This window comes from Crinia signifera, chromosome 7 (assembly GCF_055691185.1).
Source record: "Crinia signifera chromosome 7, ASM5569118v1, whole genome shotgun sequence".
Taxonomy (NCBI): domain Eukaryota; kingdom Metazoa; phylum Chordata; class Amphibia; order Anura; family Myobatrachidae; genus Crinia; species Crinia signifera.
In genome coordinates, this window is record NC_139223.1 from 153,243,962 (window position 1) to 153,388,140 (window position 144,179).

The 144,179-nt window shown below is 42.9% G+C and overlaps 1 protein-coding gene and 1 pseudogene across 2 annotated transcripts; one reads left to right on the forward strand and one right to left on the reverse strand.

Annotated features, from left to right (window-relative positions):
• Window positions 1–21,979: 21,979 nt before the first annotated feature.
• On the reverse strand, window positions 21,980–22,185 carry LOC146025454 (U2 spliceosomal RNA; annotated as a pseudogene).
• A 7,007-nt stretch (window positions 22,186–29,192) lies between these two features.
• Window positions 29,193–105,550, forward strand: ACVR1 (activin A receptor type 1). 2 transcript variants are annotated; one of them, XM_083154020.1, is made up of 11 exons: window positions 29,193–29,593; window positions 43,041–43,120; window positions 68,278–68,351; window positions 71,026–71,289; window positions 75,785–76,002; window positions 78,035–78,134; window positions 84,475–84,621; window positions 92,606–92,881; window positions 96,753–96,950; window positions 101,547–101,677; window positions 104,311–105,550. In XM_083154020.1, the coding sequence occupies exons 3-11, from the start codon at window positions 68,285–68,287 to the stop codon at window positions 104,443–104,445; spliced, it is 1,536 nt and encodes a 511-aa protein (XP_083010146.1). In that variant the 5' UTR covers window positions 29,193–29,593; window positions 43,041–43,120; window positions 68,278–68,284; the 3' UTR covers window positions 104,446–105,550. The 2 variants fall into 2 exon arrangements, with proteins under 2 accessions (XP_083010146.1, XP_083010145.1); XM_083154019.1 differs by lacking the exon at window positions 43,041–43,120 and having other exon boundaries at window positions 29,194–29,593.
• Window positions 105,551–144,179: the final 38,629 nt, after the last annotated feature.

Here is a 144,179-nt window from a genome sequence, read left to right on the forward strand (position 1 = left end):
GCGGCTTCCAGCTTTTCTTCACTGCTTGCTGCAGCCACACTGTCCCCGACTCCCGGTCCAGCTTCCCTGCCTGCTCCTACTTCTCTACAGACGCATGGGCGGGCCGCGTCTTCGTCATGACGTCCCCACCCAGTGTCTGTCACTGCCGGGCATCAGAGGAAACAGGCGGCCAGGCCCTCCTCCACGTAGCCGTGGAGGCCGGCGGCCATGTTTTTGTAGCCGCATACATATGTGCCTACAGGAACATGGCCGCCGACAGTGGAGGAACAGGTAAGGCGGCCGCGGACGTGGACGCGGCCCGCAGCACTCCTGTTTTAGACATACTGCCCCTGCGTGCTATCTCCTCGCGCGGGCCACATGACGAGGTCTGGCGGGCCGGATTTGGCCCGCGGGCCTTGTGTTTGACACCCGTGCTCTAGACGAAGGATTTGAATATAGAGCCATCGAGGTTAGGGCCCTACCTACAAAACCAAACTTGGTTAAAACTGCTTGCAAACATCCCCAATGTAATCTGTCAAATGCCTTCTCCGCGTCTAACGAAAGCAACAAGACAGGTTCAGAGGACGCGGAGAAAGCATCCAGAACATCAATTACCCTTCTAGTGTTATCAGATGCTTGTCGACCACCCACAAGGTCTACTTGGTCGAAACAGATTAGAGATGGAAGTAGTGGTGCAAGTCTATTAGCTATGAGTTCCGCGTATGTTTTAACATCCGTGTTCAGGAGAGCAATAGGGCGGAAATTAGCTAAAACTGAGGGATTTTTTCCTGGTTTTTGGAACGCTACAATACGCATTTCCAACATCTCCTGGGGGAAAGTCCCCTTTGTGGAGGCCTCCTCAAAGAGCTGCTGTAGTGGTTGAGACAGTAAATCTTTGCATGATTTGTAAAACTTATTAGAGAAGCCGTCGGGGCTGGTGCTTTATTTGATGGAAGATCGACTATAGGTTTAGTAATCTCTGCTAAAGTCCATGGGATTTTTTTTTTTTTACTTCAAACTTGTTTTTATTGCATAGGATAAATACAACAGTATGAAGTGTCACTTAACAACAATGGTTAATGCAAACATTTTCAATTTTACCATCTCTTTACATTGAGTAATGAATACAATTATAAGTCTGAGGATTATACAATAAAGGCATTGTATATAAATGAATTATGTGTATAAAGGTGCCCACACACGCACCGATCCCGGCGGTGCGATGCTATACGATGGGGTGCGCGCTCCCGCGGCACCTCATCGCACAGTACAAAAAGTATGTGCTGCACATACTTTTTGTACTAGCTTTTTCTAGCATAGCATCGCATCGCATGCACATCGTATGCACAAGGCATACGATGCGATGCTATGTGTGCTAGTTAAGCCCACAACGCACGCCGGGATCGGTGCGTCTGTGGGCACCTTTAGTACTTATAAGATTTTGACCATATTAAGGATGCATTTTAAGTATATACACAATACATTAGTCAATTCCTGCAAATACTAGTTCTGTGCAAACAAACATCAATAAATGAGAACAATAATGAAACTACTCTGTGTCTGTCTGCTTTCTATGGAATTTAAGACATTTGTGAAATTTTCCAGTGTTTACACCATAATAGTTTGAACAAATGAAAGAAAAAGAAATAATACAAAATAACTATATAAACAAAAAGAAAGGGAAAATTAGGAAGGGAGGGGCAGGAAGAGGGGTGGGGGGGGCATGCGTGTCTTAAGGCCCCCCATACACTATGCGATTTTGGGACGATTTCATCCGATTTTGGCACTTTGGGCCGATAACCAGGTGAAATCGGCCCAAAATCGCGGGTGTGTGATATCTGATCCGATCCGATGCGCAGTCCCGACCTCCCTGTATGTATATGCCTGCCCACCTGACAGGCATATGCATGCAAACTGACCAGGGGAGCAGTGTGACGGGCAGCGGCGCCGGCGAGTGCTGACCTGGCCGGGGCGGTGTGATGATCACAGTCTCTCATTCAGCAGTGTTGCGGGACGGGAGTGGGACGTGCAGTGGCGGGTATTAGATTTTTTAAATACCTGTCAAATGACTAGCCGTTCTCTGATTGGCGCCGCCAGCCAAGTGCTCAGGGACCCGCTGCCCACCCCACTGCTCCCCCTGATGAGGATCACCGCCGCCCCCCTGCACCTCACCGCCCACCCCTTGCTCCCAGACATGTGATAAATCGCAAGCGATTTATCACATGTCAAATTTGGCTCATCAAGTGCCAAATTGTATGTGAGCCTCCTGGGGAGCTCCCGGGCGGCTCACAGGAGAATTGGGTCCGACTTGTCCTGAGGACAAGTCGGCCTAATGCATGGGGGCCTTAAGACGTCCACCCCTTTAAATAATTGGTGGGTCTTGCAAAAGCATTCTGGGCTCATACCAGAGTTGTACGGAAGCACTTGTGTATTTGTTGTTTAGTCTCCGCAGGTAGTGTGTCTATATAACTCTCCCATACCTCAAAAAAAAGTTTTGTTTGAGTTTCCTTATGGAGAGTTGTTTCAGTCCATTCAAGTTTAAACATTTGGAATAATTTTTCTTTAAACATAAGGAATGAGGGAGGTGTGGCAGATATCCACTGTTGTAATATGCATTTCCTCGCTACCGAGGAAAGGTATAAAAACAACCTCTTACAGCTGACTGAAATTTGGTGTCAACAACAAGTAATTAACCAAATGATCCACTGCAAATTTCCTGTCATCCAGAATTGTTGAATAGCTGTACATTCCCATAGGCAGTGGCATAAATTTGCGTCAGCATGATTGCTTTTGGGGCATGCTGAAGAGTTAGTTAATACCATTAAACTGCAGCGATGGGGAGATAAATATCCCCTATCAAATATTTTAAAAAACATGTCTTTATAGGATGTGGCTGATATTGTATTAATGGAGTACAATAGGTTGTTTTTTTTTTTTAAGTTTAATCTAATGCCCCTTTCCCACTGCAGCCTTAAAACGGTATTTTGCCGATTTTTGAGGGCAAAATACCGTTTAAGGCTGCAGTGGGAAAGCGCCAGAGTTGAAATACCGTTTAAAGTTAAACGGTATTTCAACCCGTTTTCAGAGCAGGGTTTTGCACGGTAATCTACCGTTTAAGATGCAATGGGAATGCATCTTTAAACGGTAGAGATGATTGCTGATTTTTTTCAGCAATCATCTCCGTGTGTGTACGCTGCCGGGCTGAAAGATAAACCACTTTCAGCCCGCAGCGGGTCCACAGCGTGCAGCGCTGGGCAAGATGTGCCCAGGTGCTGCGGGAGGAGGGGGGTCCCTGCTGCTGCTGAGGGGAGAGGGGGTACCTGTCAGCCTGACACGGCGCTGCCGCTGCTGTATCTCCCCCCCGGCGGCCGCTGCCGCTGCTGTATCTCCCCCCCCGGCGGCCGCTGCCGCTGCTGTATCTCCCCCCCGGCGGCCGCTGCCGCTGCTGTATCTCCCCCCCCCGGCGGCCGCTGCCGCTGCTGTATCTCCCCCCCGGCGGCCGGTCCTTGCGGCGGATGTACAGTCAGTGTCGGCGGTCCCTCTGGCGCAGGGGAAATAGTACTTATTTCCCCTGCGCCAGAGGGACCGCCGACACTGACTGTACATACGCCGCAAGGACCGGCCGCCGGGGGGGAGATACAGCAGCGGCAGCGCCGTGTCAGGCTGACAGGTACCCCCTCTCCCCTCAGCAGCAGCAGGGACCCCCCTCCTCCCGCAGCACATGGGGACAGCTTCCCCCCTCTACCCCCACAGCACCCGGGGACAGCTTCCCCCCTCTACCCCCTCCAAGCTGCCTGTCTATCCTTGTTGATAGATATATATCTAGCTATATATATATAGATCTATATAGATATATATATCTATATATATATATAGATCTATATATATATATATATATATATATATATATATAGATCTATAGATCTATATATATATATATATATATATATATAGATCTATATATATATATATATATATATAGATAGATCTATATATATATATATATATATATATATATATATATATATATATATAGATAGATATATATATAGATATATATATATCTATATATATATATATATATATATATATATATATATATCAACAAGGAAAGACAGGCCTGACCCATTGTCACAGGCACTAAACGTTTTGAAGAGCTAAAACGTTTTACCTGCAATGGGAATGGTACTTAAATGGCATTTGAAACTGTAATCTGCTGCAGTGGGAATGCTAAATACCATTTAAGATTACCTGTAAACTAAAACGGGTCTGCAGTGGGAAAGCAGCATAAGTTGGGGAAGCCCGACCGCCACTTAGTGATACCTGTTTGGAATTGGCCAGTATAATTAGGCTCTCTCCGTATTTGATACAAATAGTTTATAGCTCTTCTGGAGTGACCTACATTCAAAAGAGCTTTATCAAGTTGGTTTTCCCAATCACCTTATTGGTGTAGTGTTGAGCTTGGAGAAAAGCTAGGTTAAGCTGGGTACACATATATACAATTGTCGGGCCGTTCTTCCGTTCTGGGTCGGACAGCCGTTCAATTGTATAGGTGTGTACACTGTCCCGTACGAGCGATAAACGGCAAAAAACTGCCTTGACCGTCCATACTCGGTCGGTCGATGGTTCTTTGCAGTTTAATTTTCATCCGACAGGACGGCCCCATATCGGTACAAAAGTGCAGTGTGTACGCACGTCCGACCGATATGCTGCCGTCCTTGCGACTATACTGACAAAGCTGGAACGCCCATGTGGGCGTTCTAGCTTTGACTAAAAAAAAAAACCGGCGTGGGGTCCCCCCCACAGCCGTAACCAGCACCAGGCTGAAGGAGCCGGGGCTGGTATTAAAAAATCAGGAAACCCGACAGATAGGGCTTCGCTGATTTTTTAAAACCAGCCCCAGGCTCCAGGTCCGGGGCTGGTTCCCAAAATACGGGGGACAAAATGACTAGGGGTCCCCCGTATTTTAAGAACCAGCCCCAGACACAGCCAGCCAGCAGGGTAATGCCACAGCCGGGGGACACTTATGATATAAGTTCCCGCGGCCAAAGCATTCATCCCTACTGACCAGTCAGCCTGGCCAGGGGCCCTGGGGGAGTGGGGACCCCCCCAATGAAGGGGTCCCCCCCCTCCAGGACTTACCTGACCAGGCTGAAGCCTGGTACTGTCCCCGATGCCCCTGGGCGGTGGGCATCGGGCTGATGGAATGGTGTAAAAAAATAGAATAAAAACTATTGTTTTTTCCTGTGGAACTATGAGTCCCAGCAAGCCTCCCCCGCATGCTGGGACTTGTGGTTCTCCTAGTATACCTTCACAGGTATACGTGTCCCCTCGCGGGGCTCGCTGCGCTCGCCACGCTTCGGGCTCGGTGGCTCGCTGCGCTCGTCACACTTTATATTCTCATCTCCGCGCCGACGTGGATAGTAGGGGTATGAAAAGGTCGGAGGATGCGCACCGCCGCCCCTAGCGGGCTCGCTGCGCTCGCCACGCTTCCGGTTGGCATCAATCGTGGGGTGACGCTCACAATGGGGTTGCGTAACCCATGGCGGGGCCATATACAATGTGAAATGGGTCATATTGGCCCATTTCACATTGTTCCCTATGTAAAATGGACTTAATCAAGTCCATCTCATCTTGTGCCATTATAATGGCACAAGACCGACGCGATGCTCCCAATTTCAATGTTAAAAATAATTTAACATTGAAGCCTATGGCAAAATCGCGGGCATCGCGTCGGTCGCGTCGGGGGCCATGTTAATGCACGCGACCGACACGATGCCCCCGATTTTGCCTTTGCCGGCAAAATGGACCTGATTTCAAAGGAAATCGGGTCCATCGCGGGCATCGTGTACCTTAACTTTAAGGTACACGATGCCCGCGATTGTGGCCGTGCTAGGAAACAAGTACCGTTAAAAATAATTGAACAATAACTATTATCCAACGGTGTCCACTTAAATTCTGGTAATGAATGATGTGCCTTCAAATAACCCATATATATTGATATTATGGGAAATAATATATAGGGAGCTCCTAATTCACTTAAAATATCCGGAATTTTCCTCAATTTATCAATAGCTGTTAAATGTAATCTGTCTTTAAGAAGATATTTCAATCACAATTATGACCACTCAAGTTGCAATGTTCCAGGTATAGTGTTAGTATTTATATTACTGGCTCATGCAGAATTTGGGGTACGGTGATAATCACTACTGATCCGTCCACTACTACTGGCGTTGCTCCGATGTTGAGGGAGCCAGTACCGAGAGCAGACACAGTAATTCCGGAGGTGGTGGCCGGTCTGCTGACAACCAGCGTGGCTCAGATGGAGAGGGAGCTAGTGCTGGGAGCAGACTGAGCCACACGCTGTTAATACCTCAAAGATGCCTAGGTAGATGGACGTCAATCACCGCAACAGTCCCAGCCGCTGCCGCAGCCGCCGCAAACCCTTTAACTTGTGTAGTCAATCAAGCAGGTACACCTAAACGATAGGCATCAAGGTTGAATGAAGCAGCAGTGGATATATTCATCAAGGTTGAATGAAGCAGCAGTGGATATCTTGGACAAGAATTTAAAAGATCTTGACGCGTTTCTCCGTCCAAAGCAATCCTGACGGTTTCCTCAGAAGATGATCTGTCATGTTGCTGACATGGTTTAAAAAGACAAATTAGCCAATCATTGTAAGGCATTCATTAATTTGCACCTGTGGGTTCATATGGTTTATCACCAGTCAGGTGCATATCTCTATAATGATCATATGTTCATTTAAGAGTTCTGTGGACTTTATTAGTGTTTAATTTTACAATATAAACAAATAAATACTTCAATAATTTATAAATATATAAATGAGTACAAACATATCTAAATATTCTAATTATTCGGCATCAAAGAATGTTTTTTGGAGATTTTTTCATTGATTTATGTATACCAGATTCCTCTTACTTAAACATATAGAGCCTCGGTGGCTCCGAGACAAAGTATCTGGCTGCAAACCACAGACAGCCGACTGCCCCCGGTTCAAAACCCCCTCCAGAGCCTAGAGATAATATTTTGTTATTCCATGTGTTTATTGCTTCACATGTATCTTTATATATATATATATATATATATATATATATATATATATATATACACATATCAATTATTTCTTCACATGTATCTTTATATATATATTTATATATATTTATATATCCCAAAATATAGGGAACAAAATGAGTAGGGGTCCCCTTTGTTTTGAGAACCAGCACCAGACCCAACCAGCCGCCAGGGTAATGCCACAGCCAGGGGAAACTTACAATATAAGTTCCCGCAGCCAAAACATTACCCCCTGACCGGTCAGCCCGGGCAGTGACCCTAGGGCAGTGGGGACCACCCCAATAAAGGAGTCCCTTCTTCAGAGTTAACCTGCACGGGCTGAAGCCCAGTGCTGTCCCTGGTGCCCCTGGGCTGTGGTCATCGGGCTGATAGCCATTGTGTAAACGATAGATTAAACTATTGGGTTCTGCTGTGGAACTATGAGTCCCATCAAGCCTGGGCCGCATACTGCGACTTGGAATACACCCACCTATGCCATTGGCATAATACAAATCAGTAAATACGTCAGATTAGTAAATCTTCCCTATTTACGAATCGTATTTTGCATAAAATACGACCGATGCCAGTCGTATTAAGAATACGAATATGACTGAAGTTGTATTCTTATTGAACACTGGCGCTAACCCCGGCGATTACCTAGATTATCCGGTGTGCTGGATATTAATAGCCATGGTTATAGCAACGATCAGGGTAACGCATCGCTATAGCTATGCCCCTACACACAGAGCGATGTAGGGGCATTTTCTAAGCGATCTAGTTAAATCGCATTGAAAATGCCCAGGCATCGCTACGTGTGTAGGCCCCATAACAGTTAGCATTGTGAAAGTGAGAGTTTTCCATCAGGCTGTATGGTCTTTCTCTTGTCTTCCAAGCAGATTGCTTCTTTGCCTTGCCCTTATCTCCAGGTATGTCCTCATACATCTAACCTGAATATGCCATGCAGTGGGAGATGGCGTAAGTGAGTTGGCAGATATGGTACAACGCTGCTAGTGTCAGGACTCTTTTTTATGACAAATCAAAAGTGTCTTAGATGCCTACAGCAAAGAAGTATTCTGGTTCATTTGCTCATATGCGAATTTGCATCCTTGCGAGTGAACCAGAACCCGCCTTGCAAATGGTAGTATGCCGGCCCACCAATTGCAAGGCGCGTACATTCCCACTGGCTGCGTCGACATCCATTCGCATGCCACTGAGACCCTCCCAATCTGAGGAACCTTACATATGCGTGGATGCTCAGGGGCAAGTGGGCGGGGAGCTGACATCCAGTGATGTCAGCTGACAACCCCCCCCCCCACATATCTGTCACGGCCGCATTAGCAGGAGAACGCCCAGCATTCTCATGGGAACGCCCATGAAACGCTGAATAAGGTCCATAGAGCGAAATTCAGACACTTTCTAAACGATTTTACATGAATCGCTCAGAAAGTGGCTGACTATCGCTGTGTGTGTAACCCACACAGCGACAGGGATGCGTGGCCCCGCTTGTTATGTTTGCTCAGAAGGTCCACACATTTCTGCATGTGTGGTGGCCTTCTGAGCGATCAGTGACATTCTAGCCGCTGGAAGTTGCCCAGTGCCCTGTGAAACCGCCCAAAGCCGCCCAAAGCCGCCTCTGGAGCCTCTTCACTCTGCGCTGCTGCTGCTGAAGTGGAGAAGGGTGCTGAAGGCTACAGACTGTTTGGTAAGTATTTTTTTTCTTCCCACTGTGCCACCAATGCTTGTATTTTGGGGGGTGGGGGACACCATTATAACACCAATGATATTGTTTTTTTGGGGGACCCCTATACCACCAATGTTAATATGTTTGGGGGTGGAGGAATCAATCATATCACCAACAGTTATATGATTGTGGGAGAGACCCATTTATCACCAATGCTTAAATGTTTTTTTTTTGGGGGGGGGGACGCTATATCACCGATGGTTATATGTTTGGGGGGGGGACGCTATATCACCGATGGTTATATGTTTGGGGGGGCGCTATATCACCAACCACTAACGCTCATATGTTTGACCTGTCTGACTGCTTTGATTTTGGAGCTAACAGAGTTGCACATTATTCTGTACAATAGCTTGAAGCAAAGTGAGAGCATATAACCTGAAGCTGTCAGAGGAAGCCGCGCTGATGTTTACTTGCGTTTATATGTTTATATTTATGTATGTATGTTCATAGTTTTTTTTATTCTCCTGAAATCAAGCCCCCTACACATGGGGCGATGGACGCCAGGGTGGAGAGCGTTCTGAGCCAGTGCCAGATTAAGCCTTTGGGGGGCACTGGGGCACTTTAGACAGGGGGGCCCTCTTGCACTTGTCATTACTGCCCTCAAACTGCATTGGAGAATATTACACTGTCAAAACACAGAGTAAAGGCAGTGTAAACTTGGTCAATGGGTAACTGCAGGGATATATATATATATATATATATATATATATATAGACACACACACACACACACACACACACACACACACACATACATACATGCATACACATACATACACATACATACCATATGAAAAGCCTGTGTTTGTCCCTCTGCACCTTACTCTGTAGGAGACCTCACAGTTTCAGTGCTGCCTCTGATTAAAAACCCTCCCATGACTAGGCTGCTGCTGTTCTCCATGGGCCTGAGAAGCATGTAATGAGCTCCACCAATCAGAGCTCAGCACAAACATCTCAGCCTCTGCCCTCGGGCGCAAAGTTTCATGAGACTTAAGTCAACTCCCTGTAATGCACTGCACACTTGTGCAATCAGTGTGCCTTGGCACCCCATGCTCAGCACCATTAATCATTGTCACATTGGCAGATAGGTGAAGCTGCAGCACTACCCCACTCCCATTCACAAAATCTTTAGCTAAAAAAAAACAACATTTTTTTTTACAAATACATGCCAACCACAAGGGGCCCCTGGCTAGAGGGGGGCCCAGGGGCACTGACCCCTTGTGCCTCCATTATAATCCAGCCCTGTTCTGAGCTATGCTAGACTGCTCAGAACTCTCTCATTGCTCAGCGCTATACACTGAGAGACCTGTCAGGGCCCATGTTCTCCGGTGAGAACACTGACCTGAACGATTAATAAACAGCATGCTGGTTATTAATCGACGTGTCGATAGCAACTCGCGGGGCCACACTTCACTTTCGCTATGCCCCTACACACACAGCGATGTAAGGGCATTTTCTGAGCACTGTAGTAAAATCGCTCAGAAAATGTCTTCATAAGGACCTTCAAAATCCTGAGATATTGGAAATCTCTGATGCTGAAACTCCCATTATGAATCTGGCACAAATCTCTCTGTGTGTAGGGCCCTTAGATCTTACTATATCAAATGTACTTTTAATTCACTATATCCAAGGACAATGAAAATAAATTTGCCTGCAAGATAAAATTCCTTCTCTATGGGAGTAATTTGAATCAGTTAAGTTACCTTAACAGGTGTGAGATTTACAGCATGAAAACAACAAGCTGAATAGTCCTTTGTTGTCCCCATTAGGGCAAGTCCTCACGTGTTCCTGCTGCTGCAGCAGTTTAGAGAACAGCTTATTTCTATGCTGTGCCAACCCCGGCAATCCACAGGGACAGCAAATAAATGTGCGTTTTGTATTTACCATAACAAAATGTCAGCATACATCTGATCTGCATAAATAATCATCCCTGAGAACAGGAAAGGGTTGTAGCATACATGCCTACCGTAATGCCCAGAGAAGAGAAGCAGGTGGGCAGTGTTGGGGGCAGGGCTGGGCTAAATGTGTCATTAGGCCCCACCCCCTCATTGGGAAATTACTTTGATTGGGTCGTGTTCACACTGGGGTGGGGTTAAAATGATTCAATTAGCATAAAATCGCATCATTAGGTCCCACGCCCTATGCCGGAATGCAGATTCACTCTATTTAACATTCTACGCACTTCAATAGGAGGTGTGCAAAGGGCCCAATTCAGACCTGATTGCACGGCTGTGAATTAGCACGGTGGCTGATTATCGATACACTGTGCATGCATACAGTACGTAGCACGCATGCGTGAGGCTGTTCAGCGATGAAATCCTGGTACTATTTATATTTTTATGCCAATTGCAAGATGAATGACAGGAAGTAGGTGTCTGGGGGTGGAAACCGTCAGTTTACTGGGTGTGCTAAGAAAAATGCTAGATCTGACGGAAAAACCGCCGGGAGTGTCCAGGAACATGCTAGGTGTGCTAGGGGAGGGTGTGTGATATCAGCTCCATGCTGTATATGCTTTTGTCCATTACGTCCAGGGCAGAGTAGCCTGGATACTAGAGAGCACAGATTTCAGTCCTGCCATAATGCAATACCTGTACGTGGCCTCCAGTGACCGGACCAGCCGCTAAAACTTTTTACCACTTTGGTCTGTGAGTACGTTTCTTATGGAGATCCCTTAGCCGATTTGGAGCATTGTTCAAAAAAATGCCAGGGAGCGCAATCCCAGAGTGAACTTATTCGGCCATCTGGACCAACTTGTACGGCTATTGCCAATGGCATCAAAATTGTGGACAACTTTTCTTTAAGGCAAAGTAGGAATCGACCTGGATAAAGGCCCTCATTCTGATTCGTTCGCTCCACTGCGCATTTTCACAGGGGAAAGATGGTTAGGGACTGCGTATAAACTTTTATGCGCATGTGCAGCCGCTTTGTTTGAGCGGGAGCGGCAAATTGCTTATTTGCCGGTCCCTTTGCACCTAGCAGTGTGGTCTTGGGACCACGGCGAGGGGTAGCACCCATGGGAACGACCAGCATTTCATGGTCATCCCCATGATAAGCTGTGCGTTCCCATGCTAATGTGGCCGTGACACAGATGCAGGGGGTGGCAGCTGACATCAGCGGATGTACAAGGGCACCGCAGATCAAAGGTAAGCAGAGGCTGACTTAAATCTGCAAGCGCTTGCAAAATCATTCAATGGTCGGCGACGCAAGTCAGCGAATGGATGTTTATGCTAAACATCCATTGTCATGCGTGTGGGGAAATTGGCGTGTGAGGTGGGGCGGGCGTTCATGTGGGCGACGTTTAGATGACCTACAAAGCTCCGAATTTCGCAGCTTTGCGGGTCAATCAGAATGACCTCCAAAGTGGTCATAATTAGGACATGTCTCCATATACGGTACCATATGGACTGACTATCAGTTGCTCCCTGTTTATTAGCTTATGCAAACAACTTCTTTTATAATAATTTTTTTTATTATTGCTTATCATCATTTATCGTTATGTCATTTTTTTATTGTAATGTTCTAATTATATTAAATACATGTTTGTGTATTAGATGAAGTGATTGGTGCCTCCATTTTTAGAATTTGCTATATTTAGTTTATTGTGTAGTGCAGTCTTCCCCACTATAAGGGCTACTCTGAGCCTACGATGACTTGTGCCCTGTGTAAAAATGAATTACCCCCATAATGGGTCTGAATTATCCCCAAAATGCCTGAAAAACTGGGTGAATTATGGGTTGTAGATATGCCCTAAAAGCCTGTTCTTCATACAAAATAGAAATAATGAATAATGCCTACAGTAATTATGGTACAGATGTACCCATCCCAATATTTCACTGCAAATCCATTTCCTCCCAACTAGCAAGATCTGGTTCCTGAGATAGCCCAGAATTGGCAGCACTTCTGATGTTGGATACTTTAGCAAAAAAAACATTTCCCATGATTTTGGTCTTCATCAGAAAACAGACAGAAGGTGCTGGGTCTGCATACACGCTGGACCTGATTCAGTGGTGGCAATGTCAATGCAGCAGTGATCTGACGGAACTGTGAAATGACACGTGTTTCATTTGCCAACAAGTGAACAGAGACTCCCACTGAAGGAATCATATCATGCTCAGCAACTGTGTACTCTGACGCATCTGCGTTGCAGTGACTCCCTGACTGCCTCCATGACTACGCAGAATCACTGTGGGAGCTGCGATGTAAAATGAGATTACATTTACATGCCAAGACATGCCCCTCAATAGCCACCACACAATGTAAGGGGATGGCACCTGAATCAGATGCAGTGCCATTAGCAGACCAGTGGCGTAACTATAGTGAGGGTGCCGGGGGTCTGCGGGGCTATTGCTGTGCAGCACTGCCGCTGGGTCCTGCTTACCTCTCACCCACCCCTGCTCGTCGCTGCCGTCGGGACCCGGAGATCTACTCCGGGTCCCGGCGGCGGCGAGTTGTTAGTGGCAGGAATTTTTATGAAGGTAAAATATGAATTTTTCATTAGGAGAAGCGCCGGGACCACAGACATGTAGATCTGCGGGTCCCAGCCACAGAGCCGGGGTAGCCTGCCGGCGGGGGCGCTGATTTTATAGTTACGCCACTGCAGCAGACAAACGCAATTCTAGGGCAGTATTCTGAGCAGTGGCTTAAGTTCATCCCAGTTGCCCGGAGGCAAGATAAATATTGGCGCCCCCCAGAAAATATTTTTATATATCTTGTAAAGGTGCTCATACATGGTGTATTTGCACTGTGCAATGCGATGCGTGCTCCTGCGGGCATCTAATCGCATAGTACAAAAGTATGTGCTGCACATCCTTTTTGTACTGCCTTCTGATCGCATCGCACGGAAATCGCGTTGCACGCAAATCGCATGCGATTCGATGCGATCTAGCCCAAAACGCATGCGATATCCGCACCATGTACAGTATGGGCACCTTTACTTTGCAACACTTTTATTTACATTATTATTTATTTTAAACAAATGCATTGCTTAGGAAAAATATGCACAGGGGTTAACTCCCCTGTAAATATCCCAGAGAGCGCCACACAATGAGAAATAATTTTCGTAATAAAATTAATTTATTGATAAATTCATATGAACATTATAAATCTATACCATTGGTACAAAAATTTTAAAAAACTAATAAAGATAAAAATCTTAGGAGTATTAATGCTTAGGAGTCACGCCTAGGATTAGAACCCATGACCTGTCTCAATGGAGACAGACAGATTACTGATCTATTTGTATGCATGCAGATTCTAATCATGTATAATATTTAGTTCAAACCCATTACTATCAAGCAGGGCTTTGTAGTGTAGTATCTTCATATAGCTAGAACACAGGATGTGACAAAAATTATGTTTAGATAACGAGATACAGATTGCATACTATGCCACGGGGCACACGTGCATGAGATGCTTGCACGCCACGTGGCTACGGAGCTGGCTACTGGTGCCCGCCGCCTCCCCCGGTGCCCCTCGCTGCCCCCCCCCATCCCTGCCGGTTTCCCAGAAGTGGAGACGTGCAGGGACCCACAGCAGGGCCGTCATTAAACTGGGACGCACGCGCGTCCCAGTCAGATGGAGCGCATCCGCTGGCGATTGCCAGCGGGGACATTCCGGCGATCCACGGCCAAAGAAGAGAGGCACTCCATCTGTAGTGGCATATAAGGCCTCATTGGCAGCACCTTCTAATCCCTATAGCCCTGGATGACAAGTGGCTGCTCCTGCCTGAAATAGCCACATTTTCCTCCCATATTCAGGGACAGCTACAGCTGTGTCTATGCAGCTGCATCACCCCTATATATTCATTAGTGACAGCAGCCCTATCTGTCCACATCTCCACGTGCCTTACCCTAGGGTGCAGAAGATCCATTTGAAATTATCACACCATTGGGGTACTACAAAGCTTCTACAAATAATATGTGAAGGTGTTTTTCACTAGCAACCCAATAAGAATCTTACTCAATCTTTTCACGATTCTATCCTAGAAAATTATAGACATATTCTGATTGTTTGCTATTGGCAACACCACCACTTTTCGGTTATAGAATCTTTAGTTAATCTACCCCTTTGTGTATAGTCACCTCTACATAGCCCGAAATGTTGTATGCACTCTCGCAGCCAATGGATGTCAGCTGAAAACACCCTTGATGGTCTTGGATCAGTGGCGGAACTCTGGGAGGCAATGGAGCCATCGGCCTCCAAGTAGCAGCTTTTAAAAGGAGCACATACTGTAGGAGGAGGGTGGGCTCGAGGACCAGTGCATTCACCACCCAGACCCCGGCCAATCAGGTTTGGCCGTACTGGCCGCAACCGCAGTGACAGCTGCTTCCTCCAGTCCTACAGTAGTTTCAGCCAGGTAGGGGAACCACTCCTTGCCCAGCTGCTCGGGAAGCTATAAAAAAGGGTTGTGCCGCTCAACAATGCCAACTCCACACACAAAACGCCTCCCCCTCCACACAAGCCCCTGCACCTTTTTCGGGAGCGGCCACGTCTTCAGTGCAGCAGGTACCTCATATAGTGATTGTAAAGTTGGGAGGTATGGGTAAGTATCCTGTGTTTGGCTGGGCAATTATATATGTGTGTGTGTGTGTGTGTGTTTTTTGCTGTTTGAGATTCTTTAGAGGGGGATAATGTCTATTTTTTTTATAGTGGATGAGGTGTTATAATGTATGAGGGGCAATAATGTGTTTTTTTTCTCTGTAGTAGATAATGGGAGGAATTTAGTTGTGGTGCATGCCCCCAGTTCTTTTGGAGATAATGAGTTGTTTGTTGCAGGAACTCCCAGGCTCATCCTCCCTGCACCCGGAAGGGGAAGTCCTGTTGCTAGGGAGGAGGAGGTCACTGGGTCCTTGCAGTACACCAGGAGGCTGCCTGGACAGCAGGTGAGGGGGCCGGCGCTGGTGGTGTGACTCGGTGGGGGTTGGCAGGGGATGCGGTAAGAAACCCATAGGCTTCTATAGGTTAATGCCAGAAAAATATGTTGCGCTACTCTCCGCACTGTAAACACGACTGTGTTGATATATTTAAAAATGTGGCAAAAACACAGGGAACAGAGTTTTAACCACAGTTTTCTTTTGATACATCCTGGTCTTTGTGTGGCTAAAGCTAGAGCTGTCAGTTGTGATAAATTCAGGCATCTGATCAGAGAAACAATTGAATCGCTCCAATGTGGGTTTTTTTCCCTCTGTGGTGAATAATGTATTTTATTTTCTGTGGTAGACAATGGATGCAATAATTGTTAATATAAACATTTTAGGGCTCTTTATCAGGGCTAGTCGCAGACAATGAAGATGCCTTTTATCAGCGGTTCTCAAACTGTGGGTCCTGACCCCAAAGTGTGTCCCAACCACCTCAGCATGGGGTCACGACTATGTTGCTGACCATCAGGCAAATGTGTCTGTGAAGGGGGGACAGGATATAAATAATTAAGTAAATACCCAATGCTTCTTTCTTCCATCCCCCTGTCACCCTTTATCATCCCCATTCCCCACTGCCTCCCTGTCACATTAGCGGTCACTTCACTTCAAGGACCACACATGTGGAGGCCATTCAGTAGTAACTTGCTGGGGTACTGTAATAATTTTTATTGTCTGATGGGGTCCGCGAGCAAAATAGTTTGAGCATCCCTGGCATAGATGTACTGTTGGTGCGTACAATATAAGCTAAACTGGACTATCACTGAGAAGAAATGCAATCACATTTGCTGACTCAGCTGTGCTACTGCGCATGCATTGATGGCCGCTGGGATGTAGGGGAGGGGGCCCCACCATTTATTTTGCCCCGGTTATTTGGTATGAACTTACGCTACTGTCTTGGATGCCAATGCAAATCAAAGGATCACGACTGGCCTTGTATCAGGCCATATATCTCATATTCCATGTTTACCTCTATGCAGAGCCGGCCCTAGCCTAAATGACGCCCTAGGCAAGATTTTAGCTGGTGCCCCCTAGCACCGCCACTAGTTCCGCCTCTGACCCTGCTCCCCTTTCCCAGCACCATCAACCCTCATCATAGCAGTCATCATTTTGGTGCTCCTACCCGCAATTTTTTAAATAGAAACAGTGCACACATTCGGTGCTCAGCCCAAACAGGGGTGTGTTCTTGCTGGGAAGGGGCATGGCCACCCAATAGTACCCCCAATGCAAATTATGCCACACAGTAGTGCAACTTTATTCACATTATATCTTGCGATGGTGTCCCTTATTCACGTTACATCACACAGTAGTACCACTTTACCTTACGTACATTACTCCTCACATTATACCCTTAGAAAAAAATCCGGAGAAAATATTGTATTTTAAGCACCTCCATGGCCACACTGCAACCCAATGCACTTATACACATGACACACATAATGCCTGTTACACATATGTCACACATTATTAATGCATTTATACATGACACACATAATGCCCCTTACACATATGTTGCACATTATTAATGCCCTTATACACATGACACACATAATGCCCATTACACATATGTCGCACATTATTAATGCATTTATACATGACACACATAATGCCCCTTACACATATGCTGAACACTATTGCACAAGCAACCCACCTGCAGATAGCACTCGCACAGCCGCTAACACTGTGACCTATGCCCCTGCTTGGATACAGATGTTTCCTCATACATCTTGACTCAATAAGCCATGCAGCTCCTGGCCAGTTCTGCTAATGTTGGGTGCCGTTTTTTCTGAAAATTCATCTTATTTGCATTGTTATGACCAGCACACACAAGGAGCTTCCAATGATTAAAATGATATGCAGCATGCCTATATTCTGTGTGCAACTGTGGCTGTAACTGCATATGGAATGCTATGTTACAGTGATTTCCATGAATACACTATTTCATATGCAGATACAGCCTCACTCACACACAGAATATAGGCATGCTGCATATCATTTTAATCAGCAGAAGCTGGTGATGCCCCTAGGCATTCCAAATGCCCTAGGCAATTGCCTAGTTTGCCTATGCCTAAGGCCGGCTCTGCCTCTATGATACCTATACTGAATAATATGCATCAACGCTTGGAGAGTGATAAAGTGAAGAAAAATGGTACTTTACCTTTCTCCACATGTAAATGTATCCCGCCTACTCATACATATGGAATTCTTATTCATTTGTATGCCTCCTGTAATTGCTGGAGTATAACTCATGCAGGTTTTCTTGCACATGTCTGCTAGTATTACACTTAATTAATGTTTGTTATTATACTTATGTGTATTCATGACGTATTTATTGTGTTATAGCCATTTATCTGTAAGCCGGCTGTCCGGCGCTCCGGAATCTGGTGCACCATATAAACAAACAATGAAGAAATTTACAGAACAATGGCTAAAGTGAACCAGAGAACGTTGAAGCATTGTGTTCAACAGACACGTTCAAATATTTTTTTTCTGTGTTACTTGATTAATTAGATTTTATATGTGTAGTGTTAGGACTTAGATGTTAATGAGATCACATTTAGGTCACCATTGCAGCTCATTAAAATGAACATGTAATTTCCATATAAAACCACAATGTTGTATTAACCACATGAATACTGACAGCTGAATCTTGATGGTACGGATCTTGATGGTAAATACTGGGGAAAGGGAACTGGGTGGTTACAAAAGCTCTATGGAGAAGTGAATGATGTTTATGGTATTTCTCTTGAATTGGGCTGGTGTAATATCATACACAACACCCTTGCATTAAGTTGAATGGATACTTGTGTTTGTATAAGGCTGTAAAATAGGCTTTCCTAAACTACAGGCACTTTGCATGTAGCATCAGCCCCTGAGGCAGTGGGTCTTAATCTCGGTCCTCAACAGTGCTTGTTTTGCAGATCTCCACACAGAATCACAGGTGAAATAATTAGCTCCACATGTGATCTTTTAAAATGTGTCAGTGAATAATGAGTGCACCTGCGGGGTGACCTGGAAAATGTGCACTGTTGGGGGTCCTTGAGGACCGAGGTTGATGAGAACCACTGCCATAAGGGGATATTTAATTAGTCCGGTTTTTTTTTCTTCGCCTGGACTATTTTGATGCCTGTGTATTCAATTGCAACAACTATGTAATCAAATGACCGAATCCACGTGTTTTCACCTGGTTTGTAGTCATTTTTTGCCAATGGAAAGAAAAGAGTTGTGTGTTGTGCAATTAGCAGCTGCTGGCAGGGGGTGGTCAGTCCCCAACAACTAGTAAACAAGAAAGATATGCCAGCGCTGGCTGTATACACGGGTGTGTGTTCCCTGTGTGATAACTGTACTGTCTCTGCTTCTATTATTACCTACCCGGCTGCTGCAATGACCAGTGGCGCCACTGATGGCTGCCTAGGCACTGTGCAGCTCGGCAGGTATGTGTTCCCTGTGTGATAACTGTACTGTTTCTGCTTCTATTATTACCTACCCGGCTGCTGCAATGACCAGTGGCGCCACTGATGGCTGCCTAGGCGCTGTGCAGCTCGGCAGGTATGTGATCCCTGTGTGATAACTGTACTGTCTCTGCTTCTATTATTACCTACCCGGCTGCTGCAATGACCAGTGGCGCCGCTGATGGCTGCCTAGGCGCTGTGCAGCTCGGCGGGTATGTGTTCCCTGTGCGATAACTGTACTGTCCCTGCTTATATTGTTACCTACCTGGCTGCTGCAATGACCAGTGGCACCGCTGATGGCTGCCTAGTCGCTGTGCAGCTCGACGGGCATGTGAATCCCCGCAAGTAATGTCTAAATGCTCTCAATGTAACGTGTATAATTGTCTCAATGGAATGTATGTAATGTCTCCCCACCCCATTTCATCCCTGCTTGATGCTGCACTGTAATCCACAAAAAAATTCCTAGTGTGCGCAAGCATACATGGCCAATAAAGTTGATTCTGATTCTGATATATAGACGGTTCTCTTAAATAATCTATATATCATTGTATACAGCCAGCGCTGGCATATCTTTTCCTTTTCTCATTTTTTGCCAATGCCTTTTCTGCTTTGGGGCAAAAATAAGTAGGCAAAAACGCCCCCACAATTTCAATTGAAGATTGGCACAGCAAAATATTTTACCTAGGTGAAAAATGTACACATTAATTGAATAGGTTGAATCAAAAAATGCATGTCTACCTTGTGGGTGTTGACCATCGACCTTAAGCTTGTGTTGACCTGTCAATATCTACCTATGGTATATCGAGCATTTCAAGGTGTCGAGCTTAGTCACTGTCGATCATTATTGGTCGACCTAGTGACTGTCAACCTAGACATTGTCTAGCTGTTATACCGTAACCGGATCCAGAATCCCATCTGGGGGAGAGGCATTGGGACTGCAGACCAGGCCCAGACAGAAAGGGAACCTGGGACTGGAGTCAATCAAGTATATGTCATAAACAAAGTTCATATTTCCTGTGACGCAACATAGAGGTAACGTAGTGCAGTCAGCGAAGTATACAACAAGTCTCACCGGACATGCTGAGTTTTCGAGATGGAGCAATGGCTTTTTAATCAGTCTCAGGCCCTACAATTTCTGATGGCAGACCTGAACGCCATCAGAAATTAGTCAGCAATGCTAGCCTCTGTGTTGCCCACTACCTTTGACAACGTTCACCCACACTTTCATTTGCAATTATTGATGGTTCTAAAGATTTGTTACCTTAAACTCTGAAATGCTTTCGCAAAGAAAAAAAAGAGATAATGTCACTATTTCATATGCCACAACATTCAGTACCAATTTGGGCAGGGGTCATAGGCAAATGGGGGGGGGGGGTTCTGGTTGCCCAGAAACCCCCTCCTCTTGGCAAGTCTCTTCACTTATGACAATAGCACTGGTATATAATAGGATCAATAGAGCTGCCACCACATCATGCAGTGTAAGGGACGGAGCTGTTGCACATGCCCAGTGTACAAGCTTCTTCTACCACATTTACTGTATGTGTGGATCTGAGCTCTCAAACATCACAATAGACCAGAGAGTAGCTGCCAGGAGGAAGAGACCGGAGCCTTACCATGGAGTGGGAGATTGTCCGCTTAGAAAGTGCAGTAGCGGTTCTATTATATTTGTGTATTTATTTATGTATTATGTTTAACCTTTTCCTGACCACTTATCTTATTTAAATGTGTGAAACAGCCTGTACTATAGACCATCTGTACTGTTAAACATTAATGAGTTTGAAAAAACTCAGGAGCCCGAGGTGTGCTGTGCCTAAACACGTGCAAAGGGGGCCGTGCGTTCAAAGTGGGCTTATCTCCCGAAGGAGACGGGCCCCGTTTTTCCCCTAACCCCTCTCAACCATAAGGCCGAAGAGGGGAAAATAGGGAACGGTAGGTCCTCTTCGCCGAAGCTTAGAGAGACCCTCATTCCTCAACCCCCGGAAGGATTAGGACGGTGGGTCCTCCGCACCCGAAGGTTTGGAGAGACCCTCAGTGGACTTCCCTCCGCCTTGCGGCTCGGGGTCGTCCTCGGGGGGACCGCAGCTCTCCCCAAAAGGCGAGAGCTTTGGCACGTTGGGGAAATGGAAGGCCCGTAAGGGTCGACCACACAACCCAAAAAAAAGTGACACACTACAGAAAACAGAAAACGTGAAAAAGTGCACGAACGTGGAGAAGAAGAGAAATAAATAATAAAGAGGACCCCAGCCAGAAGGCCGGGGTGGGGATGTGAAAAATTGTCCTACCCCATCCAAAAGGACGAGGTAAGGACGTGCAGCGCTAACCTAGAGGGAAGTGCGCAGTGCTAGTGCTTACTAGTGCATGGTGATTTTGGGATCACCCGTGCATGTTCGGCACCCCCGAGTTTCCTCGGGGGCACAGTGCAGCCTCGGACTCCAAGCAGCCAGCCAGTCAGCGTCCGACCAAGTGTTTCTCCATCTCAACAGCAGGCACTTTCCAGCCCCTGGCATGGAAATGGGTACTCCACTGGGCTTTTCGAAAGACTCCCTTAGGGGCTGCAACCCCCTCGGAAGAGCAATCTACTCAGTCCCAGTGTTTCTCCGCTCCCAGGGTTAAGATACTAGGCTGAGCTTTTCGCTGTGCCCAGGCTGGTGGCTTGCCCAACCTGGACCAATCTACTCGGTCTCAGCTTTTCTCCGCTCCCTGGGAATGGATACTAGACTGAGCCTTTCGCTGTCTCATCCTTCGGGGGCTACGAACCTTGTCAAGAGAGCCAAACTACTAGGCCCAGTGTTTCTCCCCCCCCTCTCACCAGTGGGTTTACGGAAACAACACCTCCTACCACTGGCAGAGGTGAAGGTACTCAGCCAGACTTTTCACCACTCCCAGGCAAAAAAGAGGGGTCCCACACCCTCCGCCCATCAGAGCAGCTACTCAGTCCAGCCTTTCTCTATTCTCTGCAGAGGCCAGTCCATACCCACTGATAAGAACAGATACTACACTTGATCTTAGCCAAAAGGCCGAGAAGCTGTTACCACTCCCCCAGGCTCCCGAACTTAGCGCAATGCGCTGCAAAGTGGGAGATTTTGGATTACATTTGGAAAACCCCCTCTAAAAATCCTGCGCTTGCCACTTGGGGGTCACATGTGAAATCGCTGTACTATTGGAGGATGGTTCTCCTTCCACTAAATATCAGTGGGGTAGATTTATGAAGCATTGATAAGGGAGGAGAAGTGATAAAGTGCCTGGTACTTTATCACTGGCCAATCAGCTCCTGACTGTTAAGTTACAGGCTGGGTTTAAAAAGGGACAGTCAGGAGCTGATTGGCTGGTGATAAAGTACAAGTCAATTTATCACTTCTCCTCCCTTATCACTGCTTCATAAATCTACCCCAGTGTCGGTTCCATCTTGTCAATAAAATTAATAAACAGTCATACAGTAATGTCAGAACTGCCACTTTACTGTAGCTGGTATAACGAGAACAGTAGTCCTAGAGAAACCATGTGGGAAATCGTTGAATTAAATTAACACTGTTTTATTTTGTGGATTTATTGCGGATTTATTGGGCACAAGTTGGTCTAGATACTAAAAGATCAATCTATAGAAACATAGATACAGACATGTCTACAGCATTGTTCAGTGTTGCACATTACTGGAAACTTTAGACTTTTCCAGATAGTCTACCACTTAGAGGTGAGTGAATCAATTTGCCCTTGCTGTGAATTGACCCGTTTTCCCACATAAGAAACAATAATGCAACATTAAGAGGTAAAATTGACAAACATATCTTGGAAAGCTACCAAGTCAATATTTCTATGCGAAATAGGTGTACGATATGGTAACATTAAAGCTGCAATCCAGCCAATATAATTTTAACAGCAATCTTGTTTTACCTTTTAAACATGAACCTAATAGTAATGTTATTAGGATTCCTCCTTTTTTGTCTGTCAGCTGGAACATATCTGTGTGTCAACATTCCCAAATAGGGAGCCACCTGATCTATGTATATACATGATGGCAAAAGAAGGAAGGGGATTGTGCTTGGCTAACTACCTCTTATGTCAAGTGACTGTGGTCACCATGGTATTAATGATGCTTAGCAAACTGTAAGTTAATTATGAAGCTTGAAGACAAAATCATTGCTACGCCAGTTTACATAGTGCATTGTAAGCAGACTTTCAGCTTTAATTCAAGGGGTCGAACAAAAATATTCTTTGAAACATTTTGGAATTGCAACCATTTTATACACAGACCCCTATTAAAAGGGGCTCAGATGTAATTGGGCAAATGCACATAATCATACATAGAATGCTAATTTTTAATACTTTGTTGAGAATTCTTTGCAGATGTGGACATCACTAAAATCAGGGTTTACACCTTGTTATGCATTGACAGCCCTTTACTGTAGATGTCTTCAGTTGGGGCTTGTTCACGGAAACTTCTGCTTTAGTTTGGTTCAGGAGTTCTGAAATTATTTTCCTCTGGGACCCCGTGAGACAATAAAAAATTATTGCAGAATCCCAGCAAGGTACCGCGGAATGGCAGCCACACATGTGGTCAGCACACAATGCATGGCAGCATTGTGGAGTTAAAAAATGATATATGGAGTCTGAAGTAACAAACAATGTGATTGATTTTTCAGACTCCTGGGATCACTGACTGAGAGATTAAAGAAGTCATCAGCCTGGCGGTCAACAACATGGAGTCGCGACTCCATGTTGAGATGGTTGATACCCACAGTCTGAGAACCTTTGGTTTATACTAATGCATGTTGGATAAATGGAAAGGATCCTGTGATCATCTACCACTGTCGTCTATTGTGTCTGGGCCTTTTTGTGTTGCCAAACTCATGTTCTTTTATTTTTCAGACTGTACCAAGTTATTGATTTGGCCACTCCTTAAGTTCACATTAGCTCTCCGATTGATTATGTTTGTTTTTTGCAGCCTGTTTCACTTGCATTGCAAACTACACTGTGTGCATGTTGCGGATACATAGCAACAGATTCCGTATCTAAATGCCACACTTGGAATCCACCCCAGACCTTTGGGGGGTTTGATACTTTGGTTGACTCAGTAAGCTGCAAATCTTGCAGCTTACGGAGTCCCATAGTGCCTGCCCTACCGCCCAACTGAATCGCCGCCCCGTAATCCCCTCTCAACCATGCCAGGGGATGTTTCATGAAGGCAGGTCCCCTCTCATGTCCTGCTGGCGAAGAAATCATAAGATGGTCACCAACGATTGAAGGATTTCTTCAGATGTCAGCTGCCCACCCCTGGCACCCTGCGTCACGCCCAAATTTTCATCGGAACGCCCAGCGTTACACTCGGGCCTGCCGCCCCACTGCCTGTGCGTACGGGCTGGCGACTTTGTAAGTTGCCAAATCCATTTGCCTAGGAAATTGTGATTAATATATGCTTTTGACGTACAACTAGATTATATTGATATTACATTTATTTCATAGTAAAATTTTATAATTATATTTTTAATTTTACTATGGTTTCATTGTCCAAAATAGTGCACACCAGCGCAATATTATGCGTATGACTTTATAAATGTTGTAAGGTTGGCAATACCTCTTTTCTCTTGCTGCAGGTGCACATTTATAGTGGGTACACACGATGCGATTTTGCTTGCGATTCGATCCCGTTATTGATACGGGGTTGAATGGAATGGTACGCAAAATGCATTTGATTTGACTATATAGTACAGATCTGTACTATATAGTCTTGCTTCTATAAGCAAAATTGCTTCTATAAGCAAAATCGAATAGAAAAATAGTGCATATCTCACAGTGTGTACCCTCTATTACAACTTTGCTCATTTTGTGCTGGGAATATCTATTCAGGTCATTCTGTGACGAATCTACACACTTTCTTTTTTGCCTCACCAGCTCAGATTTAATAAAAAAAAATTGGTATATGGAGAATATATACCAATATATGTAAGAAAAACATAAAGTTATTTAAAGATCTCATGCCATTTTGAAATTATGTCTACGTAATGTTTAAAAAAAAATTCAAAAATGCACAACCAGCATATTTTCAAATTGCCATAGCAGTTCTCTTATTTGAAATGGAGAAATGTTTTACTGCCTTTTTCTGCCCTTTCCCTTGCTATACAATACAATAGACTTTGTGAGGAAAAGCTTTTTCAAAAATCAAACTGAAATTTTTGATCATGATTATCTGTATAAGTGGGTCAACAAAAAGTTTTTAAAAAATTCTGGAAAATAGTCTATCATAATGTTAAGAGTTTGACAAAAAAATTAAAAGTAGGAGGATAATGGGTTCATAGTTAAAATATTTTAAAGCAAGGAAGTTTCTTCAAAAGAACCAGCTGTATTAGTACAGGTAGTAATAGATTTGATAGCTTAATTACTTTCATTATATAAAGTTGAATAGAAATACTTAACATTGTATGAGTCAGTCAACAATGTTAGCGGAAGATAGTTTGACAATGCCTCAGTGGTTTTTAACCCCTTCCCGACACATGACGTATATATACGTCATGTGTCGGTTGCGGGGGAATCAAGCCAGCTCACGGAGTGAGCTGGCTTGAAAGAGAGTAGGTAATGGCTGTATATTACAGCCAGGCACCTGCTCTCACGGCCACGAGCGGCGAGTTCGCCGATCGTGGCCGTTTAACCCTTTAAGCACCGCGGGCAAAGCGCCCGCAGTGCTTAAATAGCTGATCGGAGGGGGGGCGCCCCCCTCCGGCGCCGATCGCGGCCCCCCGCGGCGAGATCGGAGGGTGCCGATCGGTTGCCATGGTAGCCAGGGGTCTAATGTAGTCTAAAAATAAAAAAAAAATAAAAAAATATTAAAAGTTCAAATCACCCCCCTTTCCCCATTTCACAAAAAAAAAAAAAAAAAAAACATATTTGGTATCGCCACGCTCCTAAAAGTCCGATCTATTAAAATATAACATTAGTTATCCTGCACGGTTAAAGGCGTAAACGGAAAATAATTCCCAACGCCAAAACTACGTTTTTTGGTCGCATCGCCTACCCAAAAAAAAATAACTAAAAGAGATCAGAAAGTCGCCCATATCCCATAATGGTATTAATTAAAAAGTACACTTCAGCCCGCAAAAAATGAGCCCTCACCCAGGTCCGTAGGTGGAAAAATAAAAAAGTTATAAGCCGCAGAACATGGCGACGCGACGCAAATTAGAAAAACCGTAAAAGTTGCTATTTTTTTTTTAGTGGTAAAACATAACGAAAACTATATAAGTTTGGTATCACCAGAATCGTAACGACCCATAGAATAAAGATAACCCATCATTTTAAACGAACTATGAACTCCAAAAAAAGCGTAACCAGCGCAAAATTGTGGAATGGCGGTTTTTTTTTTTTTTTACCCCACATTGAATTATTTCCTGATTTCCCAGAATATTATACGGTATAGTAAATGGTACCATTACAAAGTACAACTTGTTCCGCAAAAAAAAAGCCCTCGTGTCTATATAGCCGGAAAATTAAAAAAGTTACGCTTATTTGAACGCAAGGAGGAAAAAAAAAAAAATTAACAAAAAAGGCAATGTCGGGAAGGGGTTAAAGTGTCATCAGGAGACATGACAGAAATTCTTCCAGTTGGAGTTATATTGGTTTATTTACTAAAAAGGAAGTTCTGTTGAAGATGGAACGTTGTTATGGGCAAAGTGTCCATTTTGCATAAGACATATACAGTATTACAGGTATTTATAGTACAACAGGCTTCCTGGGTTAGAAGAATGTTGGTGAAGGTCCAACCGGATGAGGGAAGGGCACTTTTAATCTATCTTCATCTTCATTCTTGTCCATCACATAAGCCAGCCACCATTTATTGTCATACACAATGGAATTATATATAGATCTTCAGAATAGAGCAGCCAGAAGAAGGGGAGTAGATGCAGCTGCTGACTGAGACTGAAGATGAGATACAAACAGGGGTTAAAGTGAGGGGGAACTCGGTGGAACTGAGTTCCACCACCTGTTATGGTAGGGGGAACTGAGTTCCACCTGAACCACAGCCCTAAACGGTAGTTCCAACAGAAAAGCCAGTTCCAGCGGCTTCCTTTTCTGGCACGGTGTATGTGATGTCATACTGTCACCACTGCTCAGGTGAATATCAGAGGAGAGGTAGCTGCTGTACACAAAAAAAGACAGATATGTGTCTTATGTCAGATATATGAAATGGGCACTTACTGCGGACATTTGTTGCAAGGGATACTACTGTGTGCATAGATGTAAAAGAGACACTTATGTGTCATAACTTGAACAAGGAGCACTACTTTGTGCTGTAACATGAATCTGGGTCACTACATGTGGTATAATATGAATATGATTGTGCTACTTTGTTGCATAATTTGTATTGGGAGTACTATTTTGAGATCACTGTCCCTTTATAAAGTATCAGAGGTATGGCACAAAGTTTATAGATTGCATGGGGTGCCAAAAACCATGGCAGTACCCGGGGCTCCACATAATTGGGGGGGGGGGGGGTGTCTGTGGCAGGGTAAATGAGTTCCACCACCTCTCTGGGACCATTTTAAGCCCTGGATGCAAAGCAGGGTTGGAGAGACAGAAGGGGGGGGGGCTGAAGGGATGCTGGCTGCTGAGACACTGGGGATTCCTTCCAGGCGCTTGACTCCTTTGCCTCCCCAGCTGTGCATGTGCCACGGTGGGAGGCAACACCTCCAGTGTGGGGTACTGCCCACCTTTTTTAGTCCCAGGCCCCACAAGTTCTGATGGCAGCCCTCGCTGGCATCACTGCAATCTGGATTACACCAGCCCTGTGGATACATAAATTCTGTCTAAAAAAAAGACATTCCATCTTGTCTGTACGCTGTGAATGAGCATGGGCTTATGTTCCCATGACACTCCTACAAAAAAAAAAAATTGCATAGTCTCTGCCCAGCTACCATCCAAAAACACCCTGATCTGTCAAAAGGATGAATCGATGATGAGTATACACTCTGTCCAGATACCTGACCTCGCACATGTGCAGAAGCGGATATTTCACTGGCACATGCACAGTTCCACTATGACTTGAATTGTATTTGAAGTTCATTTCAGTCGCCTGGAGGCAAGTTGGAATTTGGTGCCCCCCACCCCAGGTATGTTGTGTGGCAATGGCCCTTATTCTGGTTGACTTGCAAGGCTGTGAATTTTCAGCCTTGTGAGTCCCCGGTGATGTCAGCTGCCCGCCCCCCGCATTACCATGGGAACGCCCAGCGTTTTCATGGGAGCGCCCATGGAATGCCGGGCGTTCCCATAGGTGATTCTAATGGGCCATCACCCCATGTCCCTTCTTGGGTGCGTGTGCCCAGCGAACACTCTGTTCACCATGGCCGCACGCACCCTGTGTCTGCTCATGCGCAGACGCAAACATCAGTCCCATGTTCAGATGCACGGGGGACCGAAAATCTGAGTAACCCCCAACATTCACCTGTGCGTATCATCTCAGAATCCAGCAGCATTGCTTGCAGCAGCACAGGCTGGGTGGTACCAGGCAGGAGCCACCCTATTCCATATTGCAGATGTTAGCAGGGCACCTAGAGCCAATGAATTACAGGTGAACCACACAGGTGCCCCTTTAGGGCTTGGAGCCTTCATTTGAAGACATGTTAAATAAATATTACCTAAATTTTAATTGGACTTCTTTAATACCTTCAAGATACCACTATTTTACACTAGGCTATCCTGGACCCCAATGACTTACCTCAGCTCTGCATACAACTGTTCAGGTAGGTAGGGCACAGGCATACTGCTGCAGATGTACTAGTAATGTAAACTTTTGCTACACGATTATAATTAGCAAATTAAATTAGCAGAGCATTAATCTATCCCATTACACCAGTGCCACACAAATAAAGATCCCCATCACCAGCCCTATATGCATGCTAATAAGTGTCCAGCTGAGCCTGTTCCCATCCCTCTCATCACCTGCCCAGCTCCCTCCTCCTCCCAACACCTCAGATCCCCGGAGCTCTCAGAGCAGCCTCCCCTCTCCCGGCCCATTGCCAGCCCCTTCCCCCTGCACCGCCCTCCCCCAGCAGCGGCGCTCCCTCCCCCCGGTGACTGTGGAGGAAATGATGTGGTAATGCCTGGCTAATTACAGCTGCAGACAGACAGCCGGCGCAGGAGCGGCAGCCACTTCCTCCTGTCGCAGGCGCAGACTGTGTGTGCACAGAACTTTGCGGCTCGCTCCCGGTCCGGGATTTGCGCTGTGTCTGCATCTACTCCCCCAGGGTGGGGGGAGGTCTCCCGGCGCTGGCTGCAGAGGGAGGTGTCCTGCCTGGAAGATGAGGAGAGCTGCAGAGGGAGAGCTTCCTATCCGCTGCTGGGAGCGCTGGCTGTGATTGCTCGGCAGCCCCATGGCCGGTGCGTCTGTCCGCTAAGAGAACCCAGCGCCTGATCGTCCTCCGCAGACCGGCTCCCACTACTTCCAACCTAGAGGTAAGAGGTGCTGGCACTGCCCCACCGTGCACCGCAGATGCAGCAGCACACAATAGGCGGGGTTCTATGTACAGCAGCCCAGTCCTGCCTGGGGAACCCATTTGCAGGGAGCAGTGATTGACAGCTCTGGCCAAGGGTGCTGCAGCAGCTGCGATGCATAATGAATATCTCAGACCCACCTTACTTGGTCCACCCCAGCTGCATAACTGCCCCTTGTACTGTCCTGTGTGCAGGCTTAGGGCTGTGCATATGCTGGTCTTCCCTTCCAGGGTCCCCCCTAGCTGCATATTCTGGTCTGTCCTTCCCGGGTCCCCCCTAGCTGCATATACTGCCCCTGTCCTGTGTGCAGGCTCTGGGTTGTGCTTGTGCTGAACCCCCCCCCCCCCCTTATTTATTAACAGTTTCTTATATAGCACAACATACATATTCTGCAGTGCTTTACAGAGAATATTTGATCGTTCACGTCAGTCCCTGCACCAGTGGAGCTTACAATCTATATTCCCTACCACATGTACATGCGCACAAACACAGACATTCTAAGGTTAATTTGTTGGGAGCCAATTAACCTACCAGTATATTTTTGGATTGTGGGAGGAAACTGGAATACCCGGAGGAAACCCACACAAGCACATGGAGAATATACAAACTCCACACAGTCAGAGCCATGGTGGGAATTGTCCTTGCCGGGTCCCTCCTAGCTGCATATGTCCTGTGTGCAGGCTGTGCATATGCTGGACCCCCCCCCCCCCCTTCCCAGGTCCCCCCTAGCTGCACATGTCCTTTACTGTGTGCAGGCTCTGGGCTGTGCATATGCTGGACCCCCTAGGTGCATAACTGCCCCATGTCCTGTGTGCAGGCTCTGGGCTGTGCACATGCTGGACCCCCCTTTCTGGGTCCCTTCTAGCTGCATATGTCCTGTGTGCAGGCTGTGCAAATGCTGGAAACCAACCCCCCCCCCCCAGCTGCATAACTGCCCCATGTCCTGTGTCCAGGCTCTGGGCTGTTCATATGCTTGGCCCCCTTAGCTGGTGCATCAGGTATGTGCTGCCTGTGGGGCCTGGGGCAGTGCTAGACATTGCATAGCCCACAATCATCAGCCACTGCTAGCTGCAATACTATACAAACATGTTGTGGGAAGGGAGCCAGCGTTCCTCCCGGGAATCTCTCAGTCTGCTAGCTATGTTTATCTGTGTGGGTGGATGGAGGTCTGTGAACTACTAGGCAAATATATTTTTGTTGCTGTCTTTTTTTTTCCTTGTAAGAGCTGTGGAGATATGATGGAGGCTGGGCTGCCTGCAGACAAACACCCATGAAATATGATGCTTCCCAGACCTTGTTTATTATAGTCTTCCTCTCCTATGTCTGTAGTGTAGGTGACTCCTAGAAGACACAAATGTTTCTTTTCTTTGTGTTGCTGTTAGATACTGGAGTGTCTCCAACATGTAGCTTCCTGTTGGTTGGGCAGCCACAAGTTCCTATATGTTATGCTGGGGCTTGCAGTTCTCCAGCAGGATCGCTTCAGGGTGACCCCATTACAATTTCCATGTACTATAGGTGTCAGCTCTGTGGCCCATGCTGGTCACTTCTGGTTCTGCTACAGCTAGACATCCTTAGGTTGCCCATCTGTGAGCTATGTAGTGGGGTCTCCTGAGCACCCCTTGTATCTGCTGTGGTTGCCATGTCTATGCATAAAGTCCTTTGGGAAGATTTAAAGTGGCTTCTATGCATGGAACCAACTTTATTCTACCAGTGACTTACATCAGCATATAGAAATGTTTTACAGCAGTGCAAGTAGGCAGACGCATCTATCCTGGGTGTGTTGTCTTGTTAATAACTTGTACTTCAGAGACTGATATAATCTGGCAAGTTTTCAGGCTAGCAGCCGAAGTCTCGATTGCTTTGCAGATGTCTGATTTGGTGTCTAGAAGGCAAAAAGGGAGGGGGTGGGGGAGGCTTCCATTATCAATTATTGCATATACTAATGGGGGTGGAAAAATTGCTGCATAAATCTCACATGGACCCCCTGCACCCATATCCTCTAGGCTCTGATGAGGAGCGTTAGACATTTCCATTATAATTACTGTTGCAGTCATTATGTGTGGGTAAGCCCATCCCAGAGAGTCTTAGCAGGGAAGGTGTCTGGGGGGTTGGGGGTGTATGTAGAGGTGATCAGCGCTATAGAAGGTTCTCTTTGTCATGCAGAGTGGGCTGTGAACGTGACTTGCACTTTTCTGTTGATTTGAGCTCAGACATACTGGGAGATAAGCAATACAATAGACAGTGTGTCTCTTCGCTTCTCCTTTGAAGTAACCCAGCACTAACTGGTCTGAGACCAGGGCATTAATTGATTTCAGATAAGTTTTGTCTCACACTGTGCATTGTCAATTTGAGAGTGCAGTAATTGGAAGGTCACAAAATGGTGTTTGTTTTTTGTGCAGACAATGCGTTTACTTATATATAATTCAGGTGATGCTGTCTGCCCTTTTTCTGTTTTGTTCTAATTATGGGTTTGCTTGAAAAGGTTTCAGATTTTATCTTTATAACCAGCATTGGCCAACCCGGTCCTTATCAAAGTTTGCACGGGGACATGTGGAAGTGGCTCTAGCTCCTTGGGCCACCTTTTCTGCTCCTAAAAGAGAGCTGGCCTCTTCTGAATGTGGGAGCTGTGGGGTGGCCACTTTGCTCTTAAAAAGGCAGATTAGGGGGTACGTGCCTGATTACAGCTATACTGGTATTCCTGAGGATGCAGCCAATCATTTAGTGACATCGCTGATGCATTTTATGGTTATCTGAGTCTGTTCTATTGATGTAGAGTAGGAATCTGCGAATAGTATTTGGGCTTGTGCGGAGGGGACTATTTTAAACCTGAGGTTCCCAAAAGTAGTTCTCAAGGCACCTTGGTCTAGGTTTTTAAGTATATTCATGACTCACCTCATATTAAATGAGGTACTTGGTCACCTGTGGCCAAGCATGAATATACTTAAAACCTAGGCTATTTGTGGCTATGCGGGGTACTTAATTTATCCTGTGTTTTTTTTTTTTGTCGCCACTATTGTATAACTTTTTTTTTTTTTTTTCATCCCTTTTCATTCGTTAAATTTTTTGGCTGTGCAGCTCGGCGGGTATGTGTTCCCGGTGTGATAACTGTACTGTCCCTGCTTATATTGCTACCTACCTGGTTGCTGACACGACCAGTGGTGCCGCTGGGGGCTGCCTAGGCGCTATGCAGCTTGGCGGCCATCTGTTCCCTGCATGTAATGTCTAAAGGTGCATACACACAGGGGGGAGATATATTGCTCAGCCATATATTGCTTGCAATATATGGCTGAGCAATATATTGCTCAGTGTCTCCTTTTCATCAGCAACCAGAGATGGTCGCTGATGAAAAGGAATCTCTGCTGGGGGAGCCGCAGAGATAATTAGCTGGTTGCAGGAGCAAGTTCCTGCGACCAGCGATTACAATGGGGCAGAAAACGGGAGCGCGCACCCGGCGATTTATCACTGGGGCACACTTCCATCACTGGCAATATGGTCGCCTGCGACCATATTCCCAGCGAATATAGACCATATCGCCCCCGTGTGTACACAGCATTAATGCTCTCAATGTAATGTTTCTCCACCCCCCCCCCCTCCCCATTCATCCCTGCTTGATGCTGCACTGTAATCCACAAAAGATTCCTAGTGTGCGCAAGCATACATGGCCAATAAAGTTGATTCTATAACTCCTCCAATTTCTCCCCAAAAATGGGTGAAAACGCCAAGATTTTCCGATCCACATGTTTTTTTCACCTTATTTGAATAGAGCAAATTAACATTTGCCCTAAAATACAGTGCAAAATGCAGATTTTTCACCTCAATGATGGTGCCAATTGAATACCCCTGTAAATCCTCTATTTGACCAAATTAAAAAGTAATTAGATGAAAAATGCGACACTTGAAAATGCTCTGAAGGCTGACCTTAGCTTTGACCTGCCCAAAACACAATTGAAACGCTCCCATAGTGGTGCAGGGTACTTAATGTTGAGGAGGGGATATTTTGATTACAAAAGGGCAAACTTTAGATGTGATGTATCTCTGCACCTAGAAAGAAGACTAGGGCAGTATTCAATGTGATTATTCTCCATGCATGGCGAGTGTTTTTTTTTTGCTCGCCATGCACTCGTGGTGTTTTATATACACCGTGTTTTTATACCTATATATTCATCATGGCAGTGCAGTTATTATCAATGTAACTCAATGTATATGTCAAATATTAATTGTTTTTACTTGCTCCATAGGCTGAAAAACTGTTACATAATTGCCACAAGGTAGCCCCCATTGATCATTATGGGGACTGTGTTTACTAGCCTACAAGATGTATTAGAATCTTATTACAAGGCAAATTATGATGTTTTAGATATTTACTGAATTTTGTACATCATTTTTTTTTCTAGTTAATGTCATTTTTCTTTCCTGGTGTACACAATCTCCTCCCCATTGCCATCAACAGCACTGACCCTGTGTTTTCAGCCAGCACTGCTTTTGTGGGGATACAGCAGTGGTTATGTATTGTAAGTTCTGTAATATTTGGTTATACTCGTTTATGTACTATGTAAGTCGTTGTGGTGCCATATAAATAAAGACTTGTAATGAAAAGACAATGCTTTCTGATGAAGACGCATACACTGTCTCGTTAATCTCCCTAAAACGGCCATTTGTTTAATGCTACATTAGTCTTCACCAAGTACAGGTATTTATGTTTATAATTTTGGCTTCAAAAGTGCAGTTAGCAATAGTTGTGTTGAAAAGAGATGGCACCTGTTCTATATAATCGCTAATAATTGTGTAGCTACCCACTCATTCTCCGCTGTAGCTGTAAAACGGTTTTGTTCTGTACAAACCCAAAAACACAATAGTGCCTAATTATTTCTTCCTGCTGATGCTGTAATATAACACTCTAGAAAAAGACATAAAACAAAAGCCAAATAAACAATCAAATAAAAATAAGTAAGTTTGATCACTTGACAAACGAGACGCCTGCTTTTCAAACTACAATCATATATGTGATATTAGCTCAAAGCCCTTATCTGAATACATTAATTCAGAACAATATACAGACGTTACAGGGCTGCTTAGCAAACAGATTCTCATTCTTGATTGGTCAAGTTTCACCCACTTTAGCAGGGATGGGGAACCTTCGGCCCTCCAGTTTTTGAACTACACATCCCAGTATGCCCTGCAACAGTCCATAGCAAAACTGTAGCAAGGCATGCTGGGATGTGTAGTTCCCCATCCCTGCACTATCCGGTAGGTAACAGCTGTAAATGAGATGGAGTCCACTCTTGGTGTCTACTAGCTAAATTGTTTCCATAGTGTATGTTATGTGCATATGACACTGATTTTTGAAAGGTGTTGGGTTATATTCAATGCCAAACAGGCGAGCTATGATGGCGAGCAGTGCCTATTGCTCGCTATCCTAGCCCACCCTTAATATTCAATTCAACCCCTGCACTTGCTGTTTCTAAAAAGCGAGGTGGAAACGGCGAGTGCGGCTGTCAAAACTGCAAGGCTCGTGGCTATATGCAGCGGGCAGGCCGCAATAGAGCGAACCTCTCCGTCTGGGGGAATACTCGCCGTTCCCTGACAGTGAGTATTTCCCGAGAACATAGAATAGGGAGAGCGGCCGGTAAAACGGAGAGGATGGCTTATCGGCGATCCTCTCTGAAAACAAGCCATCCTCCCCATGAAAACCTTCTAGCCGGTCGCATTGAATATACCCCATTGAGTAGCTGATATGCAAAGGCCAAAAATACGTTATTACCGTATTCTGACCATCCACTATAACTATGTATGTATTTAAATTCATGTGTATTTATTTGCAGTTTATTATATAGCGCAGTAGATTCTGATGCACTTTACAATAGTAGACATTGATCAAACAAACTGGGTAACAGACAGACTTGGAGGTAAGAGGGCCCTCGTACATCTATCTGTTATGCAGTGGAAGCCATGGGTAGTAGTGGTATGCCATACCAGTACTACTATATACATCAGGTATGAGGAACCTTTTGGCCCTCCAGCTGTTGCTGAACTACACATCCCAGCATGCACTGCTACAGTTTTGCTATTTGGCCATGCTCAAACTGTAGCAAAGCATTCTGGGATGTGTAGTTCAACAGATGGAGATCCAAAGGTTCTCCATCCCTGAAATACATATTTGTTAGAGTACAGGCACATCCCGCTATGGTGCTGTTCCGTTTTTTGAGATTATGTATTGCCAATAGTTTTCTTAAGCAAATGATAAAAATATAAATAGTCAAATTTTAATAAGGATTCTGTACTAAAATGTTTCTATTTTATGTTTCGCTTCTTTGTTTAACCCTATCATTGGGCATATATAAATTATAATAAAGATACACGCATCTTATGCAATAACATAACTTGATGAAGCTTCATTTTAATACTAATCTAATACAGATTTTTTTTCATTAACTTTATTTTGAGGGAGGAAGAGTGGACCGACCAACTGTTTCCCATTTTGTCTGTTTCATTTTTAGACATATTTTATCAGTAGGTAGCACCAAGTGCTTGTTATACCATACCCATACATAGATTTGACCCCTTTATAAAAATTCTTGAAGTGGGAATCCTTTTCCCATGACATTCTACAGATATACAAGTGGTCTAGGTACATGAACTGTTGGTTAGACCTTGAGGACCAGTTTGGCCACTCTTGTCCTAGGTTTTTTTTTTGATTAGATGAACTTGTTAAGCTAACAATAAACACAGTTGTCGGTGCTAATACATGTACCGCTTTCACATCTGACCCATTTCTACTGAACCGGTGGCACAGGATGATCTCTGCTTAACCCTTCTTATATCCCGTGTTGTATTGCTTGGTTGGTTGACCTGGGTTATTCCGTTTGGTGCTTTCACACTGTACCTCAATCCTGGTTGACCCGGCAATAATCCGGTTTATAGATGTCGTGTGAAAGGGGCAAAATGAGTATGAAATATACTGTCCTGTCTATCTTTTGTGTGGGACCGCACATTGTAGTTGTCAGGGGCCACACACTGAGTAATCTGTGCTTTTGCAATCTAGTCAGATTGCTTAAAAATGGTGTTAAAATCGCCCTTAAGAGCCTGAATGAAAGTGCACCTGTCATTTGTCATACACGAAGTCGGCCGCTCATGCACATATTGTGACTCTACGGGGCAGTTGTATTAGAATACAATTGCGGCACTTATCACGCCGCTATAATACTTCCTGATGCGCTGTCTCCTTTCCCACGGCCTGCTCGACGGTGCATGCACGGGATCTCGCTTCTCATGTGAGATCCCCAGGGCAGCCCACAGCTAACAGCAGGGACAGCGCTGTCCCTGCTGTTTAGATAGGGCTCTGCCAGCCTGCTGCTGGCGAAGCCAAAAGCGGCATCATGCGGAACGGTCAGCAATGCTGACCGGTCATACATTCAGCCTGCTATCATTAAGGTAGTAGCGCCGATATTTACCGCATCCCGGCTCCGTCATACATGGGGGAGAAGCGGTATCAGTGTTGATAACGTGCGATGATACCCCTTCTCCCCCATAACAATCTTTCATACATCTGCCCCTTTGGTAGATACGGAGTTGGCAACATCGCTACGTACTGACCTGCAACTTCATGTACTTTTGACTTATTTATACATGTTTGTATTAGTTGATTAGTCTGTCTCCTGCACCAGTTGTAGGAACAGTGCGAATAGTTTTACTGGCATTTTCATGGATGGATGTTCGCAGCACATTCTTAGAACCCTTTCAGATTGCACATATATAATATCATATTGATATCAAAACTGCCAGTTTTTTACATGAATAGATTGTAATGGGTTCCAATTTATTCAATGCTAACCATTTTTTTTCCCTCGGTTGGTCGAAATGTTCTGATCTGCTGAAAACCAGGTGGATTGATGAAATAGCCACTAATCCACCTGCTTTTGACTAAAACACAGCCAAAAAATGAAAGGTTTTGGCCATGTTTCCGGCAATCTCAATCTGACTTGAAAAGATACCAGATTGGGGCAGGGATGACAGCACCGGGTTAGCAGCAGCAGTTTACACAGTGTCGTCCACCGACTCCCGTACCCGCCGGACCGGGTGAAAGCAGCTCACCCAGTCATGTCCCGGCTCCCGCTGCCTCCTGCCACCGTACTCACCTGGTCCCAGCGCCGGTCAGGTGAGCATCAATCGGCAGCCAAAGCCGACATCTGGGTTTGGCCGCTGCAGAATATTGGATGCCAGATCCATCGCGGCAAAAAGAATTTCGGAATGGATCAGACATCAATTATTATACCCCATAACCTGTGTAGATGCCGGGTCGAGGTGCAGTCTGTATGCTCAAACTGAATAACTTGGGTTGACCAAACCCGATTATAAGAAGGGTTAAACCTGGGTCACCCTGTGTATAAGGGGCGAGCTGAATTTAATGTGAAAGGGTCCGACCCAGCTTAGCGATCTGAAATCGGTAAAAGAGATGCGTCTGACTCTGTTTAGCAGTGGAGATCTATGTTTATTTCTGTGTATGCTGTATGGATGTTTGCAACTTTAAACCAGACTCTAAAAGGTATTTCAGGTGTCATTTTGTTGTGGCTTATCCGTGTGGTGGCACTGATGGTGGTTGTGGTATATGGTATTTATAGCTGTACTCCTATGAGCATTCAAATACCTATATTAAGTAGAGATTTTTGTGCTTTTAAAGACAGTCACAAAATAACAAGAGAGATTCAGATTTGTTCTACTTACTATCTGGTGTGTTTGCTTACCCTAGGGATACTCTTTAGCAAAAAAAAAAACAAAAAAAACATTCCACAGGAAAGGATATGCAAGCCCTCTCAGCTCGTAAAAGTGCATAGAAAGCTCCAGGATTTCTACTTTTGGACTATGTCAGCATCTTGGAAAACTGCCTGGAAAGTATTACAAATGGAGTTTTGTGTTTCCCCTCACTCAATTTATGGGGTAGAAGAGGAGTTGAAGGTGTTTGAAGCGCAGTGTTCCAGTAGATATATTATGTGTTACCAGACATGGTGCTTGGATGGGCAAGTGACAGTTCAGCTTAGCCCTGGTTGCCGGAAATTGGGTTGTTTTCTCAAGACTCCTATATTTTGATATCGGTGTTAAGACCAATTGTAATTTATCATATTACCGTACAAGGGAATGGAAAGGGTCATGGCATAAAAGAAGTCTAGTATGGGATAAGGGCTGACTGAGTCCAGGGGTGAAATTTAATAGAATGAGAGATTTGGTTAGAAATCTCCAGTCTTTTTAAAGCGTCAATTATTTAAAAGGCAAAATCGAACTGGTTTTGCAGTGTAAATGACTGCCGCTTTAAAAGGACTGGAGACTTCTTACCAAATCTCTCACTTTCTGAATCTCTCATCCTATTAAAGTTCCCCCCTCTTCTTGGATAGGATGGAACCTTCACAATATACAAATATGGCAACAAATTTCAGGTGAAGCAATTTTATACTTGGCTTTTTTTTTGGGGGGGGGGGGGGGGGGGCGCGCGCATCTTTAATAGACTTTCCTTGTACTGTGTTGGTAACCCTAAAGGCATAGATCAAGCTTCCTAATTTGTAGATCTCTCAATTAAAATAAACTATTAAGCAGCCCATACACGCCCAGATGCGGGCGTGCGTTGTGGGCTTCAATAGCAGGGATCGCATTGCATTGCCTGTGCATGCCATGCGTTATGCATGCATTGCAATGTGATGAAAACTATGTGCAAGCACATACTTTTTGTACTGTGCGATGAGGTGCCGCGGGAGCGCGCACCTCAAAGCACAGAACACACAGCCTGGCATCGCAGCGTGTATGGGCTGCTTTAAAGTTTTAGAAATCAACTGGAACACCACCTGATGTTTTCACTCATGCCTGATTGAGATATGAGCAAATGCTGAGTGGGTACTACCTTAACTCCATATTTGCATTACACGAGGAACCAGTGAAGAGATTTCATCTGCTTTCTAGATGTATGTTACGCTGGGTTTAATAACTGGTATCTCAGTGATGACTACTGCTGCTTTGCAAACTGTTGAGCTGGCAACTACATGTGAGATTCGGGGTTCTCCAGTAAAGGTTTTTATTGTAACCAGTCAGATTGTGCAATGAATCTCCAAGCGTATGGCCAGCTTAAGTGTGATGTCACTGATTGCCAGCAGAGATTGGAAATTAGTACAGAAATCTACAATGCTGTAAAGAACTCAAGACCGCATCTTCTTGCCATTACTTTGTCCATTAATTCCACTCATTCCTTGTCTGCTGGTGCAACAAGACAAATGTGGATCGCTATCACATTGCTTTATGAAAATCTCATCAAATCTCTTAACGCCCTTCCCTACCCCCCCCCCCCAATTTTTTTTCTTTAAGAAGTAAAATAGAACGTGTGTGGGTGTAGAGGGGGGGTGGGTAATTGCTGTCGTATGATGGAATTCGACTACTTGTAATCGGAATTCGGTGCCATAATATCTTCAAAAGGTTTTTCTCCTTTTTAGAATGTCTGGATTGCATCAGATCAAGATTTAGACTCCGTTGGCTAATCAGACCTAAATTTTATAATTATGGGCTTTCATTACTATGTTGACTGCCTCACCAGATACAAAGTATCATAACATAATTGAAAGGTAGACAAAAACCTAGTTTAATAAAGGGTTTATCTATAGCTTTAAATTCCTGAATAGTTGTTGAACTTCTTTACTCACTACGGTAAAATTTTTATTACTTTCTGTTCCTGAGCAATGTTTTAGAAAACCTGAGACAACATTACTTCTAAAGTATTTCAGACAACTAAAGTTTTTTATTTTGCTAATGTAATGGGAAGCTAAATAGGAAATGTTGTTCTAGTTCATAACGCTTATATGAACTCGTGCAGTGATCAAGCAGATGGTCCTGTTATTATATTTATCATTTGTAATAGGTTTCCTTGTTTTTATGAGATATTGTACTACTGTACAGTGCTGGAAAACACTTGTGGCGCCTTTATAAATAAATTATTAATAATAATAATATCGCTTAAAGAAAATTTGTTGCATGAAACTAATTTTCAGGCTGACCTAGCAGTAACCATAATATTGATGTTTCGCTTCATGAGAAGTTAATTTCATTTAAAATAACCAGAGTGTGCATTCGGAATGGTTGGACGAAGGTGTGCAGGAAAATGAGTAATATTTGTCTAATTTATTAAGCAGCGAAGGTGTGAGCCAAACATCCAGCCCAGCACCTCATACTGAATGGACTTCCCCATCAGGGTCTGTTCTGTTTTACAGCAGTGCACATTCTTTCCTCTATGGCAGTGATTTTCAACCTTTTTACCTTACGGACACTAAATAAGATTTTAAAATTGCCAAGGCACACCATGTGATCCCCACAGGGCAAAACACATTGGCCCCCACAGGAAAAAAACAAACCTATTGCCCCCCATATAAAAAACAATCACACTGGTCCCCACAGGTAACACAAATAAAACACATTGGCCCTTTAAATGAAAAGAAGAGACCAGTAAATAACACTTGAACTGGTGATGGATATAAACTAGTTTGGACATCTCTAGATCTGGGGGCACACTTGAGAACAGCTCAAGGCACATTAGTGTGCCACGGCACAGTGGTTGATAAACACTGCTCTATGGGGACCTCTGGGCATGCAACATCCTTTCATCCCTGGCTTCAGAGTTTGGTATATAGGAGGAACTCTTGCAAGTTCCAAAACCAGGTTGACTTAGGAAACCGTAAGCTCTATATTGATAGAACTGTGAAAAGCACCTCACCACTTACGCATTGTACCTAGAAACATTTCCAGGGCTGTTTCAGGCCTGCTCATACCTCCAGCCTGACATACCGAGCTATAGAACGTGGAGGATGGCTTCTGATGGCGGCCTGACAGCAGGACGTCTGGTTTGGAGCAGGTCCAAGACTACAGTTGATGGGCTGTGGTCAGGGTTTGGTGACTCTTAAGCCCTATTTGTCTTGTATGGGCATTTGGACACAAAAATATGGTAGACCAGATTTATCTCAGGAGATAAATGTCAATATATGTCTAAAATGACGGAGATGGTCTCTAGCTCCTAAAATGTCATGATGGATGGAACGAGGGCTGAATGCAATACCTCGTCTTAATGCATGGGGGCCTTAAGAGTTCAGGCTTCTGCAGCAGATGAATCTCTTTAGTTACAGGAATGTCATGGAGTGGTCACAAGCCTTTTTTTTTTACCTTCCCTGGGCCACAGCTGGAGAGGCTTGCTAAGGTGTAAACAGAGGCTAAAGCCCCATACACAGGGGACAGCGAGTTCCCCGTGCTGAACGAGCGAGCTTACCTAAGCACATATGCCATGCACCTGTGATGTGTGCGGAGGGATCTGTGTGGAAGTGTTTTGCACGAACTGTCTATCCCTGTTGGCGATGCCGGTGCACTTAACCACACATCGCCATCAGTATAGGGGGTATAAACCGGGCAATATGTGCTTCATTTCTAAGCGATCAAGTCGGATCACTTAGAAATAGGGCTTAAATTGTCCCATGTGTTGCTTTGAATGGTTGCATGCTTTTGAGTTGGAGGCAATTTTGGGCGGCATCTGAGCCGGTAGAAATGTTCAGACTCTGCTGTAGGGCTTGCACAGTAATGTCATTTTTAAAAGCCTGTTGGCAGGGGACAACTTTATTATAATTGGCATGTCTTGTTAAGCTGGCCATACATCTACAGATTGATTGTCAGATTGGTTGGAACAAAAACCTGGTAATATCTGAAATGACAGTTTGTCAGTTTTCCCGTATTTCCAAACAAATGGTCAACGGTCATTTGCTCTCATCCATTACCAGGTTTCCGTTCCAACCAGCCAGATCTGACAATAAATTTGTAGATGTATGACCAGCTTCAGTGTTTCTTCAATTTATATTTTAATTTAGTTTTGCTTCTGTTAAAATACAAATACATAGCTGGCATATTTTCTTATTTGAATTTTAACCATGTGGCCAAATTGGACGTTGCATCTTTCTCCTAGAACTTGTGGGGCTCATCGCCCTATATTCCCTAACATTGTCTCCAAGGTAGAGATTAGTGGCCTTTTAGGGGTCGATTTAGCAATTGCATTGATCTCAATGGACATATTGGGGGCTTGCAAAACTTTTGAAAGTTTTGACTATAGTTTTGAAATAGTTTTGACTATCACATAAGGAACCTACAGACTTACTGCATGTTTCCTTGCGTGTTGATTATGACATTGTTTCCCAGTTCTTTATTTTTATTGTAAGTTTTATATTGCAGTTAATGTATGAAAAGAAATTTATTTTTTTCCTCTGCTTTCGTTTAGCTGAGAACTTTCTGCCATGTTGTATAATTTTTATAACTCTGCTTTATGTTGTTATAGTTGAAAAATGTGTTCTAATACAAGACTGTATGCATGCATGCCCAATTTGAAATTGTTTTTTAATTCACACAGCATTCAAGATGACTACCGCGGACAGAGTTGTCTAGACAGAAACAGCCCTCAGTGATTAAGCATAAGCAGTGTTTGTTCAGGTGAATTTTACAGTGTAATTATTTGCTTATATGGGAGCTTGACTATTGGAAAGCAGTGTTTTCAGATGGTTTTTATCTCAGTGTGTCTGGGGTATGGTTTTCCTCTTATTGATTCTCATGATCTGCGGTCTATGATAAAAGGCTTACTTAAATGACACTGGAGACAGCTGTCTATCTCCCCTGAACATATCTGCATTTGTTTAATGGCGCCAGAAGCTCCCCCTCTTCCTTATTACTGTCACCGAATATCGGTAGGATTTGTTAAATGCAGGGAAGGACAAAATTAAGTCTAGACCTCTCCATTTTATCGCTTTTAAAGCTTAGAGAATCTGGGCCCTAGTATGCTACTTTAGGAGTGCATGTTGCTAGTGTCTGCAGTATATAATACTGTAAGGCTGGGCTAACCAAACCTGTCCAAGATCTACCAACAGTTTTTCAGGCCACCCATGGATCTATATTAGGAATGAATGTAGCTTGTTTGAAAATGTGACAGTTAGTAATGACTGCAGCTGTGCACCAGTTAGGCAGGGTTGCCGACCCTCCCGAAATTTCCGGGAGTCTCCCGAAAATCGGGGCTCCCTCCCGGCCCCCCGGAAGGGTGGGCAACCCTCCCGGATTCAGGGGGGACCCCCGCTGACCTCCGGATCGCGGCATTTAAATGCCGCAATCCTCGGGTCTCAGAGGAGGGGGCGGAGCTAAAATGTCACAATCGCGTCATTTTAGCCCCGCCCCCTCCACGGAGATCCATGAATTCGCCTGTTTACCAGTATGGGGGCGGGGCTTAGTGATGTCACTCTTAAGCCCCGCCCCCTGAACGGCTACTGAATCTCTCCTCTCCGGGCTTCTCCCGGAGAGGAGAATTAGAAAGTCGGCAACCCTGCAGTTAGGTGATCTGGAACATGTGACGCTTAGTAATGACTACACCTGTGCACCAACTAGGTGATCTGGGACATGTGACCGTTTGTAATGACTACAACTGTGCACCAGCTAGGTGATTTGGAAAACATGAAACGTTGATGGATCTTGAGGACCGGTTTGGCCAGCCCTGCTGTAAGGTGTTTCCCACCTATTCAAAGGCTCCCACTGCTAGATAGATGCGACAGACCTAGAGCTGTAGAGACTGATGTCTTGTCCTTTAGGACAGTATGGATCGAGGAGGGGGAGTGCTTATGGTTGGGGGTTGGGATGAACCTTAGTGGGGTCGGGTGAGAGATGGGATCTATAAATAGATCTGCTAATATATTGTCAGGTCAGAGGAAGTTCTTCTACTGTGATACTATAGGGACACAGGTGTTCTGGGCGGAGGATTGTCTCTTGCACAAACACCATAAGCATTGAAGTATGCAAGGTTGATTTGTATGAGATGGTATTGGTGCATTAAATAATGCTATAGTATCAATAGGTGAGCCATTTCATAGACCCTGACTGCTAATTATTTTACTATAGAACTCCAGTTTAAGCTTATTGCATGCAGTCAGCTAACATTAAATCCTGTTGTATACTTTATCGCACACCCACTGGATATACAGACTTGTGTATTTTTTTTTTTATTGTTGATCTAAACCATGAGTCAGCTGAAACGATTAATCTGTAGTTTATTCATTATTTTTCCTGTTGACTTTAGTCTGGTAATTTTTTTTTTTTTTTTTTGTTTAAGGTTTGCCGCATTGTTTATGGGCTTTATAGTCTGCTTGATAAGGATAGCGTAATTGAGACTGCTTGTCTTAACAAGAAAATAGTGAGTCAGTAAGTGGCACTCTCTGCACAGTCTCCGCAACCCATGGAACAATGCTGCGTTCATTAGCTATGACATAGACTATGTGCTAAGTGTGGAATACAACCGCAGCTCTGCAAGGGCAGCAATATTAAATGTGCTATATGTTCTTTAATTGATGTCTTAACCTATATAGTGTTCATTCTAGCACCCGCCATATTTGAAAACCCATGCAGTTCCTCTTCCCATAGGGGTGTCGCTGTCTGCTGTAGTGCTTCTAGCAGTGTGGTCTGTATATCAGCACTGATATGCAAACCAGACCTGTGCTAGAAACACCACAGCAAACAGCGACACCTAAGGCAGGGAACAGGAACTGCATGGGTTTTCAAATATGGCGGGTGCTAGAATGAACACTACCTATATCTTGCAGTTACTTGTTTTGCCTACACCAGTAATGTAGCCTTGCTCTGAGTATCTGAGTGAACTTATGTATACCTAAATGGCTTTATGTGAAAGCTCATTTTCCGATGTGCATGGGAAAAGGTATGAAGAACGTAGCTATGTCTAGGAGATTTCTTGTTGGTGTTCCATGCAGGCTTCCTTATAAGGGCCAATCAAAGAGCTTCAATGAGCCACAGAGCAGAGCTGCCCATCATGGTAGTCACAACCTCCCTTCTTGGCCTGTGTACCAACTCTATGGTATATAAGGAAAATGCAGTGATATTGTCTATATATAGTAACCAAACATATTCTGTATACCATTGCACTATTTAATCCTACAAAATGAGCTTACGTCTGCAAAAAAGGAACCGGTTTGAGCACTCAAACAGGACATTTGCGGTTTGCCCATTATTTTGTGCTGATAATTAAGGTTGAGTTTAGCCAAGCATAAAGGCTAAACCTGACCAAACCGAAAAACATTAATCACCGCACTGAGGTCATGAGTCCGGTTCCATCGTGGTCTGAACTGTGCAGATTTGATATATTCTCCCCGTGGTTGCGTGCGTTTCCTCTGGGTACACCGGTTTCCTCCCACAATCCAAAAATATACTGATAGGGTACTTGGTGCCCAACAAAATGAATGCGTGTACATGGGGTAGGGAATATAAATTGTAAGCTCCACTGGGGCAGGGACTGATGTAAATGTTCAAATATTCTCTGTAGAGCTCTGCGGAATATGTGTGCGCCATATAAATAACTGATGATGATAATTGCATATCACCTGTGATCTCCAGTCGCTTTAGACTGGAGATTGGGTCTTATGACAATTGAATAAAGTCCATTGAGGCAAAATGGATTTGGTCTCAAAGTATCAGCCTACAATGTCTGCTTGCAGTGATGGTATTCTGAATTCTTTTTTTATGAGTAAGAACACATGCACGTGCTTTCATAACTGTGCACTTTATACAAAGGTGTTTATTGTGCATTAAAATGCTTGCTTAAGGTTCGTACTATAACCTACTGGGGAAATTTTCTTGGTAAATAACCTTGTTAGTCATTTTCAGTAACAATTTAAGCGACTGTAGATGTGCATTTTGTTAACATGATGATTTGTCATCTGTGTGATATCATGCAACACACAGAAAATGTAAGTACAAGTTACATCCACATGAAGCAGGGCTGTTTTGTGACCTGATCCTATATTGGGAATCTAATATACAAGGAAGGCTAATTCAGGTCATTGAGGTCATTGCTCTGCTGGGCAGTTCTGGCTGGAAAGTCGGTTCTGTGCCTTTCTATCCAAATCTGTACACAAAGAGGGGAACACCGTTAGGTGCACGTGTGTTCCCACAGGACGAGTTCATGACAAATTTGCAGTGCCGATTTTTAATCTGCACTTCATTCCAAACTCTCATAAACTTTAAGTTTGCCTGTTTTTTTTTTTGTCCGTACCCCCCCACCTGAGGACAGGTGACAAGGTATGGGAAATCTTTTTATTTTTCATCACATGCATCAGAACCCATTGGACACCCTCCCTGATGATGAATAATTAGGCATTTTGAACCTGCCAATTAGCTTAATTGGACCAATAATTGTCCTTGTTGGGTTAAAAGGCCAAAAAGTACTGGCAAATCATCTTTTGTTACTTTAAGTTTGGGGTGCATAAAATATTTCAATGTAAAAATTAGCTTTTTATATTTTTTTAAATGAGGAGCCTCAAATAAAAAATAAAATAAAAACCTGTTTGCTTTTTTCGCAAAATTTGTAAGGGTAGTGTGAATTGTCATTTCTGAAGTGAGCGCATCTCTGGTGTGTGTGTGTGTGTGTGTGTGTGTGTGTGTGTGTGTGTGTGTGTGTTGTGGACATGTGCATGTTTAACACCTTTTTCAAACTTGCACCTAATTAAATTCTCCCCAAATACTTTATATAAATCCGCAGACCAGCAGTGGCTGTAGTGCTAATCATGTAGTACAGATGGGGCTTGCTTGGCATATATATATTACATACATGATCACATGTAGGTTTATATGTGCTTGATAGTTCCCCAGGGATTAGCAGCATTGAATGTTGAGCAGCAGAATCAGGATACTTAACACAGGGTTGCCTACCTGACCCTCTCCTTACGGGCGGGATGTATTAACATAAATCGGCACCCCTCGCCACGCCTCCGCCGCGATGCCAGCGAATATTTACTAACATATGCGGCTGGCATCGCGGTGCGGTGACTGAGGCCCTCAGCGATACCTGTAATATGGTTTGCGGGGGGACTCCGTCACTTCCTGGGCTCTGTGGTGTCCCCAGCACAGAGGACAGGGGAGGGGGTGCGGGCGATCAGTGGGCGGTGATAGAAGCCCATAGGCTTCTATAGGGTATCGCCACCGAAGACGGTGTGGCCGGGTTTTAGTAAATTTGAAAATGCAGTAAAACAGGGATTTTACCGCATTTTCGTCATAGTACATCCTGCCCTCAGGGAGAAAATGCTCTGTTCCTGGACTTCCCTGGTGTAATGTATGATTGCCATCACCTGTGGGGAGCTAGGTAATTTATAAGAAAGGTGTTTTACCACAGGTGCTGGCAATCATACATTACCAGGGAAGTCCAGTAACAGAGCATTTCTCCCTGAAGGAGATGGTCAGGCAGGCAACCCTGACTTAACACCCTCTTAACTCCACCACTGGACACCTGTGAAACTATCCAGTGGGAGTCCAGAGGTGGATTTAGGGTACTTGTGTAGCTTCACTGCGCCACGTTGTTAGTGTAGGCCAACATCAGCGTAGTGTCCCCGCGGCAGCTGGTAACAGCCAGATCCCCTGTGCTGGGAGAGGCGCTCAATCTGCATGGGACACACGAGCGTCTCATACGCAAGTGCATCTCAGTAAATTGTGCGGCAGAGTACGGCAACCCTGCCCGTGTCGGCTTCAGGGAGACAGTCAGGGTTAGGGGTTCGTGTGCGTCTCGTGCACAAAGGGCTGGTGAGGGCGCAAGTGCGTCTCATGCACAATAAAGGATGCATTTGCCAGTGCTCCATGTTGGCAAATGCCTCCATTTCAACACCCACTATCGACGTCAGCCATAAGCGTGGCGAGCGGATGCGGTACATGTCCTTCCAACCTGTTCATTCCCCCACTATCCACTTCTGCGTGGAGTTGATTATTTAAAGCGTGGCGAGCCACTGAAGCGCGGACGCGGAAAACTAGCCCCGACGAGCGGATGCTGAATACACGCAAAGTAATCCGCTGGGCTCGGTGGCGCTCGCCACACCTTATAAAATCAACTCCAAGCCGACGTGGATAGTGGTGGCATGAACAGGTTGGGAGGACGCGTACCATGTCCCCTCGCAGGGCTCGCTGAGCTCTCCACACTTCGGGCTGACGTGGATAGTGGGGGTTTTTCAGGAACACATTCACACCTGTCATCCATCTGAAACAATATGCTCTGTGGCAGGTTAAAAATGGTCAATGGTTCTGCAGCCATAACTTAAACAATGTAATAAGCAGTGACACAACGCTAACTGCGTAAGCTCCGGTTAGCCACGAACACACACTGTCACAGACACAAGCTGACTACGCTGGCTGCGGGAACACAGCGCTGATGCTGACTACATAAGTGGCGCCCTGAAATTACACAAGTACCGGATTTAGTAATGTGTGCAGCATGTGGGTTCCCAGGTGCTATTTTATTCAGCACTGCCAATCCATGGAAGAACAATCCAGCATACATGATCACATATGTTTATATGAGCCAAGCGATTACCTGTAATTTGTCGGCTTGTTTGCATTTTCTCACTTAATTCAGAATTCCCTTTATTCAACTATCTGAGTGCCATTGCTAATTGTAAACTGCAAGTTGATGCAAGAAATAATGTAACGTGGGCTGATGTAGAGTTGTAAGTAAAATGGAGGCATGTTGCGTTGTGGAAAAAAGTGTACTGTTGCACAGATGGAGAGCTAGCCATACAAGATGCGCCCGTCCAATAAGTACAGTGCATCCACAAAGTATTCACAGCGCTTCACTTTTTGTTATAATTTTCATTTTGTTATTTCATGCACAGAAATTCAAATTATTTGGTTTGTCCAGAACATGGAGCTGAACCCTTTATTAAATTGTCTAAACTAGTTAAACAGAAATAACGGTTAATACTGTAAAGGTAAAATTCTGTAATGCTCATTTAAAATCTGCTTAGAGGACAGTCCGTTTCCTTTCTGAGATTTCTGTTTTTTGCATGAATTGTTGAATCTAGTGACCAAATAACTTCCTATTTTGAAGGCCAGCACAGCTGTTCCCTGGACGTGGAAATGCAATATTCAGATTATAAACCGCTGATGAGCCCAAGCTATGTTTCAAAAGTTTGTGTTGCTAGGAATATCCCCATTTTCAGATGCACTAAATTGCACAGGCTCCTGTATGCCCTGGCACCATAGTCTCCCGTATCCATGGTTTTCTTATTTTTTTTTTTCAGCTATTTTATTTTAATAAGCAGCTGTGCATTGATTTCTGAGCCAAATCGTGATTGGTTTTTAATGCGGCTTAAACAAAAACTTACTAGAAAATCTGTTTTAAGTTGAGTAATAGTTCTACCCATTGAACAGATTCCAGCTCTCCAAGGGGGAGAGGTAAGATTTATAGTTCCGTAGATCCGGTTAATAGTTCTACATTGTATTGTGCAGAAGAATATCGCAGTACAGGGTAGTGGTTAAGTTCCACAATGGTGGTTCTACTTGAAATTTCTCCCACTTGGCAGTGGCATATTATGTGTTTTTTGCCGTTAATGATTTTTTCAGATGAACCTGAAGCTAGAAAAAAAATGAGAAATTCAGCTAAAGTAGTGTGTATGTTTTAAATAAAGGAGTTGGCTTGCTTCAGGCAACTTTTATTCCTGAGCCTGTTCCCCTTCTAGCTGAAGCTGAAAGTATTTCTATAGCTTGTAATAATTCTGTTCCAGCACTGCTGGTAGGGCTCAGTGGATGGGGTGTGGTACAGGGGTCCGACAGTCGGGATCCCGACTGACCGGCCTCAGACAGCATGGTGAGCGCAACTAAGTCACTTGCGGGCTCGCTGCGCTCGCCACACTGCAGGTGTGGTGGCTCGACACCTATTCTATTCTCCCTCCTATGGGGGTCGTGAACCCCAGGAGGGAAAATAGCAGGTGACAGTCGGGAACCCGGCTGTCTTCATGTTTAGGGATCATACATATATTATCAGAAATTAGCTGCTATTACTGTTACGCCTAAATTCACCAAGCCACACTGAAATAAGAAGGGAATTCTATATTCTGTACACACTTGGGGGTACATTTACTAAGATGGAAGTTGGGATGTTGCCTATAGTAACCAATCAGATTGTATCTATTATTTTCTAGAAGGTGCTAAATAAAGTAGAATCTGTTTTTGATTTTGCCCATAGCAACCAATTTTCAATTCAATCTTTAAATTTCATCTTCAAATTTCAATTTCCCCCTTGTTTTCTTCCACAGAATGGTTGCACTGTCAACAGAACCCAGTTCAAGCATCCACCTAGTGGACAGGGAAAATGATAACTAACAGTGGGGGTGAATACCGTTCTTTTGTGGGCACGCAAACATAATTGGTGCAATTCAGTTGCCCATTGGTACCAAATTTAGCTGTTTTGGTGACCCAACTTTAGTTTGGCCACACAAACTGCCGATTTATGGCACATTTCGGTTTAACACCTCAGGAAGCAAATGGAAATGTGTCCGTGTAACCTACCCCATGGCTTTTCGTTCCCAAACCAAGCAACCTTTTTATTTTGCTCAGTTAGGCGACCTATAATGGCAGCCACAAGGAAAAAGTTTAATCCCCCCCGCCCATACAATAAGATCCCATCTGTTAAGGAAAAGACTTCTTATTTACCATAAGGAACACTTGGACTCTTATGGGGATTTCCAGCAAACCGCATAACACGAATATATGTAAATGGTGTTTTGCCACCCCCCCCCCCCCCCCTTCTCTTCTATCCATTCTCCACCATGGTTCAGAGTTATTATTTTCTCTGGCACCAGTTACTTGAAGAAGATTAATTCTGTGCTGTAAAAAGCTTTTAAGGAGTCCGTACATTTTTTTTTATTAGGCCACAGATTTGATTTAAAACCAGTTCTCAATGGGACAAAATGGCGTTAAAAGTAAGAAACTGTAGGCAATGAGGAATATAATCCTCAAACATCTAGCTACAAGTAGTTGTGGGTGACACATTCATATTCCTATCACTGCTACACACTCGCTGGAAATGTTTCCTTCTATTAATAGGCAGCAACATATTCTAATTTAGACCTGACCATAACTCCCGTGTTCTCGCTGGTGTGTCTGCAGATTGTGAAACAGGGCAACACATATCTAGTCGCTAGGAAATAGTTTCATGACAGCTCAGGTGCTATGCATGACTAGACACATTGACCCAGGCGCCTGTTACAAAGACGGGGAAAAAACAAACGTTTATAGATACGATTCATCTTGATATGATCTAAGCAGTCGGTAGTCATGCTGTTTTAATGGGCTTTAGGCTGAAAGGAAAATTAACCCAGGTTGCAGTTGGAGTGTGCGTTTCTTGTGTAATATTTAGTTGGGGTACATCCTTTTGCTAGTGAAATTTAGATCGGTTTCTGGTTATTCAGAATGTTTGTGTAAAGCATCCTGTAATTTTGCTGAAATACAGTAAATATAAACACCCCCACCTTGCTCCGTATTGCTATTGTGTAAACGCCTGTGAATGTCTACACTTGTGTCATTTGTTTTCATTTATTACCAGTTTCTTATATAGCGCTTTACAGAGAATATTTAACATTCACATCAGTCCCTGCCCCAGTGGAGCTTACAATCTATATTCCCTACCACATGTACACGCACATACAGACATTCTAGGGGTAATTTTTGTAGGGAGCCAATTCGCCTACCAGTATATTTTTGGACGGTGGGAGGAAACCGTAGTACCCGGAGTAAACCCACGCAAGCACAGGGAGAATATACAAACTCTGCACAGTTACGGCCGTGGTGGGAATCTAACCCATGAACGATTAATTTGATGCTGTAGTTTTCAGTATTCATTCGGAAAATGTTTGTATTATAAGCATTCATTTACGGAGCTCTGGGAACAGTCCGTAAACTGTGGATTCCTGAACTGGGATGTATTAATAGCAATTAAAGATGGACGTTGTCCAAATATCTAGACTTTACTTTCAGGATGCAGATAGGAAGAATGTTCTATGCGGTCTTTAACATGTAGAAAATATGAAATGTTCCCGGTCTACATATCCGGTATATCTTGTGTGTTAATGCTGATAGTCACAGTATCGATTCGTTAACGGAGGACAGGTTTGAGTGCATTATGCCATCTGAGGTATAAATACTTATAAATCTATTTGATATTTTTAGATAAAAACCTTCGGTACTTGTTTCCTAGAACGGCCACAACGATTTAGATCGTTGTGGTCGTAAGATAAAAAATCGGATCGATCGCATCGCATGCGATTTGGTCGCATACGATGCGACCGATCCGATCGACCGATTTTTCACCCGATTTTTTTTTTTTTTCACCTGATTATTTTCAATTGCCCCCACAAATGTTACTAAGTGGGCTAGACCCCACGATAGACGTCAACCCGAAGCGTGGCGAGCGCAGCGAGCCCGCGAGGGGCGGCGGTGCGCGTCCTCCGACCTTTTCATTCCCCTACTATCCACTAGGGCGTGGAGTAAGAATAGAATAGTGTGGCGAGCGCAGCGAGCCACCGAGCCCGAAGCGTGGCGAGCGCAGCGAGCCCCGCGAGGGGACGCGTCTAACTTCACAGGTATACGCGTCCCCTCGCGGGGCTCGCTGCGCTCGCCACGCTTCGGGCTCGGTGGCTCGCTGCGCTCGCCACACTATTCTATTCTCACTCCACGCCCTAGTGGATAGTAGGGGAATGAAAAGGTCGGAGGACGCGCACCGCCGCCCCTCGCGGGCTCGCTGCGCTCGCCACGCTTCGGGTTGACGTCTATCGTGGGGTCATGGCGGGCACATAAAAAATGTGAAATGGGTCATATTGGCCCATTTCACCTTTTTTAACATTTTTCCCTATGTGAGATGGACTTAATCAAGTCCATCTCATCTTGTGCCATTATAATGGCACAAGACCGACAAGATCCTCCCGATTTCAATGTTAAAAGATTTTTTTACATTGAAGTCTATGGAAAAATCGGGTCAATCGGTCGGTCGCATCGCGGCCGATTTTAATTGGTCGCGACCGACCGATTGACCCGATTTCTGTCAATCAAAGTGAAAAAAGTGTAAAAAATCGGCCACATCGTGAGGATCGTGTCCCTTAATTAAGAGCCACGATCACTCACGATTGTGGCCGTTCTAGGAAACAAGTACCTAAAGTTCTGTCCTCCCTAGGCCTAAAAATAAAAGGAATGACGCAAGGCGGCTTTGTTTTCCGTTGGTTTTGAAGCTATCCTATTTTATTTCAGGAGGAAACTAAAATATTGATTCGGAACACATTAGGGGTTGCAATCTACGTGGTCCATAATGACGGGCATGGCATGTTCACAGAAAGTTCAAACATAAAACTTTGTTGACTTGTCAGTTGTGTTTTTCATTTGGCTAATTATTATATACATCTAAAGTAAATGAAATGGTTTCCCATATCTCAAGTGGTGAAAAATCCTGCTGGCACCACTACTATAGAAAGCATGCAGACTGCATAAGTGATATTTTATGGACCCCAGATTTAAAGTCCTGGGATCACTGCTTTGTTACACAACTAACTCTGGACAATCAATGTGGTTGACCCAAACAGTTCTCTTCTCCTGCACATTAAATTGATCACCAGATTACAAGTCCATTGAGCACCTTTTTCTTTTGCTGCACAAGGAGGATATACCTCTCAAGTTCACATAGGACGAAATGCGTAGGGTTACCTTTGAATCCCTGAACAGGTACAACTGAAAAAATACATAAAATATGGCATATGCATAGTATAGTAATACACTACAAGTTACTACTGTACTGTGAAAGCAAAAAAAGGTTTTGCATAGAATTTGACGGCAGATAAGAACCATTTGGCCAATCAAGTCTGCCCCTTTTTTATCGTATTTGTTACGTTATATAAGAAACTGTTAATATTCAAATAATGAATTCCCACATTTATTACGTGTTGTACCCTGTATTCCATATTCATCATAAAGAACCTCAAAATCAACTTAAATACACAGTACCTCTACCAAAATGGTGATCTCATCATTTTCTTTTGCCTTATTCTAACTTGTTTTTTCTATAAATGCTGTTTGAAATGCAGGAATTAATGATTATGCGTTTATAGAATTTGTAAATATTATGGAAGCAATGCGATTTTCTTTACTCTTCAAAGGTGACCTTAAATGTCCTGAAGGTGCCCATACACTACTGCGATGTATCACAGCACCCAACTCTTCTGAGCCACCAGGGACATTCCCGGGGCGGCAGGATCACATGCAATGTATCATGTGACCCCGCTCCTCGCCACAGGGAGGGGGGTTAAGTCTGAGGTCAGACAGGCAGCAGAAACGCACAGGACCACACATTGGACCCCAAAGATTCATCACACGCATCCCATTTGGCCCGATTTCTCTGACTGTTTCGTTGGGATCGGGTGAAATCATCCCAAATCAGATAAGTTTATGGACACCTAAAGTTTAGCTGCCCATACACGGTCCGTTTAACGGATCCGTTCGGGACTTAAATAGTACACATCAAATTGTATGCCTTGTGCATGCAATGCGATGTGATGAACAGCTAGCTAGTACAAAATATGTGCAGCACATACTTTTTGTACTGTACGATGAGATGCGCGGGAGCGCACATCTCATAGTACAGAACGGACGGTCCAGTAATGGACCGTCTATGGGCAGCTTAAATGCTTCATGATCGTCAAGGTAAAACGTACATTGTTTTTAAAACAAGGAATTAGCTTTTTTTAATTATTTTTAAAGTCAAGGACTATATTACTATACACTTTAAGTTCATGATGGTGCTGTAGGCTTTTTTTTTGTCTCTGTAGATGTACAGCATGTAAAAACAGAGCCGCCTACTCTTTCCAGATATATTTCATATAATGATGTGCTCTTTCTGCCTAATGGTTTTTTTTTTTTTAAAACCACACAAGCACGTGACTCGCGGCTGTATTCCCAGCACATCCTAGACCTGTTCAAGTCAGTCCTTTTTGTTTGTATTTACCGGAGACAAAAATAAAAGCCAAGACAATAGTCTGATATGTAATCCCATGCAGAGGTACAGCCGTGGGAGTTAGCAATGATTTATTCTATTACAGGGTGTAGTTTTGTTAGAGAGAGCCACAGATGTCGGGTTAAACCACAAATATGTGTGATCCTTCCAGGTGAGAAAACGAAGTGCTACTGCTTCTATTTCATCTTCTTTATTTCTGGTCTTCCGCCTTCTCTTTTACAGTGCCAAAGACTTCCATTAAAACAGCAGGCCTTTTGTGACTGTTATCTAGCACCCAGAGCAGTCTAATCTAAAGTCAGGAGACCGACGTCACTGGGGAAATTGGTGAAATAGTCTGAGAAGGAAAGAAAGCAGCTTCTGAGCTTATCATTCAATTTGTCTGACGTGGGAGATGATTTCAGTGGAAAATCACAAGGCGGGGGAAAACTTTTACCGGGCCTCCGTTTTGGAATGTTGACATTGCCGGTTCTTTAAATTGGCTGCCGCTAAAACACCATCTTTGGAAAGGTTTCAGTACTGGTCATGCAGCAACTTCTTACTGGCATAACTGTTTGTAGACAGCTCTACTTTTATATGGTTTTAGCTGTCTATTAGGGTTTGTTTTCTTTTAATGGTGGGGTGTTATTGGAATTTATAAAAATGCTTTGAGAATTCCAGTCCCATATAGGTCACCACAGGGATGTCTCTGTGTTTTTATTATCTGGAACCACAGGAAATTGCACTTTAAAGGCTTAAACTGCAAGCTACTAACGCATGGAAAAAAACCTAAAAAGTCAATGCAACACTGACCAATACTTATTGTTTTCATTCCATGACTGAGCAGAAAGCTTTGACGGTCTCTGCCTGATGTGTTAGGTCCAAGCAGAAAGAATGTGGGCGATATTTACAAAGTTTGGAGAAGGCTGAAGTACCAGCTAATCAGCTTCAAACTCCATTTTTATAAATCTCCCAGTGTAAATATTACCAGGGGTCCAGCAAACTGCACCTACAGTATGTGAAGGTTATTATAAGCTTTGCTATTTTATTGAATTTAAATGTGGTGCATTATTACTATGGTTTTCTTTCTTTTCCACTTTTTGGTCTTTATTTGTAACATGGCCCATCCCGTACTTGTCGTCTTGTAAAAGAAGGAATAGAAGTATGGACCTGTTTATTTTGTCCCGTGTCGGGGCATTGTGACATGCTATGTTTAAAACCAAAACAACTGATTTTTTTTGTTTAGGATGTTCTGGAACCAGCATGTTCTTTTAACTTCATCCACGTTACCTAAAGTAATTAAATTATTATTGGCTCTTATAGCATCAGCTTCAAAGAAAATTGTCCTATCCCAGTGGATTTATACAGACCCTATTTATTTTATGCTGCTCCATTTAGCTTATTGATATCCGTTTTATTGGACTGACTTTTGTTGAATCTTGAACAGAGAATCTTTTTTTTTTTTTTTTTTCGGTCATGGAGCTCTCCTATTGTCATCTTAGAACAGTCTACTAGGGACCATGTTAGAAAACCTGTGTAACCTGCATGAATTAATGCAGAGCTAATCTATTGATGGGCTACTTGCTAATACATCCCACAAATAGGTGAGATCTACTGGGGCATCTACTTGCCACTGCTGGGTTGAATGCCACATGGGCTTTAAACTCCACTGCCTCCCTGGACCCAGAAAGATTGTGGTAAAACAAAATATAAATTGAAAGTTGCAGAACTTTGCAGTTTTATGATTGTGGCCTTCTGTGTCCACCTTGGTCATAATGACTGTATAATGACTGCTTTTTTACGCAGAGTCCTGGAGCTTTAGCACCCTCCACCCCATTGTTAGTCTGGCCCTTCTACTTGCACTGTCTCTCTCTCCAGCGGGGTGATGTAATTACATGTCCGAACCTTTATAAATACTGAAATGGTAATTAGTGTGTAGAGGTGGACAGAGAACCTGATTAAACCTGGCCCAATTTCCCTTCAGCTCCCTTATAATACTTGGTGTTTTTTTGACACACAATGTACTCACAATCTGTCATACCATAAATCTGCTGTATGATTGAAGCTTCATTTAAATAGGGGGCTGGCCTACTAGGATCAAAAGGATAAGAGTACCAAAAATCCATTTTTTTTCTTAAATTTACAGGTTGCCAGCAACTACCAATCTGCTCACATCTGATGTGTTATGCCATTATTAAATAGCCTGAATGCAGCAACCCTCTGAAAACTGTTTTCCAAGTAGTGACAGAATTGTGCAAAAGGACGTCCACCGCTCTCTTCAGCCGCCCGCCCATCTGCCACTGGAAACTTCTGCGGCTCCCGGCATCTTCACGCCGCGTGCTGCACTTCTCATCTCTGCTAGTCAGGGAGGGAGTGTCACATGACTGATTGTATGAGCCATCTAAAGACAGCTTGCATGTGCTTAAAAGCACTTAAGGCCCCCATACACTAGCCGATTTTGGTCAGATTTCGGCCAGATCAGTCGGATCTGGCCGAAATCGGACCAAAATCGGCTAGTTTTGATGACCCCTCAGATCCGATGCGCGGTCCCGTGCGCATCGGATCTGCGTCGGGTGGTCGGACCTGCTGCACGTCCGACCACCCGACTTGGGACCTAGTGGCGTGGCAGTGGAGGGAGCAGGGGGGGCTGGGGACGCTGCAGGGGACACAGGTGGCATAGAGCCGGGAGCTGTCAGTACTGAATAAAAAAAAAAAGCCCATACAATGAATGGGTGGCCTGTGATTGGCTGAGCGCTCTCTCAGCCAGTCAGCAATTGGCTGAGAGAGCGCTCAGCCAATCACAGGCTGCCCATTCATTGTATAGGCTTTTTTTTCTAGCACTGACAGCTCCCGGCTCCCTCTGCCCGGCTCTGCCGCCTGTGTCCCCCGCAGCGTCCCCAGCCCCCCCTGCTCCCACCAGCAGCCCTGCTCTGTAGCCCCCCCCCCCTGCTCCCCGGGTTTTTTACATGTGATAAATCGAGACGATTTATCACATGTAAAAAATGGCACATCAAGTGCCAATCTAATCAAGCTCCCCCGGGGAGCAGCCGGGGAAGCTCAGGGGGAAGTCGGGGGCGACTTGTCCTAAGGACAAGTCGCCCTAGTGTATGGGGGGCCTTACAATCTGCTCCCAATCCCAACTGATCTGACGTGCAGCACGTCAGATCAGAGGACCAATCCTCCAATCTCCCAGGGCCAGAAGTTGTGTGCACACAATCTCAATGGATTGTAAAATGGATTGCAATGCAATGTCTTTGTGATGTATGGCCAGTTCTTCTTTGAAATGTAAAAAATAAATAAAAATTGCACTGATCTGTAAAGTAGGATGGCAGTTATAAGAACAGACATCAGCATTTTGTTTGCATGTTAAACTGATTCAAGTTTATTTCTACCTCACTGAATTACAGCAGGGCTTGAGGAAAATGGAGTCCGTCTACAGATGCAGACATCACTTAGAGCTTCCTTGGCAGAGCTTCAGTGATCTGAGCCATTTGGTATACGCCTAGAATAGCAGTGCTTGTGGGGAAAATTGATTTGTATTTTCTTGTTTAATCCTTTATTGCAACCCAGAATTAAAATCTGATTAACTTTAATTATGTTTGTGTAAAACTTTTTGAAACCATGTGATAAGCTACGTTACTTTTCAGCTACTGTTGTATTTTACCTCCCGGGATATCCAATATCCCGGGAGGTGATGCTTATTGGTTCTATCATAAAAGAACTAAACTACAGTCATAGGTTTATATGTGATACACAACAATATCTCTAAAATTGCGCTTCTATTGCGCTTTGATCAACACCCTAGGGTGTTGATCAAAATAAACGGAGTATCATTGCAGAAAATCAGAAGCTACAAGCGTTTCTTTCTTTTATTCTATTTTATCATATATTAGAATGGATATTACATATCGTACATAGGGCGCTAGAAGACACTATTGAGGGTAATAGGTTTATATGTGTCTACAGTATTTGCTAACTTACTACAAGCTGTTACTATGTTCAGTTTGCAGTTGAGTTTTTGGAAATGGGTTCCCTTGCTATATCTATCCATTTTGTTTTACCCCCTTTCTTGGGTCTCTGATCAGCCTTGGCAATAGAATAACTAAAATCCAAATCCGCGCAATTGGCCTAAGCTTCAGAATGGTTACACGACCAGTAGTTGACATTCCGACATCACCACTAACATGAAATCCCATTCATAGAAGTGAAATAGATTTTAGCTTTTGAATACTTTTCTTTTTTCGGTACTTGTTTCCTAGCACGGCGCCACCGATGTAAATTGTATGTCATCGGGTTGGAAATATCGGTTGCATCGCATGCGACTGATTCGACCCGATTTTTAATTGTACAGCCACCTCGATGGCTGATTACAATGTTAAATGCCCCCCCCGACCCGATTTTTTTAATTGTATACCCACCCAGATGGGTAATTACTATGTCAAATGCCCCCCATTGTTAACGCCATGATCAACGCCCACCCGAAGCGTGGCAAGGGGCGGCGGTACGCGTCCTCCGACCTTTTCATACCCCCACTGTCCACGTCGGCTTGGAGTTGATTCTATATATTGTGGCGAGCGCACACGCATTACTTCACATGTATTCCGCGTCACGTCGCATCGCATTGCATGCCATTGACGATTTTTAAATTGTACAGGAATGTCTTTAAACCCCGAAAATCGGGTCGGTCGGATCTGATCGGGTCCAATCACATACCTTAAGTTATGGTATGCGATGGGACCCGACGGGCGCCGCGCTAGGAAAGCAGTACCCTTTTTGGTACTTATTTTCTAGCACGGCGTCTGCGATCAAGATTGTATCCATCGGGTCCAAAAAATTTGCGTCAATCGCATGCACCCAATGCAATTTTTACATTGGAATCAATGTGAAATGGCCCCCAGACCCCAATTTTTATTGTTTCCCAACCCTGATGGGTCAAATGCTCCCCCCCCCATTGTTAACGCGACCCCACGATCAACGCCAACCCGAAGCGTGGCGAGCGCAGCGGTACGCGTCCTCCGACCTTTTCATACCCCCACTATCCACGTCGGCGTAGAGTTGATTTTATATAGTGTGGCGAGGGGACGCGCATTACTTCACAGGTATTACGCGTCCCCTCGCGGGGCACGCTGCGCTCGCCACGCTTCGCGCTTGGTGGCTCGCTGCGCTCGCCACACTATAAAATCAACTCCACGCCGATGTGGATAGTGGGGGTATGAAAAGGTCGGAGGACGCGTACCACCGCCCCTCGCGGGCACGCTGCACTCGCCACGCTTCGGGTTGGCATTCATCGTGGGGTGGCGTTAACAATGGGGGGGGGGGGGGGCATTTGTCATGTCAAATATCCATAAGGGTGGCTATACAATGAAAAATCCGGTCCATTGGCCCATATAACATTGTTCCCTATGTAAAATCGCGTCGGTCGAATCGCATGCCTTAACTTAAGGCATGCGATGGACGCGATTTTTTTAATTGTCGGGGAAAAGGCTAAAAATAGCCCTGAAGTTGCGTCTGTCGAGTCCATCGCACCTGCGACGGGCGCCGTGCTAGGTAATAAGTACCCCCTTTTTTCAGTACAATTTGTTCTTGTTATGACTAAATAGAGTGAATTGGATTGGTCATTGTAGCCAAAGCAGAAGCCACTTGCTTGTCTCTGCCCACAGGTTCTTGGCTGACTTTTACTTTGGCTGAACATTTGACTACCTTGTTTTGCTTCCGTTGTGTATAATGTTGCCTTCAGTCTGTAATACGTTAATGATGATTTTATTTATTTTTAATATGTAGTAAGAATCTAGGGGCATGAGTAACTAGTTTTAAACACTAAGGGGGGTATTCAATCTCTGCTGCTATTCCTGACGAGGGAAATAGCAGCCGGCGCCTATGTAATATTGTCTTTTCCGACAGCCTCGAAGAGGCAGATCGACAGAACGGGCCCATCTTGAAAAGATGTTGGCCCGTTTTGCCGCAATCACGACCGAATCTCGACCATCCATGGTCATTTATGGGGAAATGTCCCCTTTTTGCCGATTAGCAGTTGGGGCATTGAATCCTGCTTGGCAATTTGCGGTAGAGCAAAATGAAAATGGCGCAGGGTCTCTGCTGTCGGGACGTACCGACAGTCGTCGTGACCCGGGATTGTCTCCAATTGTAAAGTGCAACGGAATATGCTGCGCTTTATAAGAAACTGTATATAATAAATAATACCTACCCCCCCCCCCCCCCCAAGGGAGGGTGCGATTTGAAATGTTTTCTTTGGGCCACTAAAGTAATGGGAATTCATAAAAGCTATTGATTTTTATTTATTTTTTTGTTCCGATTGGGAGCCAATCAGTTTTTCTAAGCATCCAACTAAAATAAAGCTCGCAGTGTGAAAAGGTCACTTCACACATTTCTGATCACCAGCTCAGGAGGCTGTGAGCAGAAATGTCAGCATGGTGGTGATCACGCAAGAAAAGCATACCAATTGAATTGCTAATGTTGGGAGCCAGCCATCTAGTAAGGGTCTAAACACAAAAACTGTTGCTTCTCCCAATTTCACATTTGAATAGTTGGTGGTAGTGTTATATTTTTACATTCTTGTTTATTGTATTGTTAGCTGTTAAAGCATGTTTTTTTTTTTTTTTTCTCCCACACAAAATCCTTGATCCATAGCACGTTCACAATTCTAATTTTGGCTTGATGGTTTCAAACAAAATCCAGTCATATGCAGTGAACAATATACATTTGTGAGTGAGATGAAAATTAAGTATTTAAGCATGAGTTTATTGGTTGGCTGAGGTACAAAAAGGACGATAATGGACCTAATTGGTTCAAGTCTATTTTTAAAAATTTATGGCAAAATGTGAAGAGCGCTACACATTTGAGTAGTGTTCATTCTTGCATTCCGGATGGGGAAGAGGAACTGCATGGGTCTTGAAAGTTGTAGGGGGTCACTCTCTGCAGGGCTGCCTTAGCACAGTGTGGTCTGTATTTCAGCATTGATATGCAGACTGGGCCTATGCTAAAAGCACCACACCCCAGGCAGGAAAGAGAAACTGCATGGGTTTTGATAGATGCAGGGTGCTAGAATGAACAATATTGAGGATGGGAAGGCAAAAGACCCTGACTCCAACCAATTCCACATAATACACATAATACATATCCTTTGTGTAAAATAACCGCTCCCAATTTCAAAGACCATGCGGTAACTACCCAGATAGACCTCGTGGTGTGCATACCGTAGGAAAATGGCTTCCTCCAAAGTAAAAGCTTTTGGCCAGATCTATTCAGATGTAAGAAAGTACTTGTGTATGTCACTAGCTGCTTATTTATGTATGAGCGCTTGATTCATCTTTATAAAGGGCTGCTAAAAAAACTTGCTAGGCAATTGCCTATTACTAATATGCAGCAGCAGCAAGAATAGTAGTTTTCCATCATCGTAAATGCTGTCGGACATCTTTGTAACCAGAGAAGTCTGCAGGACAGTGTGAGAGAGAGGAATCCTTTATATTAGGCAGACGAGGGATGTTATGTTTTGTCTATGGAAACATACTTTAGTGCCATGAGATTAAGTACAGCCTGAGTCTTTGTCATCTTCACTGGAAGTGTGGTCTGTCTGTGAGTGTTTACGTCTGCTGCACAAAAAAGAGCCTCTTTGTAACATGTGCCAAACTCTCTACAAAGAAACCCACGAACAAACCGTTCATTTGTTCACTGTCTCTGTCCAGGTTAACTGATTCTGGAAAAAGAATTCGATTTCAGCATAACTACAACTTTGGGGGAAGGATAATCCTTTTTTTTTCATAGGTTTCGATCCAACACTATTTTTCTATCAAGTTTGTTTTAAAATACACAAGTGGTATAGTGTCGGTCCAAAATGGACATCCCCTCCTCAGGAAATGGCAAATGAAATAACTGTTTAAGTTCAAATTAGTTAAATTCATAAACTGTTCTACAAATTTCCTTTTTTTTTTTTTTAAACAAGTGTCTGTCATTCACTGGCAGAGTGGGAGGCTTTAACTCATACACAGCTCTGAGTTCATTAGAATATCCCATAGCTTGTATCCTCTGCTGGATGGCTGGATCGGTCCGTGGATGGCCTGGTGCTAAAGACGGGCTGTTATTTGTTTAGTTAGTTATTTGGATATCTCGAAGTTGATATCTATTAGGTACTATCGAATTAGTATTTTTGTGGCTTGCATTTTTATCTGAATGCTAAGGCTTTACTAATTATTCTTGGCAATCATTGCTCAATTTATTGTTTTACCACTACCGAAGTTGCCATGCCATGTTCTCTGTACCACTTTTTTTCCCTTACCTATATTATATGTTAACTATTTTTGGAAAATTTTGAAAATTGTGAATTGATCCTCATAAAATACTGTTATATATCTAATTCTGATGTTTGTAACAATGTTGATACATGAGGCTCAATAAAACATATTTTGGAGAATGTCCCATAGCTTCTCTACATCATGCGACTGTGGTTTCCATAGTAGTTCATGACCTACAGAATTGTAAATCTTTAATAGCAACTTAAAGAAACAGGCAAATAAAATAGAATGTAAATACTGTACCAATGTATTTTAGTTTTTCTGTATTAATGGAATTGATGCTTCAATATGATTTACAGCAGTTTTTGTTCCTATATACTGTATACTCAATCGTTTACTTAACAAAAACATATAAGGACTAATGGGGCCTACACACGGGGCGACTTCAACCCTGTGTTAAATGTTGCAGTTACCACAGATCGCTGGAGCACATGCAGTGCACCAGTAACGGGTACTGAACTTGGCGATCTGACTAGGTTTACACTGGATGCGGTATCTACCTAGTCTGGCAATGGCAGCATGCCGTCGTTCAGGACCAGGCATCATCTGCGCTCTAAACTATATCTAGTCAGATCGCTTAGAAAATAGGCAAAAATGCAACATGTCTAGGCCCTATTAGGCACTCACAGGCTGGAGAACTGAATTATAGCATTGGATGCCTCTGAATTGTAATTCACAGTTGTAAGTGTATTCCATGTAATATACTAGTTTAGGAAGTCTGTGGCTTGTTAGGTGCTGCTGAATCAGTGCATGTTGCGACTTGTAATTTAAAAACAGCTAGCGAACTACCGGTTTCATTAACCTTTCTTATTACCGCTAACTTCTGACTAAACTATATAATTGTGGGACCTGTGTATTTTGTCCAGTAAGTCACTAAATGTAATGTTACTGGTTATATTCTAAAGCCAGCAGACCACATGTCTCTGATAGAAATTGCTGTTGTGTAAGTAATCTAAATTTTTAGTTTCTTTTAGAAAGAGAGACTTATGAGCGGAATTGATAGTACAAGTTTTATGATATTCATTAATGTCTCTAATGCTGGACATAAACTATAAAATTATCCAGAGTAGAGATGGGCAAAACGGATCATTGAGCTGCGCCGGGGACCGACGGATCTCTCAGTGAAAAGATACGTATCTTTTAGATAAATCCTCGGCGCGCTTTAAAAAAAAAAAAAGGGGGGGGGGGGGTGTAATATACATGACCGAGTAAAAACACTGATCGATGGCTGGGTGCAGAATCGCCATCGATGGCGTCTGCACCGATGGCCATCCCTGGCAGCAGCAGCTAATCTTTCTATCACTGGTAGTCACAGCACTGTACTCAGTCTACGGAGGTAGTACATCTCCGCTGCCACAGGTGGCAGCACTGAGATCAGGAAAAATGCATTGTAAACTGAAACGGATCACCTTTTTGGGATCGGCGGCTCATTCGTCCGTGAATGGGATCCGGTCAAAAGATCCGGTTCGTTCACGAACGACACATCTCTAATCCAGAGATCATCTGGTGGATAATTAACCACAACCCCTTTCTCACAAGATAATTTATTTTTCTCTTGTCACAATTGGCTATGTAAATGTATTCTACTAGAGCTCCACCCACAGAGTGTTGGACTGACCAACGGGAATACAGGGAACACCTCCTCCAGTGGGCCCCATTACTTGGTTAACCAACTCCCTTCTCTAGGCATCAGGTTCCAGACTGCACTTGAATTATATTACAATGTACTGCACAGAACTATAATGGGCTCTATCCTATTAGCCCCAATTCCGTTTCAGACCATAAACAGTCAGATATTGTTATTAATGACTGTTGTCATTTTATCATGGTATCCAATTAGAAAATAGACCCATGACCGGGCAAAAACACATGGGATCGAGGATCAGTCCCCATGTTTTATTGCAGGTCCTGGCAGTTGCTTATTGGCACGCAAAGCATAATACCCAATAACACTGTTTATTGGTGCTAATAGGATAGCCTACAGCAAAATCTATTAGCAGTTGTAAAACACTGCTGTTATGCCAATGCACTGTAGAAAATCCTGTTCTTTAATTAAGGATCAGCGTATCGAATCCTTAAGCAATGTAAATGCAGGAGGATGCGCATACCTCTCCCTGCCTGCATTTACCAATGCATTACACTGCGATGCAGAAGCAATCCTAGTTTTGCTAATCGATCACTGGAACCATCCTGCGTTTCCAAATATCTGGAACTGCATTGCAGATCGCAGAAGCGAATACAGCTGAATTAGGACCTCAGTATGTTATCATGAATGCGCTACCAGTATTTACTGTGTATATTTATTAAGGGGCCTAGACCGTGCTCTTACTAATTAATGATTATCCAAGCTTGGGCCACTGCAACTGCATGTCCCAGTCTGAATAGCTATTGAATACTGTCTATTATGGATGAACATGATACATAGTAACATAGTAATTAAGGCTCAAAAAAGACTTTAGTCCACAGAGTTCAACCTATCGGATTTGTAACTACTGACTTGAGTGTCATATCTATAGGATTCCCTTAGTGGCCAAACATGTATCCAATTTTGATTTCAATTCATTAACAGTAGTTACTGTAACCTCCCCCACTGGCAATGAGTTACAGAACTTGACTGCTCTAAAGGTAAAGAATTCGAGCCTCCATTCTTGCTCAGTACATAACCGATGACCATTGGGTCCTATGTGCCATTAAATGTTTTATATTTACACATAGGATCCAATATGTAGCTAGTGTGAATGATTTTGGACAATTTCTGTGTGTCTGTTACAGTAATACTGCTTTCAGACCGCACTCCGAACACGGCTTATTGCCGTGTTCGCAGGGCCTAAACACGGGTCACGGTGCGGTCTGAAAAGGCCACCACGGGTCGAGCAACACGGGTGTTCAACCCTGGTAATGACCAGGGTTGAGCACGGCTATGACCCGTGTCAAGTGCAGTGTGAACGGGTGCCTGGGTCGAGCGACCCGTGTCCCGTTCACAGTATGGAGGAGGCAGCACTGTCAGCTCCAAATATTGCCTCCTCCCGAGCACCCGATGATGCGCCGCCGCCCCATGTGACATCACCGACTCGGCAATATGCCGTGTCGGTGTCGGAACTTTCAGACCGCATTGCCGTGTTGCTCTGGGGATGGGACCCGTGTCATAATCCCGTGTGCGACACGGCATTTGCGGTCTGAAAGTAGTATAAGAGATACACACAGCTTTAACAATGTAATTACAATGTTTTTTTTTTTTTATTTGTTTAGATCAGCTTCTTGATTCAATTCATGTAGGAGTGTTACTAAGCAATGTCCCCTGTATTGGCTCATAGTGCGTGTGGTGTTTTTGGAATGGAGATCTGTCACAGCCTTGAGCAATGACGCATGAACTAGATCTATAGTGTGTGTGTGTGTGTGTGTGTGTGTGTGTGTGTGTGTGTGTATTTTTCATGTAACATTTTGAAATAATGGATATTTTTTATATTTGGTTTCTCAATTGCGATACTTTGACATCCCCAAACCTGCATATCTGTGATTTCGATTGGAAAACATCGATGAAGAGGAGACTCAAATCCCTAACTTCTGACCATTTTTTTTCTTCTTTATCTGTGAGTTGGGCACATCCAATATGTTGGATTTCTCCAATTCTCCATTTGCCAGATTGGAAATTGTCCAAATACAGGCTAGATATATTGACCCCAATTGACCTTCATTGTACTGTCTTGCTAAAATAAAATGTATGATCAAATTGGGTGGTAATTCAATTTGGACTGGCCTTCCATCTACTATGTATGACAGAATTCACAAAATTACATTTTATTAATATATGTTATGGCCCTAAATTTATTAACAGTTGTTTGTAAAGAGCTGCAGAATATGTGTGCACAATATAGAGACTATTTTGAACATAAACATTAGTTCCTGCCCCTGTGGAGCTTACAATCTATATTCGCTACCACATGTGTACACACACACACACACACACATACATTCACACATTCACACTAGGGTTCATTTTGTTGGGAGTCCATTATCCTACCAGTATATTTTTGGATTGTGGGAGGAAACCAGAGTACTCGGTATACAGAGTATACAAACTCTGCACAGTTTGGGCCATAGTTGTAGTCTGACCCATGACCTCAGTACTGCGGGGCAGTAATGCTAACCATTACACCTTCCGTGCTGCCCTTTATCGAGACTTAAAGAACCCAGCAGAAAACACTTACTGCATCTGCTATAACATATGTTCTGGAATGCAGGAATTCAAACCTATAAAACTTTAATTACAAATGTTTAAAGTCCTTCAAAAGTTTTGTTTATCACAGAAATTATTTATTCCCAGTTGTTAGAAACAGTTTTTTTGTTTTCTTTGGAGTTGCTAAGGCAAGCATCTGCTGGGCAGTAAGCCTACAATTGTATATAATTATGTATGTTAAAAATGACAGTATAGTAGTGCACATAAATAAAATTGGTAATGGAATATATGAATATACTAATTAACATCCTAATTTCTTTTCCTACAGCTGCACAATGATAGATGGTGGTATGATTCTTCCCTTACTTATGATGATAGCCTTTTCGTCTCCAAGTATGGAAGGTAAGTAGCTGAATGGTGGGGTTCCTGTGTTTTTGTGTGTCATGTAATTTAACTACCGTGTGTGTGTGTGTGTGTGTGTGTATATATATATATAATGAGATTTTTGCGCCTCAATCTAGTTTACCCAGGGCTGTGCAATCTGAAAAATCAGGCCATGTCCCAGCTGATCTATAAAATCTCTTTTCATCCTCCGAAGTGGATTTACCATGGTGATCGGTTAGAAGGCCTCCAACGAATCTATTCGGTTTCTTATATACCGCACACCTATTCCGCAGCGCTTTAAACAGTATAGTCTAACATTCACATTTAGTCCCTGCTCCAGTGGAGCTTACAATCTATATTCCCTACCACCTGTACACGCACACAGACAGTCTAGGGCAGGGCTGGGCAACACCGGCCCTCCAGATGTTAATGAACTACACATCCCAGGATGCTTTGCATTAGTTTTGCTATGTGGCCATGCTGAAACTGTTGCAAGGCATGCTGGGATGTGTAGTTCATCAACATCTGGAGGGCCGGTGTTGCCCAGCCCTGGTCTAGGGTTAGTTTTGGAAGCCAATTGACCTACCAGTATATTTTTGGATTGTGGGTAATCTGAGTACCTGGATGAAACCCACGCAAGTACGGGAAGAATATACAAAATCCACACAGGGCCATGGTGGGAATCGAACACATGACCTCAGTTCTGTGAGGCAGTAATGCTAACCATTCACTATGCTTTTGATTGGAGAGAAAAATCTGTGTCTGCAAAGAAAATCTCTTGCAAGTCAACAATGCTATCCACTGTTGCACTGTGGCCATCCACATGGTCCTGGAAGTTTTTACTTGGGTTGCTCCCCTGCTTTTAATTTCTGTTTTTGGCAGCTAAAGTGTGAAATCCTCACGAGTGATACATCATTAACTTTCCTGTTATTCACAAACTAGTCAGAACATTGATGTCTAACACACCCATGTTATATAGGAGATCTCAGCCAAGCTTGAACACACTCTTACGGCTTGTAAAATAATCCCTTCTCCCATCCTTTTCCTGTTTTACAGTCCTTGCAATTTTAATGGTAACCTACAGAATAGCATACATCTATAACATATGAGAAGAATTTGGATAGCAATCGCTTAAAATCTGGGCCTCATGTTTTAACATTCCTCAAAGTAAATTCTTCTGTATCATGCACAATACTGTGGCGTATGGTGGGCTTTAAAAAAAAAAAAAAAAAAGCACGCTTGATAATAAGCTAAGGAATCTTCTGCTTAGTGAGCGAGCAGTCTCTCCCTCCCCTGAGGCAACGCACTGCTCTCTGCTGGTAATGTTATGTCTGTCCTGAGTTTGTCTGGGAAAAAATAAGGGCCATTTAAACATGTCAGCATACTTCTGTGAATAGAAGTGGCACGCTACTGGTTTTGTTTTGAGAGCGTAGATGTGGTAATAATCAGTAACATGTGAATGACTCCAGATCATTTAAAACTTCTGGTTCTTCCTTCTATCAACTTTGTATGTCCAATGCAAATAATAGATAAGACCAATCTATATATTTTATCAAAGATAATGATGGCAGCACTCGGTCAATGGAAAACTAATGAAACCTAAAAACCTCTGACGTTTCATTGTGGCTGCATTTTTATCTGAGATAATGAATGCAATTAAAACAGAATACCCCTATAAAGTGAGCAACACCCGAAAACAATCAATGCTACTTGCTTGCATCCCAAAGCGGCATACACTGAAAACTCTCCATGTGCATGGTGGGAACACATCAAGCAAAAGACTCTAGTAATGTTTTCAGAACATATGTTGCTGCAACACTGCATGCTGCAGATGGAGACCGGGGCTCTAGACTGCGTGTCCTGCCTGTAATAAGGGGTTCTACCTTGCGGAGTGTCAGTTGCATGCAAAACTGGGGGGGGGGATGTACAGGTGCACTGTACAATTATTGGTCCCACGGAGCCCCCTGAGCTTGTCTGGCTGGACCTTTTCAAGTTACCGCTACTTATAATAATACCAGCAGATGAGAGGCTGGGCAAGCGATGATGCTGGAGAGCGCATCACCGCTCATCGCTGGCTTGTACACACTGGGCGGCTTTTGAGCGGAAAGCAGCACATTCGACGAAACGGAGTTGCTTTCAGTTCAGTCGCCCAGTGTTTATGGGCCTTTACTCATGGAAACATTCTCTTTTAAGGGCGAATTTATTAAGTACATTCTACAAAATGATAGGTAGTATTGTGATTGGTTGGTATGGACAACTTCTTCATTGGTGCACTGTGTAGCATCAACCCGTAAGACACTACTTGTATTGTGATTTGTTATTTAATTCCCCCCCCCCCCTCATTTATGTATTGTTAGGCACTGCAGAACCCCTTTGGCACCAGTTTAATAAAAGATAATGTACCTCTATGCAGGAAATTATCATTATGGATTTATTTACTAAAGGTGGCTTTGCATTGATTTCTGACTATTTTAAATTTAAGTTTTGGTGGCTTAATTCCAAGACTATTTTTTTTAATATACATGTTTTAAATGTTGGTAGTTGTATGTTTTAGACCTTGGAATACAACGCAACATAGATTTAGATCCATTTAAGATTAATAAAACGTGTCCCTCAGTAAATACATATCTTGTTCTTTATTGGCAATGTCAGATTTAGGATATTGTATTAAATGTCGGTCTTCTGATTGCAGATGAGGAGGTAAAGGTGAGCGCGGTTCAATATAAATGTGTGTGTGAAGGGGTCTCCTGCGGCAGTGGTAACCACTGCTTTGGACAGCAGTGCTTCTCCTCGCTCAGCATAAACGACGGTGTCCTGATGTACCAGAAAGGCTGCTTCCAAGTCTATGAACAAGGCAGGATGACATGCAAGACCCCTCCGTCCCCTGACCAGGCAGTGGAGTGCTGTCAGAGTGACCTCTGTAACATGAACATCACAGCGTACTTGCCAAGTAAAGGTAAACCGATCACCTCTTCGCTACACAGTGTATTATTTGTATTATTTACTCTACAAAGCCACCTCCTTTTTGTAAAATGTGCCATCCACCATCCTGCAGAAGAGGCAGCCATTTTGAAAGCTGGACCAGTTATCACGAGAGCTGACGTGATTGAGGCACAATGACCTTCTGTTCTAATATTTCTAGGAGTGTTTTGACAACTGCACAATGGGGTTTGTTGAGTTGCTAACAATTTCTAATAAACAAAAATAAACTAAAAAGTGGGACACTAAAGTGACAGCTGATCGAGATGTGTGTTGCTGCAATGGAAAAACTATTTATGGCACATTGTAATTGTGGAGGTAATACCTAACCGGTATTACACTGTAATTTGCAGACTTCAAATCCTGACTGCTGGTATGTGGCAGGTTAAACACCTCAGTATTGGCTTGTGCTAATGCAACATGCTTACCCTAAAAATGACTGCTACTTTCTGCTTATGGACCCAGGACAGCAGTGAAAGCCAGAAGTGTAAGAACAGTCCGTGTTCCCAGCCACTCTATTCACTTCACAGCAACTTATCAGTTATGACTGTTCTAAGTAAAGAAGATATTAAGGGCTAGATGTATCAAGCTTATTAAAGTGATAAACAGCTAGCTAATTAGCTCCTACCTGTCATTTTTCAAACCCAGCCAGTAGCAGGGCAGGTAGGAGCTGATTGGCTGGCTGTTTATCACTCTCCTTTTTATCACTTTTTTAGGCTTGGTACATCTGGCTCTAAGAGTAAGTGTATAGCAGTATTTACTAGAATGTAATTGTGGGACACAAAGTCTTTCTTAAACCTTAAGCCTAATTTCGTAGTAGCCGTATCATCCAGGAGGGATGAAATTTCATGAACTGTGTTATTGCAACAATGGCACCCTATCACAGTACCAGGCTTGAAGTCACTGAGCTCTTCAGAATGGCCGGTTTTGCAACACAATTGTTTGCAAATGGAGAATACATGGCTGGGTGTGTGACTTTATCACATGACCCCATACATACAGCCAATGTCCTTAAGAACTATCTTCAGTGTAAAGAAGAACAAGGAGTCCTGGGAGTGATGATATGGCCCCCACAGAGCTTTGATCTCCACAACGAGTCTGCCTGGAGACAGACGGAAGGGTTTGAGCAAGCGTACATCCAAGGAAGATTTGTGGTTAGTTCTCAAAGATGTTTGAAAAACCACCCTGCCTAATTCCTTTAAAAACTCTGTGCAAGTGTATCTGGAAGAATTGATTCAAAAGGCAAATGGTGGTCTCGCTAAATATTGATTTTGATTTTAGATTTCTCTACTGTTCATTCACTTTGCATTTTTTGTTAATTAAAAATAAATACAAAATAAACACTTCTATTTTTGAAACCATTCTCACTTTGCAGCATTTTCCCACACCTGCCTAAAATGTCTGCACAGTAGTGAGTGTGTGTGTATTTAAGTTATTATTTATTAGTATAAACATTTTGATTATATTGGCGTTTGCCCTTGAAATGATTGTACTTTTTAAAAGCAATATGACTGCAGATTTCTACCAAAATTCCACTGTGAAATTGAATCCTAATAATTCTCACAATAAAGTGTTACCCTGCATTGGATTCAGTCACACAGTGTATGCTCAACATGGTTACAGGAGCACTTAGAAAATAATAAATGGTATCATTTATGAACACCACAAAGGTCCTAGATGCTCTTTGTTGTGTACCTCATTAGAAAAGATGTATCCATAGTAATTTTAATTGTTACTAATACATGTTTGCACATGTGTTATTACTATAGTTCTGTTTAAATAAAGGACTCCTTTTTTTTTTTTTAATATATCACATTTTTATTGTAGTTGGCGGTTGATCTGAAAATAATCCGAGTTTTATTAGATCAGTAAACTTTTGCTGGTGAGATGATTATAGTGATTTTCAGCCATGTCGGCTAAAATATTTTCATTTTCTGGTGTCTGACTAAAAAAGCCCAGGAGGCTGCAGAAATATATAATCAAACCATGGGAATATGTTCAATAATAAGGGTAATATGAAAAGTTCTAGTTGCAGAGTTAATAAAAAAAAAAAATAAAGTAAAATGTGTTTTTTTTATGTATACTTATGTACGAATGTGTATAAAAATGTAGAGATAGATATAGATAGAGAGGTGTGTGTGTGTGTGTGTGTGTGCGCATGTGTGCATATAGAATATAATTTATATATACACACACCCTTGAGCAGCACATGTTGGATTCACTGCGGTCAACATATCTCCAGATACCTGTGCCAACCTACCAGCACATTGAGCCACTGACCTCGCTGCAGTTACTCTCGCTCTTAGCTGGTGGTCATAATAATGTGACTCCACTGTGTTGTGTGTGTGTGTGTGTGTGTGTGTATATACGTATGTATTGAATATACAAGAATCTTTAAATTGAATACTGTAGCAGAAAGCTTACAGTCGGTTATGATTAGTACAAAGCCTCATATTTTTATAACCACTTGGCTGTTCTGGGATACTGTCACTAGGGTGACCAGGGGAAGGTCGACATGCATTGGGTCGATATGGGGTAAGGTCGACAGGGGCATTATGCTGACAGTCAAAAGGTCAACATGGTGTTTTTCACTTTTTTTTTTTTATATCACATTTCTATTGTAGTTGGCGGTTGATCTGAAAATAAGCCGAGTTTTATTAGATCAGTAAACTTTTGCTGGTGAGATGATTATAGTGATTTTCAGCCATGTCGGCTAAAATATTTTCATTTTCTGGTGTCTGACTAAAAAAGCCCAGGAGGCTGCAGAAATATATAATCAAACCATGGGAATATGTTCAATAATAAGGGTAATATGAAAAGTTCTAGTTGCAGAGTTAATAAAAAAAATAAAGTAAAATGTGTTTTTTTTATGTATACTTATGTACGAATGTGTATAAAAATGTAGAGAGAGATAGATATAGATAGAGAGGTGTGTGTGTGTGTGTGTGTGTGTGCGCATGTGTGCATATAGAATATAATTTATATATACACACACCCTTGAGCAGCACATGTTGGATTCACTGCGGTCAACATATCTCCAGATACCTGTGCCAACCTACCAGCACATTGAGCCACTGACCTCGCTGCAGTTACTCTTGCTCTTAGCTGGTGGTCATAATAATGTGACTCCACTGTGTTGTGTGTGTGTGTATACGTATGTATTGAATATACAAGTATCTTTAAATTGAATACTGTAGCAGAAAGCTTATAGTCGGTTATGATTAGTACAAAGCCTCATATTTTTATAACCACTTGGCTGTTCTGGGATACTGTCACTAGGGTGACCAGGGGAAGGTCGACATGCATTGGGTCGATATGGGGTAAGGTCGACAGGGGCATTATGCTGACAGTCAAAAGGTCAACATGGTGTTTTTCACTTTTTTTTTTTTTTTTTTAATGCGGGCAGGTGGTATTTCATGCCCTACCATCCACTAGGGTATGGAGGGAGAACAAAATAGTGCCTGAAGCATGGCGACCACAGCAGTGCACTTCTTTTTTTTTTTTTTTTACTGTCTAAGTCAACTGTTTAAAGAAAAAAAGTTAATCACCGCATTTACACTTTATTCCTCAGTCTCAGTAGATCCAATTCAGCAATAATGACTCTGCAATATTTTTTTTTTATTGAAAACCTATATTGAGCATAAAGTACATAGAAATCAATCAAATAAAGAAATCTACATATTAAAACATGAAAATGGCTATAAATACAGCTGGCGTCCCAACTGTTTTGAAAAAGCAAATGACTGGAAATGGCAGCAGAGATTTGTGCAAATCTAAACTTGTGCAAGCATAAGTGATTAGCATCTTGCAAGTCTCTGTTGCTAAGACGAAACGCGTCAGCGCCCCTTGGTTCCGGTCATTGAGACCCAGTGAAGCAGCAGCAATCTGCATCTCCGCTTGGGACTGTGCTCCCCGCCGCCTACACACTCTGTGCATCATTATTGATGAATTGGATCTACTGAGACTGAGGAACAAAGTGTAAAAGTTAGCACTGTGATTAACTTTATTTTTTTCTTTTTAAATGTTTTGTTTTTCTCAAGCTGGCTGCTTGATATCACATGAAGCTTCTTTTAATCACTAAACCACATTTATATAAGCACCAGAGGTTCAGTGTGACTTTATCACACTTTTTCTTCTCAATGTCCACTGTTGACATTTGGGATAAAGTGTAAAACCCCATGTCGACCTTCCGACATGTCGACCGTCCTCTTGTCTACTTTGACCAATACCCTCTGTTGTGATGTTTATATCTTTTTGAAATGTGCTGTCACGTATAATGTGCTGCATTCGTAGAGCAGAGATATTTAGTATTTCATTTAGCAATAGCCGGTGAGGCAGTGATGGAATGGGTAAGTGTTGGTACTCAGTGGTGGAAATGCATTCTCTTTGCAGGATGGCTGAGAATTCAGGTAGTTTTTGCATCTCATGGAATTTGCCGCACACTATTGAATGCTTGATCTCCTCCTATTTAGGGAAGTCGCTGCATGGAGAAGCATTCAATTACGGTGTGGACACTCTGGCTATCTTCATCCTGGCCCCGGTGATTGTGCTGATAGTGCTTTCCGTTGTGGCTCTGCTGGTCTTCCGAAAAATTCAACAGCGTCACATGGAAAGGTTGAGTACACGGGACGCAGAGTACGGAACTATAGATGGACTCATCGCATCCAATGTCGGGGACAGCACACTTGCCGTAAGTTGATGGTCATAACTGCAAAACACTTCTACAATAAAGCCTGTTTTTGAGTTAAAGGCATATATTCAATGCCGTGGGCGAGCGGTGACTGCGAGCAGGACTTTTTGCTCGCAGTCACCGCTCACCCTGTCAGTATTCAACTGACCCTCCTCATACGCAAATCCCCCCTTGCTCCGTTTTTTGAGCGAGGGAGATTTGGCTAATGTGTTTTACAAAAGCTGTGAGAATCGAGGCTAATCACAGCGAGTTTGCTGCACTAGCCGCGGCTCTCGCAGTTTAGGGGAATCCTCACAGTTCTTTGACGGCGAGGATTCCCCCGGAACATTGCATAGTGCGAGCGGGGTTAAACTGCGAGGATCACTGGTTTTCTGCAGTTTAACCGGCATTGAATACATGCCTTAGAATCCAAAAACTGTAATCCTCTACTCGTAACTTAAGTTTCTGACTCCTTAATTCAATGATAAGATAGTCTTCCCCCTGCAATGCTACTAAAAGGTAAATCATGCCTGCCATATTAGATTATAGACAGCTGAATGTGATCGTTTTAGCTCAAAAAGATGACTACTGTTAGTTAAGTTGCTGTGACCTTGCTTTTTTGTGGATCAGGCCCTCCAGCTATTGTTGAACTACACATCCCAGCATGCCCTGCTACAGTTTTGCAATTTGGCTTTACTAAAACTGTTGCAGGGCATGCTGGGATGTGTAGCTAAAAAACAGCTGGAGGGCTGAAGGTTCCCCATCCCTGCTCTACTGTATATAATCCATTTCTACAAATAAAGACTGCAAAAGACTCTCTGTGCTGGTTTAGTAATGGAAGTGGTTTGGTCTTGGGATCCTGTCCCGGTGGCAACCTGATGTTCAGTATCCCAACGTCTAGTAGGTAAGTATACTGCCCTTTTAGTGCCTTATCCTAACATTTATTTTTAAATGCTTAAACCGAACACCCCCTCCCCATATACTAACTCTGCCTTCTGTGCCTAAATCCACCCCCTAAATACAGCCAAGTCCTCTCCGGAATGCTTAAGATTGGGATGCCAACAGTCGGGATTCTGTCACCGACCTTATTAGCAATGTTAGGATCCCGGCACTGATCAAAGAAGTTTTGGGATTCTGGTGTCGGCACTACGGCTGCTGGCATCCCATTAAAACTCCTCCCCCTTCCATGGTAACTATTTGCAGAGGGGTGATGGCAGTGATGCTAGGCATGTTAAATTTAAGGCGTGTGTAAATGCACCAGATATTTCAGGTGTGTCATTGAGCTCCATAGTATACAACTTGTAACAAACGTACTGCATTTCTTGGAGTGGTTTGCCAGAAATATAATGTAGCAATATTATGTTCTTCTGATGCATTAGAAAGTGTTGGCTCATTGGAAAAATTTCCGAGGGTAGGGTAACTTGTATCATGGTTCAGTGTGTTTTTTTTGTTATGCAGCAAATCCGCATGCTATTTAACTTTTTTTTTATTTTATTTTTTTCCCTTAAACACAGCCATTAGTAATTGTTAATAATGAATCATTTACACAGCAATTTTACATAAGGAATGGGTTTTTAAAGGTTTCTTAAAATCCAAATGATTAAACTACCCCCCTGTCCTCTCACCCTACCAATATTTTTATTTTGATGTGTGTGTATAATATATAATGTTCTATATTATGTGTGTTTGGATAGATATAGTTAGAGTATGTGTGTTTATTTTATAGCTTAACAATTCAAATTGTAGTTGATTTGCAGGCATTGTTTTACTTGTAGAATGTTTGAAGTGGTATTTACATTGGGGCAGATGTATTAAGCCTTAACAAGAGATAAATGCAAGGGTGACAAGGAGAGATAAAGGTCCAGCCAATCGGCTCCTTACTGACTTTTTTCAAACACAGCCTGTAACATGGCAGTCAGCAGATGATTGGCTGGACGTTTATCTCTCCTTATCACCCTTGCCTTTATCTCTTGTTAAGGCTTAATACATCTGCCCCATTGTGCTACTGAAAATGAGAAATATATCTATTTTATTTTCGTCTGTGCCCAACCAGGACCTGCTGGATCACTCGTGTACATCTGGAAGTGGGTCTGGTCTTCCTTTCCTAGTGCAGAGAACAGTGGCACGGCAGATCACCCTCGCTGAGTGTGTCGGTCAGTAATCCACCTTTTTATTGTAAAAAACCTTTGTTCTATATGGTGTGTGTGTGTGTGTGTGTGTATGTGTGTGTGTATCTCCCACATCCCACTGACTTCATATTGATGTGGGCAGCATGGTTAGATGATACTCGGAATTGCGGGTCCAATATCACACGATTCAGATATATTTAGCTGTCTACCCACAGACCTATGATTGAGTTATTGATATGTACAGCCTTGCCCTACCCCTGATTTTAGTCCTTTTCACCCCCCCCCCCCCCCCCTCTGGGCTTCTTTCGTAGAGGAGAACAATAATGTGCAAATGGTACAAATACCAGTCTGAGGGATTACAGTTTTCGGAAAACAAATCTTCAGTTCTTCCCAATATTAGAACATAAAGCCCTGAAAATTCAATCAATACTTGGCACCCCTATTTCTTCCTACTTCATGGCAGCCTTTACTATGGGTTCATCCTTCTTTTCCTCCTATTTAGACAGGTAGGTTTTTTTTCCCCAGAATCTAGCTCCTCCTCTTCCCCTCCCTATATAGTTCAGCTCCTCCCCTATAGCCATAGTGTTTTTCCTGTCTCCTCTATCAAGTCACAGGTAGTTAGATGTTAGGTTATTTTTTTTTTATGTCCCAGAAGGCTGGTTATGTTGCTGGACCTGGGCGGTGTGGGTTGACTGTGCCTTACCCTATTCTGATGTCCTGGCCGGTGGCATGGACATACTCCTTCTAATCGTGGCTCCCTTGGTCCGGGTGTGGAGTTTTGAGGCCGGGCGCTTGGTGAAAGGCAGCGGCGGCATCTCCAGCGACTGTTAGTCTGCCACATGCTTCACTGTTTAGTGCGGCTTCCGGGTCTGGCATGACGCAGTCAGAGCTTCCGGACAGCGTATCCACGTCTCTGCTACTTCCGTCAGGCGCTTGTGGAACATGCGGGATGCATTCCACTGCAGATCGCGTGTGTTCCAGGACCCGGAAGTAGGGTATATAAAGTGCCTGGCGAAAGAGGCGCAGTTTATGCAATATATTGTTGCTTGCATTGGTACTGTAAGGATTGCTGTGCAGGAGAATGGAAGATGCCTCTCTAAAAACAAATGTACCCAGGTAAGTCCTCTTAAGGACTGTTTTTTTTATTTCATATTATTTTTAGTGTAGTTAGTGGCTTTTTCTTTCTTTTTTTAGTGTGCCTACGGCGCCTAAGAAGAAAGCGTGTAAAAAGAAGTATACTGCTAAGAATTGCCCTATGTGTGACAAATCATTTATAGGGGAAGAAACTTTCTATCAAGATTGTATTAAAAGAGGAGCTTCAGGACCCATTGGGTCTTCACAACTTACTGAATTGATGTCTTGGATGAAAAATAATTTTGTGACCAAGGATGAATTCCTCATTAATAAGAGGTCTAGATCTCCATCCAGTCTTGATCACGAAGGAGAGTTTGAATCTGTTGATATGGGATCAGACAAAGATGATTCCGTTGGTTCCATTGCAGAATCTGGGGAACTGATAGAAGATGAAAGGTTGTTTAATGTAGAATTGGTGGAAGTAGTGTTAAAGGACCTCTAGAGGACTTTGAATTATAAACAGCCAGTGAAGTCAGAATATGATTGCCTTTTTGAAGATAGATAAAAAAAAGCAGGCTTTTCCCTGTCCACAAAGTGGTGAAGGATATACTCTCCAAAGAATGGTTAAACACTGACAAGAGGGTAGGGTCATTTTAAGAGAATTGACCGCATGTACCCTTTAGATTACGTAGAATTTATGAAATGGTGCAGAATCCCTAAAGTAGACGCAGCTTTGGCAGATATTACCACTCGTACAACCTTTCCCCTAGAAGATTGGGCTACATTGAAGGGCGCCATGGAGAAAAAAATGGAGACTGCCTTAAAGAGATTACACATATTCAATTTGGTGTCTATGAAGTCAGGGGTGGCTGTAGCATCTCTGGCTAGCGCTCTCTGTATATGGTGTGCATCTTACAAGAAGATTTTCAGGATAAATCCTCGCGGGACCAAATTAGTAAAAATTTGCCTCAAGTTCAGTTGGCGGTGGACTATATCTGTGAGGCTTCCCTGTATGTTTTAGATTTCTCAGCTAAATCAGTGACATCTGGGGTGGTTGCCAGACAAGCATTGTGGCTGAGGCCATGGGCAGCAGACTCTCATTTGAAAAATAAATTGCCCACCCTCTCGTATGAAGGTGACTTTCTTTTTGGGAGCAAATTGGATCAGATGATCCAGAGGATGTCTGGAGGCAAGTCGGTGAGACTGCCGCAAGACAAGAGGAAAGTTTTTCTGGGTATTCATCCAGGCATGCGATCAGACAAGCTAGTTCGTATAGGCCTGGCAGACCTTATCGTGACAGATACGTGTCTGGTACTATCAGGGCTTTCTTTCGCCAGTCCGTTAAGTGGTATGACCAGAAACAGTGACACTGTGTCCAGTGGAATTAGCCCAGTGGCAGGAAGACTGCTAAAGTTTGAAAATATTTGTAAGTAAACCATTCGAGACGAATGGGTGGTAGAAGTGGTCACAACGGGGTATCTTCTGGAATTTATGTTAAAGCCAAGGTTGGCAAGATTTCGAAGTTCAAGGCTTCCATCCCCCGGGTGTAGAGGGAAGCTTTAAAATTGAATCTAAAAGGACTAATTGATTCAGGTACAGTCAAATTAGTACCAGAGGCAGAAAGTCAGGTTTTTACTCTCACCTCTTCATCATAAACAAAGTTTCTGGAAGATTACGAGCCATTTTAGATTTAAGAGGTCTAAACGACCGAATAAAGAAAATAAAGTTTCACATGGAGACTACGAAGTCGATTCTAATGGGCCTAAGAAGAGATGACTACTTAGTATCAATCGACCTCAAAGATGCCTATTTCCATATTACTATTGCAGTAGCAGACAGAAAGTATTTAAGATTTTGCATTGGAAAAGGACACTACCAATTTACTTGTCGGCCTTTCATCTTCCCCTCGAGTCTTCACAAAGTTCTCGTAGTGTTAATAGAGTACCTCAGAAAACTGAAAATCATGCTCTGCGCATATTTAGACTACCTTCTAATATCGGCAGAGACAGAAAGCTAAGTTATCGCTGCAAAGGGCTATGTGATTCAGTTTTTACAGGATCATGGATGTCTGGTCAGTTGGGAAAAGAGTCGGCTTATCCCCAGTCAGAACATACAATTCTTAGGCACAGTGATAAACACTGTGTCGTTCCAAATTTCACTATCCAAGAAAAGGTGCAAAAAAAATTTGATTATGGTAATTCGAGAAAACGTCCGAATATCATTAGGAATGTCCATGAGTCTATTGGGGATTATGGCCTCCACTGTGCGTGTTATCCCTTGGGCAAGGTGGAGGATGAAGCCGCTACAGTGGTTCCTACTAAAGTATAACAAAGGAGGAGTGTCCCCGGATCATCAAATAATGATTCTAGATTCGGTAAAGCATTCCCTGAGTTGGTGGGAAGATCGCCTAATGGCCACAACCTCTTCACTCATAAGTCCCCAATATGAATGGATTTCTACGGACGCAAGTGCCACAGGCTGGGGTGCACACGGTCAAGGAGTTTGGTCACCACTAGAAACAGAGCTGTCATCCAATCACAGAACTGAAGGCAATGGGGCTAGCGATAAAGTTCTTCAGCAAAGACCTAATAGGGTCTCATCTACGCATATTTTAAGACTAGGTAACTACCCTGTCTTACATAAATCGTCAAGGAGGCACGCAAAGTCAAAAATTATTGGAAGAGGTACGGACTATTATGGTCTGGGCAGAAGGTTATTTGCAGTCAATATCCACCCTGCATGTACCAGGGGAAGACAAAAGAGTACCCGATTTTCTGAGTCGAAGAAGTGTGATGCCAGGAGAATGGGTGTTACTATAGAAGATTCAGTATTTCAAATGATTGTGCATCATTTTGGTCAGCCGGACATAGATCTCCAATTGCATCAGCACACAACAAGAAACTTCCTCGGTTTTTCTCCAGGTATCCAACTCTGGGCTCGTATGGGGTAGATGCCCTATCTCAGAAATGGCACTTCTCCCTGGCTTATATGTTTCCTCCATTTGCCCTGATACACAGGGTATTATGTAAAATAAGAACGGAACAGAGTCCAGTAATAATCGTGATCTTGTATTGGCCCAGGAGGGCGTGGTTCCCGATGGTGGAGAGCATGGCAGTGGCAGATCCATTGTTCTTACAGATATTGGACAACCTTTTGAGTCACGGTCCCATAAACTGTCAGGACCCTCAAAAATTACGTTTGACTGTCTGGAGATTGAAAGGCAGCTGTTGAGTGATAAGAATCTTTCTACTAGTGTGATGGATATTCTTCTTCAAGCCTGAAAGAAAGTCTCATCTACAATTTATTACAGAATATGGAAGATATTTGCATTATGGGCTAATGGCAAGTTCAAGTTTCTGGAAGCAGATATATCTCATGTGTTACAATTTTCTTTTTGATGGCTTTAACAAAGGATTGGCAGAAAGTGCACATTTCAGCATTGAATGCGTTGTTGGACAGAAGACTGGCAGATCATACTCTGATTAAAAGATTTTGCCAAGCTATCAAGAGAATTCGATAAAGGATTAGGTCGGTGGTTCCCCAATGGGACCTTAATTTAGTTTTAAATGGATTTATTGTGGCACCTTTTGAACCATTATATAGGTCTCACCTGAAATTCTTTACCTGGAAAGTAGCCTTCTTGGTGGCTATTACTTCAGCCAGAAGAGTGAGTGAGCTACAGGCCCTCTGTATCAAAGATCCATATTTAAGAATTTTTCCGGATAAAGTGAGAGGGATGAATCCATTGTAAAGGCTGCCATGAAGTACTCCAAAGAAAAGGAATTATCGGGAGTATAATCCGTTGCTTTCCCAAATACTTATTTTGGACTTGTGTTATGCAAATTGGAGATGCTTTTGTGATTTATATTGTGGAGTACTCTAATATTCCTACTTTAATATTTGCAAAGTGCAACCCCCTTTTTTTTTTTTTTTTTTAAATAGCCCATACATATTATAATGGGGCACACAGACGTTCTGTTGGCAACCGTTAAAATTGTTGCAGTTTTTTTGCTGTCTGCAGATGCTCAGAATATTTCTCATAGATAGGAATCTGAGCGCACAGCAGTTGTTGCCTGGTCTGCGGCCATGCTTGTCCTTATTGTACAAGAGCTATTTCAAAGAAGTGGCGTTGACAATGGGGGTGCATTTAACATTGTAAGCACCCATCAGGGTGCCTGTACAATTAATAATTGCATCGCATGCTGCTGTATTTTATGCGATTGTATAAGATGCACTTCAATCAAAATCGGGGGCGCCGTGCTAGGAAACAAGCACCCATAATGTTACTAACACTGCAGTTTGCTGCACCAATACTTTTTTCATTTTACTGTCTGTAGGTGCCACTGTTTCCCCTGCGGACTTTAAATGAGTTCTGTATGCTGCAATCTGAGTTGGCAACTGTGTTATTTTAATTATCTAGTTCTAGGAACTGTATCATTTATAAAGTGAAATGTAATATTCCATTTTAATATATTAAAAATAAGAATTTTTCCCTGTAATTCCTCCTATTTCACTAATTAATACTCCCATGAATCATTTCCTGGTTATAGCGAAGCATTTTAGCCAATTGTAAGGTGTTTTTATCTGCTGAATGAGTAACGTTTGAGCTGCCAGCGACACAAGAGATGCATTATATTTTATTGCTTTGGAAAGAATACACCGTGTAACTAAGCTCTGGTGTGGTCTAGGCTTGTGTCATCGCTGTATACCTGCAAGGGTTTTCCCATTGTGTGAAGCTCCAACTATCTATTAAGTGGGAATTTTATAATATTCTTGGCAGGAAGATTGACGGGTTACCAACACGCAGTGATAATATAAGACCCATTACCATCAAGTGCCTTTTAGATGTATGGGATTGTGCCAAGAGATTCCGTTTGCAATGTTGGTTCTCCTTTAGTGGAGATTGTCTTTCAGCTGTTCTTATTTAACACTCTTTTGATTTTCATGTGTCCTGTGCTGCTCAAGGCAAAGATTCACTTATGTCAGACACTGCTCTAGAATCAGACAATACAGCTGTGCTATTAATGGAGGATTGCACATAAACAGCTTTTGTTTACCCTTCACTGAGTTCTATTAAACCTATTGTAATGTACATGTATGCCGCTTTAGTACACACATAGTGCTGTGGCGTTCCCTGCATTCTTTCTGCTGTTCTCCCTGGCAACCATACTTGTGCACAGGTATTTGCCATATTTCTTTTTTTTTGCTTGAAACCTAATAAAATGATCTTTGGGGATGTTATGGTTCCAAATCTCAGTGATGTTTCTAATGCTATATTCTTATTTCCTAGGCAAGGGTCGTTATGGTGAAGTGTGGCGTGGTCTCTGGCAAGGAGAAAGCGTCGCCGTGAAGATTTTCTCATCCCGGGATGAGAAATCCTGGTTCAGGGAAACCGAATTATACAACACAGTGCTGTTGAGACACGAAAATATTCTAGGTAAGCCGTGCCGAGCATGGCAGCACACATCCCGGTACGCATGTTCACAGCCCAGAGTATCAACTAAAGGCTCTGCTGGATTTAGTCCATGACATCCGGAATTCTCAAACCGGCTGCTGATGGAACTGGGCTTGGGCTATTGTGAGCATGGGGGGAATTCTTGGCCTGGCGTTAGGAGCGCAGTTAAATGTTCAGTTTGGGACGGTGAGGATTTAATTAGCAGAAGCCTGTCCTGCATTCTTACCAGATGGCTGTAGCTAATGGGAATGTGAGACAGCTACTTGTTTTAGTAACTGTTTAATAGCAACTACTGTTAATGGAAAAGTACCATCCACGGCTCCCAGGCTCTGGCTGCGTCAGTCTGGTATGCCTGAAGATTTATTTTCCTAATTGATCAACATGGACACGGCAAATTTTAATGTTTCAGGTTTATTCGGTTCTTCACTATATAATCAGGAACCAGTGACGTTCGGGTTAAGGGATACAGTCACTAGATTGACCTCCATTAAGGTTGACATACATTCATTCGACCACTGAAGGTCGACAGGCCTAAGGTTGACCTGATCAAAAGATGGACACAAGCATTATGTCGACATGGGTTTTTTTCACACTTTCTTTTTGAGCTGACGTGTGTCAACAGACGGTATTTCATGATCTACCATACGCTAGGGCGGGGAGTCAGAATATAATAGTTTGCCATTAGTATCGAGGCACCGTGCCTGTGACATGACATGGACTCTGATACGATGTCTGTCGACTATGTCAACATCCAGGACAATAAAACGTGAGAAACCACTGTCGACATTTTGACTGTTTGATCTAATGCTTGTGTTGACCCTGCCGACCTAAGCCACGTCGAACCTTTTGTCTGGTTCGACCCAAGGCCTGTCTACCTTCAGTGGTCGACCCAATGTATGTCTACCTTAATTTGGTCAACCCACACCACTGGGTAATGCTGATTGCAATGGCTTATTAGTGTCTACCTGGATGGTAGTTCTACAATATAAATTATGTGCAATTTGTCTATTAGGGCTAATATGTCTTGCAGCTAGTCACCCATCTTATTTTATTTTTCTGTCCGTTACGAGCACAATTTACTGGACTTTAAACCCAAAGAATAAAGCATAGACTGTACAAGAGTCTAGAACATTTATTTGCTGTTGGGACTCTTTCGTTGACGTCGCTGAGACTTCTTCTTAGCGAAGACCTAACATACAATAAAGGCAGGAAGAGCGTCCATGTGTATGAGGCATAATGGAGTTTCTTTGTTTAAATTATAAATATGGGTGGTACAAAACAACCAGCAAGCTTCTGAGGCAATAAGCGTTCCATTGTCTGTTGATCCAATGTAAAGGCATGTGATCTTCTCTAATACACGTGTGCTAAACCATTAAACAATACTCTTTATAGATCGCTTTGTTTTAAGTTTCTAATACTTATAGGTATTTTTGTGCATTCCTTTAGGGGTTCTTCCAACTGACGGGTAGTTATTTTTAATGTTTAAAGTAAAATTGTTCACTTTGAATATTTATCACTACCTATGCTCCAATTCACATCTATTCTTAAAACAGTGTATCTGTCTAAGCCTCTTTTTAAACGATTTCTTTTCTATCCAATCCCGTTTCGATCAGGATCAGAAGTGTACTCATTAGATTTTAACTACAGATAAAGCTGGCCTTGTCTTTGCAGGGGATGGCGGCAGAATCGCCAGCCGCCATCTGCTCTGCGAAAGGGGACGCGCGCGTGAGATGCGTGCGCGTTCCCTTCCGACGGCGCTTCCCCCGGGTCCCCGCCGCCTCCCCTAACCCTGTCCGTCTCCCTGAAGCGGAGACTGACCGGGTTCCCGTGGCCTCGCCGCCCGGAAACTGAGACGCGTCTTAGTCAGATGGAGCGCCTCGTTGCTGGCGGGTTCGCCAGCGAGGACAGTCTGGCGATTCACTAGCAAGGGGGAGCCCGGCTCCATCTGTATATAGTACAGATCTGTACTAGATAGTCTTGCCTGAGTCTATTTTTCTATTCGATATAGACTGAATAGGAGCGCGCATCGGCATTGAATTGGGATACAATGCGCCTGAAACCTGTTCCATTTTGATTCGATTTTTACTACATAGTCAAAATCGAAATTGAAGTGACCCTGAATTGCACGTGTGTACTGGGCATTACTCTCCCAGAGGGTTTTTTATTTTTCCTTTTGTTTCTCATATTCATGCATTCCAGTCGATTTTGTTCTCTTTGACAATTCATTATATTTCACCTTCCACCTGTACATATTCATTCATGTCCAAACAGTGCAGCTGTATTATATATTTTTAGGGGGTTTTTTTTTGCTTGGCCTCGAATGTGTAAAATAAGGTTCTGGGTACATCCCTTTTTTGAATATCTGTACAAATGGGTGTACATGTGTAGTGCCTTGGGCTTCGTACGTTCAGCTTAGATACAGATCCACTTTTGTTGGACAGTTTTACAAGCCGTTTGTTACTGTCTAGGCAGGCACCCCTTTTGCTGCTGGTTCTCACTTTTTAATAGCTGGATTAAGTTTTAACACCAGTAAAAACAGTAGGTGAGGAGTAGAATGAGTCTGTACTTGCGATAAAGAACACGACGCTCTGAAATAAGCCATGATGAGCTATGGAGATTAGAAGTTGGATTAGCTCGTCGCTCATTTTTACGCATATTGTATGTGCTTTTTTTTCTTATTTTTTAAAAAAACATGAGCTTTGCCCATTGCTTACGTGATGTTACAGTGCTTTTTAGTTAGTGTATTCTAAAAGTACCATAGTATAAAAAGTAAGCAACTTGCAACAGCTCCTGGTTAAAGAAAATCAATTCTATAATACAGCAAAGTTTTTAAATAACTTTTGCCTGGCTTTTTTTTTTTTTTTTTTTTCAATAAATGTTTATTAATTTTGAGATCGTTAACATAAACAAAAAGGCAGGCAATATTGTATGAAACATTGGGAATGAAATAAGAATACATCTGATTGGCAATAGAAAGCTGGAGATGCGAAATAATGAAACCAAGAAGAATGTCCCCAAAAAATACCAACAGTATGATTTTTAAGTAGCAATCCTGCTTACACAAGAGAACACTTGACAAAAAGGTAAATATCCAAAAATAAAATAAAAGAGAAAATACAGAATAGGAGAAAGAGGAAATAGGGAAGGATTGTATTCAGCGGCTGTCCCAGAAAATCAACTAAACCTACAAAAAGGTAGGAGTCCTTGCTGTGATGGTTAGCAGAGATTAACTAGGTGTGCAAACATAAAGGGGGGCTTTCTTTAAGACCTAAACCATAGGTATATCTGGGAAGAAGTGAAATCCAGCCAAGGTAGCCATGTGGCTGTGAATTTCTGCTGGTTTTCTGGTGTTGGTCTCGTCTCCTCCACAAACCTATACATACAGTAGCTATCCCGTTGAACCATTCCTTTATGGTAGGGGGAGTGGTGCTACGCCAACGCACAGGGATGACCGCTTTGGCTGCACTATTTAGAAATTTTCACAAAGACTTTTTATAGGTTGATAGGGAGCTAGAAACTATGTTGAGAAGCCAGAAAGCTGCCGTTGAGGGGACGTTAGGACCCACAATTAACCTAGAGATTGAGATAACAACATTCCAGAAGGGGCGGAGTGATGGACAGTCCCACCAAATATGTATTGGGGAGCCTGTGGCCATGGCAAAATGCCAACATGTCACTTTTGTATAATTTACTTGTGTTCAATGCGCATAAATTATGAATTCGCAGCCTGCTATATTCCCAAAGGAGGGATACCGTCCTCCTTGTACTGAATACTTAAAAAGAAAAAATTGGGTTAGCTTGGCGCACATTCATAAATAAAATGTGAGTTGTTCGAATTTAAAAACAACAATTTATTTCATGTTAAAATACATACATAATACACCAGGACACTGTAAAACACTGGGAATAGTACAGATAATAGACCTCACCCTAAATGATGTTTGCGGTGGGCTTTTTCTTAAAGCAATAAGACCTGCGGCACCACCGCAGAAGGCTTGAGGGTAAGGGTCCCAGGAGAAAGTGCAAGTGCGTCCTTTCTGAAAGTGTCGAAGTGGCAAAAAAGTGCAAGTGCACTGGCAGATGAAACAGCAACGCGTTTCGGAGAATGCTTCTCCTTCCTCAGCTATCCCAATTTTTTCTTTTTAAAAATGCCAACATGTGTCAGGTACACCAGGGATCATTTTAGCAAGTGTCAGAGGGCATCTGTACCTAGTGCAACATAGCTTTAAACTGTGTGTCAATAACTGAGTAGCTAATCGAGCTAATAAATGTGGCCTGAAAGCATTTTTCCCATTCCTTCACAGTTACATTAAGCTGTAGGTCCAAGCCTCAGGCCCTTGTATAGTTAAGAAGGACTGGAAACTTATTTTCTATAAAATCGATAGCATCTTGACAGACAAGGGGTCGGGTGGGAAGAATCTCGACACATGTCCTGAAAAACCGTCAGGGGCCTAGTAGAGCCAGGTCTAATGTTAGCACTCAGAGCAAATTGTTTCAGTTGAAGATATTTCTATATATCCGATGGTGGTAGGTCCCACTTTGATTGTATGATGGGAAAGGGAATCGCCTCACCTGCCTCCACCAGCTGGCTGACACCTGTTAGTCCTTTAGACCGCCATGAGTCAAAGCTTCAGCCCGAAATACCCTGGAGATAATCAGGGTTATCAAATTATGGGGTCAGGGGGGAGAATTTGGATGAAACATGTGGATGGAGTCTAAGCCTAGACCAACGGGATAGTGTGGGGCCATTGGTGGGGTGAGAAGCGGGGGGGGGGGGGGGGTGGTTTTGAGCACCATGGGTATTGAGCTAGTGGTGATGGAAAGGACAACCTGGTATCTGGACTATTCCATAATCCTATTAAGGACTATGGCATCGTAGTACAACTGAATGCCACCCATGTGTTTTACAACGAAAGAGTATACAATGTTGGAAGCGAGGTCTCTTGTTAGCCCAAACGAATTCTCTAACCGTGTTATGTAAATCTCGGAACCAAGTGTTGGAGATATGAATTGGGAGTGTCTGGAGGAGATATAAAACCCTAGGTAGGACATTCATTTTAATTACGCTAATTCTCCCCAGCCAAGGGAGACTCCTGTTGCTCCAGTTTTGAAAATCCGAACGAGTTCAGTAAGCAGCTTTTTAAAGTTCACATCAAAGAGGCGCGTGAGATCAGTGTTTATTATTACCCCTAAATATTTGAAGCTATTGGGATGCCATGTAAGTGGGAGGGGGTACTTATGTATTATCTGGGCTCCCATGTTAAATGCACCCCATTTTTTCATACCCCTACTATCCAACTACGCATGGAGTTGATTTTATATAGCGTAGCGAGCCACCGTGCCCGAAGCGTGGCGAGCCACCGTGCCCGAAGTGTGGCGAGCGGACGCGGTCTCATAAGAAAAACGGGAGCCCAGATAGTACATAAGTACCCGGGGGGATTTTTTGAGGGTCTCCAAGGATTGAGAGGACATTGACACATTCACTGCCATAGATTTTGAAACCTTTATTTTAAAGTTTGACAGGGAGCTAAATCTATGAAATTCGTACATCAAATTAGGTATCGAGATGGCCGGAGACTACCAACAAATCGTCTGCGAACAATGCGAGTTTATACCTTGTCTTGCACCATGATGCCAGAAATGTTGGAGTTAAGTCTAACGGAACTAACCAGAGCCTCCATGCATAAGAGGAAAATAATAGGCGAAAGAGGGCAGCCATGTCTAGTTTCGGTTCAGATAAGGTCCTGTTAATTTTAATCCTTGCAGCCGGGGAGCTGTACCGTGCCAGGATGCGACCTAAGCTGACAGGACCTAACCCCAGGTGACCTAAAACCTACTGTATTCCATGAAGACCCAGGAAATCCTGTCAAATGCCTTTTCGGCATCTGTAGACAACACTACCGTTCTAGTATGGCCCTGTGAAGCTAAGTGTATCAGGTCGATAATTTTTGTTTTGTTCACTCCCTGGGACAAACTCCGCCTGATTTAGAATTAATATTGGGTGAAGGGACCTCATTCTGTAAGCCACCAGTTTGTCGAACAGCTTGACGTCTACATTACATTAAGGATTGAAATCGGGCGGTAACTGGCGCATTGCATCAAGTCTTTCCACTCCTTTAGTATGACTGTAATAAAATCCTCTAGAGTCTGGGAGGAAAACCCACAGTCTTTGGAGATTTCATTAAAGGCCTGCAGCATTTTAGGCAGAGTTTACAGTAGAATATAGTAAAGCCGTCGGGGCCTGGGCTCTTTCCAGAGGGTGTCTCCTTAAGAGCCTGTTCAAGCTCCAAAATGGAGAAGGGGGAGTCTAACAGGCGCTGTCAGCTTCTGAAAGCTGCGGGAGACCTACCTCACGGAGAGAGTCTGCAATCAGCTGCCGAGTATCAGGCAGGGACTCCAGAGAGTCAGGGTCTCTGAGATTTATATAATCAAGAATAGTATGAGTGGAATGTGATGGCAATGTCCTTAGTAAGAGTACGGCGGACTCCGTCCGTAGCCATTATAGTTTGAATGTACAGAGTAGCTCTTTGGGCATGAAGCGTAAAGGGTGTCTTGTTTTCGTCGAGGATTGCTGAAAACAAGCCATCCTCACCATCTAACCCCCTCTCCAGGCGCTCACCCTATTCTATGTTCCAGGGGAATCCTTGCCATCACCGGATGGTGAGAACTCCTCTGAACTGCGAGGTTCCCTACTAATTCATATAGCGCTAACTGCATATAGCGGCGACACTCGCCTTTTCCACCTTGCTGGAAAAACCCAGTGAGGTGGAAAAGGCAAGTGCAGGGGGGGTCTGTTAAATACTGACCCGTGAGCTATCGGAACTGCTAGCAGTCACAGCTCGCCATAAGGCATTGAATAACGCCAATTTTATTATTGTCTTGTTTAAAACACTTTGTTATGCCCCATAGAAGTTTTATGTATTTATATTTTTATTACCATAATGCTTTTCCTACAGTACCTTCTTTTAAAGCGAGCTAGTCACTGTGAAAACTCCCTATACAAACCATATGGCCTGACCAACTTGTGGCTCACTAGCTGTGGTGACTCTACACATCCCAGCATGCTCTGCCATCATTTTGCTATTATGGAATGCTAAAACTATGGCAGGGCATGCTGGGATGTGTAGTGTCACAATAGCTTGTCGCAGGTTGCCCAGGCCTGACATTATTACTAGTCTTTGGTCTTCCTTTCCTCAAGCATTACTGATTTAACCCCTACATGTAGCAAACCCTGCAATCACTCTGATTGCTATTTTTCATTCGCACAGCTATTCAGAGAACCCAGAGAAAACCATCAAAATAGGTTTTCATTTTATAAGGGGTATTCAGTATGTGCTGGTGTTTCCAGACAAGGGAAATCTGCATTCGCCTATTCAATGTTGCTGTTTCCGATAACATTGAAGGTAGAATCCGACAAAACAGATCCGACTTTTTAAAGTCTGATTTGTTGTCAGAAACTGCTGTGGTTTGTCGCGTTCACGTCCATTTTTCGACCATCTGCGGCTGTTTCAGTCAATTTGCGGACTTTTCGACAGTTGGTACAGTACATTGAATACCGACTGTCAATATGCCGACGGAAGCTGGTGAAAACTATCGATATTCCAACTGTCAGGACGTTCCAACAGTCTGAATACCCCTTATGGCTAGCTTCCGCTAGAGAGAATTTTGCAATAGGCTACTACACTTTGGCACTTTTTTTTTTCTAAAACAACAGCAAGCCAAAATTAAAATAAATGATTAAATAATAAAATATGGGTAAATCTATTAGTGAGGGCCCCTCATTGGATACTAGGCTTATCTTGATATCAGCACAGGGTAGGCTTTGTTGTCCCGAAAAATGGGAAATAAATTTACTCCCAGGCTGTATTGCTGTTGTACAACCCATTTTTCGGGACCTAATGGAGTTAAATGTCTACATATTAGAATGATTTTGATTGATCTTTATTCCTGTTTTTTATATTTCAAGGGTTTATCGCCTCGGACATGACTTCCAGGAACTCCAGCACACAGTTGTGGCTAATCACGCACTACCATGAAATGGGATCGCTCTATGATTACATGCAAGTCACCACGTTGGACACTGTGACCTGTCTCCGAATTGTCCTGTCCATAGCCAGCGGGTTGGCACACTTACATGTAGAGATTTTTGGTACCCAGGGGAAGCCTGCCATCGCTCATCGAGACTTAAAGAGCAAGAACATTCTTGTGCGGAAGAACGGGCAGTGCTGTATAGCGGATCTAGGTAAATGTCCTATAGTGATTACTGGCTCCTCAAATAACCACATTGCTTGTGTGAGTCTGGAAGATATTGTGGGGTAGATGTATGAAGCAGTGATAAAGGAGAAGTGGCCCATGGCAACCAATCAGCTGCACTGTATAATTTTACATTATGCAAATGATAGATGTTACTTTGGTGCTGATTAGTTGCCACCGGCCACTTATCCTCTAACTCACTTCTCCTTCCTTATTACTGCTTCATACGTCTACCCATGTATGACAGTAGGAGGCCTTTAATGTTGGTGTATGTGCAGCATGTAATGCAGAAATCAGAACATATATACTGATGGCAACAGATGTCCTCTTCCTATAGTCATCATTGTGGGGCAGAAACAATATTCCATAATGAGGTTCTAGACAAGGGTTTGAGAACCTCATTGGCTGAGTGGCCCGCCCGGCGGCTTTGCCTGGAGTCAAGTACAGGTGAATTCTTGTGAGAGGTCGGTAGTTCTCGTGGTACTTATGTATTATCTGGGCTCCCATGTTAAATGCACCCCATTTTTTCATACCCCTACTATCCAACTACGCATGGAGTTGATTTTATATAGTGTGGTGAGCGCAGCAAGCCACCGTGCCCGAAGCGTGGCGAGCGGACGCGGTCTCATAAGAAAAATGGGAGCCCAGATATTACATAAGTATTGTTTTCATGAGATTCCTCTTAATCAACAGCAGCTGGAGACTGTCAGTCCTATTCAGCGGCAGCCGCCGGAGCATGGGATGGCTGCAGCAGGACAATTTGTAAGATACATTTTTACATATGGCCCCCCAAAGGCTTTTTTTTTTTCCATACAAACGGCCCTTGGCACAAAAAAGGTTCCCCACCCATGTTCTAGACCATACTTCCTGCTTTAAATGACTCTTCTCTGGGAGAAGCCTGGAAAGGAGATGCTTCTGCAGACTTTGGGTGGCGTGGCTGGAGGTTAACCTCCTTAAGATGTTATTTAGCCAAGTTCCATATGTTAATCTTCCCATCCTGCCCAATTAACTGGGAAGCGGGCAAGCTGCTGGAGTATACAGTAAGCCATTGTTCCAGGAGTGTGAGGGACTGGGACAAAGTGAGTCTCCCGCAACTTCTGGGAGATTTAGGTGTATATATAACCTAGTCTTAATTATAATTAACTCTGATTGTCTGTCTCTGGAGAATAACTTGGGGAGGGGGGGGGGGGGGTGGAATTTATTTTATTTATTCATTCTCTGGATAATCATTGTTAATTATGTTTAAGACTATGTCTGTGCCTCTCTGCCATGCCCATGCCCTTATGTGGGCTGGCATTTTTATGTACCTTCATCGTAATAAAATTGTTAACCCTTTGAGTGCCAATTTAATCTGCCGGCGGTGCTCACATTTGTTATATAAATTCAAATATGTAAAAAAAATCCTTTGTAAGGTAAACATTACAGGTAATCATGATGAATGATAGAGCAGTACAGATGGTGTAATGGTTAGCATTACTGCCTCACAGCACTGAGATCATGGGTTCGATTCCCATCATGGCCTTAAGGCTGGTTTCATACACTCCGGTTTTGACCGGACGGAAAAAAGCCGGACCCACTTTGTCCGGCTATTAGCCGGATTTCTGGACCTTTCACATGGTCCGGTTTGGAGATCCTGTGGCCCCGCCCCCTCGTCACATGGGGATGGGTCCAAACAGTTTGACTGGCATTTCCAGTCTGACTGGGTGTACGCCAGCCCTACTCGTCACATGGGGGCGGGCGTAAGTATCCGGTAATTTCCGTGGTGTGTGAAGGCGCCCATTGCCTTCCACACCACACTGAATGGGCAGAACGGGACGGCCACGGCACGGCAGCCGGACACTGCAGTGGTAAGATCCGGCTGCTACCCGGCGGCCGCGCCGTAACCATCCAGTGTGAATGGACACAGAGCTGTCCATCACACACTGTAGGGGCGGCACGGCTTTTAAGCCGTGCGGTAATTTCCCGTCCGGCAGGAGCCGGACTGTGTGAAACCAGCCTCACTGTGCAGAGTTTGTATATTCTCCCCGTACTTGTGTGGGTTTCCTCCGGGTACTCTGGTTCCTCCCACAATCCAAAAATATACTGATAGGTTAATAGTGCTGCAGAATGTGTGCACTATATAAGAAACTGTAATCAATAAAGCACTCAAAGGGTTAAAGGCTGTGAGCATAAATCATTCTTACTACTGCAGAACTATGGCTGTGTATTTAGTAAAAGTTGCAGGAAGATGAATTCTACTTCAAAGATTTAAAAAGTGATCTGCAGGTGGAATAAATGTTTTGATTTTTATTTTCAGCATATATTTTCGAGTGGCTAACTTTGTAAACTGGTCCGCTCCCATGAAAATGCTGTAATCTAAAAATATGTTTTTGCACCTTACTTTTTTGAGAATAAGAACGGTTGAGCGCAGAACATCTGTCATTTCCTAACTTTTGTATTTTTGAATTTAGAATAGTGATTTGTTCTATTTTTACCTCTGAAAGCTTGCCGAGACGAGTGTTCTAATACCCTGCAGCATAAGGACCATTCTACGCTGCTTCGTGTTCCTTTGTACAAGGGCGAACAAAAGACTGAAGCAGTTGCATTAGAAAGAGGAAATGGGGAGGTAGTTAATGAGACAAAGGAGAGAATTAAATCAATGTGGGTCACAAAGAAGAAAAATAACAAAATGAAGGCAAGAACAAGGAGTTACACAGGGAAGAGCTGCGCTAAGGGATCTGAAGTTAGACTGTTTTTTGTTGAGAACATTGACCGATGACAAACACTGACAGCTCAAAGATTGTCAAGGTGTCCGGATAAGTCGCACTGCCTCAGTCACCAGACTTCAAAACTGTTGCTTGAGTAGGGTTATGAGGCTTTTAAGTAATGGCTGTGTCCTGGAGGAGGACCAACCACCAGTTAACAAGATTCTAATAACCATCATACTGTTGTTCTAGTAGTGATCAAATGAAAACCAACATCTGATTTGGTAGCTAGTAGTAGATAAAGTATCCTTTATCTGCTGCTCTCAACTCCTGCCTAGTGTTTTGTCCGATTTCATGGTTTCTATGAGTAAATGTTTTCTTTTAACAACATCTTACCAAGGCCAGGTTTCAATCGTATCCCTTTTTGGAGAGAAGTACATGTGGCATCATCTGGTCTAGGAGCTGCATATTGGCCATCTGAATTAGAACAGTCTACTGCTAGAGTCCTTCCTGGTGTCTTAAGTTTCATATCACGGATGTCCAGAAGGTGGCAGTGTTTAGTAATGTCCTTTTCGTTTAAAGCATGTGTTATCGTTGTAACCTAGATTTCTTTGTCACTGTTGTACTCGACTAGGCAGTGCGTCTCACTGATGCAGTTCTCTACCCTGGCTAGTTTATGGGAGATGTTTATGACTTTATGTAGTCTATACAGTAATACATTTTCTTTATGGAGCCAGTTGGTTACTTCGTGTCTGTGTAGTGCAAAAAGATTAAGTGGGTCACCAGTCAAACCAAGTACTTTGGAATGACCGCACTGACGAGTTGTATCTTGGCATATATAGATAGATAGATAGATAGATAGATAGATTATACCAACTACTACCTGCATTTGTATTAATTTATGTATCTCGGCAATATTGTGTGGGGAAGATCAGAACTTTAGGGAAGCCCATTGATTGTCAATTATTGATGGTCCTATTTAAGTACTGCTGAAATATTGGTGACCAAATCAATAGCCACCACTAAACGTAATCACAAAAAAGTAATAATACTTCACGGTTTTGGAATCAACATTTCATCAGTTCCACTTTTATTTATCTCTGTTTTACAGTTTGAATTTTTTTTTTTTTTAATTGATGTTGCTACAGTGCTAATATCTGCTCCTTTCTGTTTCAGGATTGGCTGTTATGCACTCTCAATCAACCAATCAGCTTGATGTTGGGAATAACCCCCGAGTAGGGACTAAGCGATACATGGCTCCTGAAGTTTTAGATGAGACTATACAAGTGGACTGTTTTGACTCTTACAAAAGAGTTGATATCTATGCTTTTGGTCTGGTCCTCTGGGAAGTTGCCAGGCGTATGGTTAGCAACGGTAAGCTGTTTTCATACTTGTACCACATGTTGACTCTCTTTTTTCCCTCCTGGCTTAGATATTCTTAGAACTGCTGGCTCAAGCAGCTATTTTGATGTGTAAAATGTTCCTTGTGTCTCACTTGTGTCTGAACTATCACCCATTTCAGAGGCTTGTGCGTTGCTGTTTGTTTTTTCTGTAGTGTTTGTCTGGCACTCTTTGCAAGCTTGTGGTAAGGTCTTATAGGACGGTGCCAAATAGATGGCCATTTTAGCTTAACTGTTGCACGTAAATTGTTAATTGAATGATTGCAATATCAGAATATAAAAAAGTAAGCTTTTTTCCAGCTGCAGAACGCCTAGTTCATCAAGAAGTAAAGGCCGTGTTAATATAGTGTTACACATAAGCAGGGGTTCTAGGGGATAAGTCACCGGGCCCCCTCCCCTTAGCCTCAGAGGCCCCCCTGTGTTTGCTTTTTGCATATGTTTGTTTTATATATTTATGAAACGCTGCAGAGATGGGAGGCAGCCTTGTCTCCATCTCTGAACTGGCCAGGGACACTGCTTAGAACTGCTCCTCCCCTATGTGTGAGTGCGGTAAATGTCAGAAGCGCTATGCGGACATCTGCAGCTATCGACTTCAACAGATGTAGGTGTACACTGCTCATCAGCAGGGTATTACCAGCAGATGAGCAGTGGCTTGGACAGCTTTCCATAGCATCCTGCTGTCGAAAGCCTTCCACCTGGATAAAATAGCTTGGATTACGAAATAATTCCAGCCCAGCGATTGCACTGAGTGATTTCCATCCCCCCCCCCCCCCCTCTCATGTGGGGCAAATGTAGCATGTGCACAGTTAGATTCGGGTAAGTTTTTTATTTATTTTTATTTTGTTCCTGTGCAGGGTAAATACTGCCTGCTTTATTTTTACCTAATATGTAGATTTCAGTTTAAACACACCCCATCCAAATATAACTCTCTCTGCACATGTTACGTCTGCCCCACCTGCAGTGCACATGGTTTTGCCCATTAGTGAAGTCTGAATAATGCACGCTGTCTGGTTAATGCAGTAGTTGGTGTAAGGCGTGCACGTGTGTAAGAGATGGAAGAATGTGTGTCATTGCTGTCAGACACGTCCTGGATACTGTATACAGACTGACAACGGCTGTTGGTTTACAGACAGGACTAATTATGGGATTATGATGTGCACCATATTGAGTGTTTTTCAGAGCTAGAATGGCAGGAGTGAACTTTGCCTCTGATTGCACATGAACTCTTTCTTGTACAGCGTAAATCTACAGTACAGACTAATGTGTCTCCTTCCCATAAGTGCAGTCATAAAACCGAGTAACACGTTCATTTTCAGTGAAAAAAAATAATATACAGATGGAGCAGCCATCAGCCAGCCTACCCCCATCGCCAGATCTCATGTGCTGGAGCAGGCTGGCGGACGGCAGCACCATCTCACAGGGACGCGGAAGCATCTCCGTCGCTTGTGCATCCCTGTCAGCAAGGCGGTGGGGAGCGGCTTCCCTGCTCGTCTCCACTTAAGGGAGGGAGTAGGGCCAGCTACATCCTCTGACAGGATAGGGCGTGCATTCTCTCTTCTATCAGAGGGCAGCAATTGGCGATAGAATCGCCAGGAGCAGCTCAAATGAGAGCTGCTCCGTGTGTGTGTGTGTGTGTGTATGTATAAAGAGAGATACATACATTTTTTATTATTTATACACAAACAGATGTATTTTGTGTTCTATCAGCTTTGTTGCATATAGCTGCATTCTGTATTGGTGCCCCATTGAAGCTCATGCATAGCAGGAGTGTATGCACGCACCCAACTATACTGCAACACAGCGAGGTTGTATGTAGATACAGTGCAGATAGCTCTTCTCCAGTGATCACTTAACTGAGGGGCAGATTTATTAAGCTTGGAGAAGAGAGAAACTGGAGATAAAGCGGAGAAAAGGTAAAAGGAGATAAAGCACCAGCCAATCAGCTGTGTTTGAAAAAGACAGTTGGGAGTTGATTGGCTGGTGCATTATCTCCTTTTACCTTTTCTCCGCTTTATCTCCAGTTTATCTCTTCTCCAAGCTTAATAAATCTGCCCCTGAGTTACCAAAGGTAATCTTACTCGGGATGGTTTACAGGATTTGCTTTAAGGAAGACCACAATCTAGGTGCAGAATCCTTTTCACACAATTGCTTCACATGGACTTTATTTCAAATTTGTATTAACCCCAAAAGCAATTCGAATGAAGAGATAGGGGGTGGGGTTATTTGTAAATACACATTAACGATCTTCTGAACCTTGTGGTTCAGACAGGTGATGCAGAGATTTATTTACATTTAAATAATACCGCTTTTACGTCGCAAAATGCAGGGTTGCACCGGGACTTTTAAACTTTTCAGTCCCGTTGAGACACTGCATTTTGCACTTTCTGGCCCCTTAAACGAGCCAGCAGTATTGCTGGTTTGCTGACGCCATGTGGGGGCAGAGTAGTGGAGCGTCATGGGGGGTGGGGGAGGAGGAGGCGGCAGTGCTTAGAGCTGGCGGTGCTCCAAGCACTGCCTCCTCCATTAGTTTGAAAGGGAACAGTCGCTCAACCTGATTTTAACCCGTTCACACTACACAGCAAACCGGTGAGAACCCTTCATTTTTACCGGTTCGTATTGTCTGTTTGCTGGAACTGCTAAGCCCTTTCAGATAGCACCAACTACCGTATCGTACCCGTTAACGAACCGTCATGAACACAGTAATTAGGTGTGATCTGAAACAGGGATAAGATTCCAAGTTTTGAGATTACTGCTCAAAATTTTATTTTTTAGATAGCCTTTAAAAAAAAAAAAATTACAATTAGACCCCATTTTTGGTTTAGTAAGGTCTTTAATTATTGCCTTCCATGCTTTCTCAAGTGTCGTATGAATAACTAGACAAGAATATTGAAATGATATATAAACTACTATTTGAATATTTTCAATAGATAAATTCAAATAAAAAAATGTTGTGTAAAATGTTAATAATTTCTATATAATGTAATCATTGCAGGACATTACAATGAATAAAAATATCCGCTTGGCAATTTTTACACATATTTTTACAAATTCACTTGCCACTCAAAGGCTTAAATATTTTTAAACAACCAATATATATTTTGATTTTAAAATATATATTTAATTGCTTATTCACATTCTCACCACAGCTGAACTCTTCAATATTTCCTATTTATATATTTTTCTGAAAATGCAGTAATTTTAAGTTCTCACAGGTCATTTTATCCAGTAGCGAGTTTGCTAAAGCTCACAAGATATGTGCAACCTCGCTGGAGTAACTGCAAATTGTTTTTTCTAAATCTTACATGGTATACACATATACCATGTAAGATTTAGAAATACCAATTTGCAGTTACACCAGTGAGGTTGCACATATCTACAAAAAGTAAACTGGAGGAAAGTGTATGAAAAAGTGGGTAAACTATCCTGGACCCCCAAAAAGTGGCAACTGTAGCAGGCCACTATAGAAGGCTGAAAAGAAAGAAAGTGTTAATTGTAAAATTTTGTAGAGTGGTTTTCCAGTGTTACAGTAATGCCTAGTGCACACCATACAATATTTGTCCCCGACAGTAAAATTAACGATATCAGTGGTGCAGCGAAACAAATGATCTGCAAGTTAATAACTTAATGATACCGTTAACAATGTTTAGCAACCTTTACCCTGAACTGGCTGGATCGTCAGATTTGACTGCTTGTTCAGGCAATGGGGATTATCGTTATTGTTCATGACCTGTGGGAACGTACATCATTAATAATATAGTGGGTATATGCATCATATTGTTTTCTTATAGTGGGCGGGATGTTGTAACATCCGCAGCCCTCTATCGCCGGGCATCGCATTTTTAATAACGGCATATGCTATAACATATGCTGTTATTAACGCAAGGGACAGCTCTTGCGATAAGAGCTATCCCTTGCGATGCGATGTGGTGCCGGCACTGGACTTCCGGGTCTATGACCCGGGAGTCCATCTGCGCATGCGCAGAGTGACGCGCCGGCCGCAGGGCATGCTTGGACGGATCGGTGACGGATCCCTCAAACAGCGCTGCGGTAAGAAGCCCATAGGCTTCTGCAGGGAATCACCAGCTTTTGCTGGCGATTCCCTCTGCAGCGCTGACACTGCGGAGGCACAATACAGCATACAGAAATGCGGTAAAAACCCAGATAACGGGTTTTTACCGCATTTCTGTGATAGAGAATCTCCCCTACTTTGTACTAGCCTTTTAGACTTTGTAAAAAGTTAGAATAAGACTACCTCAGTATTGAGCTTTTTAGAGAAATTCACCTGAAAGGGCCATGTTTATTGGCCAAATGATATGAACTTCCCAAGTGTATGATTATTCATTGGGAGGGGTGTACCAGAGTTTGAGTTTCATTTTGAAATGGTTTCTCTTTGGTTTTTTGTTGTTTGTTCTTTTTGTTTTTTTATGTGGAACCTGCTGTGCAGGCCTGTTTGGAGTCATTGCAGCAAATATGTTGTAGCAAAGACTACTTTTGTCTAGTACCCAGACTGAATCAGGCGTCTAGAATTAAAAGCATTCTATTTTATTTAGGAAAGTCTCTTGTTTTCCAGGCATTGTTGAAGATTACAAGCCCCCTTTTTATGACGTTGTTCCGAATGATCCTAGCTTTGAAGATATGAAGAAAGTTGTCTGTGTGGATCAACAACGACCAAACATTCCCAATAGATGGTTCTCAGACCCAGTATGTATTGTACAATGTTGTTGACTACATAAGTTTTTCTGGTAATTGGTTTGGAACAGTGTACAAAATGCAAATCCATTGTTCATTCTTGCACCCTTTACCTTTTTAGAACCCAATGCAGTTGCTCTTTCATGCCTCTTTCTTTCAGTGCTGAAATACAGACCACACTGTAACATACTTGGTAACATAGTAATTAAGGCTGAAAAAAGACGTTGGTCCATAGAGTTCAACCTATCTAACTTGTTACTACTGACTTGAGTAAGTCAAATCGATAGGATTCCCTTAGTGGCCAAAATGCATCCAGTTTGGATTTACGTTCATTAACAGTAGTTGCTGTAACCACCCCCACCGACAATGTGGGCAACATTGGCATCCCTTGATTGTGGGCAACATTGGCATCCCTTGAATCTATTCCCCTTTTAATGCATGCCAGTGTCCGGTTTGCTTTTGCTGCTGCACTTGAGCAGTGCGCATTTGTTGCCTAATGTTTCATCTATAATGACCCCCTAGTCCAGGGGTGGCCAACCAGTCAGAGGTGAAGAGACGAAAAATATCTGTAGTCAAGCTAAAGAGCCAACAACATGCGTGCGCTGAAAAAAAGGGCGTGGTCTATTTGGACCCCTTGGGTGGGATGAGGGCACACAGCAGCAGGGACAGTGCTGGGGCAGTTAGGGTAGTGGAGGATAAAGGCAAGCAACAGTTGGTGTGTAGGCAGGGCGAAGTTTGTATAATTGTGGGTAAATATGAGTAAGGGCAGGGAGTGATGTGGGTAGGGAGGGGGTGCAATTTCCTTGGAGGTGGAGGTAGACACACTGGGGTAAAGGACAGAAGGAACAAGCCAGGCAGACAGGGTGAGCTGCACAAGGTTCAAGTGACAGCCAGTACATGAAGCAGTTAAAGGTTTATGGCATCAAAAGTCCCAGAATCATATGTAAAGATTGGCAGTGCCACTGATGAGAGAGGCATCCCGTCACTCCCCTCCCAGGGTCATTTACTCAGTGCCGCAGGTCTCTTAGCGGTGCTTTCTGTATCTCACAAGCAGCATGATGGACGCAGCATGTGGCACACAGGCGCCGAAGACAGCTCCATCCGATGCAATAGCAGAGCTGTGAGGGATGGGGGCGTGGAGGTTTCAGTGTGGGGAGCGGGTGCCTGTTCCACACCAGTGACACCCCTGTGCCCGGCGCCGTGGCTCCTCACTCGTAATGTGCGGTGATGTCATCACGTCCCCCTGCATCCGCGCACTGCATCCCTGGGAGCGCTGAAGCCTCTGAGAGCCTCAGAGGCTTCAGCAGCTATTTACTATTTACATGGTGCATTAGGGCACTTGACCGCGATCTACCTGCCGGAGCTGGAGCCGCACTTTAACAGGGGGAGAGCCGCATGCGGCTCGAGAGCCGCGGGTTGGCCACCCCTGCCCTAGTCCTTCTATACAGCAGAATTACCTATAATAACTCCATTTAGCCTATACTGTAAGTAGCTTGTTCATTTTTCTTCCCATGATGAATCACTTTACATTTATCAACATTAAACTGCATTTTCCACCTTTTCACACACCTTTCCAGTTTATTTAAATCACTTCGTAGTTCTTCCACATCTTCTCCGGAGTTGATTTCCTTATTGGAAGCACCACAACAGAGACAAACACCCCAGGAAGAAAAAAGGAACTGCATGTATTTTTGAAGGATGCTAGAATGAACACTAAATCTTTCCCTAGATTTGTAGAATGTATTAAAAATTGGGAAGAGGTACAACAAACCTCATTTATCTACAGGAAATAGTTTGGTAATGGTGACAATTTTTATTTTTTTATGTAATTTTCTTTACAGTCACTAAAAGTGGATTTACAGGTGTTTTTTTTTTTTTCTGGCTCACATTTAAATGTAACTCTCTATAGATGAGTAACCTAAAGCTAATGTTTTCTGGAAAGTGCCCATTTCATCCGAGATATCTACCCAAGCCCCCAGCTGGTGGCTGTTGCTGGGTCTCTCTCGGTTTGAAAGCATTCCCTCTTGCAATCTTAGAATGGTAATAGCAGAAAATTAATTTAATATGAAATTAAATATTTTAATGCAGACTAATCCATTTAGCTGTACTCATTTTTTATATGGATAAAAATGTGAATTTACCACAATTTCTGACCGATGGTTTATTTTTAAGCTATCCAATTGTAGCATGATTTTCCATATGATAGATTACCCCTAGTGCAAACAGTGATCAATTCATGTAATATTATACGTATTTACCAACTGGTCGCTTTGTATGCAACTCATGACACCCAGCTGGGTAAGTGTTTGACTTTGCCCTCCGGCATCTGCAACAAGTGTATGGTTAGTTGGGTGGACTTTCCATATACACAGTCACATAAATCAATATATTTTTAGACAGACTGGTAATTCAGACATAATAAGTGCACACACCAGCTACGGGCTCAAATGGCCGATATATTACCAAGTGTGTACCCAGTTTCAGTGTCAATATTTTAGTAAATCTAGGAGCTCATGTTTAAAGAAATTAAAGCTAAAATATTTCTATGTTCTTTAATGTGTTTTTGAAAAACATCTTGTTATGGACTTAACTCAGTGGTTATATACTGTTTATACTCCTAATTGTAATTTTATTTTATTCCCCAGACACTAACATCGCTTGCTAAGTTGATGAAGGAATGCTGGTATCAAAACCCATCTGCAAGACTCACTGCCTTGCGCATTAAAAAGACTTTAACCAAAATTGACAATTCCTTAGATAAACTTAAATCTGACTGCTGAAGATCTGCCATAAAATCCATGCATAATTCATAATAAAAACAAATTAAAATACAGTGCTTGCCTGACAAGGTTTAGACTTTGTTTCAAACCATTTGTTTTAATGCAGAACTTCTAAATACAAACCCACCTTTTTTGAAGATGGTCCCACCAAGGAATATTTGGAGCGTGGCTAAATTACTGCAATGGTCACATTACTGAATACTTACTTGCAAGGCAATGGTTGGGTGAATATTTGCAAAGATCTGGATCCAAAGGAGCACAGGGGAATTTCGGGACCGATCTGGGCATTAAAAGTTGATTTTGGAGGAGGAAAGACCGTTTTCATGACTACCCTGTTCATTCATTACATGGATCTTAGTGGATTTTAATTAGCAATATTTCGTGTGCTTCTCCGTTCTATTGCACTAGAAATTCTTTGCATTCCTTACTTGCACTGTAATGTTTTAATTTTTATGACATGCCAAATATATGGTTGGCTTTGTACGGATCTGTTATTACACCTATTCAAATTTCAAGAAAGATCTAAAAATACAAGTGTCATTGTTAGCTGGATTTTACATGTGTAATGATGTTTACAATAATGCTGAACATAAGAATTTTTTTATCTGTAAAAAAAAAAAAATTCAAATTATTTATTATTAGCGCACTTAACGTTAAAAAAAAAAAAAAAAAAACCCAAACCGTGCAAGAGGCTACCGCTTTATTTTGTGGTATGTGTGTTTGTTTTTTTTTCTTTTCACTTTTACACAACTAATTGTATAACACATGATAAGGAATAGACTTTTCTGTATCCTCACATTGCAATGTCCCATTTCTCCATACCGAGAAGTTTGTATGGATTTATCAGTTTGAATTTAGAATTCTAAACGTAATCTATCCCCTTTACCGGCTCACATTTTACTGACATAGGAAATAACAAAATTGTGTACAAATTTCCATACAAAATTCTGGAGACTGACAAAAAGAAAGTGGATTTGCTTATCTTCTAAGCTATATAATATGTTGCATTGTAAACTCTGCCAGAAAATAACTATTTTGTTTTAATCTACTTTTTGTATTTAGTAGTTATTTGTATAAATTAAATAGAATGTTTTTAAGTCTAAAAGAGTTGTTTTTTTTCCTGTAGAACAAAGTTTTTCATGTTGTATGACTTTCAAAATGTTTTTTTCACTTTTTTATTTTTCTATATATATTTTAACGTGCTTGTGCATTTTTTACTATTTACAGTGTTTATCAAGTTGATAACTTCTTTCTAGGTTCTTCACCAAAAGCTTTTTTTTTAATGTTGATAGAACATGGACCCAACAAGAAACTCTGTATTCTATTCAATACGACTTTGGGCGGGATTCTCTAAACCACAAATGCGGTAAACACCCCGTTATCAGGGTTTTTACCACATTTCTGAATTCTCTTACCCCCCCTCTGCAGTGTCAGCGCTGCGGAGGGAATCGCCAGCAAAAGCGGACTATTCCCTTCAGAAGCCTCTGGGCTTCTTACCCCGCAGTGCAGTCTCAGACCCGGAAGTTCAGTGCTGTGGCCGCATCACAAGGGACAACTCCTTATCTCAAGAGCTGTCCCTTGCGTTAATAATCGCATAAGTTAGAGCATATGCGATTATTAACAATGCAGTACCCGGCGAAGGTGGTTGTTAGAGCGCTGCGGATGTTAGAACATCCCGCCCTTTATCCTATCCATAAAGCTGAAAATAAAGGTTTGTTTGTTTTTTATTTATTCCTGGTAGCACTGGTTAAAAAAATATAGCTGGAAACTAGAGAGATGAGCAAAAGCTCAAGTAAAATTTGCAGCAAGCGAACAACAAAACGGTACATGAAAGTTGTATGAAGGTGGAAAATTCCTTTTGAGTCCGGTGCCTTACTATTATTATTATACAGCTGTCAAATTAATGATACAAGCAAAAATATTCACTTGGGTAAAAACAAATTCACAAAATAAAAAAACTGAGTAACTAAAGTTTAATATGTATCACATGAATGCAATAGCCACCTTTTATAGGCTCTTTATGTGATGATAATGGTTGATCAGTGATGGCGCTCTTCTACACATTCTCACGACTTTCTACTGCCCTTCTGTGGGGTATAAAATGTATGTACAATTAGTCATTCTTTATGAAGCAATTGCTTAACATGGAGTACTGCTTTACATTTTCACAGTCAATCTGCCCTTAAGGGCTCATTCATCAATAAATGCTTAAACTCCTGACCATAAGGAGCTGGTGGACTCATCGGCTTGTGTTTGAAAAATAAAAGTCGACAGCTGGATCACCTTTGCCATACGCACCACGTTTATTTACTTGCTGATAAATGAGTTTGTATGTATGAGATCCTAGAATTGTTTTGCTCTTCAGCAGCTGTGGTCATATACCCAACATGCACAATAAGTAAACAACTTCTTGGAACTTCTTTTGCATGCTAAATGAGCCATAGCCATGTTTCCCAAACTCTGTCCTTAAGGCATGTCCAAACTATGGCCCTCCAGCTGTTGTGAAACTACACATCTCAGCATGCCTTACCATAGTTTCAGCATTCCCTAATTGTAAAACTGGGGCAAGGCATGATGGGACTTGTAGTTTCAAAACAGCTAAAGGGTCATAGTATGGACATGCCTGGCATTGAACCTTCAAAGCGCTAAAGATTAGCTCCTCCTCCACATTTCTGGATCCACCAATCATCAACCAGACGAGATATTTATAGAGCTCCACATCCCCCCATGTGAATTATTTAATGAGTTGGGTCAGTGGAATCATTTCCTGCGCGATTAAGCCGTTACCGTGATTTATGTATATAAATGTTCTTGTGCATCCTTTAATCAGGAAATATCCTTAGAACAGGAGCACAAATCCTGCATAGGACAGATTTTAGCCAGTCTATTGTGCAAAATACACACAACAAAAGTGGAATTAGACCTATCTGGCGCCCCTTCTTCCTTCTTTGATTATAAGAAAGGCACTTCACCAGGGATTTCACATTTAAAGAAACAACATTATATAATATAGTGAAGTACTGTAAATTTAATACACATTAAAAAAAACATTAAAAATTATAGCAAGTGCATCAGTTATCTTCCATAGAAATCTTTTTAAGCAGCAGTGTAATTACCAAATTTTCAAGAACTGGGTTTTAATCCGTTCTATAAAGGCTCAAGTCCAGATATCCCGGATAAGCAGCTGGGCAATGAGTCCTCCTATCGGGTAATCCTTGGTCCGTACTGCTGCTGGAACACAAACACTCACCTATTGTGCAAAATAGACTCTTCCTTTGCAAGCCTGATGTGTGGGACAGTCTCAAAAGTACACAATCTTTTATTCGCTAATGTCTTCATTATACAGCTGCTTCCTATCCTAATTCTATGCAATCATGCAAACTGACATCAACAGTGCAAATGTAGGTCTGACCCTACAGGCTTCCAAAGTAGCTGTGCAGCTTTTGGCCTCTATCCCACTTGTTAATTGCATGAAAACCTAGTGCCGTGTTGGAAGTTTGTATATCCAAATGGTTCATACTTCGTTCACTTATCACCAGCTTAAGTGCCCTTGGTGACATCCTAAAAAAAAAAAATTATCCATGTCAAATGAGTTTGCATTTATATGCCATCTCACTGTTGTACTTCTGTTTCCTAATGCAAATGGAACATTCTGAGTGATTCCTTAATGGTTCCATGCTGCACTCTTTTTGATGTTGCAAATGACTAGCAATTTGTAATTTCCAAAGTTAAGATATGTTTAAAATAACTAGTCCCCCGAGTATACTGTGACCTGGATACCTTTATACTCTAAATTTTGAAATATACAATATGTATATTTCATACTGAACTTTTTTATATATATATATATATATATATTCTCTTCATTAAAATGCATTTGAGCAGAGGTATGCTTTACTTACATATTGTTTCTTTTATTATTCTAAAGGTGGGGTTTTTTTTATAAGATTTTGTAAGAAGTTAAATGTTCAGTGTCCATTATTTGTAAGTCTTCTGGTCTAAAAATATTTATTTAAATTCTGTAGCGTGTGTGTATATGTATGAAGAAAGGACCTGTCACTCCGGTCTTAGCGCTGCAATCCTTGCAGTGATGTACTGGCTCCTGTGCCTCCTTGGGTGAGGAAGGTATCCTCCAGAATGTATACCAGATGAAGTGGCACTAGGAGACTTTTTGTAGGTGAAAGCAGATTGGACTCTTTATTAAAAATTAGTCCATAGCCATGTATAACATCCTGACGGTGAAACCTTGATGACTATGAACTAATTTCTAATAGAGTCCAATCTGCTTTCACCTACAAAAAGTCTCCTAGTGCCACTTCATTATGTGTGTGTGTGTGTGTGTGTGTGTGTATTGCAATTAGGGTCTTATTCAGACTTGATTGCAATGCACATTTTTTCTCAAGTGGACAAAACCATGCTGCACTGCAGGTGGGGTAAATGTTACATGTGTAGATGTAGAGAGTTAGTGTGGGGAGTTATGGTTCAGTTCAGGGTGAATACTGGCTACATTATGTTTACACTGCAATTTCTATTTCAGTTTGAGAATAGCCCACCCAAATCTAACATTCTGCACATGTTGCATCTGCCCCACCTGCGGTGCTCATGGCTGTATCCATTTGAGAATCTCTTCAGATCTGGATCAAGTCTAGACTCTGGCTGGGCCACTAAAGGACATTCAGAGTTATCCTGAAGCCGCTCCTATGATATCTTAGCAGTTGTACAAAGGGAGGATCTACACGGATCGTATTGACCCTAGGAGCGCTTATAAATGAGTGGCCTAATCAATTAGAGCAGTTGCTTAGGAGGGGAGGGTCAGTCCCTGCAAAAAGGAAACAAAAAACACAAAGAAAAGCAGCGCTCAGATTTAAAAATGAGTGAATCAATTTATAAAATGTGAATTTTTTTTTCTTAACCATATAGGGAATGCATAGGATGTTGTGTATTCATTGAAATAAACACATAAAAAAGAAGAAAAAATTGCACAATATTTTGCCAAAAAATACATATGAAAAAAATGTTGTTTTAAAAACAATTAGATGACCAGATCTCACGTGTGTACAGAGGCCCCCTGATTGGGGTTGGAGGAACAATGATCCTGCACTGTCCACACACTGTATTGTTCCCGCAAGGTGGATGGAGTCCAACAATCGGCAATTATGATCCTATGGGCCCAAATGAGGGAGTGGCTGTTGTTGGTAGCCTACCGTCAACCTCGTGGCCAGGGATGTCCAATTTTGTAGGAATGAGCCGGAGACTTCCAAATTCTGGGAAAGGGTGGTCAGAGAATTTAGCAGGTAGGTCCTCCAATCGACTTCCAGAGAGCTTCCAAGATCTGGCACCAAGCAACACCTAGGTGTGCTTAGGGTCATTATCTTGCTGAAAGGTGAATTGTCGTCCCCGTCTGAGATCAAGCGCGCTCATCCAGGATGTCTCTGTACATTGCTGCATTCATCTTTCCCTCTATCTTGACTAATCTCTCAGTTCATGCCACTGAAAAACATCCCCACAGCATGATACTGCCACAACCGTGCTTCACTGTAGGGATGGTATTGACCTGGTGATAAGCAGTGCCTGGTTTCCTCTAAAAATGATGCCTGGCATTCACACCAGAGTTTAATCTTGGTCTCATCAGATCAGAGAATTTTGTTTCTCGTGGTCAGAGTCCTTCAGGTGCATTTTGGCAAACAGGCGTGGCTGTTGTGTGTTTTATTTATTTATTTTTTTATTTAAATTAAGGAATGGTCTTCTGTCTGATCACTCTACCATACAGGCTTGATTGGTGGATTGCTGCAGAGATGATTGTCCTTCTGGAAGGTTCTTCTCTCCCCACAGAGGAATGCTGTAGCTCTGACAGATGGACCATCAAGTTCTTGGTCAACTCCCTGACTAGGACCCTTCTTCCCTGATCGCTCAGTGTGCATTTCCTGGGGATCTGAACAGATTTCCTACTTTTGCAAGCTACGGCTGAACCAGGTCTATGAAATTCCATCCGGCTGTGGTCACATGGAACTCTGCCAGATGATACTTAGGGTGGGAAGTACTAAAACAAAAAGGTGGTAAGATCCCTGTTATCCGCATTGTGTATATTGTCCAAATAATCCTCTTACAGCACCCCATTCAGTTGATACTCCATAGGCACCCCCTCCTTTCAATAATTACCTCACATAAATATTTCTCCCTCTCTTCAATACACACCTGCCAGCACAGTTCTCTTTATTAGATGCCTCCTTGTCCCGTGCTCCTTCCCACCGGTCATTGTTCCTAGCCTCCTTCGTAGGGTGGACCCTTTCAGCTAGAAGTTCCTTGGTGGGTGATACTCGCCAAAGGTGTTCCCACAGGGGGACTGCACATGCACATATTTGTGCATGCGCAGACCCTTCACTATTGAAAATGGGTCCGAATTCAGATCCGTACGACTTGGTCTGAATTGGCCCCATTGTGAGGTGTTTTGGTACCATTCTGATCAGATGTGGTGGTTGTGAGATGGATGATATAATGTTGTGTACTGCACACATGATCTGAAGATGCTACTAAAGGCCCCCATATGATTTCCCTATTTGAGGCGATTTCACTGGTTCCCGACGGAAAGGGACGAGAAATTGGTCCAAATCGGCTGAGTGATGTCCGATGCGCAGTCCTGTGCGCATTGGACCTGAGCCGGAGGTTGGATGGGCATGCAGGTCCGACCTCAGACCCTACTCCTGGCAGTGGGGAAGGGGGTCACATGCGATCCATCACATGTGAAAAGACTGCATGTAATATGAAGGTCTTGGGCACTTCGTGGGCCATCGGCTGGCCATACACTGCTGCGAGAGATCACAGTAATGTACGGCCAGCTTACGGACGAGTATGCTTGGAGTTGCAGATCTTATGTGAAATTACAACAATAAGGTCTATTGTGTGTCTGGTAAGCTTCTAGGGAGGTCAAGGCAATGTGGATCGGATGCTGGTCGTCCTGATGTATGGCCAGCTTAAGTCATGAAAGTGTCCTGTGAGATGAAAAACTTCACCACATGGGAACCTATTGAAAATGCCCCTGAAAACAAGATATCAAAAAACACTTTTTGCTTTTCATTGACAGACTACTTGACATGACAGATTTCTGTTTGTGAGGCAATAATTGTATGCTTGAGCATAATAATTTACCTTCTTACTTGGCAGTAAACAGGATATATTATTTTTAAAATAGATTGATTAAAAAAAAAAAAACATATTTGTCTTTAGTAGAAACAGATCTGTTTTCCACCCCTACTGTCTAAATGAAAGCTGCATTGCTACGTCAATAACTTGCCATAGTATTTTTGGTTTCATTGTAAATGTCAGGTCAAAAAAAAGAATTGAACACTGACTGGCATCTTGGCAGACAGCAATTTATTACTAATAGGCTCAGTGTGGCCAAAGATACTGCTCTCGTTTGTTGCAAAAGAAAAAGTAATTTTTAGTTCCTAAGAAATGTATTTTATAGGCAGCTTGTACAGGTATAAGTGGCTGGCTTACCGTCCTTCCTTGTGACATGCAATTTAAAAATAAAGTATTTAAATTGTTCCTTTATTGCTTCTCAAATTAAAGGTCACTAAGATTAAACACAATAATTTCATTATCTGTATTTGTAACAAAATTAATTCTATATTTTAGTATGAACAAAAATGTTTTCTTTAGTTACTTTCTTGAAAATTGCACTAAAAATGCAGTAATTGCGTTTGCACGTAGCTGGGAGCGCACCTAAACAATTGCCAGTCTAGTGGGAATTAAAAAAACCTAAGCCATGTGCACCTTCAGTGGTTGACCCAATACATGTCAACCTAATGGCCCTATCCCGTTAAATCAGACAAATTGGTCAAATCTATTTAAATGGCCACTGTCTGTTTTTCATTGTTAACATCTGTTCCCGTACGTTACCAGCTTTTTGTTTTCACCAGAGAGGTAGTCAGTTAAATCTTAAGATGTGTACCTAATTGAGAAATCAATGAAGGTGAAAAGGGGATTTTTGTAAGAACTTACCGTTGAAATCCCTTTCTCTGAGTCCATCCTGGCAACACAGCTCAACCATGGGATGTAGGAGAGTCCGAGGAGCAAGGCACCTATGCTGACTTCTTTTAAGAGGCAGGCTCCTCCCTTCTGTATCCCAGAATTCCTTGGTTCAACTTCTAAAGCACACTAGGATACATTACTCAGTACAACGGTACAAGAAAGTGAATGAATCCTTCAACCAGCGCTTGTAAATTCAGAGGAAATTACTTCTCTTTTAGTTTTCCCCGAAGCACTCCCTTGCTTCACAATGATGCTGATAATTCTTTCTTCAGCAATTAAATCGATGGTACCAGATGGTAATGAACTGTCAGAATGGGAAACAGTTCAAAACAGGCATGAAGTATTGCATATATGGATCCCGGGTCACATACAGCTCTGTAGGTAAACAATCCTTCCCGGGCCGTTTGCGCACCGTCCTCACCGACGCGTTTCAGATCCTTGCTGGATCCTTTTTAAAGGTGTACACCTTGAAAAAGGATCCAGCAAGGATCTGAAACGCGTCGGTGAGGACGGTGCGCAAACGGCCCGGGAAGGATTATTTACCTACAGAGCTGTATGTGACCCGGGATCCATATATGCAATACTTCATGCCTGTTTTGAACTGTTTCGCATTCTGACAGTTCATAACCATCTGGTACCATCGATTTAATTGCTGAAGAAAGAATTATCAGCATCATTATGAAGCAAGGGAGTGCTTCGGGGAAAACTAAAAGGGAAGTAATTTCTATATTTACATGTGCTGGTTGAAGGATTCCTTTAACTTTCTTGTAATATTGTTTATTATATGGGGTATAGAAGAAAAACCCCTAAAATGAGTCCTACCTAGCAGCTTGTATTGGGCACTCTGATGAATACTATATATTGTGATTACTCAGTACAGTGCTTGAACATATTAATATGCACAATCAACATAACCAATAACATGACCACACAAGAACGGTATAAACTTATTGAGCGTAAGGGAGGGACCCTTTTCTCTTTCGTCCATCCTGGTGACACAGCTCAACCATGGGAAGTTCAAGAGCAGGTCCTTTGGGAGGGTACGCTCAGGCTAACAGTTCTTATCACTGCTTGCCCAAATGAAACATCCTCCAACCTGAACTCATGAAACCTATAGAATTTGGTAAAGGTATGAACAGAGGACCGGGTGGCAGCCCTGCACAACTGCTCCACTGTAGCCCCATGACACACAGCTCAAGAGGAAGCAACAGACCTGGTGGTATGCGCATTATTTCTTGAAGGAATAGGTCTACCTACCTTAGTGTAGGCATAGGCAATTACTGACCTTAACTATCTGGCAATGGTCTGCTTAGAAGCAGACTACCCTCTCTTATGTACATCATATAGTACCAAAAGCAAATCGGTTTTGTGAATATCCTTTACTCTTTCAACATATATGTGCAAAGCGCGAACAACGTCCAGTTTCTTCAACTTTGCCCTCCTGAGGAGGCCAGGAATAGGGATAACACTGGGAGCACAATCTCCTGGTTTAAATGAAAACTGGACACAACCTTAGGTAGAAACTTAGGCACTGTACGAAGCACAGCCCTGTCCTCATGGAAAATCAGAATCAGAGACTTGCAAGACAAGGCCCCCAATTCCAACACTCGCCTAGCCGAAGCTATAGCCAACAAAAAAAGTAAGCTTCCTAGACAGAAATTTAAGATCAGCTGACCTTAAAGGCTCAAAAGGAGGTTTTTGTAACACTGACAAAACTAAAGACCGGTCCCAAGGCGCCATCGGCTGTCTATATGGGGGTTTAAGCCTCATGACTCCCTGTAAAAAAAGTCTACTTCAGGTGAAGCTACCTTTTTCTGAAAGAAAATGGATAAGGCCGACAACTGTCAGCTAAGCTCTGCTGAAAACCCATCTTGGAGAAATTCCAACAGTCTAGAGACCTTGAACCTAGATGTGTGTACCTTCTGACACTCACACCACCTAATATAGATTTTCCAGATATGGTAATTTGCAGCTGATACAGGATTGCAAGCCCTGAAAATGGGCTGGATAACCGCTTCCGAAAAAAACCTTCTTCCTTAGTAAGGAGGTTTCAAAATTCAGGCCGTCAAATTTAGATGATCTAGGTCCAGGTGCAGAAACGGTCCTTGTTTGAGCAAGTCCCGTCGAAGAAGAAGACGCCAAGAGTCCGTCAGGAACCTCAGTATGTCTGAATACCACGACCTCCTGGGTCAGTCCGGTGCAATCAGAATGATTTGTACCTCCTGCGTCCTCACTCTCTTTAGGATCCGCGGAATCATATTGAACGGAGGGAACACGTAGGCAAGGTTGAAATGCCATGGAACGGTCATGGCATCCACTGCCCACGCGGTCGGATCCCTGGTCTGAGAGCAGAACCTGGGAACTTGAAAGTTGTGTCTGGACATCCTCAAGTCTATCTCTGGAAGCCCCCAGAGAGTCACAATCTCCTGAAAGACTTTCTGATGAAGCACCCTCTCTCCTTCCAGCAGCTCTGCCCTACTGAGGAAATCCGCTTCTACATTTTTCACTTTTGTGAAGACTCTCTGCACTGTGGCCAGGCCAAAAGGAAGAGCCTGGAACTGTAAATGAGTCTCTCCTATTGCGAAACGCAGTAAAGACTGATGTTCCCTGCAGATAGGCACATGCAGATAAGCATCCTGGATTTCCTCTGATGTTAGAAATTCTCCCGACTCTCTGCTTAACATCACTGACCAAAGAGATTCCATGCGAAAATGGTCCACCCACAGATGCAGGTTTACAGATTTCAAATTTAGAATGGGTCTGAAGGACCTGTCTGGTTTGGGACCAAGAAGAAAATGGAATAAAATCCTTTCTTTCTTCCTGAGGTACTGGGACCCCCACTCCTTTCTCGAGAAGAGACGTTGCCGCCCCCAAGAGAGCTTTCCGCAGGAGAGCTTCCCGCGGTAAAGGTATTGGCAGAAATCTCTTTGGGAAGTCCCCCTGAGATTTATTCGGTAACCCTGTGAAATGATCGAGAGAACCCAAGGGTCCGTGGTGAAGATGTTCCACCTGTCTCAAAACTGCAGGAAGGGACCCCCCACTCTGAACCCAGAACGGGGAGTCTCCGACCCGTCATGCAGAGGACTTATCCTCACTCTTGGATGGGTGCTTCTTAGCAAAGGTCCCGAAACGGGATCTGGGTGCCCCTCCCCTGGCTGGAAACTTTCCTCTTCCTGCCTGTCCTTTATTAGATGCACTGCCTCGAAAGGAGGAATGAACTTATGACTTAAAAGCCTCAAACTTGGACACTGAATGTTTTGACATGGTGGGAAGGAAAGTGCTCTATCCTCCCGTGGCCTGCTTTTGTAATGGACTCAAGTTCTGTCCCAAAAAGCAGTTCTCCCTTTAAAAGCCAAGGCCTCAAGAAACTTCTTGGATTCGCTTCCCAAGAGCTCTTCTTGCTGTCACAGATGTGGCCGACACTTTTGATGCCATCTTGGCGCCTTCTTCCCCAGCCTCACATACATACTCTGCCGCACACCTAAGCTTTTCAGCCAATGCAAAGGCCTCAGAGTCAAACTGGAGCTGATTTCCTAAGGCTTCAGCCCATTTAATCATAGCCTTGGATACCCACGCAGAGGCAATAATAGGGCATAGGGTAAATCCCACCCCTTAAAACACCGCCTTAAGGCATCCTTCAATTTTCTTGTCCACCGGGTCTTTAAATGCAGCACCCCCCCCCTGAACAGGCAAAGCCATGGATTTAGACAACATGGCCACAGGTGCATCCACTAAAGGGATTTTCTCCCATAATTTTACATGTTCCTCTGGCATTGGGTACATGTTAGCAAACCTCTTAGGCATGAGAAGCCTCTTGTCAGGTGTTTTCCATACTTCCACCAGTAAAGAAATCATGCCCTCATCCGAGGGAAATGTCACAGAATCTCTGTGAATTTTTTGAAAACACAATGAGCTTTTATCCTCCTCTGAAAGATTTAAAGTCTGCTTAACTGCCAGGATCAAATCCTCAATACCCAGAACAAAAGATTCAACTTCCTCCTTCTGGTCCCAAAAGACATCTTCCACACACACACCCTCCTCATCAGAAGCTAAATTCAACAGGGGAGGTGTAGATAAGGGGTGTCTGGGAGAAGTCACCTCAGGAGTTTTGGCAAGTTGTTCCATAAATACATTCATTTTATGAACACTCTGTGCAGTGCAACAAAGTTGGGTCCTCCTGAGATGGGGTAATAGAGCCCACAGACGGTTGATGGGACGAAAGGGCGCCATGAGATTTTACAAGATAATCTCTCTGCCTATTTAAAGCCTTAACCAAAGCATTCATAGACCTCTCCAATGCAGCTGCCCACGCAGCTTCAGACTGCTCAGACCTCTGGGTTTGAGCCCCACTGGGCACAGACTCACATGAGGGGCACAAATCCCCCTGATCCATCATTTCAATGGTTAATTTAACACCACGAAATCTGCAGTTAACTAACATGGCAGGCTTTCCCTCCCCCAGAGCAGCAGCACCACACCTTTCTGTCATGATACCACACAGTGCTTAATGTCAGGCAATTGCACAGAATAATGTAGCAGTGTACTTATCTGCTACAATTGGATCCTCAGCGATCACCGGGGAAAGCTCTGCCCAGGAGTAACTTCCCTCTGAACTTCAATGAAATCCTCCTTCAGCTCCGCAGTATGGAGAGAAAGGGCACCAGAACAGAGAGCAGGAAGAGACCAAGTCTCTGCTTCAGAGGGGAAGGAAGGCTAATGGCGCCTTTTCCCCCTTTTGTCACTTCCACCAGTGTTTCTCCTCACCTCCAGTGTCTCCCCTCCTGCGCTGGACTCTTGTAATAGGCTTCAACTCCTTTTTAGGATTTCAGTCTATGAACCCCTTAAAATGGCGGCCGCCATATTGGAGGGTCCGTCACCCAAGATCTCCCCCTAAACAGGGAGCCGGTTCAGGACACCGCCGGGGCCCAGGAAACCTCTCTGTAAAGGAGGTTGAAGCTCTGTGCAGAGGGAGCAGACAGCGTCCCTCTGCACATAGGGAGCTGACAGGATGCGCACTAACTAGTGAAATTAATAAAATAAAAAACACCTAGCTACTCTACTCAGAAACCATTGCAGCCCACAGCCAGTCGGCACCGCACCCACTCCGGTAGGCACCTAAAACGAAATGAGAAATTCTGGGATGCAGAAGGGAGGAGCCTGCCTTTCAAAAGAAGTCAGCATAAGTGCCTTGCTCCTGTGGACCCTCCTACATCCCATGGTTGAGCTGTGTCGCCAGGATGGACGAAAGAGAAACCCAGTTTGTTGAGTTGGCCCTGGGCCGTCCAGTCTTATGGTTTGATTAACACATAGCCTTTATTTATTAATCACTTGCCTGGTGTGGTTGCTCGTTTGTGACTGTACCAGGCTGTGCATTATCTGATTTGTCCAATAAAAAACAGAGTTCTTAGGGACAGCCATCAATCACAGATAGCTGCTCACACCCATAGTATCTGCAATGTAGCCGATCACTGCTGGTCTGTCAGCAATCGTCCAATCATATTTGTGTTTAGCGGTCGTATATACAGTTGTTGAATATGAATATGGTGGCATATGGGCATCTACACCATCGGGCAAATACTAATCTGTAAATATGCCAGATTAGTAAATCACACCTTGAAAAAGCTGCTGAAGCAGCGAAACGCGTTGTCCACTGGCGCTTGGACTCCATCATTGCTGTGACACACTTAAATTCTACCAACACCCTCTGCAAGTGATATGACCAGACCATCTTGTTTAACTTTCTGGACTCCACATTTTGCCACCTGCATCCACTGGGATCCCCCATCCTACAACGGCAGTGCATTACTGTGGAGGAATGCCACCTCTCTAAAGATGCCGGATCATACAGGCTATTTACACCATTGCCACTATTTGGAGAGGAACAATGTTTGGCTACAATTAAATACGAGTACCAGCTTTATCCATTGGACATCTTCACACTGGGCTCTATAGTAAGGGACACTGGAAGATCTGCAAGCCCTAGGGCAATGAGGGTGTCTATACAAAAACCTTTTGCAATACAAATCACTGTATCATTATTGCATATTTTAAATGTTTTTTAAATTATCGTTTATTTATATTATGAGATAAATAAATGTCTTACATTTTTTTCACATGCACATCTGAAAGAAATGTATTTAGACAACCTATCTTTTCTTGTTCTATATACTATTGTAGGGGAGTAACGTCCCCCTTTTTTCTTGGCTGCAGTTTGGAATAACAGCCCACAACCAGGTGCCCTTAAATAACTCTGTTATCATTGTTCTCTGATGAACAATGAGAAAGAATTTTCATTAGTGAAGTGTTCCCAACTGGGAACAATGGGAACAAATTACTTCAATATATTGAATGTATGTGTATAGATTTATATTACGCAGATACATTGGCTCTAGTATCTTACTTCCTCCACCCATACTACGAAAACAAAGACCTGCTCATAATTTTAATGATTGACTGATCTGTGACTTACAAAGCAGCCGGTGGGCGTCTGAATGCAAATTCTATTTGCTGCATACATATTACGCTCTTGATGGGCATCGGGAAAATTATTTTTTTTACATCCTTAATTGCTCCGATTCCATGACCCGTTGGCACTGCCGGCATCATGGAATCGAGACAATTAGGGATGTTAAAAAATGCCTGATTTCCCCAAGAGGGGCACCTTAAATTTGTAGCTCCAACTGAAGAGCAGTCAGTCAGAGAGCCACCTGTTACTAGCCATAGTATCCAATGTTACTAGCCATAGTATCCAACGTTGGTCTGCAGAGATTTCTACTTGGCAAAGACTTCTGTTCTTTAGTGATATCTGAAGCCACAATGATTTCGAAAGCTATACTGATTTATTTTCCGTAATTCAGTCTGCTCCTGCTCATTCCCAGGGTCATCTTAACAGCAATGTAGGCCCCTGGAAAAGCAAAGCATTAGGGACTCTACCCACCCATTCACGCAAATAAAAATGTTAACTGTCAATAAGCTTAAAACCTTTACATTTAATGGTACTTTTGTACAAAGTCTGTTGTATGGGTGCTGTTGAATTCCCCCCTCCCCTCTCTCTTTAATGCCTGGGCCAGGTAAAGACAGAGCTACTTGGAAGGACTGGAGGCTGCAATACTAGAGTACAGCTTTGCTTCTGTTACCAGTGGCACGTTACATCAAGATATAGACAGCTGGAGGGCCTTGATGGTGTCACTGTGTGGATGACCTGGGTGCATGGGTGGAGGAGCTGCTGCTGCTGGTGGTCATACAATGCAGCCCTCCTCCTTTGGCCATTTTTATGCTAATCTACAACTTACAGTAAGAAGAGGTTGGTTGTGAACAATTTTACGAGGTGCCCATTTGTTGTGACAAATTGCAGAGGAGTTTCTCAGATAACTAGTGATGTGTTCCATTTGCAAATATGATTCATACTCACATTCAGGGCCAGATGCGCTGCAAAAAGTGATAAAGTGGAGAATGATAAACAACCAGCCAGTCAGCTACTATTTGCCATGTTACAGGCTGGGTTTGAAAAATGTCATCTAGGAGCTGATTGGCTGGTTGTTTATCACTGCACTTTATCACTTTCTGAAGCTTGATACATCTGGCCCTCATACTCTTCTTGTGTGTGCATGGTTGTGGAACTGCTAATGTCCTGTGATTTGGCTCAGATTCTAGCAATTTCCATATTTGTGATACAGTATGTCTGACATACCCAATTCCACATTTTCATTCTTCCTCTACTTTAAACATCTATTGTTAAACTCAATAAAATTTTTTTTTTAAAAGCCACAGACCTGACACAACATGGTAAACACAAGACGCCGGGTGACATCATCGGAGACTGACGCTTTTTCAACCCCCAGGAAGGGCGCATTAGGGAAAGTGGCTCATTATACTGCATATAACTGGACTTCTATCTACAAACTGGTTCGGCCCACACCACAAAAAAACAAAGTTCCTACAAGGGAGTGTAAACATTTTTGCATTTTTATTTTTAATTTATTTGATTTTGTTTTTCTTATTTATTTATTTTATTCTTTACTTTTTAACTCTTTCTTATAACTTTCCACTGTCTATCCGTATGCAGGGCCAGCGCCACCACTAGGCAGGTCTAGGCATTTGCCTAGGGCGCCGGCCACTGGAGGGCGGTACCATAGAGGTACCCGTACCATAGAAAGCAGGATGAGCGGGGGGGACTGGGAGTAGGGTAGAAAGGTAGCGTAGCTTCCCTCTCGCCCCCTGGACACGGTGGTTGTGGGCACACGCCGCAGTGTTGCCCGCACCCCCACCCCGTGGTGCAGTATTGTCCACACCCCCCGCCCGCCTGCCGTCCACTGCCCACTGAAATCTCCCCTGCAGCGGGGACTGGGAGCAGGGGAGAAAGGTAGCGTAGCTTCCCTCTGTCCCCCCCCCCGGACACGGGGGTTGCGGGCGCATGCTGCAGTGTCGCCCGCACCCCCACCCTGTTGGGAAGTATCGTCCGGATCCCCCCACCTGCCTGCCGTCCGCTGCCTGCTGAAATCTCCCCTGCAGCGGGCGGGGGGTTGATTTGCCTGGGGCGGGGGGGGGGGAGGCTTGCACCGGCCCTGTCCGTTTGACCCCCCTTCTAGTTACTGACTAACAAGTGCTTGGTTTAGGTTGTTTTCAAGCAACCCCACTACACTAAAGCAACAGATCATTACTTACCACGGAGAATGCTGGCCTACCTAACAACCGCTGGCAAATCTGGGGACATGGCTTCACAGTAAGGGGCGTGGTTTACCAGGGATTACTTATTTATAATACATTTTCCCAACCCCGCTATATAAAATATATTTGATGATAATAACCCCCCCCCCCCCATTCTTTTTTCAAAGTAACTTCTGCGGGTCCTGGTCTCCGCAGCTCCAGCACCAGCGTCTTGTCCACAGCAGCTGTATCAGTAAAGGATGCTGCCTGCTGGGAAGCCTACAGAAGCTCTGCAGCATGGTGATGGTGTGGGGCAGTGCTATTGTCATCCCAGTGCGGCAGCGCTAAGAGACAAGCTGTGCGGTGCCATGCAGGAAGTGTGTGGGCGGGCCTGGGTTTGGGAGGGACTATATGGAGGGTAGCGCCGCAGCTAACATCCGCTCCAACCTGCACACTGTGAGTGCAGGCGGCTCAGTGCTCAGAAGCATGAGCAGAGCTGCCATTGTGTGCCTCACTTTTAGCAGCCGGGCCTAATGAGAGGTCCGGTACACCCCCGGACCACCCTTTAGACCACTCTATGCTAACAACATTGGTCAGCCATTTCTTTTACCATCTTCATTCTTTTATTGTCCATTCATTAACCCAGGCATTACTGGATATACAAGATAGTGAGTCTTTAATACCTGGACAGTTTCAGAACAGAATTTGAGGAGAAAATTGCATTACTTAATAATTAATATAACTTATACTGCATATTCCCTATCTAAGTAATGTCTCCAAGCTAGAAGTACAATGATTTTTTTATTTTTATGTAAAATAGCTTGCAAAAAGATAGACTTTGAAAGAGATGATTAATCTACCTGATCTCTCCTTAATTGGACCATACATTTCTCATAGTAAATTACCGTACTAGATAAAATTCGAGGCTCATTATGTATAGTCTGGTTTAAACAAAGGAATAAAGAAAACGCCGATTTAAAAAAAGAACACCGAGTTAACAAACAGATTTGAACAGAGAACAGTGAAATAGTAAGTTCAATTACAGCACAAAGACAGAAAAAAAAACATTAGAAAGTTACAGTTTAGAAAGAAAAGGTAGTACAAGGACACCGGATTTTTTGTTTGAAGAAGTATTGTTACAATAATGACTTCGAACATTAAATAAGACATTTCAATACAGTGGCAGTCTAGGACAGAATAAAGAGTGCACCTCACTCATTCTTGACCCTCACACTAAATGTTACAGTATTTATATGATAGCAATGGTGCCAATGATAGATATTCTGAATAGAGTTATATAAAAATCACAGTCTCTTCTCAAATACTCTCCTTTGAGGAATTACACTTTCCAGTGTTCTGATGGATGCTGTGGTACAGTATCCTGCAGTTCAACATGTGTAATTTTGGAAAAAGTAAGCTCCTAGTGCAATATCCTCCTGATGAAGTGCACATGTTTAGGACAAAACGCATTGAGGATTTATCCTTATGATTCTCCTGCTGGATGACTCTATCTGGGACTGCTATCTTGTAATTATTGCTCACATAAGCTTTATTTCTTGAACTTAAATATACATTTACAGGGTTTGGGAAATAAATTATGTTTACAAGATAAAATATCATATATTATCTTAATTTTTTTTTCCCCTTACTCCACATTGGAAAGGTGATCTTGATGGCTGGAGCCGACTTCGATATCATGGGATGAGGCTATCATAAGGATGATACAAGGCTCATATAAGGTTTACTGTCTTTACATTACATTTTGGATTTCTTGTGGATTCTTCAGCTGATGATATTGCTCTAGAACAGGGGTAGCCAACTCCAGTTCTCGAGAGCTACCAACAGTTAACATTTTCCAAGTCTCCTCACAGAATCACAAGTTAAGTAATTATCTCTACCTGTGGATCTTTTGTAATTTTTCAGTGAGTAAAGAGTGCACCTGCTAGGTGGTCTGGAAAACATGAACTGTTGGTAGCTCTCGAGGACTGGAGTTGGCTACCCCTGCTCTAGAAAGTGCTTGTAGTCTTGTAAGCAATCAGTGCTTTAATGCAATAATTCAGAGGTTACTCCCCATTGTTAGGGACAACTGTATGCAAATACAGTATCACATCAAACATTTATATATACCCCACCCTGAGCCCACCCCCCAAATACATTAAACAGTGATGCCACTCACCTTCTGGGCGCAGGTCTCCCAACCACACGCTGGGCCATAGCTTCCAGTGTCGATGTAGGTGTAACGTCCGGTGCCAGCTTCTGACATCCACAATCCCTGCCCCCCAACCAGGCAGTGTGGACAAGTGATGTCATCAGCCATTGACCGGACAGAGTCTGTGGACCAGGTGGATCAATACAGTACAGTGATCTGCACTGCTACAATGTATTCATTGGACTGTAGCTCAATATGTTGTTAAGCTGCACAATGTTTAAGCCGTCAACATACTTCTTTAACAATATGTAACACTGATTACAGCAACTAGCTAACTAAAATAATGATCCTCAAGTATCCTTGATACGTTGCCCTCATAACTAACTTAATATACTGTATAGCAGGAAAGTGTACAAGCTAATTAACTGACACAAGACCAGTTATCCACACTTTGCCTGGGTTACCTTAATTGAATATTATATCTAAGATAAGAGATAGACATAAGCACACAAAAATATAATGTGTGCCTTCTAAAAAAAAAAATTGGAGCCCCAAGGGAAATTGATCCACATTGTGGGTTTCCATGATCTTTTGCAGTGCCAAGGTAGTGCCCAACCAGAAAATCAGTAGATCAGAAGATTGTCTATGTAATGATGATATAAAGCTATGTCCCTATTAAGGTTTCCCTGAATGTAAAGCAATAGTTGTTTGAGATTGTACATAAACGATTGGCATATGTTGTGGCCACTGCCTAACCCATGGCACAGCCCTCAATCTGAAGGTAGAATCTACCATTTGTATAAAAAATAGTTTCTGTTCAGAAAAAAAAAGATAAGAATAGTTTGATGGCCGGAGCCCTATAATTGATATTATTAGCAATCAATTTGCTCACAACCTTATAGTGGCTCACAACCTAATAGTGGCACTCAGAAGAGCACAGTGGAAACTGTGTGGAGAGTGGTCAGTAATAGTGGCTGGCACCTAGAGCATAACAGGAACACACTGTGAACTGTAGAGAGTGCCCAATCACAGTGGCTGGCACCTCCAGCATAACAGGGACACACAGGAAACTGTGGAGTGTGCCCAGTAATAGTGGCTGGCACTTGGAACATAACAGGAACAAACTGGAACTGTGAAGAGCACCCAATAATAGCAGGGCCTGATTAAAATACACAATAGTGTTGGACTAAAAAAAGAAAAAACCTACAGTATTGTGAGAAGTGACCAGAGGGCATTGATAGCACCTACCTCTGACCATGTACATCCCCTCCCATTTTCCCTATAGTTAATGCAGTATGGTAAGACAGAGAAGAGTAGAAAATATGACCTGTCTGATCTGGACTGAACTGGAGGTGGAGGTGGAGAAAGGGCTTTAGTCCATTATAAGCTCCATACTGGAGCAAACATTTATTGATTTTGAAAGGCCTATTAAAACAGAAATTGCAGAATGAACTCTGATAATTTCTCAGGAACCCTAACATTTTGCAGTCTTGGGAAAGCCACAAAGGCTTTCTCCTATCCTTCCTCTTCTTAATTTTTTGGAATCCTCTTAAGCGTTTACTTCCGGGCTGTCAAAGAAAAATAAATGTAAAAAAAATACATGTATATATAAATATGAAGAACAGTCTATAGATCTAGAATACAGTGTAGAAGTCCACCCCAAATTGAGTGTAGAAAGTAGAGGGTGCTTAGGAGCATTCCTGAACTCACACTCTAAAATATGATGACATGCACCTCAAGGTTTCTTTTACTCTAGGGTTCTCAAGGTCACCACAAATAATCACCTCAATATATAACCCAATAAAAAAGGGTGTACTCTACTTACTGTTGCACTGTGCAGTAAAGGACACAGTAAAGGTATCTTTAACATACAAGATCTTTTCAGGGATAGCCAAGTAACCCACTCATGATAGTAATGGTGTTTTAGCACACCTAAAGGTTTCTTTAATCTAGGAATCCACACCAGTATTTTTCAGTGAAGTTTTTTCTCATAACCACATTTTAGTTCACTAAACATCCATAGAGATACAAAAATTACATTTTATTCCAAACGACAAAAAAATTCCCAACCAATAGGAACACAGAGATAACAAAACAAAATTTAAATATAAAATAATTCACCTACCTGACAAAAACAAGGTTTTATGAAAATCTCTGAAGTCAAAATTTTATAAAATAAGTTTGTTAACACATTTCCAGCAGCGGAAAATGTACAGATCAATATATATTAATCTGTACTATGAAAATAAAAAACATGTTCTGAACACTTAAGGGGTGCGATTGCCCTGCTATTCGATCTTGATTCTATCGGGATCGAATCCATGGCAAACAAAATGCTTTGATTGTGCCTATATAGATCTGTACTATATAGTCTTGCCTGCACAGTCTCTTTTTGGATTAAATTTTGATGCCGCAGGGCAATGCATTGGGATCAAATGCGGCTGAAAACAGTTCGATGTCTATTCGATTTTGACTATATATTCAAACACGAATGGAAAACTAGTAAAATTTGCACCTTGTACAGGGCCATAAACTTAGCATCCATTTCAATGAGGTCTTGTGTAGGGTTGCTGATCTGAATGTTTCAGGAATTGCTAGTGGCAGTCAATTGGATTGTACAACATAGTATTTGGTCAACCACATTGCAGTGCTTCCATAGTATAGTATGTACGACACCACAATTTGAATGTATTTATAATCAAAGATGACCAAGCATCATCCTTGATAAGTACATGAAAATGTAAACATCTTGGATTCTATAACAGTATTTGGACATTTACGTACATATTTATTACTTTTAAATGATACATCTTCATGTTGGATGAACATGTATTTTAGATATGGGGACTTTTAAATCTGTCCCTGGTGAAGACAACCTTTCGTACTATTAAAACTTTTCAATCTGTTTTGGAGCTTAAGTGATAGTAATTGAAAACAGCCAAGTCCTAAGGAAAATGTATTTGAAGCTACAACCTTAATGGGCTATGTCTTTACAAAACAAATATCCCTTTAATTGAAATATTGATGTAAAAGTGTACTCTGGGAACTTTTGGTGTTGTTTGAAATAACACAGATAATTCAACTTAACAAATAAAGTAAAAGCTTTTCCATGTAGGTAATAGTTACCAAGGAAACAACCTTCTCCTAATATGTGTAAACGGCAAAAACACAAACTACGGAGGCTGTTTTCTCCTATAAAAGGCACAGTGACTAAAAAGTGCAACGTGCAAAGCATGTAGGAATACAGATCCAGATTAGCAAATGAAATGAGTTGAAAAGTAAGCCAAGGATAGATCAATGCGTTTTTAATGTAAAGATAAAAAGCATATTCGTCATATAGCCTCCAAACCAAGACAATAGGAAACTTTTTATAGCCTTCAAACTTTTTATACAATTTTCAAAGTTTTCTGAATGCACCTTTTTAGGCAAAAAAATATTATGCTGTTATTTCAGATTTCTTTCTATCTCTCTCTCTCTCATCTCTCTATCTATCTAATTGGGAAGGGTACGAAATCCCGGAAAACACTATCCCAACTGTCAAGATGCTGACAGCGGCAGGGTTACATACGGCAAGTATTTTAACCATACCTTTACCCTAACCATAAAGGTCCCCTCACACAGCCTAATCCTAAACTTACAGGAAAAAAATATATATATAAAATCTACAATGGAAGATAAATGATCACAATATTAATTTGATGGATGTATATATATAATATAAAAGAGAGCCACATGACTGGAAAATTAGTACCGGTAAAATGGATTTTTATTATAAAATTAAATAATGAAAGGAGATAAATAAATAAAAACAAATATGGACGATATCAATTTGATTGGTAAATATACTCCCTATATATTAGAAACAACCACCTTCAATTTAAGTGTCTTTGTGCTTGATTTGAAATAAAATGTCTTATGCTTAATTGGGATAAATCTCACCCGTAGGTATTTTTATGGCATTAGTCATGAATCTGGCTGTATAGTCGCAGATGATTTCCCCAGTATTTAATTATTTGTAGACTGGGTATATATCCATGGGCTTTGATGTCCAGATTCTGTAGCTTTAGCACGGTGATAACTAGTCGGCCGGTAAGGAAACACCACACAGCTTATGATAGATAGTTATACCTTTAGGCTGGAACACTGTTATACTCTAAACTTGCCCTTCTGCAGCTTAAACCCTCCTCCTGCAGCTGTACGTGTGTACTGTATAGCTCATGGACAATGTCTAGGTGCACAGACACAAAAAGGTTGGAATGCACAAGGTCCACACTGGGAAAAAAGTTGACTCAAGCATTAAACAACCCACATGAAAAAGTCGACATTAGTTTTCACCTTTTTTATGTCAGTGTAGATTCATGTGGATCCCCAATTAGTGTACCTCTCTGCTCTCGCTACACTTTACATTTCCCAATTGGAGTCCATGTGGATGTAAAGTATGAAAAAGCCCCCAAAATGTAGGAAATTGTGAAAAACTCATGTCGACTGTTTGATGTGTTGATCTTTTGACCATGTTGACCATATGGTGTCCATATGGAGTCGACATTGTCTATGACTACATGTGTGTACTCAGCAGTACTGCCCATATATACTAATGCTGCAACTACTTGCAACTGCAAGAGACATCTACCAATTCCTCTTAAATCTGCTGCCCGGGTTCATAGAGGCACCATTGGTCGCACTTTGGTCACACCACCCATCGCACCTATGAACAACCATATGGATGCTCAGAATGTCCTTCTCAACAAAGCCGCAAACCTCGCTGTTTGGGGGGAATCCTTGCCGTCATCTGACAGCGAGGGTTACCCCGGAACATTGAATAGGGTGAGCGGCCAACCTTTAACCCCCTCGCTGGCCACAATAAATCCTGCCCGGGTGGCCACTTAAGGGTAAATTTACTAGGGGATGTTGCCCATAACAACCAATAAAATTCTACTTTATTTATGTAGCACCTTCTAGAAGATAATAGATATAATCTGATTGGTTGCTATGGGTAACATCTCATCTTCAATAGAACTCCCATTTTAGTAAATTTGCCCCTTAGATTAGGATAAACAATACTGCATCAGCAGTCATAATACCCAAAATAAGCAGCAGGTTAGGAAAACCCAACAGTTATCAGATATTGGGGCAGATGTATCATAGCGGCGCTTATCGTGCTGCTATAATACTTCCTGCTTTGCCTCATTAGCGAGGGGATACAGGAAGGGACGCTGACTTTCTGTTATTGCTCTTTGCTAGGAGTCACATGCTCCTTACCATGGGTTTCATGCTCCCTGGGAAGGGGGTGGTTAAATGCTTGTTGACAAGGGGAGTTTCATGCTCATGCCAGCGCTCCCGGGAATCCGCACTTCCGGGTAGCGTTGGGTGCTCTTCTTATAAGATGCCCACTGGATATATACAATGTGAGTACAAAATCATCACCTGGCCTTGAGGAATCCGATTCAATGACACCTGAAGGGATGATGACATCATGGAGAATGAAGCCCTTTATATTGGCGTCCCAATAAAGGTAGGTGCAGACCTGGCCTCCTTTGCCATCTTCTTCTTAGCAAGCTGCTTAATGTCATAGAAATGTTGTAGAACCTCTTGTGACATGTATCTATGGTCCTGCGCGTGGTCCTCAATATTGACTGCCAGCACTGCCCTCTTCCACAGGTGATTCTTCCTACCGGCACTTTTATAGAGTCACGCCCAAAGAGCTTGTTGTAGTGCTTCATGAGCTCTGTAACAAGGGTAATATTCTCCACATGGGTGAAATTAACCCCGTAAGTGGTGGGCTTTCGTGGATCAGGTTTGTCCTGCCCCAGAAATACTCACCACTCAAGCTGCAGACATAAAACACTTAATAATAAAGAACACACAAACACAAAACACACATCTTGCCTTACCATACATACACAAACACTGACAGAGCACAGGAAAAACAATAACAAAGACTACAAAGTTTGACAAACTTATAAAGCTTCAACACAAACAATAACCACAGGAAAATTATCAAAATAAAAAAACATCCTCAGAAAACAACTCACCAAAAACCACTCTAATCACTCCCACAACTCAGTACACCTCTCATTTCCACACATAACTAAACTCACAAGGAGCAGGGGGGTGAAGGGTGTATATATATGTCTGGGTAATGGCCCTCCCATGTTTTGAAACTTTCAACCAATCACAAATAAGAAGTATGAATGGGGTTGGTGCATACACACTGTACAATTTTTTTGACCAATTTGGTTGAAAGACATTTGCATTGAACCCAGTGTCCTGACGAAAGATGTTGACAAAAGATATTGACAACAAACGAATGATGATGCGCATACCCGCCAGTTGTTCATCAAGATTGTTCGTCAACTGTGCATGCAGCTCAATTTGAATATCTTTCAAAAAGAGCATATAAACTGTAGCTAGATCTTTCGTCTTTTGTCTGTCGTCAATATCTTTCGTCAACATCTTTTGTCCAGGACACTGGGTTCAATGGAAATGTCTTTCAACCAAATTGGTCAAAAAAATTGTACAGTGTGTATGCAGACCAAATTTAACAATACATTTGTATTCAAAATATATAAACAGAAGCAAAACATGTATTTATATAGCAATATGAACAGAAATTTGTAGAAAAAATTCTGAATGATTAGGAATGGTTATGGCATCGCTAAATGCGCATTTTGGAAACTTGGCACCTTCGAAACCAAAATAATGTGATTTCAATCATATAAAAATGAAAGTGCAATTGATTTAATTCGATCTCAATCGTAAAAAAAACTAATGAAATACAACATTAGTATATTTCCCCCTAGGAATTCTTTGCATTCCTGATATTGATACATCTGGCAGAATCCCCCTTAGAAACCTATGAGATATTCAGCTGCCAGCGGGAGTAGATACCTGCTTTAATCCTTACAATAAGCTGTTGCTTAATATTTATGGATAACCCCCCCAAAAGTGCCAGGGAGAGAGGGGGGGGGACTACCTGACTACAGAACACAGGTCTATGATTAGGTTTGGGCTCTTCATGACATTTGCATAGTTACAGACAGGAGGCTGACAACAGATATGGCGGCATCTGTGTCCACCTCTGAGTCAGTCCCAATATAGGATGGATAAAAAAAGCACAAATCTCCAAAACGCACCATAGTTGCCTACCCTCCTGCATTCTGCAGGACTCGAGACTCCCTGAAATAGCAGCAATCTCCCTCTCTCCCTGATTAGTCTATCAACCTCCCTCATTTCACCCAGCCCACATTACACTGTTGCATTTTTGGGGAAAAATAAATAAGAGACAGATACATTTACATTGAATCATCAGTGCCATTTTCCAGCACTTTAGCAAGTACAGTAGCTCTTACTAACTGCTTTGGGGCTCATCTACATTTGGATATAAGTCATTTTACAAGATTCCTCTCAGATGTAGCAGTACACACCCACGCTTCTAGGTGCCACGTTCACAATCTCTTTTTTTTTAGGAACCACTAAGAGAGTTTACCTAAACAACAGCATAAGACAGCTAAAAAATCAGGGATGAGCCCACCTTATCCAGCATCTAATACAGTATGCACCGAACCTGCTCCTCTGAGCCTGAGATACATCCTGCTTGTGGGTAAATTGCTATAGCAACCGTCCAGGACCTGTGACCCCACCAACCACATGCATGCCTTTGTTAGTGGAACCCTCACACTAGCATACCTCCCAACCATAGACACTGATTCCGTGGGTGCTCCGGGGCATGAGCACCCACAGAAAATGTTAAGTACCCACCCATACCGACTGTGAGTCTGTGAAAAGCGCCGGGTCTGACAGGCAGTCGCGGTAGTCTCACAACAGCACTCCCTGCTCCACAGTGGCATCACTAGGGGGGTGCGGCCCGCACCCGGGTGTTGCCTTCATTGGGGTGACACCAAAAGAAGCTGCACTCACACCTCACCCCACCTCCAACAATTACCTGGTGCTACCCGCCACTCCTGCAGACAATTTAGTAGCCACTACAGCCTCCCTGCATTGTTTTGTTCATATGTTTGTAAATCCACTCATAAGGACACAAAGACATGTGAGTTCACTGCTGTGCTGTTTTATTCCATCCAACTCCAGACACACTGCCTCAGGAACACCCACTTCCCAGCATTTCCCTGGTCCTAGGGACCATCACCGAAGACTCAGGCTTTCACATATTAGTAAGGGAGTGTCTACAAATATTAAGCATTCTAATACACTAACATCACATACTCTTTTCTTTAAAGATAAGCCGTGTATGCTTCAATACAACAATTAACAACGTCATATTAAGAACATCATCTAACGTGTTTCAATGAGTCTCTCGGGTCTGCGAATTTCCCTTTTGGGTCTTTCGCACACAGTCTGTTTCATCGACCATGTTGGACAGATAAGCTGGTACTCTTTACTTAGTGCGGCGCCCGTCGCGGGCATCGCGGGTACATTAATGTATGGCCGCGACGCGACCGACGCGATGCCCGCGATTTGCCATTGAAATCAATGTAAAACATAAAAATCGTGTCGGTCGCGTCACGGCCGCACATAAACGCACCCGCGATGCCCGCGACGCGATGCTCACGATTTCCCATAGGGAACAATGTTAAAAGTCGCGATGGACCCGATTTTAGTGTTAAATGGCTCAATCAACCCGATTTGGCCATAGGAATCAATGTTAAATGGGCCACAGAGCCCATTAACCCTTAAATGTTCCCCCAAATTTTTAACGCCACCCCACGATCCACGCCAACCCGAAGCGCGGCGAGCGCAGCGAGCCCGCGAGGGGCGGCGGTACGCGTCCTCCGACCTTTTCATGCCCTACTATCCACGTCGGCGTGGTGTGAGAATATAATAGTGTGGCGAGCGCAGCGAGCCACCGAGCCCGAAGCGTGGCGAGCGCAGCGAGCCCCGCGAGGGGACGCGGATACCTTCACAGGTAGACGCGTCCCCTCGCGGGCTTCACAGGTGTCCGTGGCGACCCGGACACCTGTGAAGCCCGCGAGGGGACGCGTCTACCTGTGAAGGTATCCGCGTCCCCTCGCGGGGCTCGCTGCGCTCGCCACGCTTCGGGCTCGGTGGCTCGCTGCGCTCGCCACACTATTATATTCTCACACCACGCCGACGTGGATAGTAGGGCATGAAAAGGTCGGAGGACGCGTACCGCCGCCCCTCGCGGGCTCGCTGCGCTCGCCACGCTTCGGGTTGGCGTGGATCGTGGGGTGGCGTTAAAAATTTGGGGGGACATTTAAGGGTTCATTGGCCCTATTTGGGCTGTGTGGCCCATTTTACATTGATTTATATGCCAAAATCGGGTCCATTGAGGCATTTAAGTGTCAAATCGCGGTCAATCAGGCTTTTTAACATTGTTTCCTATGGGAAAATCGCGGTGATCGCGGTAATCGCGGGCATCGCGACCATCCAATTTTACCCGCGATGCCCGCGATTACCGCGATCACCGCGATTTTTACCCGCGATGACCACGATTTTGATCGGCGGCGCCGTTCTAGGTAAAGAGTACCGATAAGCTTTTTGTTCGCCTGTCATGGAACAGTTTCTGTTTCGCCTGTTGACGTTCCTTACTCAGTCTGACCAACGCTGAGTTATGTGTATTAAGCAGTTCATCATGTATCGGGAGATTTGCTCTAATCCTCCATCCCATCAGCATTTGTGCAGAAGAAAGTCCATTCTGTAAAGGTGTACTGTGGTAGATTAAAAGACTTTTGTAGAAATCTTCTTCACCTTCTTGAGCTTTTTTACATTAGACTCTTTACAGTTTTTACTGAACTTTCCACCAACCCATTTGATCATAGATAGTGGAGACTTGACGTAGTATGGACAAATTCCAACTCATCAGCAAATTGTCTAAATTCAGCACTGGAAAACTGAGGACCATTGTCAGTGAAATTCCATATGAACACCATGCCTTGCAAAGATTGACTTCATGCAATTGATACTGGCTTTACTATTAGTTGTATGTAGTGTCTTCACCTCAGGTTAGAGTAATAATCAGTCCCGACAATGTACGTTTTCCCATTACAATCAAACAATTATGCGCCAACTTTCTGGTACGGTCTCTCTGGCACTGCATGAGGACTCAGTGGCTCGACTTGTTTCGGTCTATAGTTACATAGTTACATAGTAGGTAAGGCTGAAAAAAGACTTGTGTCCATCTAGTTCAACCTAGGTGTTATTGAAAGCAAACTTGTAAAGACAGATTATATTTCTTATTTGTACCTATGGATGTTATTAACCAATAAGTGATTGTCCAACCTTATTTTGAACGTATTCAGTGTCTCTGCTGACACCACCTCTCCAGGAAGAGAGTTCCAAAGTCTGACTGCTCTGACCGTAAAGACATTTTTTCTTCTAGCTGAACAAAATCTTTTTTCTTCTAATCTATACTCATGCCCTCGCGTCCTAAATTCCTTTCTTGTTGAAAAAAGGGTGTTTGCTAATTCGTTATATTGGCCTCTAAAATATTTGTACATATTGAGCATGTCCCCCCTTAAACGTCTCTTTTCTAATGTAAATAGTCCCAAATTGCCTAATCTCTCCTCGTAGCTTAAATTCTCCATTCCCCTTATAAGCTTTGTTGCTCGTCGCTGGATTTTTTCCAATTCAATGATGTCCTTTTTATAATGCGGGGCCCAGAATTGTACACCGTATTCGAGGTGAGGCCTTACCAATGCTTTATACAGTGGCATAATTACTGTTGAGTCCCTAGATTCAATGCCCCTTTTAATGCATGCTAAAATTTTGTTGGCCTTTTTTGTTGCTACATTACAATTGGCACTACACCCCAGTTTGCTGTCCATTTGGACTCCTAGATCCTTTTCGAGTATTGAAGTACCCAATTCCTCTCCGCTAAGGTTATAAGTAGCACACTGGTTATGTCTCCCAATGTGCATAACCTTACATTTGTCAACGTTGAACCTCATCTTCCACTTTTTAGCCCACTCCTCTAGATTTGCAAGATCCTTTTGAAGCGTGGTGACATCGTCTGATGATTTAATGACTTTGCTTAGTTTTGTATCGTCCACAAAGATGGATACATTGCTGAGTAATCCCTGCCCAATATCGTTAATAAAAATGTTAAATAAGATGGGCCCCAAAACCGAACCCTGGGGCACTCCACTTAGTACTGGTATTGTATCTGATACGGCACTGTTCACAACCACTCTTTGTTCTCTATTACACAGCCAATTCCCTACCCATCTGCAGATAGTTTCACCCAGTCCTAGGTCCTCCATTTTATTTATCAACCTCTTGTGTGGGACAGTATTAAAGGCCTTAGCAAAATCTAGGAAAATAACATCTACTGCGTTTCCATTATCAAGGTTTTTGCTAACCTCCTCATAGAACCCTAGTAGATTAGTTTGGCATGAACGATTTTTCACGAACCCATGCTGGTTAGTACTGAGAAGACGGTGATGTCTTAATATTCCTGGATCCCATCTCTTAAAAATCCTTCAAATAGTTTACCCACTATTGATGTTAAACTAACGGGTCTGTAATTAGCGGGATCGTCCTTTTTTGAATATCGGCACTACCTCTGCTATTCTCCTATCTTTTGGTACTTTACCTGACGATAGTGAATTGTTAAAGATATAATGTAGGGGGGTAGCTAGTTCATCCCTTAATTCCTTTAGTACCCTCGGATGAATTCCATCTGGCCCTGGTGATTTATTTGTTTTTATTTTGCTGAGCTTCAGTATTATTTCCTTGGGCGTGAAATCAACAATGAGATCAGGCTTGTCTCATTTTTTGAAGATGTTCGTTCCACAGTCTGCTCTCCTTTAGTAAATACTGATGAGAAGAACTCATTTAACAGTTTTGCTTTTCCCTTATCTTCAGTGACAATTTTTCTGCTGATATCAGTTAGTGGGCCTATGTTTTCCTTAATTATACGCTTATTGTTTATGTATTTAAAAAATTTCTTGGGGTTGGTTTTGCTTTCAGTGGCTATGCGCTCTTCTTATAATTTTTTAGCTGCTTTGATTACCCCTTTACAAGTTTTGTTTGATTCTTTGTATTTGGCGAACGCCTCCTCAATTAAGTTATTTATATAGAATTTAAATGCTCTTACTTTATTGTTGATAGCAGACCTTACTTTTTTGTCCATCCATGGTGGCTTTTTTTATTGAATTTACCCTTGTTTACTTTAGGAATGTATTTAATAGTTAATGATTCGAGTACATTTTTTTAGAGTATCCCACATTTCTTCTGCATTTTTTCCCTCCATAACCGTTTCCCACACTATTCCTTTAAGGGCTTCCCTGAATAATTAAAAGTTTGCTTTTCTGAAGTTTAATATTTTTGTCGATCCTTTATGATTTATAATTTACTGAAATTGACTTCCAATGAAACAATGTTGTGATCACTGCTCCCTAGTTGTTCAATTACTTATAGGTAAGATATAATTCACATGTAGCTGTAGTCTGTGCTATGTCTTGGTTCATTCTTCACCTGCTCTCAGCTTACATTTTTCTTCTCCTAAGTGGCCTTCATGTATCTTGCACAGCATAGTTTTTCTTAAGGTGCCCACACACTAGAAAGATCTGCGATCATAAGATGTGCGTATAAATTACCCTTCAAATCTTTTGTCTGTCCTGGACAAAAGATTTCAGGCAAGCGCACATCTTTACCAAAGATTTTTCTTAAGATCCCGTGTGCATTCCTATGGATCTTTTGTTAAATCTTCTGATCTTTTGTGCAGCACGTAAGATTAGAAGATTTAGCAAAAGATTTATCGGAAATCGGTCAATCGGTCAATAAATCATTCTAGTGTGTGGGCATTATAGAAGATAGCACCATATTCTGCCCCTCAGCAAACTAAAGGTGCCCACACACTAGAACGATTTTTGGGCCGATTGGCCGATTTTCGATATATCGGCCGATTTATCGGAAATCTGTCAATCGGTCAATAAATCATTCTAGTGTGTGGGCATTACAGAAGATAGCACCATATTCTGCCCCTCAGCAAACTATTGTAAATATCCACTCCTATCACATGGAGGAAAATGGATGCCTTTGTTTTGTCAGCCTCTGTATCAGCTCCACATGCAGCAATATATATATTAAACCTTTGCTTAAATCTTTTCCAGTTCTCAGACAAGTTACCAGACATCAGCATGCCGGTTGGAGGCGCCAGTTTATCCATGGTTACTCACTGTTTGAAGAGAGGAGCACACATGGCAGGCTTTGCAGACACTGAGGGGGAAATTTACTAAAAAAATCATGGAAAAAAATCATATTTTCATACGAAAATACAATTTGTTTTGGTGCATACGTATTTTTGGCATTTACTATGCCAAAAAAACGTATTTTCGTATTCTTAATGATGGGACATCCGTATTTGTATTTACAAATACGAATGTCTACACCATCGATAGAATACGACAGGAGTCACCATTCAAAAGAATGGTGGTTCCTGATTTACTAAGCAGCCGTATTGATAATACGGCTGCTAATTGGCGTGAAACAGCCATAAATATACGGCAGGAAAATACACCTTATTTTCCTGTCGTATTTGGCAGAAACCTGCACGGATCAGTCAGATCCGTGCAGACTTCAGTGTGTAAAAAATAGAAAACTAAATTTAAAAAAAAACAGCGTGGGGTCCCCCCCCCCACAGCTGTAACCAGCACCAGGCTGAAGGAGCCGGGGCCGGTAATTAAAAATCAGGGAACCCGACAAATAGGGGTTCCCCGATTTTTAACAACCAGCCCCAGGCTCCAGGTCCGGAGCTAGTTCCCAAAATACGGGGGACAAAATTACTAGGGGTTCCCCGTATCTTAAGTACCAGCCCCAGGCCAAACCAGCCTGCAGGGTAATGTCACAGCCGGGGGACACTTATTATATAAGGTCCCGCGGCCAAAACATCACCCTACTGACCAGTCAGCCTGGCCAGGGGCCCTGGGGGAGACGCCGCCGACATGGAGCCGAATGCTGACATGGACAAGGATCAGGACCAGGACACCGGACCAAGACCCAGGCATCTAGATTCGGGCTCAAGATAGGTAAGTATCAGTATGTATGGGCTTTGGATGTATTAAAGTTTAATTTTTATTGTGTTTCAGTGTGTGTTTATTTGACTATTTTTATTACTGTGGAACTACAAGTGCCAGCGGGCCCTTTAATGCCCCGCATGCTGGGACTTGTGGTTCTCCAAGTTCCAGCTTGCGGGGGGAGGCTTGCTGGGACTCATAGTTCCACAGTATTAAACAATAGTTTTATCTTTCTTTTACATTGAAATCAGCCCGGTGACCACCACACAGGGTCACCGGGGACAGCACCAGGCTTCAGCCTGGTCAGGTAAGTCCTGGAGGGGGGGACCCCTTTATTGGGGTGGTCCCCACTCCCCCAGGGCGCTTGGCCAGGCTGACTGGTCAGTAGGGTGATGTTTTGGCCACGGGACCTTATATAATAAGTGTCCCCCGGCTGTGACATTACCCTGCTGTCTGGTTTGGCCTGGGGCTGGTTCTTAAAATACGGGGGACCCCTAGTCATTTTGTCCCCCGTATTTTGGGAACCAGCCCCGGACCTGGAGCCTGGGGCTGGTTTTAAAAAATTGGGGAACCCCTATTTGTCAGGTTTCCTGATTTTTTATTACCGGCCCCGGCTCTTTCAGCCTGGTGCTGGTTACGGCTGTGGGGGGGACCCCACACCGTTTTTTATTTATTTATTTCTCTATTTTTTACACTAAAGCCTGCACGGATCTGACTGATCCGTGCAGGTTTCTGCCAAATACGACAGGAAAATAAAGTGTATTTTCCTGCCGTATATTCGCGTCCGTTTCACGCCAATTAGCCAAATGGGACCTGCCATGCTGGAGACATGGGTGCTCTTGAAAAAGGGGCAGGGCTGTGGGTGGAGGAGGCAGGACCTCATGTGGAGGTGGAGTGGCTGAGTGTCAAAACCCCGTTTTCATCAATTTGGGGGCTTTCCCAGCGCCCCCTAAGGAAAGTAAGTAAACCCCACTAATTAGGGGTATATGTCTGTCAACAGATGTTGACATAGACACAAAAAGTGAAAACTTATGTCGACCTTTTATGTGTTGTCCATTTTCACATCGACCTTTTGAGTGTGTCAACCTTTGTATATGTCAACCTAGTGTATGTCAACCTTTTTCCTGTGTCAACCTTTTCACTGTCGACCAAAAGTGGTCGAACTAATGAATGTCAACCTAGTTACTGCCAATTTAATGATCAACACCAGTTGTCGACATTATGACAGGTGACCTTTTGGTGTGAAACTTACAATTGCTCACTGTCTACCCCATTTGTGTCACCCCTGTCTGTTCCTCCCCTATAGAATGTAAGCTCTCATGAGCAGGGCCATCTTCCCTCATGTGCTTTTCCTTCCCTTATTTAAACCATCTTTGATGGCACCAAATCCTGCCATCTAAAAATAGTAAAAAAAAAAACACACTGACACCCAAGAAAAATAAAACTTTAATACATCCAATGCCCACACATACTGATACTTACCTATCTTGAGCCCATAGGTAGCCCTTGGTCTTGGTCCGGTGTCCTGGTCCGGGTCTGTGTTGGCGTCCGGGTCCATGTTGGCGTCCGTGTCGGCGTCCGGGTCCAAAGGGGACCTGTGGAAGCAAATTCTACTTACAAGTCTCCTCTATTATACACCTATCATGTAATATACATCTGTCCCCTTACATCTCTATAATACCAGCACTTCCTATTATACACCTATCATGTAATACACCTCTGTCCCCTTCCATCTCTGTAATACCACCACTTCCTATTATACACCTATCATGTAATACACATATGTCCCCGTACCATCTCTATAATACCAGCACTTCCTATTATACACCTATCATGTAATACACATATGTCCCCTTACCATCTCTGTAATACCAGCACTTCCTATTATACACCTATCATGTAATACACATCTGTCCCCTTACCATCTCTATAATACCAGCGTTTCCTATTATACACCTATCATGTAATACACATCTGTCCCCTTACCATCTCTATAATACCAGCGCTTCCTATTATACACCTATCATGTAATACAAATCTGTCCCCTTACCATCTCTGTAATACCAGCACTTCCTATTATACACCTATCATGTAATACACCTCTGTCCCCTTACCATCTCTATAATACCAGCACTTCCTATTATACACCTATCATGTAATACACCTCTGTCCCCTTACCATCTCTATAATACCAGCACTTCCTATTATACACCTTTCATGTACTACACATCTGTCCCCTTACCATCTCTATATTACAAGTACTTCCTATTATACACCTATCATGTAATACACATCTGTCCCCTTACCATCTCTGTAATACCAGCACTTCCTATTATACACCTATCATGTAATACACATCTGTCCCCTTAACATCTCTATATTACCAGTACTTCCTATTATTTACCTATCATGTAATATACATCTGTCCCCTTACCATCTCTGTAATACCAGCACTTCCTATTATACACCTATCATGTAATACACACCTGTCCCCTTACCATCTCTATAATACCAGTGCTTCCTATTATACACCTATCACGTAATACACATCTGTCCCCTTACCATCTCTATAATACCAGCGCTTCCTATTATACTCCTTTCATGTACTACACATCTGTCCCCTTACCATCTCTATATTACCAGTACTTCCTATTATACACCTATCATGTAATACACATCTGTCCCCTTCAATCTCTGTAATACCAGCGCTTCCTATTATACACCTACCATGTAATACACATCTGTCCCCTTACCATCTCTATAATACCAGTACTTCCTATTATACACCTATCATGTAATACACATCTGTCCCCTTACCATCTCTATAATACCAGCACCTCCTATTATACACCTATCATGTAATACACATCTGTCCCCTTACCATCTCTATAATACCAGCGCTTCCTATTATACTCCTTTCATGTACTACACATCTGTCCCCTTACCATCTCTATATTACCAGTACTTCCTATTATACACCTATCATGTAATACACATCTGTCCCCTTCAATCTCTGTAATACCAGCGCTTCCTATTATACACCTACCATGTAATACACATCTGTCCCCTTACCATCTCTATAATACCAGTACTTCCTATTATACACCTATCATGTAATACACATCTGTCCCCTTACCATCTCTATAATACCAGCACCTCCTATTATACACCTATCATGTAATACACATCTGTCCCCTTACCATCTCTATAATACCAGCGCTTCCTATTATACTCCTTTCATGTACTACACATCTGTCCCCTTACCATCTCTATATTACCAGTACTTCCTATTATACACCTATCATGTAATACACATCTGTCCCCTTCAATCTCTGTAATACCAGCGCTTCCTATTATACACCTACCATGTAATACACATCTGTCCCCTTACCATCTCTATAATACCAGTATTCCTATTATACACCTATCATGTAATACACATCTGTCCCCTTACCATCTCTATAATACCAGCACCTCCTATTATACACCTATCATGTAATACACATCTGTCCCCTTACCATCTCTGTAATACCACCACTGCCTATTATACACCTATCATGTAATAATATCTGTCCCCTTCCATCTCTGTAATACCAGCGCTTCCTATTATACACCTATCATGTAATACACCTCTGTCCCCTTACCATCTCTATAATACCAGCGCTTCCTATTATACACCTATCATGTATTACACCTCTGTCCCCTTACCATCTCTATAATACCAGCACTTCCTATTATACAATGTAATACACATCTGTCCCCTTACCATCTCCATAATAGCAGCACTTCCTATTATACACATATAATGTAATACACATCTGTCCCCTTACCATCTCTATAATACCAGCACTTCCTATTATACACCTATCATGTAATACACATCTGTCCCCTTACCATCTCTATAATACCAGCACTTCCTATTATACACCTATCACGTAATACACATCTGTCCCCTTACCATCTCTATAATACCAGCACTTCCTATTATACACCTATCATGTAATACCCATCTGTCTCCTTACCATCTCTATAATACCAGCACTTCCTATTATACACCTATCATGTAATACACATCTGTCCCCTTACCATCTCTATAATACCAGCACTTCCTATTATACACCTATCATGTAATGCACATCTGTCCCCTTACCATCTCTATAATACCAGCACTTCCTATTATACACCTATCATGTAATACATATCTGTCCCCTTACCATCTCTATAATACCAGCGCTTCCTATTATACACCTATCATGCATTACACCTCTGTCACCTTACCATCTCTATAATACCAGCACTTCCTATTATACAATGTAATACACATCTGTCCCCTTACCATCTCTATAATACCAGCACTTCCTATTATACACATATAATGTAATACACATCTGTCCCCTTACCATCTCTATAATACCAGCACTTCTTATTATACACCTATCATGTAATACACATATGTCCCCTTACCATCTCTATAATACCAGCACTTCCTATTATACACCTATCACGTAATACACATCTGTCCCCTTACCATCTCTATAATACCAGCACTTCCTATTATACACCTATCATGTAATACACATCTGTCCCCTTACCATCTCTATAATACCAGCACTTCCTATTATACACCTATCATGTAATACACATCTGTCCCCTTACCATCTCTATAATACCAGCACTTCCTATTATACACCTATCATGTAATACACATCTGTCCCCTTACCATCTCTATAATACCAGCACTTCCTATTATACACCTATCATGTAATACACATCTGTCCCCTTACCATCTCTATAATACCAGCACTTCCTATTATACACCTGTCACGTAATACACATATGTCCCCTTACCATCTCTATAATACCAGCACTTCCTATTATACACCTGTCACGTAATACACATCTGTCCCCTTACCATCTCTATAATACCACCACTCCCTATTATACACCTGTCATGTAATACACATCTGTCCCCTTACCATCTCTATAATACCAGTACTTCCTATTATACACCTATCATGTAATACACATCTGTCCCCTTACCATCTCTATAATACCACCACTTCCTATTATACACCAATCATGTAATACACATATGTCCCCTTACCATCTCTATAATACCAGCACTTCCTATTATACACCTATCATGTAATACACATCTGTCCCCTTACCATCTCTATAATACCAGCACTTCCTATTATACACCTATCATGTAATACACATCTGTCCCCTTACCATTTCTATAATACCAGCACTTCCTATTATACACATATAATGTAATACACATCTGTCCCCTTACCATCTCTATAATACCAGCACTTCCTATTATACACCTATCATGTAATACACATCTGTCCCCTTACCATCTCTATAATACCAGCACTTCCTATTATACACCTATCATGTATTACACCTCTGTCCCCTTACCATCTCTATAATACCAGCACTTCCTATTATACAATGTACTACACATCTGTCCCCTTACCATCTCTATATTACAAGTACTTCCTATTATACACCTATCATGTAATACACATCTGTCCCCTTACCATCTCTGTAATACCAGCACTTCCTATTATACACCTATCATGTAATACACATCTGTCCCCTTACCATCTCTATATTACCAGTACTTCCTATTATTTACCTATCATGTAATATACATCTGTCCCCTTACCATCTCTGTAATACCAGCACTTCCTATTATACACCTATCATGTAATACACACCTGTCCCCTTACCATCTCTATAATACCAGTGCTTCCTATTATACACCTATCACGTAATACACATCTGTCCCCTTACCATCTCTATAATACCAGCGCTTCCTATTATACACCTTTCATGTAATACACATCTGTCCCCTTACCATCTCTATATTACCAGTACTTCCTATTATACACCTATCATGTAATACACATCTGTCCCCTTCAATCTCTGTAATACCAGCGCTTCCTATTATACACCTACCATGTAATACACATCTGTCCCCTTACCATCTCTATAATACCAGTACTTCCTATTATACACCTATCATGTAATACACATCTGTCCCCTTACCATCTCTATAATACCAGCACCTCCTATTATACACCTATCATGTAATACACATCTGTCCCCTTACCATCTCTGTAATACCACCACTGCCTATTATACACCTATCATGTAATAATATCTGTCCCCTTCCATCTCTGTAATACCAGCGCTTCCTATTATACACCTATCATGTAATACACCTCTGTCCCCTTACCATCTCTATAATACCAGCGCTTCCTATTATACACCTATCATGTATTACACCTCTGTCCCCTTACCATCTCTATAATACCAGCACTTCCTATTATACAATGTAATACACATCTGTCCCCTTACCATCTCCATAATAGCAGCACTTCCTATTATACACATATAATGTAATACACATCTGTCCCCTTACCATCTCTATAATACCAGCACTTCCTATTATACACCTATCATGTAATACACATCTGTCCCCTTACCATCTCTATAATACCAGCACTTCCTATTATACACCTATCACGTAATACACATCTGTCCCCTTACCATCTGTATAATACCAGCACTTCCTATTATACACCTATCATGTAATACCCATCTGTCTCCTTACCATCTCTATAATACCAGCACTTCCTATTATACACCTATCATGTAATACACATCTGTCCCCTTACCATCTCTATAATACCAGCACTTCCTATTATACACCTATCATGTAATGCACATCTGTCCCCTTACCATCTCTATAATACCAGCACTTCCTATTATACACCTATCATGTAATACATATCTGTCCCCTTACCATCTCTATAATACCAGCGCTTCCTATTATACACCTATCATGCATTACACCTCTGTCACCTTACCATCTCTATAATACCAGCACTTCCTATTATACA

Coding starts and splice junctions, on each gene's coding strand:
- ACVR1 (XM_083154020.1), top strand. CDS start 68,285: ATGATAGATGGTGGTATGATTCTTCCCTTACTTATGATGATAGCCTTT. Junction 76,003..78,034: donor TCGGGGACAGCACACTTGCC/GTAAGTTGATGG, acceptor GTGCCCAACCAG/GACCTGCTGGATCACTCGTG. Junction 101,678..104,310: donor ATAGATGGTTCTCAGACCCA/GTATGTATTGTA, acceptor TTTATTCCCCAG/ACACTAACATCGCTTGCTAA.